The sequence below is a fragment of the Leucoraja erinacea genome, chromosome 10, assembly GCF_028641065.1.
Source record: "Leucoraja erinacea ecotype New England chromosome 10, Leri_hhj_1, whole genome shotgun sequence".
Taxonomy (NCBI): Eukaryota; Metazoa; Chordata; class Chondrichthyes; order Rajiformes; family Rajidae; genus Leucoraja; species Leucoraja erinaceus.
In genome coordinates this window covers 43328119-43472297 of record NC_073386.1, presented here as the reverse complement: position 1 = coordinate 43472297, position 144179 = coordinate 43328119, and the positions used below count along the sequence as shown (strand labels likewise).

Below are 144179 nucleotides of genomic sequence, written 5' to 3'. Positions count from 1 at the left end.
AGGACCTCAAGTGTTGTCCGCATTGAGTTTGCACGTTCTCCCTGTGATTGCGTGGGTTTCCTCCACATGCTCCAGTATCCTCATACGTCCCAAAGTGGTGCAGGTTTGTAGGTTAATTGGACTCTTGTAAAATGCCCCCGGTGTGGTGGGAGTGGATGCAAAAGTGGGATAACATAGAACTAGTATGAAAAGGTGATCAATAGTCAGCATGAACTTGGTGGGCTGAAGGGCCCGTTTCCATGCTGTATCTTACAATAAATCATTCGAAAGGCACTTATAATTTGAGTATCAATTATATCTCTGATCATCGTTTTTGTAATTGGAGGCTAATATTTCCCCTTTCTCTTTATTCCCATTACCATTCAAAATCTCTTGTACCTTTATTGTGGCTATAGTTATATTTGTATACAGTGGGGACTACTACAGCATTGCGCATGGCCTCTCAATTAGAGAGTAGATCAGTGGGAGAGGATCTTTTGAATTGGAGTAAAGAAGAAATTGTATGAATGAGTGATTGAAAGATGGCACATCTTGTTCCAAATGACATTGCACATGAAAAATCAAGATCAACTCAAGTAACATGAGGTTTGAAAGAAGGAATAATTTGGATCATCTCGAGCTGAAATAATTCACTTTATATTGAAATTATGTTAGGACAGTTATGTTATCTTGAAATATGTTAGGACAGTTGAATTCTAGAATTGCACAGCCACTCGGGCATCATACTTGCATTGGCTCTTTCAGACATATAAACCCTTTTAATTTAGTTTAGAGAAATAGCTCAGTAACAGTGCCCTTTGGCCCACCGAGTCCGTGCGAACCCGCGATCCACGCACACTAACACTATCCTACACACTATGGCCAATTTACAATTATACCAAGCAAATTGGCCTACAAACCTGTATGTCCATGGAGTGTGGGTGGAAACCAGAGCACCCAGAGAAAACCTACTTGGTCAGGGAGAGAGTGTATAAACTCATTTCAGACAAGCAACCATAGTCAGGATCGAACCCAGGTTTCTGGCGCTGTAAGGTAGGAACTTTACTGCTGCACCACCATACCACCTTTTGTTAAAGGTCTTAAAAACTCTTTGCAACTTTAGTTAGTTCCTGGCCGAAGGTTACTGAATCTGCTTTTCTTTTTGATGTTGTCTTCCAGATAACATGCTACATTTACAAAAACAAAACCAACCATCTCATTTTTCACATCCCAATTATATTTGCTTTTATTCTTCTCTAGGAGAAAAACTCAACTTCATTATTTTTCCACATATGCATATGTCTGGATCTGTAGTACCATTAAAGAATGATACAGGGTTACAATATGAAATCGATCATCCCTTTACCTCCACAGATGCTGCTTGACCTGCCGAGTTCCTCAGGCAGTTTGTTTTTTTGCAACAGTTGCTCCCAGGCATGGATGCATACATAGGCACTTCTCTTGAATACAGCATGATTATGGAAAATAATAAAGAGGGCTCAGAGCAGGGCAAGTTGGAAGATTTAAGGAAGGGGGAGGAGGAGATGGCAAGCTATCCGCCCAAGGCCATAACAGCACCAGGTGTTTAGGAGTGTGGTCTGACCTCCATGAACCGCGGCCAAGAAGAGCATTCAGCTGAAATAGGCCACCTGCCTCAGACACAATTAAATCTCAAAACAATGGGAGAATTATAATATAAGCGGCTCTAAACAATACCTTATCCATGAATCTTTACGCATCAGGATCCTGCCAGGCTGGAGATGGAGGTCACTAACATCTCGTAACTTGCTGATACTTAAGTGACACATACATGCCATTTCTGATGCCATTTTCCTTCTGTGAGAGAGGAGAAAACCTGTGGCCTTTGTGAACATCATGGTTGAATCAAGTGTGGCTCATTTGGTTGTTTGTTAAGGTGAAATGCTGTTCCTTTGAAATTGTTTAATTCAGTCATGAATCTGAAAGGTTTTAATATGCTCACATAGGAAGATGAGATTCTGTTCCATGAGCTTGTATTTGGACAAAGGGGACACATGGGCCAATGCAGAATGTCAAAGACAGCGGTCAGAATGAGGTTGGAATGGCGAATTGAAACAACAGGTAACTGAAAGCTTAGAGTCAGGCTTGCAGATTGAACATAGGACTTTCTACAAAACTATTTTTCAACTTGCATTTTGTATACTCATAATGACCACCTAATTAAGTTTCCTAGGTTGGAAAACATACAAGTGAATAATTTCTTTGTTTGGAAAGAGTGTTTGATTAGGTACCTGCAGGAAGAATTAAAGACTCAAGCATTGCATCTCATATGGATGTTTGACAAGTGCTATAGGAATGAGAGTGTATCCAGATAGAGATGGATCAGTTCAAATGGAATACTGAAAGGGAAGCGTAGGGAAGATGGATCTTGTGGTAGCATTGGAGGTGTTGGGAATTACAGGTTGCACAGAAAGTGAAGACAAGGGGAACTTTCTGTTGGGTGGGAGGAAAAAGTGTGAGTGCCGAGATATATGAAATAATATAAATATGTTTAAGGCCTGTCAACAGGAAGCTATTCTGGTATCATTTATATTTTGATATTGCTATGAAGTTCACGATGAGTTAAACTCCTAGAGCGAGGTAAAGTACGAAGAAAGTAAGTTAGGAACATTACTTGAAATATTTGATGAATCTGCTCATTTCATGGGATATTTATTTGACAAACCAGCAGGTCTGGCATCTTTAATGTTGGATGTATTTGCTTCAAGATGTGTTCAATGGTGGGAGAAGAGCTTGACCAATTAGACAATGTGGTCATCATACAATCCACATCAAAATGGAATATGTTTAAGATTTTTATTAGCAAATCAGTAAGCCAACCTTTAACAAAATTGTGAGCAGGGGTAGTAGTCAGCTTTGTCTGCATGTCTCCACACAAAATAGTTGGCAGCGTGAGACAGGAAGATGTTGTTTTCATAGTTTGGTCCCAGTTAGTAAAAGGATTATTAATATTCCCCCAGAATGATAGTAGATTGCAATGCTTGTTAATTCAATGATGTAAGGAACAATAAGCAGAATATTTATTTGACCAAAGGGCTGGAATCTGCCCATTTATATATTTTATTTCAAATAAATTAATTTGCTGGCTGATGATTCAGACCTCCTACTGAGAAGATGGGAGAAATCACACAGTGACAAAGACGAAATTATACAATTAATTGTCCATAATGGAGAAATGTTACAGTCTTCCTTACACTTGTTAAATAGATTTCGGGTAGTAAAATAAAATCCAGTTTATAAGGATTATGAACTGTTAAGGGAATGGCTAACAAAGTTTAAGCTGAGAAACCGTCTGTGCAAATCACATTTTTTATATAATGTTCAGCCTTTCATTTACTATATTTAACCTATTTAATTGTAGATTCTCTTGAGGAAAGATATTAGAATTTCACTTCAAGGCTAATAAAATTACGTTATTCATATTTTGACGGTTTCTCTCTATGCGCGACATTTCCTTGGATCCATAAAATATTTTTCTTCTGATACTCCACTTTCAGCCTATAGTTCAGGTGGAAAAAAAAATATTTAGCTCTTTTTCAAAATAATTAATCATCATCCACACCCTTTGAATGGGATTTAGCTCCAATCTACAAATGTTTGCAACACTATTTTTCACGTGTTATTATGAGGGCACCAATAGGTATATATGATTTTTTTTTTAACTGAAATATGCCGTTTTTAGCAAAATACCTCTTAAGCACATACTTGTAATCTTTATTACCAGTTAATAAAGCTTACCCTGATGACTGAGCAAAATGAACAGACTATTTTCTGTTCCATGAGGTGCCATACAGGCCAAAAAAAATACTATACTAGACTATAATCAGTAAAGTGTTTTAAGTTTCAAGAACAACTCTTTGTAGCAGTATAGACTGTAAGGATTCTTTAAAAATAAGTATAATTGTAAAACCTAATTAAAATACTGTACAAATTATAAATCAACAAGAAAAGACCCAAAGTGCTGGAGTAACTCCGTGGGTGAGACAGCATCTCTGGAGAACATGGATACTTAATGTTTTGAGTTGACCCTTCTTCAGCACTCAACTGACCCGTGTTCAAGAATTGTGGGGCTGGCAAAATATGTCAGAACTAGGATGCAACCATTACTTAGTTTGAATGTCATCATTACAGTGACATTTTTTGAAGTATTTGAACCCTGCCTTTTGTATCACTCTTTCTCTGTTTTTCTAAATTTCCTCTCACTCTCCACTTTTTCTCTCTGTCTCTTTCATCACTCTGACCACTTAAATCTTTCCTTTTATTTTTTAATGTCATTAACTTATATGTTTTTCCCTTCTGCATTTAACTGACCCCCCCCTCCCTCTCCCTCTCCCTCTCCCCTCCCACCTCTGAAATCCCTCTCGCTCCTCCCACTATAGCGGCAATATGATGTAGGTGAGAGATTGTCTCCCCTCCTCTCCACTCCCCCCCCCTCCACTCCCCCCCCCCCTCCCCCTCTCTCCTCTCTGACACAACCTTTTACTCATTCATATTTCTGTAGCTTTAGCAAAGAAATTGGTGAATGGTTCTGATAAGAATTGCACTACACTAGTACAGATCTTGACGCTTCTCGGTAGTCTCTTGATATTTACACATATATTGTTTCATAAAATTTATAGCCATCATTTTACATTTATTTATAAAAAATAATCATCTGCTGCATTATTCTAACTAGAAGGTATGTCAGGACTTGGAGCAAACAATCCATTTTATAGAAAAGTGTACATATTCAGCAGACCGAAAAGCAAACATTTAGACTATATGTAGTTTATTTAGAAAGAAACCAAGAAGGTCTGTGAACTACAGGAAATAGGTCTTGAGACCAAAGTTGCACCACCTTCCAATAAAAGTAGTAAAATACAGTAAATGAAGGGAGATTGCAAGTTCTGTTGCACCTTTTGCATAGGTTTGTTATGGAGTGCAGGATTGCAGAATTAATTTTGGCCTAGAAAAATTGTGTCACTGTAGGCAATTATTATCGTGTTATACTGCTTGTGCATAATCTCAACACTGCCTACAGTTCATATCTAGCATTGGACAGCAAATTATGCAAGGCTCCAGACCTTCATTGCATATCAAAGTTTTCTGTGAAGTGAAAATTCAAATCTTAAAGACGCTTAAGTGGAGATTTAGATCAAAATACGAAACCAAAATAAATTGTCAGTGATTTTGTATTTCAGTTTGGTCATTTTAACTTTTCCATTCAAACTTCGTAATCTAGATAAGTGAAATAAAAATTGAGAGATGCTTATTTAAATCCCATCACAGCAACTGTGGAATTTAAATTCAAGTAATAATCTGGAAATTGGGATAAACCACAAAAATGATGATGACCAAAAACAATGCCAGATAGCCATGACATTCCATTTGTTCACTAATGCACTTTAGGGAAGCAAGTTCTCCATCCGTGTCCAGTCAGCCCAATGTATAACTGCAGAACCCCTTGTAGTTGACTCTTAAATGCCCGATGAAAGGCACTCAGCAAGCCAAGCAGGCCACTCAGTTGTATCATTATTGTTACATTCAGAGAAAGATCAAAAACCTGCAGACCACTTGATACTGAGCTAGGCACTGAATTCCAACATGGCAAATTTACTCCTTACATGAATGACCTTCCAAAGTCTTCTTCACAATATAGGTGAGAATAAGTAAGGCTTAGAGCCTTCAACATTGACTTCAGACTCCAGGCAATGCCCTGGCATCAGGTTAAATGGGAAAGGATTTGTCCTCTTGATTCCTTGACGATATCCCAACTGGAGGGCTGAAGGCTAGTGCTCCAGAACTTGTTATATCTATAGCTTTACCATTCTAGTATATTACAATGCTGGCAGCTGCCGATTATTGGGGAGATTTGCCCAGGTTTGGCCTCATCACGTAAGGCTGGAGAAATTAAATCTGGATAATTACTACCTGAACAATGTTTCTTTAATTCATCAGTGAAATGATAGAGGTGCCATTGACAGTGATAACAAGTGGCATTTACTTGCCAGTAAACTGGCACTGGTACCCATTTTGGTTTTTGCTAGGGCCTTTGGCTTTAGTCCTCATCACCACTTTGGATTTAGGATGGACCGAAGAACGCAAGACATGTGGCGAGAGTGACTGCACTTAGTAACAGGGTGGTATCTGCCTTGGTGTGACATCAAGGAGCCTGGCAAAATGAATGTCGATGATCACGAAGGGGAAAACTCCATTAGTTGGGGTCATACCTTGATGGCAAAGACAATGGTCTTCCCTCCGCAGAATTTTGTCTAGAGATTGCATGATGTTCAATTCCGTTCACAATTCCAAAATAATGCTGGACCTCTTTACTGCCTGCAACAAAATCTAGACCATGTTCAGCTATGATCTGATGAGTGGCAAGTGACACTTATATCACAGAAAATGCAAGACCACAATTGCCTATAACTAGAAAAGACCTGATCACCTCTCTTGACATTCAATGGCATTACCCATTGTAAGATCCTCACTGGGGCCATCCCACCAATGAGTGGTATTTTGGGCACCTTTGTCCCCCAGCTTAAAATCTTTATTTCTCTTACATTTAAGAAATTATTTGATAAATATATGAAAGACAAAGAAACAGAATTAAATATTTGGGGATCATTTAGAGTATAAATGGAAGCAATGACCTGTTGGGTTGAAAGGCCATTTCCTGTTCTGTAAATATTTTATAATTTGTTTCACATTGTGGAATGTTATTCATTGTCCTTCTCCCTTTCATCTTCAGATTAGTTCCTTCACATTTTCCACTGATCCCCTGTCTCTGAAAATGTTTGGCTCGAATATTGTTCCATAATTCCCTCATGTGAAAAGATATAAAAGTTAAGGACAGACTTAAAAGGGCGTGGGGAAATATGAGGGATTTTGTGAGTGACAAGAAGCAGTTTTGAAGGCAGTATTGTTATCTATCAATTTAAAATAGGAGATAAAGGAGTCGGAAGAAAGATGAGAATTTTGCAGTGAAAGCTTGCAGTTGTTTACCTGAAAGGATAGTGAAAACTAGATTCAATCAGATTTTTGAGAGAATTGCATTTGCACTTGATAAAGAAACTTTATAAAGCCTTGGGAAAAGAGAATAGTTGTGAATTTGATCAAATAGTCCTTTTTGCAGGCAACAAGAAGTTTCTGTGTGGTATGATTCTGTGGCAATCTGACCACAGAATTATATAATCCACCTTCTGATGGTCAATGACTCAATCCCACAGCACCCAACACCACAATAATAGACAGTTAGCACTTCCCTTTTGCCTGCATTCTGTATTCTGTCTGATCCTGGTTTTCAAAATGTTAAATACCAGAATGCTCATCTTTCCTTACTTTCTTTTAAATAAAATTCCCACCACCATGGTAGTGGAGTGGGACATATCCAACAAACATTAATAGTATCAGAAATGTATTCTTCCATGGTCTCTAATACAATCTAATATTTTTAGTGCCCTGGCTCAGATATGTAGTTATTAATAGGTTTATTTCTACATCAACAACATTTTAAATCAGGAACACTCTTTGGGTGAAGGCAACTGTAAAAAGAATGCAACACATCATTGGCGCACACTGTTGTACACTTTCACTAAACAGTCATATTTTGAAAGAAACATCAACATTTCTATTTTCAAATTAGTATGTTGAAGTATGGAAATCCTGCTTGTTTTGTTGCTCATTGACAGGTGTGTAGAGAGATCATTATTGCAGTATTTCAAAATCAATTAAGTCAAGCAAGAGCAGCTTTTTATGTATCTTTCTATGTGATAATTGATTCTTGTGCAATGACCTTGGTATCGTGTTCATTGTTAATTTCAGCCTATGATTATTCAACAGAGCACAAAATACATAAGACCATTCAGGAGAAGGAAAATTAAAAAATTGAACGCCATAGACTAATGTCAGGAAAATTATTATAATCTGATCTAGATGCAATGTTGCAAAACGTCCCTTCAGCAGCGCTGCAGTTCTGTCACTGCCCGTGTCGCGACTTTGGCGCCTTTGAGAGGGGGGCGGGTTTAAAACGCCGTTTTCTCCAGGTTATTGAAACCGATGTTGTTCAGCCTGTTTAGTTGCTGACGAAAAATCGCTGCTACATTCGTTCTCTACAGTTATTTTTAAACTAAGTTGGATCATTTAATTGCTATAGTAAATTAAAAATCATCTTCTAAAGCTGTGAACGACGACAACGGGACGGATCTCACGTAGGGGACAAGGCAAGGTAGGCTGTTTATTTTTACATTAAAAAGTGCTTCTTAAGATCACTTTAATCAAAATTTCAAGTTGAGAGAAGGTGACTTGGAAACCCATCCACATCGGCAGTATTTTTAATGCCGATATGGGGTTCAAATTCACTGCAACCGCAACGTTCCAAATGATCACGTTCCAGAAAAACCCACTCGCAAGCTGATTTAAATGGTCATTAATTTGCAGGTATTAAACACTAAATTCCTTCCTTTTGGCATATAAATCCATGACAATGAGATTTAAAAATCATGTTATATTGTGAATGATTGTGTGTATGTTATTTGGACACTTAGGCTATTTAAAAATGTTGTTCTTTTCTTAAGAAATGGATAGATGTTTAGATCTAGTAATTGAATTATGTAATTAGCTAAGATTGGGTAACTAACTAATTATATGCTTTAATTCAGGTCATCCAAGTAAGATTGTTTCATATTTGTTTCAGAATGCTTCAATCTATAATAACTGAAAATTTCTTTCAGTTCTCTTAATTTTTAAGAAAGTTATGGGCTTTTGACTGTCCTCGATCATAGCTTTTGTGTTAAGTCAATGTAAAAGCAATAGGGAACAAGATGCTAATTTCCAAGTATGAAAATGGCCGTGACTTTTTTAATACTGAAGATATGAAAGTGAATTGGGTGTAAATTAAACTTCTTTTTATGCTTTATCTGATGGGATAAATTACAGACTTGATTTTTTAAATCTCAAAATTTTGTAACATTGCTACAATGAGAAATGGTTCCTCATCTGGCAGATGAGATTCAAAGTGACTAAATGTATTGTTACATGGGCATGATTAACAAACATATTGTACTGTAAATGTAAGTCTGTTGGGTGAGTTCTCTACTTAGAGTCATAAATGAAGGAGATGAATTTTATGGTAAGTGGTTAACCATTTACTGTAGAAATTGAAATAACTTTCTTAAATACTCTAAACCTTGTATATCTGAGGCACTGGATACTCGTAAATGAGTTTATTTTGGGTGGACAGTTTGTGTAACTGGTGGAACTGCTGTCTCACAGTGTTGTAGACCCAGTTTTGATCATGACCTCAGGTACTGTCGGTGTTGAATTTGCACGTTCTCCCTGTGACCTTGTTGGCTTCGTCCAGGTGTGACCTTGTTGGCTTCTCCCACATCACCAACGCATGGGGGTTTGCAGGTTAATTGTAAATTGCTACTAGTGTGCAGTCAGTGGATGAAGAAGTGGGATAACATAGAACTGGTGTGAACGGAGGTTGATTGATAGTCAATACGGACTTGGTGAGTTGAAGGGCCTGCTTCTATTCTGTACTCTAAACTAAACTAAACATGATGGAATTGGAGCAAGTGGCGATGTGGTGGGAAAGTGGATGGAGCACAGAATCAACTGTAGTCATTTGAATAGCAAAGCAGCTTGAAAAGCTGTGTGACTTTCTGCTAATTCAGTTTCTTGTCAGTAGATGAATCTCGAAAGTCCCAGACCTGTATTTAGAAAAAAATATTATGATGCGTAGCTAAGACTTATAGATCATACAAAAAAGCACTTCTGCCAATGTTGATACCTAGTTTTGGGTTACTGATAGTTTGCCTTTGGACATTGTTTTTATCTTTGCACAATATTGATTTTGTTTTTATTTATTGATTTATATATGGATTATTTTTTAATATTTTTGTTGTTTTTTTGTGGCGTCTATAAAGTATTATGTTTACATATCTGTTGTTATGCTACAAGTATGAATTTCATTGTTCAATTTTGGGACATATAACGATAAAACACTCTTGACGTCATATCTGGTCTTCGTCCATTGCAGGTTTGAAAGAGTACCATTGAAATATATCAGGGGTTGGATTTTTTAAAATCCAGTAAATAATTATACTTTCCATCGATGATCTAGTGATAAAAAAAATTAAAAGGATGAGTAATTAGGTTTAATCCTTTGTGAAAATATTATTTCAATATGATTATGGTGCAACATATAGATTTACATGTGAATTATATAACTAGAACTACTGTGGTAGATAACATTGATCTTTGGACCAAGTTGCTGGCTCGTGCAGTGAGTGCATATTTGCTGAAACTGTTCATAGAAAAACTGGATGAGTTCCTGTAGAAGACTGATATAGTGCGAAATAAAATAGGCCGAATATTGGGCGATGTGCTTTGTAGTCATTGGTATATTTTGAACTTGTTTTTGATCTGCTTCAAATACAACCATTTTTTTTTTTTTCTCTAGAATTCACCAACATTGTTAGATCTGTTTTATATGACTGCTGGTGGATAAACAGTGTTAGAGTTCATGTTGCCAAGTTGTAACGTTACTAAATGAAATAAACTCAACGAATCATTCCCTTTTTTCCCTATTCTGTACGTTCAAATGCTTTGATGCAAATAATTACAAACTGGCAAACAGATAAAAACTTTGCATCTGGAAACTTGTCTCTGCGTCACATTGTATTTCATTGTTCAGGTACTGAATTGGTTCCAGGTGTGATGACGGACATTTGGGTGTATATTTGTTGTACAGACGTAAAGATGCCTCTAATGTGTGCTGTAAGTATAAAGTGTAAGCAGACAAGGACGTCAATCAATATGCAATCCTTATTTAGACACAAAATGTTGGAATAACTCAACGGGTCAGGCAGCATCTTTGGAGAAAAGGAATAGGTGACATTTTGGGTCAATACTACATCCTTCCTCTGATATGGGTACTGAAATTAGGCCCAGAATATGGCCTGACCAGCCTCTTATAAAGCCTTGTGTATATATTCTAGTCTTATCAAAATTAATGCTAACATTTTATTTGCCTTCTTTACTACCGACTCATCTTACAAACTAACCTTTTGGGAATCCTCCCAAGTCCCTTTGCACCATGGATTTCTGAATACTTTCCCCATTTAGAAAATAGTCTATGCCTTTATTCCTACTACCAAATTGCATGAGTGTACATTTTGCTATGCTGTGTTCCATCTGCCACTTCCTAGCCCACTCTCCCATCCTGTACAAGTCCTTCTGCAAACTTCCTGCTGTCTCAATATGACCTGCCCTTCCACCTATCTTTGCCACAAAGCCATCAATTCCATCATCCAGATAATTAACATTTAACACTAAAAGTAGTGGACCCAACACCGACCCCGATGGAACAACACTAATCACCGGCCGCCAACCAGAAAAGGGACTCTTTATTTCCACCTTCCGCATTCTGCGAGACAGCCAATCTTCTATTCACATTAGTACCTTGCCTCTAATACCATGGGTTCCTATCTTGTTTAGCAGCCTCATATGTGGCACCTTATTAAAGGCCTTCTGAAAACCTAAGCTAATAACATCCACTGACTCGCCTTTGTTTATCTTTCTTGTTACTTCTTCAAAGAATTCCAACAGATTTTTCAGGTAAGATCTCCTCTTAACAAAACCATGCAGACTTTGGCCTATTTAATCATGTACCCCGAAACCTCATCCTTAATAATGGTCTCTAAAATTTTACCAACCATTGAATTCAGATGATATGGTCTATAATTTCCTTTCTTTTACCATGCGATTTTCAAGTGGGACTTCCTGACACTAGTGATTCTTGAAAGATCACTAGTAATGCCTTCACAATATCTACAGCTACCTCTTTCAGAACCCTGAGGTGTAGCTCAACTGGTCCTTGTGACTTATCTATCTTCAGACCTTTCAACTTCCCAAGCACCTTTTCCTCAGTAATGGCGACTGAACTCACTTCTGCCCTTGACTCTCTTGAATTTCTGACATGTTGCCGGTGTCTGTCATTGTGAAATTTGATACAAAAAACATATTCAGTTCGCCTGCCTTTTTTTTGTTCCCCATTACTCCTTCTGCAGCTTCATTTTCCATAGATCTAATGTCTACTCTTGCCTCTATTTTACAACACCAGACTTCCAAAACAAACATTTTAAACTCCATCATGGCAGGAAATGATCAGATAGACAGAGGAAACAACTGATATTTTCTTTGTTCTCCTAAACGTCCCCTTGAAGAAGGCAGAGGGTCCCCACTGATTTAAGGAACCTCAAGCCCACGACAGGTTAAAATGGCAAAGGAGCGCTCTCTTTATCAGGAGCACAAGAGGTCAAGTGTAAAATGCAGAAGGACCATGATGGCTCTCAAACTATTTAGTAGCCCATCCCATCAGGCTTCTCCTACTCCATCTAAAGTAAGGTCTGCAGGTCTAATATTGGTTTTATTAGTTACTCCATCATATAACTGAAGTGGAAGCAAGCTATCATCTGGCCGGACAGACTGCCGGAGAAGAGAGAGTTAGCTGAGGAATGCCTCCAAGCTGCTCACCAGCCAAGAGATTTTGGAGACTAAGGGTTTCATCCAGATTTTAATTGAAAGCAGAAATTGGTTAGTGAAAGTGTTGGGTGTTGTGGCTTTGCCAGCATTCACCTTAGATCTTTAATGCAAATGGCTGGTTTATTACCCAGAACAATCAGAAGAAAGTATGTGATCCACAGGGCAAGTTTGCAGTGTAATTTGACATTGTATTGTCACTGGGCACTGATGGAATGCATTTCCACACTCAGGTATGTATCAGGATCCAGTGAGCCTGGGACAAGGGAAGTCTAAGCTCCACATGTGAGGCTTGTAGAAGAACTCCAGTTTTTCACATCCCATTTTAGCCTTGATACTTCTTTCCATTGATGATCTGGTGAGAAAACCCATGGACAATATTCACTTTGAGCCTACTGTTAAAACAGCATTGGGTTGCTAATGACATAATTCGAGGCTGATGGAAAATTTAAAGAAGTATCTCTTTGAATACTTGCAGGTCAATTATTCAGATGAACAGGTTGTTTGGAGTGGGACAATAATGGGTGAGTCCCACAAGAATATTTATCTGATTTACTTATTTTAACTATCCATTCACCGACTCTGGACAAGTTAAAATCATACATGTTATCTTGCTTTAACCAAGTGTAGAAAATATAGTGCACAGTTGGCACACATTACGTACAGATGTTTTCCAGATGTGCTGCAGTATTTCTTCATTTAAAATTGAGTGAGAGAAAGATAAACCAGAGATTTATTTTTTTGAAGACATTATAGGCAGTTGATATAGGTCAGGCCCGGTTTGCCTGTTTTTATGTGGCCCATATTTGGATGAGTGATTTTGGAACAAACATTATGAGCAAAATTTCAGAGTTTATTGGCATATGTTTATCTCAGAGAAAAATCACCATCTTGCAATACTATCACAAGCTTAATGTTTCACCCACATTTGGGCTTCACCCATGAACAGTCGGTATGAAACTCAGGAACTGACTTGATGAGGTAAGCCTCCTAAAGATAGCTTAATCTTTCAGGGCCATTTTCGTCATCTGTTTGTATATTTGTGCCACAGGCTTTCAGTTGATTTTTTAATGAACATTTCTTTACATATTCTGTTATGCTGCAGCAAGTAAGAATGGCATAGCTCTATCCGGGACCCATGACAATAAAACACTCTTGACTCTCTTGACTCTTAAGGCTTTCCTTTGTTAATATTGTAATAGAATCGTGGAACTGTAATAGCTGGGAAAAATACTCTTCGGTCCACCTTGTCCATACTGAGTAAATTGGGACGTTGGACTAGTCCCATTTACCTGCATTTGGTCCATAGCGCTCTAATTCCTTCCTATCCATACAGTATGTATTCTGATGTCTTTTGAAAGTCGTAACGCTTCCTTTCACTGCTCATAATAGATATGGACTACCCTCTGAGTGAAAAAGTTTCCCCTGAGGTCCCTCTTAAATTGCTCCCATCTTATGTTAAGCCTGTGTACTCTAGTTATAGAATTATCTAACCTGGGAAAAGGACTAAGAGCATTCACTTTATCCATGTTTCTCATGATGTCCAGGCTCAGTAATAGCTTCCTCCCAACAATTATTGGGCTATTGAACATCATGAACTCCATCTAGACTCCGAAATACGAACTGCCTTGGTTACACTCGGGTTTTTGGGCTTTATTTTGATTTGCACTATATTGTGGGGGGGTTGATGTTTGTTGTGTTATCTATTGAGTACCTGTGTTTACAAATCCGTTGTGCCGCTGCAAGTAAGAATTTCATTGTGCCATTTCAGTACATATGACAATAAAACACACTCTTTTGATCTTATACATTTTAAAAAGCTATAACCTCCTATGCTTCAATGGATAAAGTCCCAGCCTATCCAACCTCTCCCTATAACAAGTTCCCACATCCAGCTATCATGACTAGGTGAGAGTAAGTGTTCGGCATGGACTAGAAGGGCCAAGATGGCCTGTTTCCGTGCTGTAATTGTTATATGGTTATATGATGCTGAATCACTTCTGCACCCTTTTCAACTTACAATAGTTGGGCAACCAGAACGGCACACAGTACTCCAAGTGTGTTCTCACCAATGATTTTTATAGCTGCATCATAATATCCCGACTATTGTTACACAAACGTTTTCCTAATGAAGGCAATCATGTCAAATGCCTTATTTTCCAACCTGTCGAGCTGACTTGCCACTTTAAGGAAACCATGCACCAGTTCTCCCAGATTGCTCTGTTCTACAACACTCTCCCGGGCTCTACAATTTACAATACACGTCCTGCATTGATTGACATACATTGATGCAACACGTCACACTTATCAGAGCTAATTTCTTTGGATTCCGTGCGATCTAAAATTCCAGAGTAGCCTACCATGCGGGGGAGTTTGTCGAAGGCCTTGCTAATGTCCAAATAGACAACGTCCACTGCACGGCCCCCTTTTGGTGACCCCAGGGCTAGTAAGAGTTGATTTTATAACAATTAAAAAATTACAATTTTAAGCACCTTTTATTGAATTTCCTCTTCCCCATCTCAGCACATTGGGGACCAACGAACTTCACCAGATTATCCATGTAACTGTGATACCTCATTCCAGGAACATTCATGTGGGGTTCTAATGTACCAGTTCTAAAGTTGCCTCGTCCTTCATTAGCTGTAGTGCCCTGAACTGAACAAGAGTGCTTCTGTTTTATGTATTTAATCTGACTCGCCAATTTCAGGGAAGCATGCACCATAGCTTTCGTGCACCATTATGTGAATATCACCACCCTCGTTACTTACTGCTATGCTAATTTATTGTGCCACCTTTAAGAATTTGTGCATCTCCTCTTTTCCTAGATTGTTATTTTACTTGCACCCCTTCAAAATTGTTCCATTTATCTTGTTTTCTCACCTCCTCACTCTTTCCATCACAATATGTTTTTGTATTTAATCTCAACTGCAAAATGTCTGCACATTTTACAGACAGTCTATTTCCATTTTAAGTTTCTCCCCATCTTTCTTTATTATTGAATTTGTTGTCTTAAGGCTTATAAAGGAAAAGGCAATGGAATTAGTGTGCGCATGAAGAGCTTTTAGAGAGTTTTGTGCACGCCCAAATTCTTGGAATCTGTTCCACCTTCCTCAGCCCTTCTTTTGACAAAGAATTTCCTCTAAATTACTAAATTATAAATATAGATTTGAAAATGTAAGTTGTAATTTTAAGCAAACAGAATAGATTTAGAGACACAAGACGCTGCAGATACGGAAATTTGGGCAAAAAAACAAAGTGCTAGAGGTACTCAGTGGGTCAGGCAGCACCTGTGAGGGGAAGACTACATTTTCGGTCGAGACCCTTCTACAGAATGATGTGGCGATAGAAAACTGGAAAAGAGAGGCAAAGCCGGGCAAATGATTGGTGGATACTGGTGAGAGGTTGGGGGGGGGAGATTAACTGATACATTTGGATTTATTTTAGAAAAGTAATTTATTAAGTTCATTAGGGAAAGTTACCTCCCTGTTCTTTTGAGTCTGAAGAAGGCTCCTGACCCAAAACCTCATCTGTCCAATTCCCTCTACAGCTGCTGCCTGACCTGTTGAGTTCCTCCAGCACTTTGTTCTTTGCTCAAGATTCTAGCATCTGCAGTTTCTTGTGTCCCCTGCCCTTCTATATGCAGGGCTTGATTTTGAAACTAGATTATAGTAGTAGGGGGCGCTGCTCTGGCAGCAGCCATGTCAGCAGCGCGTCAGTTTTTTCAACCTTTTTTTATTTTTTAGTATGTTTTAAAGTAAGTATTTTGTGTTTCATTTGTGTTTTGTGTGGGGGGTGGTGTTGGGGGGGTAAGGGGGAAACCGCTTCGGTCGCCTCCCCCGAGGCGGGTTTTTCCAGGTCGCCTCCCCCGTGGCCTAACATCAAGGATCGGCGCGGCCTTTCCTGGAGACATGCCCGGGGCTTCAGCGGCGGGCGCAGCGTGGACTCTCGGCGTTGAGCGGGTGAGCCCTCGCTGGGGCTCGCTGGGGGGGAGCGCTCCGTTTCGATGGCCCGGGGCAGTCGGCAGCCTGAAGCCGCGGTCTGCAGAGTTCCAGCTGATGCGGCGTCTACAGCCCGGGATCCCTCGTGGGGGACCCGGGGGAAGAAGAAGCCATCACCGCCGGCCCGCGGCCAACTTCTACCGCGGGGCCCAGCATGGACTTACCATCACCCCTGGAGGGGAGCTTCGACCGCCGACCCTGCGGTCTGCGGTGCTTCTGGCTGCGGCGGAGACTTTAAATCTCGACCGATCGGCCTACACCATCTTAAAGCCGCGGTCTCCGGTGAGGAAGAGCCGATCCTGGACTGACTCTGGACTCTGGTCCTGTCCACGGGGGGAAATGGAGGAGGACTGGCCAAATTTTGTGCCTTCCACCACAGTGATGAATGCTGTGGTGGATGTTTGTGTTACAGTTTTATTGTGGTTATGTGTTCTTTATTATTGTACTGCTGCTGACAACCCAAATTTCCACCGACCCTGGTTGTGTGGCAATAAATTACATCTATCTTATATCTATACTGATCAGACATGAGGTTAAATGAAGACCACGTCTTCTCTTAAACTTTAAAAATTCTCACTATGTAAGTGACTGAGTGTTCTGCCAATATTTATTCATCAACTAATATTGCTTAAATAAATTTGCTCAACACTTTCACACAACTAATTGGGGAGTTTTGCTGTGTGCAATTTAGTTGCTGAATATCCAACACAACAACATTTATTTTGTCAATATTTATGTCAATATGTCAATAAATATCAATTGAGTCTAAATTACTTTGAAGACCACTAAAAGGGCCACACTGTAAAAGACACTCTGTAATGCAATGTCTGAAGAAGGGTTTCGCCCCGAAACTTTGCTTCGCTCCATAGATGCTGCTGCACCCGCTGAGCTTTAGCACTTTTGTCTACCTCTGTAATGGAAACTCTTCTCTCTAAGGAAACTCTTCTCTGTAAGGAAATATTTTAAGAAGATAAGTTCAGTCCCCTTCAGAATAGGTATGTCTCCTCAGGGTTGTTGTGTGTCTTGTCTTTTATCTTGTTGTGTGTCTTGTTGCTTTTTTGGTATAACTGCATGGCAAATCAAATTCCTTGTATATTTTACACACTTGGCTGATAAATGAATTACAATACAATAAGTTGGAGCTTAGTGTTGCTATTGTGAACATTTGACAGTAATATTGAACCATATCTCGAAAGGTCTTAAAATAGTAAACAGAAGCAAGCTAAAAGAAATCAATAAATCATTTAAACTGATGAGTAAGAAGAGGAAGTGACGGAGATATTTTATGCATAGTAAGGTAGTTTCATCATATAAATGTCTTTAAATTATGTCTCCTATATTTTTGTGATCTTTTTTACTTTTATGTTAGCCCCTGTATACAAATGCTTGTCCTTTAGATCGTCGATGATACATAGGTAGGTGTTGTGGATGGAATTAAGCAATACAGTTAGATCAGGCATTGGTTTCTGCACACACAATTTTGTACTGGCCTTGGAGGGTGTGCACCTTGCCCTATCTGAACAGTTCAAATAGGACAACTAGTTCTATTTGATCTTATTTGATTGTGCACGCCGGGTAGATTGCAAACAGGGCGGACTACGTGAAGGTTGCAATCTCCCACCTCAGATAAATTATGAGAACAGATCACATAAACTCGGTTGTATTATTTAAAATTTAAATGCTAAGGAATTTGATCAAAGCTTTCAAAGATGTTAGCGGGAACCAAAGCTCTAGGTTTAAAGTGAGAGAAAAGAGTTTTAGGATGTATTTAACTTTATTTATTAATTTATTTTTTCCTGTGTTTTTTTTACACAGACAATTGTTCCTATCTTGAACTCACAGCCAGAGTAGGTGATGAGGTCATGTAAATTACAATGTTTAAGAGACACTGAAATAAGCATTTAATTGGGCAAGCATAAAAAGATACAGACAAAAGGCATTTGTATAGATGGGCAAAATGGTCAACATGGAAGTGGTGCCTGAGGGGTCCTATTTCTGTGCTGGACAGCACTACAATGTATAAATGCATATATTAGAACATTTAGCTGAACCTCCTGAGGTCAGGATTTTGGCATGTGCCAATTTTCCCAGTGGGTGACATAATTAGGCCCATGGTTAAAATGAAATGCTCACTTCAATGTCAGTAAATTGTTTACTTTAATAAGCACGTGTTAAGGATTTGTGTAAAATAACAAAAATTAACACATCTGTTTGTTATTTAATTAAATAGTAAGGATTCAAAGTATTAATACCACAAATTCATTCAAACACTCTTAGGAATGTCTTAGTCCTACTCTTACTCAGCTATTTTACATTCCTCATTATGTTGAAGTGACACCTATCTGGGGTGGGAGATTGCAACCTTTACGTGGTCCACCCTGTTTCAACGAATGCAATCAACCTGGCGTGCACAAACAGAAGATCAAACAGAACAAGTCGTCTTACAACTTTAGGCTGTGCACGCCATACGCAAGAAGAAGAAGATACCTATCTCACTCCCCCAAATCCTAACTCTTTTTTTGTCATTCTCTGGATCTCATCATTCCAAAATAAAATGTGTGCTGTAGTTGAAAATGGGCTTAACTCGGGGTAGAGCGATTTTGTTCACCTTTCTGGGAGACATTGACCCATCAGCAAATGGTTTTCCTGATTTTTCATCAAGATTTTTACTAGCCCAGCCCTCAAATCTTCTTTGTTACATGGAACTCCCACAAATGCTGTCAAAAGTAGCCCAAACTCTAGTGCATTTCATACTTGTTTATCTGAAAAAGTTTATTTTATTTTCATAACAATACCACCAGGTTTTACTGAAACAGTTTTCCTCAAAATCATGCTAATTAATAGGCAGGCACTCAGGTTCCAGTCTTTGCACTCGCTGAGATCTATGCCACATTGCTGCCTTAAATACAACTTCACACTGTCCTTTCCAATAGAGGTGCAGGCCAAGTGTGACTCTAACACCAGGGCCATGCTCAGCCCGCTAGCTTCAGGTTATTTCCGGACTGTTACTGCTCATCACTGCTGTGTCTCACAGTTCAGCTGCACTTTGCTGTACTAGGAATTCATGTCTAGTACTCCAACGAGAAAATACTTTATTTCCCTTTCCTTCAGCCAAAGAGGCAGATGAATCAAATAGTAGAATTGCCTGCATTGGAGTTCCCCAAGTTGTGAATATTTGTACCATCACATTTCCTCATAACACAAACGGAGGCTCTTTAGCTCACCAATTTCTGTTTTAAGTTCCCACATTAACTTCCAGATTCTATACACTTGGGGCAATTTGCAGTAGCAACTCATCTATCTTCTACCAACTCATCATCTGGGTGAAAACTGGAGCACCCGGAGGAAACCCACAGGTTTAAAGGGAGAAAGTGCAAACTCCTCTCTGGCACTATTGGAGGTAAGAATTAAACCTGGATTACTGGAACTATGAGGCAGTAGCTCTACAAGCTGCATCACTATGACTCCTCAAATAGACTGTATTTGCATAATATTAGTTCTTCAACAGCCATCCCTGGCAGACTCCTGCAGGAGCTTTGAGTTGCAGTCCCGGAGGGTCTCCATCACCCCAAGCCTCCTGCAATCACAGTTTACCATCATGGCCCAGTATGTTTGCCCCCCTGTGAGCAATCTCATAATGCCTATTTCATTACTGACACATCCATTCATTCAGTAGCAATAGTGCCCTATAACTGGTGGAGTGGTACTATATTGTGATATACTGGAAACTTAAGGAAGTGCAGATGCTGGAATCATGAGTAAAGCACCGTGCTGCAGTAACCGAGCAGGTCGGGCAGCATATGTGGAAGATGTGGATCAGTCTGAAGAAGGGGTCCAATCTGAAATGGCATGTATCCATGTTCTCCAGAGATGCTGCCTGATTCGCTGAGTTACTCCAGCATTTTGAGTTTTACTTTATATTGTGGTGTGTCCCTTTAAGAGCTAGCTGCGGAGATCGCAACTGTGAGGCAAAACACTGGCGGTTGTGAATACGTGCATTTGAGCAATGGAATGCACAGCACTGACACAGTGAATGAGAAATCCAACAGCACTGCTCTGTGGAGGATCGCAAACATTTTAGGACATTTACAAATAGCTTTAAGGTGTCCGATAACACTGTTTTGCCAGCAATCAGCAATTTCTCAACTTTATCCTTGAGATGGCCTGCTGAGCGTTACTGCTAGCTCTCACTGAATAACCGCCCAACTACACATTTTACCAGCTATTCCCATTGTAAAAAATGTATTTGTTAATATTTTGTATTGACATTTCGCATGGAGATTCAAAGAAGCAGCAAGTTAGTCAGGCTTTTTCGACCCATTTTTATGTTTAGAACCACATGATGAGGATGTAAATCATGGCAACACACAACAGTTCTTCACTTGTATTAATGTCATCCTGAAAAGATAAATAGTCAATACTTCACCACTGGCTTAGTGAGTGAATGAATCATGTGAGTGTTAGAATCAGGAGGATTCAGGTTCAAGCACCAACCTAGTATCGTCAGACGATCTGATCTAAAATATGCTTCAATGACCTTAGGCCACAGTAACTATTTGCTTTGGTTACCCAGCCACCTCTATCTAAAACCATGAGTAAAGATCTACTCAACTGCTTTGCCCCTGTAGGAGGACCAGGCTGCTAATGCCCAGACAACGATGTTCTTGTTGGCAGCTATATTGCAATGGAATGTATCCTTGTTTGACTGATGTGCTGGTGATTCCAGCTAATTCCAAGAATGAACCTATTTTTAATTTTACTGATGGGCACCTAGCAAAATTCCCGATGGAAAATTCCTGCTGCAGGCCTTTGGCATCTCCCACAGCTGCCTTGCTTGAATACATATTTTCCATAATGTGCCAGTAAAGAAGTGAAAATTGACAATCTTGCAATCAAATGTATAGCCTGGATGTAATTTTAATTATTAAAAAAAATGTTATTTCTGCTGTGCTAATAACACCTTTTTGTATACAGGTGTTCCTTATATTGAGCATTGGGTGATAATAAATAACATTATGCTATAATGATATTATCTTATATTGTCAATTTCCTGAATCTTGGAAATAACTATCAAAAATTGACATATTTTGGTTTATTTGATTTAATAACCACATATTGGATAGTTATTTCCATAATATAGGAAACAGACACCAGAAGATTGCTTTGGGAGCAGAAATATGCAGAACTTTGGCATGGTGAGTCTGCAGTCAGCTTGCTGCCCCCACCCCACTGTACAGAAACCAATAGGGAGGAACGTCCACCCTTAAATCTCTCGGCTTAGACGTGAAGAATGCACATTTGGGCAAGGTCCAGGAAGCCTTCTGGCAACTCACAAAACATATTCCAGTAAGCATCACAGCCTTCAAAAACAGAAAAGAAAATTTCTAAGAATAAAATGTGCTCTATTTTTATTCTCATGGTACAATCATGAATGCGATGTATTGAGTTTGTGGACCAATTACGATACATTTGCTTGTGATCAGTAACTCTTTTACAATGTAAATGAGAATTTAATATTACTCAAGTGTAAAATTATGGGAAATAGGAACAGAACTAGGGCACTTGGCCCATCGTTCATTAAGATTGAGGCTGATTGTTTACCTCAGTACCACTTTGCTGAACTAATCCTCTGGTTCCCCTAATATTCAGACATTTGTGCATTTTGGCTGAAACATGTTTTGTGACAAAAACTCTACAGGCCTTATGAAGAATTCTAAAGATTTATCTGTCTTTGGGTGAAGAAATTTCCTCTCATTTCAACCCTGAATAACTGACTTCTTATTTTGAGTTAATGTCCTGTGTTTCCAGACATCTGAACCAGGGGAAACATCATTTCTGAGTCTATCCTTTTGGGAAAATATTTTTTTTTCTCAAACTCATATCCTCTTGCACAACTGTGACAGGTTTATCAAACACAATTACTTTCTAACTGGCCATAACCAAACTTCTCTATTATCATGCTCTAGATAATATATTTTACCAATTTTCCATTACCAATTCCAGGCTAACTATTGAAATAGTTCACTATTTCCACACTCTCTCCTTTCTTAAATTGTGGGGTTGTTCAAGAACGGGTGGAATTTTGGAAGATGACAACTAGCACATCCACTAGTGTTTCAAAATCTTCTGATACAGGACATTGTGTCCAGGGAATTGATGGGATTTTAATCCTATTTAATATTTCTTCAATGTTGTTTTGGTGTGCAGGAGGGGGGTGTGTGGCGGGGGTTGGGGGTGGTTTTTGTGCAGGGTTGGGGGGGGGGTGGGTGGAGTGGGGTGGTGGTGTGTGGAGCGGTGAGGTGGGGGGAGGTATGTGGAAGGGTAAAGGGGGGGCGGGGGTAGGTGGGGGAGGGGGGAGGGGGGAATGGGGAATGGGGGGGTGTGGGGGGAGGGTGTGCGTGTGGGGGGAGAGACTCCACTCAGCGGCCACCGGCCGCGGCACCACACAGCACCTCCCGACTCAACTCACCGGCTTCCCCGACTTCACACAACGGCTTCCCCCGACTCCACACAGCGGCTTGTGGACTCAGCCCCGCCTCCGTGGATTTATTCTCCGCGGCTGCTGGAAGGGGTGTTACTTTAATGGTGACTGACAGGCGAGAAGGCCAATCTGCTGATCTCACGATTTTTTAAACCTTCATAACTGGGTGCATATGGAGCAGAGGAGAATGGTGAGCAAGGTGGCGGAAAAATCCTAGCGATGTAGGGTACAGATTTTGCGCAAATTAAAAAAAAAAGCAAACCAGAAGTGGTCAAGATGAGAGTTTTAATCATAGTATAGAAGATAAAAATATAGATATTACTTTGGTACCTTCTCTTTCTGCATCAACATGTTGGTTCCCCTCGCTTAATTCTAGATTTTTCAATCCACTTATTTATAAGCCTTCGCCTTTGATCTAATGCTCTCTAACTTCTCTTGTTACCCATGATTGGGCTGCATTTTGTGTTTGAGTTTTTATGCCAAGATATATACATATGTTATAAACAACATATTTTTAAAATGTTAGCCTTTGCATATTTACTGTAAATTCCTAACGTACCATAACTAACTCAAATCTTTTGTCTTTGTGGCTGACTTTGTTTATGTGCCGAGATTACTTTGGAGATTACTTATAGTCTGAATTCTCTCTAATGTTTACATTGTAGAGGAGACATTCATGAAGCTGTGCTCGTTATCTCGCTTATGTTATTGGAAAGGGGACATCAACAGTCTGCTAGCTTTGTTAATATGCTGAAAGCAAAGGTTAGAGCATTTCGCTGGCTTTGCAATTTAATAGAAGGTTAAAGTTTGTTTTAGTTTCAGCGGAATCCATTTTGTGAGTTTAAATCAATATTAACTTCCATATGTAGTCAATGTAACTCCACTTTTTAAGAAAGGAGGGAGAGGGAAAACGGGGAATTATAGACCAGTTAGCCCTACATTGGTAGTGGGGAAGATGCTTGGGTAAATTGTTAAAGATGTTATAGCAGCGCATTTGGAAAGCAGTGTCAGGATCAGTCAAAGTCAGCGTGGATTTATGAAGGGGTAATAATGCTTGACTAATCTTCTGGAATTTTTCGAGGATGTGACAAGTAGAATGAATTAGGGAGAGCCAGAAGATTTGGTGTATCTAGACTTTCAAAAAGCCTTTGACAAGATCCCACACAAGAGATTAGTGTGCAAAATTAGAGCATTGGTATTGAGGGTAGGATATTGACATGGATAGAGAATTGGTTGGCAGACATGAAGCTAAGAGAATGAATTAATGGTTCAGAATGGCAGTCAGTAACTAGTGAGGTGCCACAAGGCTCAGTGCTGGGACCCCAGTTATTTACAATATATATTAACGATTTAGACGAGGGAATTAAATGAGGGAATCTCCAAGTTTGCACATGACACAAAGCTGGGTGGCAGTGTGAGCTGCGAGGAGGATGCTATGAGGCTGCAGGGTGACTTGGATAGGTTGGGTGATTGGGCAGATGCATGACAGATGTAGTATAATGTGAATAAATGTGAGGTTATCCACCTTGGTGGCAAGAACAGGAAGGCAGATTATTATCTGAATGGTGTCAGATTAGGAAAAGGGGAGGTGCAACGAGATCTGGGTGTGCTTGTACATCAGTCACTGAAAGTAAGCATGCAGGTACAGCAGGCAGTGAAGAAAGCTAATGGCATGCTGGCCTTCTTTGCGAGAGGATTTGAGTTTAGGAGCAAGGAGGTCCTACAGCAATTGTACATGGCCCTGGTGAGACCGCACCTGCAGTATTGTGTGCAATTTTAGTCTCCTAATTTGAAGAAGGACATTATTGTTATTGAGGGAGTGCAGCGTAGATTCACCAGGTTAATTCCCGGGATGGCGGGACTGACATATAATGAAAGAATGGGTCGACTGGGCTTGTATTCACAGGAATTTAGAAGGATGAGGGGGAATCTTATAGAAACACATACAATTCTTAAAGGATTGGACAGGCTAGATGCAGGAAAAAAATTCCTGATGTTAGGGGAGTCCAGAACCAGGAGCCACAGTTTAAGAATAAGGGCCATTTAGGACTGAGATGAGGATATAAATCATTTTCAGTCTTTGTATGCAATTTAATCCAGCCAAACTGATTTGACTTACTGAGTTTCTGGGTGGAGATCATTTCTCTCCATCCTTCCATACTTTATTAATAGGACTACTCATTCTCCTCTTCCATTTTGCCTATCTCTGGTAAAAGTGAAGTATTCTTGGATATTTGGTCAGTTTGTAACCAAGACACAACCTTTCGGTTAATAAATGGAAATCATGAGGGCCCTGGTTGTTGCAAAGTTCAATTTTATTCCTTCCAGTTTTTGTTTCATTTTACAAATATTAATGAAATCAAACTTAAACTGGGCATTTGTGTAAAATAAATGTTTAGTGTCAGCACCATGTAAGCAGCATTTTCCACCTCAACGGAAACCATGTCACCTTTTGTGGTAATTTCAAAGATGGACAAAAGAAAGGTATAATTTTTAAATAAGATAGCAGGAGATGTTGGCCTGAACTTGCTGGGAGATGCCAACAGGTCTACATAAAACAGATGACATTTACAAAATTCCCCATGTCAAATGTCAGCAAATTCAAGACTCACCCAGGAACGCCAAGGTCCCAAACGTGCTGGTCAGGTTCCTCCAGCGGTTTCCTGGTTGCACTCCCAGTCCTTCCGTGAGGCACAAACATACTGAATTCCCCAAAACTTACGCTGGGAATCCATCTGCTGAACATGAGGTTCAATAAACATTGAACAGGAACAATGAGTCCATTTATGTGAATGAACTGGAACAGATGTGAGGCAGAAGGGTTGATTTAAGCTTTAGACTTTACATTGGAGTTTAGAGATACAGCACAGAAACAGGCCCTTCGGCTTATAGAGTCCGCGCTGACCACCGATCAACCCATACACTAACACTATCCTACGCAATAGTGACAATTTACAATTTTACCCAAGCCAATTAACCTACAAACCTGTGAGTCTTTGGAGCGTGGGAGGAAACCGGAGCACCCAAAGAAAACCCACATGGTCACAGGGAGAATGTACAAACTCCATACAGACAGCATTCATAGTCAGACTTGAACTTGGGTCTGTTGTGCTGTAAGGCAGCAGCTCTACCGTTATGCCACAGTGCTGCTAATTCAAATGTTTTAATTTCTTATGTTTTCTTTAATGTTTTTCATTATTCTGAACTATTTTCAAATGATTTATGGTCACAAATGCAAAATGTCAATAATGTCGTATGTATACTGTTAATACCAGTTTAAAATTGCTTCTTGTTTTGGTGTGACGTCAGTTCTCAAAATAATATTGCTGGGTTGCTTTTAAAACCCTTACTTGGAAGAAACAGTGATTCTGTGTGCGCATTTAAATGTCTTCTTTGGTAACCCCCTGGGATTGAGGATGATTCGCCTTGATATAGGAGTGCTTTCTTTTTAATAGGATAGCTATTCCACATCCGTTATCCCAGTGGATGTTTTCTTGGGCAGCTCTCAACCCAGCGGTATGAATTATGATTTCTCTAACTTCAAGTAACTCTTGCTTCCCCTCTCTCTCCGTCCCTCCCCACCCTAGTTCTCTGACTAGTTTTACTGTCCTCATGATTAATTTTACTGTTTGTCTCTCGTTGTCACCTTCCCCTCAGCCAACTATGAACCATTGTACATTTCCTTGCTCACCATCTGCTTTGATCTGCCCTTTTCACACCTTACATTCTCTTTGTACCCCTCCATATCTCTCGTATCCCTCTCCCCTGACTAGCAGTCTGAAGAAGGGTTTCAACCCGAAACGTCACCCATTCTTTCTCTTCCGAGATACTGCTTGTCCCGCCGAATTACTCCAGCACATTGTATCTATCTTTGGTGTAAACCAGCATCTGAAGTTCCTTGCTACTCATTTAATTCAATCACTTTTTCTCTCGTCTTTGACCCAGGTTCACTGATATTAGCCAACGGGCTCTTTAGAATTTGGTTCTAACATTGAAGATAAAGGGATTCAATCTTTCATAGCCAACTAGGTTATTATTTTTTTTAGATGTAAAGTGCTGGAGTAACTCAGTGGGTCAGGCAGCAACTTTGGAAAGCATGAATAGGTGATGTTCAGGTTGGGACCCTTCTTCAGACTGATTGTGATGGTGGGTGGGGGGGGGGGTCGTGGGGGATGCTATAAGAGAGACAGGGTGGGACAAAGCTTGGCTAGAGATGTTGCAGGTGTAGTAGGTTGGGAGATACAGCTGTGTAGGTTGTTGGTGAGACCGCAGTTGGAGTAATGCCGCTCTGGTCACCCAGATATAGGAAGGATGTTATTAAGTAGGAAAGGGTGCAGAACGGTGGCCATGGACAAGGTGTACAAAGGGGCCTGTTTCTTTGCGAAACAGCTCTACAAAACTATACTTTTTTACTCTACATTGAATTATGAAAGTTTTTGCTTTATGGAATTTTGAACAGATTAACAAAGGAAACTCTTCGAAAATCCATGACTATGGTGCAGTCTGTACGGAGTTTATACGTTCTCCCTGTGAACTTGTGGATTTTCTCTGGGTGTTCTGGTCTCCTCCAACACTCCAAAAAGATGTACAGATTTGTAAGTTAATTGGCTGTGTAGAATTGTAAAGTGTCCCTAGTGTGTAGGATAATGTTAGTGTATGGGGTGATCGTTGGTCAGCGCGGACTCGGTGGGCTGAAAGGCCCGTTTCCGCGTTATCACTAAAATCTAAAATCTTTTGAATATGGGTTGATAAATTGCCACAGATGCAACCCATCCTACTAACAGAAGAACTGCTTGGCATGAAATATTAAATAGTACTTCTTAGAAGCAACTTTAACCATGAAATAAATAATTGTCCATCTAAGATTTTGGTAGGAGATGAAATAATGGTTGAATACCCAAAATAAAGCAATTGTAATCTTGTGTAAAAATAACTGAAGTCCATTGATTAATTGTATAATTGTAATTTGCTACGATTATCACTCCATACCGTAGGAGATTAGGGAAATGGTTATGTTTTATGAACCCCTGTTGTAAGAGGGTAGCATGGGGAACCTGGACAGATTGGTGGGGGTTTTGTGAACCTTGAGTATAAGGCTTCTCCTCTTCTCCTATGCTTCTGTGTGCGAGTTGGCAACACAGTTTACTGGAGCTTGGGCTCCCACTCCCTTGAGACACAAACACAAGTGTTCTCCGCAGTCTGCAGCTCAACCACTGACATTTGGGTGATCTTGGTTCTGAAGTGCTGCTGTCATCGGATGAACAATTTACCATCAGTTCTGAAACTGCTTGCACTACCACAGGACATTTACTGAGGGGCAATATGTGTGGTGAGGATTTGACTGGATCCCTCTCCACTTTGATTGACAACATTTTAAAACATTTGACTAGAAACATAGAAATTAGGTGCAGGAGTAGGCCATTCTCGAGCCTCCACTTTATCAGAACTTGACCTGCCTTCTCTCCATACCCTCTGAAGGGCCACATCTAATTTTAACTGCATCCTCTTTATAGTTGAGATAATCTGTGTGAAAAAACTCATCTCGGTTTTAAAGGATTTTTTTACTGTGACCCCCCACTTCCCCAATATCTACTAGTACATTAAGAATTTTGTAAGTTTCTATAAGATCCCCTCTCAATCGCCTAAATTCTAGAGAGTCTATCCAGTCTTTCTTCATAAGACAGTCCTGACATCCCAGGAATCAGTCTGGTTGCACTCCCTCTATGGCAATAATGTCCTTCCTCAGATTTGGAGACCAAAACTGTACGCAATACTCCAGGTGTGGTCTCACCAAGCCTACCTGCAATGACTGGTGTACCATGACACCCAGGTACACTCGCTGCATCTCCCCCTTTCCCAATCGGCCACCATTTAGATAATAGTCTGCTTTCCCCGTTTTTCAAAATGGATTGCCGATTACGCCCACTCACCCATTTTCTCTGTCATCCGCAAAAGATATATGTTACAGATAGCTGGGGTTTGCAAAATCTAATACTCTGCACTGTTTATAAAGCATTTCTCTGTTCCAGAGAAACCAGATGATCTTGATCACATTGCAAACAAGATGTTTTCTTCTCTTAACATTAATTACATGTGAGGCTCCAGTAACATTGTCTTTATATTTTTTTGGCATTAATTTCATCATACTGCAGAATACTGGAAAAATAAAATGAAATAAATGACTTTCTTATGTGGAATTAATTTAATTCTTCCAGCCATCTTGGATGTGGTTTTACCTTGAAACATTGACAGTCCTTGCCAAGTTTAAAGCTAATCTCTAACTAATTAAAAGCCATTTGAAAACGTTGTTCACATTTCTAAAATCATGATAGAAAGCAGAGGGATGCAAAAAATAATGTAAGCAAATGATTAAAAAGTGAATTCTTGCAGAGATTGGGAGTTGGGATAGATCAGATACAGCAATGAAGAAAGGGTCCAAAGTAAATGGGAGAAATTTGATTAACCTGGCAAATATTTTATTTACATGCTAATTAAATGTAATTAATCTTTTAAAATGTACGAAGGAGGAAGGTATAATATTATGACCCAGATGTTGAAGTGTATGGTGAATGAGCAGCAATTACTGTTAAGTTTACTAATATGCTTTACAATGATGTATGTTGTTCCCTTGGTCCTTTTTGTTAAAAGTCTGAAAAAGGGTCTCAACCCGAAACGTCACCCATTCCTTTTCTCCAGTGATGGTGTCTGACCCGCTGAGTTACGCCAGTTTTCTGTGTCTAGCTGCAGTTTTAGAATCCATGATTTCCCACAATATGCTGAGGACTCTGACCAAGACTCCAATTTCACAATGTGTAAGACTTGAACTAGAAATGGTAGCCTTCATGTTAAGGTGTGTACCCATTGATTTTCAAATGCATCTTACTCATATAATTCAGATGCAAATAACTTTAAATTTTAAGTTTTGAGCAAGATGTACTCTAATCCAGCAACTAATCCTGGACTGTTCTCTGAGTAGAGCATATTTAGTCTGTGAAGTTTCTTGGACATAGGTTTAAGGTAAGGGGAGAAAGATTTAATAGGAGCCTGTATGGAACAAGCTGCCGGCGGTGGTAGTTGAGGCAGGTAACATCAAAACCTTTAGTCAAGGACATGGATAGGATAGTTTAGGATATAGGCCAAACATTGGCAGGTGGAACTAATGCAGATGGGGCATGTTGGTCATGTGAGCAAGTTGGGCTTGTTTTAATGCTGTATAACTCTAAGACTATGAATGCAAGTACACCAAAAGAATTAAAGTCTCCTAATCATATTGGATACTATTCATTTAGATGTGCAATATTATCATGTACCTGTATGACTGAGTTTAACTGTAAAATAAAAATATTCAATTTACACACACACACACACACACACACACACACACACACACACACACACACACACACACACACACACACACACACACACACACACACACACACACACACACACACACACACACAGATATATATTTATAAATATGTGTGTACAAATATACCAAGCAAGAAGTTATCCATACCATGGGGGCCATAAGAGCTAGGTATAAATTGGAATTGCTCATAAGCACGCAATGAATGAAGAAATTAACAGTGTCAGGGCGGCACAGTTCAGCAGTGGTAGAGTTGCTGCCTTACAGTACCAGAGACCCGGTTTCGATCCTGACTACGGTTGATGTTTGTATGGAGTTTGTACATTCTACCTATGACTGCGTGGGTTTTCTCTGGGTGCTCATGTTTCCTCACACACTCCAAAGACATATAGGTTTGTAGGTTAATTGGCCAGTAAAAATTGTAAATTGTCCTTAGTGTAGAGCATAATGCTAGTGTATGGGTATCGCTGGTTGGCACAGACTAGGTGGGCCGAAGGGCCTGTTTCCATGCTTTATCTCTAAACTAATCTCTTGGATTGCCTCATGGTCTAGATTTTACTGCAGTAGGGCATGTGTTGTCCATTAAACCTGTAGGTATTTTCACAATATATTGTGACCGATCACGGAAAGTGTGAGTTGATAATGGTGTAGTTGGGGTCGGCAAATATGTATCCCTTAATTTTATTGGATTGCAGGTTTGAGAATTGCGCAGAAAGAATTGTAAACCAGAGTGGGTGAATTCAATATCAAATCAGATGCTGAAAAATTAAAAAGGAAAAGACTAATTTAAGCAAAAGAATAACACAAGGAAAATGATTTTTTTTAAAAATCTAACGTGCAGCACCAATTAATAACTGAAATAAGCCTCCAATGTATTTAATTTGCAGTGATGAGGATTTTGATTGCCAGTAATTAACAATCATCTCTTCATTAAAATATACTTTTGTGCAGTGAGTTTTGTTCAAATGCAAATAACAGCAACCACGAGAATGGAAGCATCTACACAACAAGACTAGGAAGATATTGTTTCACAGAGGTAATCATGGAATGGTGTCATTTGATAGCAGATTTCATATGTGGGCATTGAACCACGCATATGCCCTTCAGTTGAAGCTGCTGCACAATTTTTCCACGTTTTAAAGAGTGTCATTATTGCTATTGATATCAGCACAGCAAATGCTGAATCAATTGAACACCCACCTTCCAGCCTCGGTAAATGTTTGCGGATAATTTCATTAATGTGATAACAATCATTTATTGTGTGCAAAATGTAGCTCTGATAGAAAGGAGTAAATGTAGAACTGGGGGGAACACAACAGGCCTGGCAGCATTCGGGGAAAGAATAATAGAATGAATGTTTGAGATTGAAGTCCCTACCTCAGAACTTAAAGATTTTCTGATTGTATTTTTAATTTTCAGAATCAAGTTTTTTTTGAAGGGGGTTGCACGGGTGGGGACGGGGGTGGTGGCCGTGGAAGGAGAAAGGCAGACTGGTACACATCATATATTTCACTGCTGTGCTCCTTATGCGAGCCTTTGTTTTAATTTAAAACTAACACAGTATTCAGGCAGATGGAAGAATATTTCGTCTCGATCCGATTATTAGGTGCCACCTTGAACATATCAGGATAATTAAAATGCTCAAGAGTCGTTCCATCAACACAGCGAACAATGGAAAAGTAAAACCTTTAGTAGAGAAGTATGTGGAAATGAAAAGTTGATATCGTTAATATCGACACAAGAGAATCCAGATGATGAAACTTGGAATAAAAAAAACTGCTGGAAGAACTCAATAGGTCGAGCAACACCAGTGGAGGTAAAGGGGCGGTCGATATCCTATATCAGGACTGGGTATTCGGAGTCGATGTTGTTAAGGTGTAATCGAATGTTTTCAGAGCACATTTTATTTTCACGTTTCAACATTTACACTTTCCTTCCATTGCCTCCCAATACATCTGCTGTCTAACTACTTTAACAACTGCTTTTATGATTTAAATATCTTCGCTGGGATACAGCACACATTCTCAATACGTTTTCGTTTATTTCTAACTTTCTTCCTAATTCACACGCAGAGTTCCATAGTAGAGTCGCTTGTCTTCCGCTTTCTAGTTTTGATGAAGAATCCACACGTCCAAACTTTAACCCGCCTTCTCGTAAAATACTGCGACAGCTGTTGCCTGTTCCCAGCAGTTTGTTTTAGTTTCACATTTCCAGTATTCGTAGTTTATTTATTTTACCTGAATGTGTTTTGAAATAAGACCAGGAAAGTTGTTAAAGCATCAGTGGAGTAAACCCTCCTAAAGGAAGGGGTTTCCTTCAGATCCCTAAAGGAATCTAAAGTCTGACGCCGCATATTTTGAACAGATTTAAAACATTATGGATATTTAAGCATATGTTACATCTGCCACTAATACCCAAATATCCCTGTCTCCCGGCCCAAATGCCATGGATTGCATTGGCTGCCAAACAGGCAGGGGTAAGACTGGCTGTTTCAACAGTGAATACCTAAGGTTAATGATTTTTACTACAACAGTCCGCAGTTTCTGACATTTCTTGTAACGTCAACGTGATTAACTTTTTCTTTAAGGAGAAAATATTTGGGGATAAGAATAGGGCGAGAGATTACGGTGCTGTACGTTAACCCTTAAGTGATCATTGTTAAACAGCTGCAGTGTGGATTGTTCTTTCCCTGTTACTTCAAAGTACGCCAAAATTGCATTTATGTCGCACGCCTTTTGAGAAGCCACGGTGAGTCTGCAGATATACAAAACATATAAAATGCTTATAATCTGTATTTAGTTCCTCTCGAAACAATAGACAAAGGGTATTGCCTCGATGTTGGTATTTGCGTTATTCCGCTCTCGGCCAGTGGGATAAGCAGCCGAATATCGATCGGTGTTGAGTGTGACGGATGAGGTTGTGAATGTCGGTGTGATCTCTGGAGACGACTAGTTTCATACAAGCTTGAATTTCATTTCAGAACCTGGTTTGTCAGCTTCTTCAATTTTTTTTTAAGATAGACACAAAAAGCTGGAGTAACTCAACGGGACAGGCAGCATCTCTGGAGAGAAGGAGTAGGTGACGTTTCGGGTCGAGACCTTCTTCAGACTAGTTAGGGGAAGAGGGATACGAGAGATGATGTAGAGAGATAAAGAACAATGAATGAAAGATATGCAAAAAAGTAACTATGATAAAATAAACAGGCCATTGTTGACAGTTTTTGGGTGAAAACGAGAAGCTGGTGCGATTTGGGTTGGGGAGGGATAGAATGAATGAATGATATCTTTTATTTCGAACGATTAAAAAAAAGAAGAAAAGAAAAATGAAAATGAATAAATAAAAGGAAAATTATATATATACATAAATACATACACATACATGTACATATATACATACATACATACATATACACATATACACATATATACACATATACATAACATATATGTACATACATAAATTAAAAAATCAAAAGCCAATTTCAACATAATACACATTAGACTCGTTTGAAAAGGGATAGGAAAAAGCCTATGCTCGTCAAGTCCTACCGCCATTCTTCACCATTAACAAATGCAAAATTCAATAAAATAAACTAAACAGACAATTCAAATAAAACTACTCCAATCAAGCTATTAAGAAAAAAAGAACAAAAAAAGAAAAGAACAAAAAGAACAAGCACCATTAACATCTGTGAGATTTACATTCTCCTTCCTCATTATTGTACTTTTCAAAGATATAACTTTTGTACATTTTTTTAAAATTGCATTATATTCATACTTTGTTTAATCGTTTCGTCAAGACCATTCCACAAAACCACCCCACAAATGGAAATACACATACTTTTTAAATTGGTCCGAGCATAATGCTGTTTCAAGTTTAGTTTCCCTCTAAAGTTATAACCCCCCTCTCTGTCTTTGAACAGTTTTTGCATGTTTGCAGGTAGCAGTTTATTTTTTGCTTTATAAATTATTTGTGCAGTCTTAAATTCTACCAGATTCTTAATCTTTAAGGTGTGTAATTTTAAATACAGTATATTGGTGTGTTCATGATATCCTACATTGTTTACTATACGAATAGCTCTTTTTTGTAATGTGCTTAGTGATTGTAAGGTGAGAGAGAGAGAGAGAGCGGGAAAGCCTGGGTTACTTGTAGTTAGAGAAATCAATATTCATACTTCCATTTTTTTTGTTCCGCTAATACTTGCCATGCATGTACTTCTCTGAATCCAGGTCATTTCGCTTTGCAAACATGCATCATTCCAGCAAGATTTCGAGTGCATTTGGAATGTAAGTTTTTACTTTAAACGTTTTAATTAGATTTGCTCAAACCAATACATTTGACCACATAGGTATAGCTAAGGGGCATTCATTTAATAGGTACTTTAACATGAATATTTATTCTCCTACACGTTTTTCGAGCCTTATTTTAGATACTAATTAGTTAACTTTTATTTAGACTTGGTCTTTATCAGGTGAGTTAAATTTTGTGATATTTATTAGTGGAGGTATTGTTCAAAAATAGATCTATTTCAGTCAGAATTTTGTGGGTTAATTGATCTTTTTAATTGTTATGAGTCAATCTCAGTTGTACGTGCAAAGCACAGGCTACAAACCTCTAAATATAATTAACTCTGGTTGCCAAACGCTCTTTTTATTCTAACCATATGCTGCGTTTCAAATAGAATCGCCCCCCTATCGTTTTGGGAGGTTAGCTGTTTGTTAATATTTTGCACCAAGAAAAGTGACGGGTATTGTTATTAGTGAAACAATTACCACTGAGTGCAGGTGCAGCAAATTGCTCTCCTATGATGGCGTTTAGTGGCTCAGTGGTGACAGAGTATTCCCAAGAGCTGTGTATTGAAATCTGTATATTGATGACTGAAAATGACTGGTCTGTGAAAGAACTTTGTGATACCCGGCAGACATGGAAGCCTCCTGTCTTAAACTGACTTGAGCCAGCATGTAATAGTTATAGAGTCATACTGCATGGAAACAGGCCCTTCGGCCCAACTTGCCCATGCCGACTAACATGATCATTTACACTAGTCCCACACGCTTGCCATTGGCCCATATCCCTCTAAACTTATCCTATTCAAGTACTTGCCTAAATGTTTATTGAACATTGTGATAGTACCTGCCTCAAATATCTCCTCCGGTAGCTCATTCCATACACCCACAACCCTTTGTGTGAAAACGTTTATCCTCAGGTTCCTATTGATTTGATTGCATTCACAAAGCACCACCTAAGTGACAAGTTTTCATGTGTTAAAAATCGTATGGGGCTTCTTTACCTTGTTTGGCAGCATGAGGATTTGTGAACAGGTATTTTCACGGTTGAGGTTTGACAAAACAGGAGTATCTGAGTACCTTGACTGTGCGTTGCTTTCTCTAATATGACCCGAGACACCATCCACTTGGCCAATGAAAAGCAAGCATGTAAATTGCACTGTCAAAGAATCATTCCCCCATCAGAAGTAGGAGGGTGAGTACATTTTTGTTACTAGCACCTTTTAAAAAAAGTTTGGGAACCCCTGTTGTAAATGGCAAGTTTGCTTAATGAGGTAAACTATAGCCTTGTGTATAATATATCTTTCAGATCTCTCTCACAGGTGTTGGGTATTTGTAAATGACCAGGGTCCATCTAAATATAACAAGGTGAATATCTAATTGCTAACAGCAAACAGATCATATCTAATAACATTACCTGGATGGTAAGTAACAGTGACATCACTTTGTGACTTAAGCTAAATGCCGATCTTCCCAAAGGAAGCAACAGCCACTTTGTATTCAGAGAACAGACATTAAACATTAAACTGTGTAGGAATGAACTGCAGATGCTGGTTTAAAACAAAGGTAGACACAAACTGCTGGAGTAACTCAGCGGGACAGACAGCATCTCTGGATAGAAGGAATGGGTGACGTTTCGGGTCGAGACCCTTCTTCACTGATGTCGGGGGAGTGGGAGGTAGAAAGATAAAATGTAGTCGGTGACAGTAAGACTGGTAGGAGAACTGGGAAGCGGGAGGGGATGGAGAGAGAAGGAAAGCAAGGGCTACTTGAAGTTAGACAAATCAATGTTCATACTGCTGGGATGCAAGCTACCCAAGCAAAATATGAGGTGCTGTTGCCATTAAACTGTTGTACTTTACACAAAAAGGGCAAATGCCCAGAGAAGTGATTGTAATCAATATGTTTTAATCCATACAAATGTAAATTTTAAATGCCACGTTGGTCTCTGGTTAGACTTTTTTTTTTTATCATGACTGGCTTTCCAATTGAGATAATCTAATGAGATTCCCCTCAACAGACCAGGTATCTTTCCAAACATTGGCCTCCTATTGCAGCAAGAGCAGGTCATAGAGTCATACAGCATGGAAACAGGCCCTTCAGCCCAACTCGCCCATGCCGACCAGTATACCCCATCTAAGCTAGTCCCATTTCACTACATTGAAATGTCCAGATTTTGAGCTGAAGTTTAAATAGGGCGTCTTTTGTTGTTGTTCTGAGGATGAATGAGAGCCATTCTGGCTCAATAATCCATGATGTCACAGCTGACACTCAATGCAGAAATTCCATTCAACATTTTGGCTCCTTTTACTTCATTAAACATAAATAAAACTTGTCGTTTGTCTTGCAACTATTTATTTTAAAATGACTATGGCTGGGAAGAAACTCAATATGCAATCCTGCTGTTGAATGAAGTCATGTTGAAACATCATGAATGGATTAATGCATTTGACTACTCTTTCACTGGCTACACAAGTAATATCCAGTACACAGGTGGCATGTATAAAGGAGACAATTACTATTTGAATGGTGGACAATGACTGAATAGCTTGCCTCTCATGTTATTATTTTCTTTGTAGAATCATCTCTTCCCTCTGCACACATTTATTAAGAAGTATAACTACTTCTACAGCAAAGTAGGCAGTTCATTCTCTTGTAAGTCCAATGTTATTGTCTAATCTTCAATCTCTAATTTTTTTAAGGTTTCTCGGAGAATATGTAACAGGGTGGGTCAGCCTATATTTATTTGAAATGTTGCCTAAATGGAAAGTTTAGCCACTATAACTACTTTCTACTGTATCCCATTGCGCACATCTGCAGATTCGTATTATTGATGGAAGATTAATTAGGTTGTGAGTGGTGCCATATTAATGCAACATCTTTCATTCGTGTCTCTTGCTTGTAGATTCTTATGTCAATCCTGTGATCCTTATGGCAATCTCTTGACTTGAGAAAAATCTAGAGCGAAATCAGTACTTATAATGAAAAAAGAAATATTAAGCCTGATTATGGTAAAATATTTACCTTATGGCAATCTCTTGACTTTAGAGAAAATCTAGAGGCGAAATCTGATTTTAAATTTATAATGAAAAAATAATAATATTAAGCCTGATAATAATGTTTAATATACTTTTACCTCTGCAAGCATTCAGAGATTGATTAAACCGGTGTTAATAGATCCATACAAAATAAAAAAGAAAAAGAAAAAAAAAAAAAAAAGGTCTCCTGCCTGAAATGCTCATTCTTTTTCTCTTTCCACAATTGCAGTCTGATCTGTCTATCTTCTGTTAACCAAGAACAACGGAATTATTTTGGTATCCTTAAGAGTATTCAAATCATTAAACTAATATCCTATGCCTATTTTCTAGAAAGTCAAATGCGGTTTACATGTTGCTCTTCCACTTTTAAGAAATGCTTTTCTTGAAGCTCTTAATGTCTTGAAAAGTGGAACGGAGAAAAATCAGCATACAGACTATATAAACACAAAACGTCATTCATGTAATGCCTTTTATGACATTGACAGTACATTCCAAAATACTCAGTGGATCAAGCAGTAATCATGAAAAGAAAAACAGTTAGCATTTCATCAGAACTGAAAAAGAATGATAAACAAGGTACTTTTGTCTGTTCCTGTGTCTGTCGAAATGCCTTTTGAATGTCACTTGCATATCTGCATCAATAACCTCCCTTGGCAGTGCGTACTGACAACTTACTATTTTATATGTTTGCAAATCTCCTTTAAACCTTCGCCTTTTCACCTCAAAGCCATGCCTTCTAGTATATGACTATTCTGTGCTCGGAAAAGGTTTTGACTATTCACCCTATTTACACCTCTCGTAATTTTATATACGGTACTTGTTTTAGGTCGCCCCTCAATCTTCAATGATAAGTCTGGCCTCATTAATTCATTGATATTTACTTAGTCCGACTTAAATCCACATTTTTGTCATCTTTCCGCATCCTGAATAGGGTCTCCTGCCTGAAATGCTCATTCTTTTTCTCTTTCCACAATTGCAGTCTGATCTGTCTAGCTTCTGTTTTTATTTCAGATTTCCAGCAACTGCATTTGAAAACAAAAGTTATGATCAGTGGTTGCTCTGAAATAAATAAAAAACTTGAAAAGTGTAATTACTATTACAATATAGGAAACATGACAGCCTGGTTGTATTCAGAAATGTCCGCAAACCGCAAAGAGTGATTGAATGAGAAATATTATATTTATAAAAACATTTTATTATTGAAAGAATAGGATGATATGGTAAATCTTGTTAACGTATTGGCTAAGTCTAGGTAGTGTTCAATTTCGGACACCACAATACAGGAAAAAGCAATGTCAACAAAAAGTGCATATATCTTCCACGATTGGTATCAAGTTATGAAACAGTTATCAGTGAGGAGGAAAGACTGGACAAGTCTCAAAAGATGTTGTTAAAGTAGGGTAGGTTTAGAGATTTCAAATCAAGAATGGATTTATTAAAGCAAGAAGAATCTCCAGAATGTTTGTTAGCTAAAAGACACAATCTTGCAATGTTTAAATTAAATGCAACAGTTCTGATTTTGGATGGTGTACCTTAAAGACCGATGAAAACAACCTTATTAATGTAGGGGGAAGGTTTACAGTTAATGGCAAGACCCTTAACAGCAGTGATGTGTAGAGGGATGATGAGGTCCAATTCCATAGCAACCTGACGGTGGCAACATAAGTAGTAGCAGTTGTAAAGAAGGCGCATGCTATGCTTGCTTTCAGTGGTCAGGAGGTCAAGTTGCAGTTGGAGGACTTTAGTTAGGCCCCATTTTGGAGTATTGTGTGCAGCTCTGGTCACCCCTTTACAGAAAGGATGCAGAGGCTTTGGAGACAGTGCAGAAGTGGCTTACCAGAATGGGGCCTGGATTGGAGGGTATTAGCTATAAGGAGAGGTTGGACAAACGTGGATTGTTTTCTCAGGAGAATCGAAGGCTGAGGGGAGACTTGATAGAGGTATATAAAATGATGAGGGGCATAGATAGGGTGGACAATCAGAAGCTTCTTTTGGAAATGTCAAGGAGTGGCCATAGTGTTAAAGAGAGAGTGGCAAACTTAAAGAAGGTGCATGTGGCAGGTTTTTTTTTTACACAGAGTGGTAGGTGTGTGGAACACGCTGTCGGGGTGGTGGTGGAGGTGGTGGAGGCAGATATGATAGTGGAATTTAAGAGGTTTTTAGATAGGCAAATTAATATGCAGGGATTGGAGGGATATGGATCATATGCAGGCAGAGGAGATTAGTTTAATCAGACATCGGGTCTGGCACAAACATTGTGAGCTGAAGGGCCTATTCCTGTGCTGTACTGTTTTATGCTCTATGCTCTACTAATGCACAACATTGGATGAATACTTTACAGGGAAAACAAATACTGGGCTCGGGGAATAAAGAGCAGAGTGGGATTATACTGGGTTCTTTTAATAAAAGGCACAATGGCCTTCTTTTGTGCCCATATCATTTTGTAATTCGATGGCACAGTACCAACTGAGGGAGGCCCCCTTTTCCTTTTTTTTAATAACTAAGATTGCTTTCAGACCCTTGAAAGGAAACGGAATGTGCCAATTTCTTCATAGTCCTGAAACTTGTCAGCACTAAATCCTTGTTGCATGTTGTATGAAACATAGATTTAGTATTGTGTCAATGACAATCAAGTGGCATTCCAATTTCTGAATGCTATGTACAAAAAGATTGGAAAAATTACAAGATTATTGCCATGTCTTGGGGGAAGTTTAGCACCGTAAAAATTGCAGATTATTGTGGAAGAAAGTTTTGGTAATTGGAATCAGATGTGTGTCTAACATGAATATAAACATCATTTATCAAACTGGTATTTTTCAAATAAGTGGACCAAAGTACCTACTGATATTAATAAAAATATTGAAAAGTGCCGAATGTACAATGAAATGCTCCGTTGGGAACCGTGGTGGAAACGTTGTTCCTGTAATAGGCTTTTTTTAAAGGAGAACTGGATATGAATTTGGGGGAGCTTTTGCTATTAGAAAATTGTCTCAAAAACATAAGCTTTTTGAAAGTGCTCGAAACCCCTGATGTCAGAAATTTGTGTAATCTTCGGATCCGTTATGTAATTATTTTGCTCCGAATTCGAGCTATAACTGGCTGGTAGACACAAAATGCTGGAGTAACTCAGCGGGACGGGCAGCATCTCTGGAGAGAAGGGATGGGTGACGTTTCGGGTCGAGACCCTTCTTCAGACTGGTGTCAGGGAAGTCTTGTCTATAACTGTCTGCATTTGTGTCTTTTCCATCCCGTTTTATGGCGAGTGCTGACCAAATTATTCGCAGGATTTCTGTGATCTCTCTACTTCTGCACCTGCAATATTTGTGACTTGTGTCTGTTGCACTTCACTGCGTAATTTCATTCTTATAACCATTTTCTAAAATAATTAAGTTCAAATTCGGTTGTGTGAATATCCCAGGCGCGGGTGCCCAATTGATGCTTGAGACCAAGGCAGTCTCAAAGTGCTGGAGTAATTCAGCGGGCCAGGCAGCATCTCTGGTGAAGAGGAACAGGCGACGTTTCGGGTCTAGACCCCTCTTCAGCCTCGAAGAAGGGTCTGTCTTCCCCTCTCAAGAAAAGTCGCGATCCGAAACGCCTCCCATTCCTTTTCTCCAGAGATGCTGCCTGACCCGCTGAGTTACTCCAGCTTTGGGTGTCTATCTTCGGTGTAAACCAGTATCTGCAGTTCCTTTCTACACACAGATCAGAAGATTACACAAAACTCTGTCATCAGGAGTTTTGAGTACTTCCTAAAAGCTTATGTGTTTGTGACACAATTTTCTACACGCTCGTTGAGTTTCTTGCCTTGACATTGACATACTTCGGATGATCAGGTCCTGCCTATTTCTTCTCATCCCATTCTCATCCCAAACGCCCACTTGCTCCGGTCTGTCTCCTTCATCCTTTGACTCATCCTGTTCTATCTGCCCGAAGATGTCTCAGCACCGACCCGTCTGTGTCCTTGCCCGCTGCCTGCCTGTGCCCCGAATGTCTGCTCTTCCCAAGGGTGTTGGACTCATGCACTTGCCCACCTCTGGCCCCTCAGTGTGACGCCGCCCCCTCGCTATATTACTCAGCACCCACCTTCCCATCCTTGTCTACACGGAGCTGTTAGAACCGAGGCTGCTTAGTGCCGGGGATGAGGTTATCGGGGAACAGCAGCAGCCACGTGTGAACTAACGTCAGTGAGCAGGGACCACGGGCAGGCTGCGGGCGGCCAGTCACGGGCTGGGCTGGGCTGGGCTCTGCTTGCTCCGCTGCCGTGAGGTAAGAGCAAAGGCTCGCTGTCTTTCTCCACAGTCCACACCGCCGAGCCCGCCCGCCAGACACTTGCGGAGCCAGTGCAGGCATGGGCATCTGCCACATATGTCATTATGTTTGCAGAGTGATTCTTGCAATGAAACTGTCTGTAAAGCTTTGACAGAAGTTGGGATAAGGGCTGCGGCATGTAAGTTTTTTTTAAGAGACTGCTCCCGTGTACTTTCGGAGAGAGCTGTATTAGTAGGGAACGAGTGGACGGAATCTGCAATACCATTTACCGGTGTATGAAGGGGAGGTGAAATCGGAAAGTTTACTTGTTGCGAAACGAGCTGGGATTACATTTGACTGATTCTAGTTCAGATACAAAATGCTGGAGTAACTCAGCGGGCCAGGCAGCATCTCTGGAGAGAAGGAATGGGTGACGTTTTGGAGAATCCAGTTTGGTCTTCCAAAATTATTTTAAAAAAAGTCGGCGTGGCTTTCTACCTGTTAATGCCAAATTAAGTACGTGCGGTGTTTGGCGAAGTTAAATTTCGAGGAACACTGATTGCAGGGAAATGGATGGCACAAACCGCTTGTTTCTCTGCCCGCGGGGAAAGGGCCAAGACATCTGCTCACCACTGCGAGCTGGCCAGCGGCACAGTGCCTCTTCCACCCTCCCATGCCTGTCCCGCTATTGTGACTGAAGTTTAGCCGAGTACTTTGCCTAAATGATCCCGCCCGCTTTAAATTGAAACATTAGCAGGGCACAAGCGGTCAAAAAACAAACTCGAGACCAAACCAAAGATCCTATGATCTTTGCTCGAGACTAAAGCGTGGTTTTAATTCATTTGCAGTAGTTGAAAGTCAGTTTTAGTGCATTTTAGCGGTAGATGACCGAATGCAATTCGGGATCCTAAAGGAGACCAAACGAATGATTGGAAGTGTTGCAGAAGATAGCACGTACATGCCAACTCCCAACGCTGGAAAAAGTTGAGCAAATATTTCCAAGCAAGTTGATAACTCGGCCTGCCTTCACAATGAACAAAGAATGACCCCGAGAGTGGTGGGGAGAGGAGTGCTAGTGTAGAGTGTGCTTTTAGTTTGAAGTTTGGATATATTTATGCCAGAGAAATTGGTTCTTATCAGTTCCACCCTTTTGTTGAGGGTGTCTCATTGGTATTAATGTATAAAGCCATTGTCATATTGAAAGTCAATGAATTCCAAATGTTCAGGATCCCAATGGAAATAGTTCTCGGGTAATTTAGACTGGAAAATCATGGCCTGAATGCCGGCTTTATGCCGCTGCTTTAAATTTGGCATTGGTTGGGTTAATCATTCTCTCTGTCTCCTGCAGTTGGACTGAAACAGAAGAAGTAGTCCTTGGACTGATCCTTGGAGTCTTTTATATATTAATCCCTGTGCTCCTGGCCACTGTTGGCCCTCACCTCATCCCATCACTCTCCCAAAGTCCTCCCTGGTTCGGGCTGGGTTCAACTGGATTTTCCAATGGGAATGGCCGTGAATAGCTTATTGATGTTATGTTAATGAGGTCTAAGGCTGGATGTTCAGTAAACCATGGGCTGGCTGAAATCTTGAGGATTGCAATCCAGCCCCTTTACTACTTTTCATTTTTGCATTCATTTCTTACCATGTCCTTCCCATCTTTCTTCGCTGGATAAACTGCGAGAGGTCGAAGATAGAGTTTATCTACTAAATGATGCGGTAGGTGGGGCGGTTACATTTGATACAGATTTTGATACGTGTTGTAATTTTCAGCTGCTTGAAATCTATTATGAAGATATTTTCCCTCCTGTAACATGAGATGATTAGTTACTGAGGCTGGGGCAGGTAAGAGTGGGTTCAAGCAATCCATCTAGGTGTGTAATTTAAAGTTCTTAATTGTTGACTCATTCCAATTTTCAATTTTACCCACAGCTTCTATACAACTCTACTCCCTTGTCAAATCATGATATGCTTGTCCTTAATTTCCATTTGAACGCACAAAAAAATGTTACATCTGTTTCTACTTGATTTTCAATTTCATTGGAAATGTTTACATTGAATGAGATTTGGTTTTCAGACACCACAAGATCGTTGCTTCCCTAAAATACATTAGAACAGTTGCTCCCAGTTTTTAACTTTTCTTACTTTCTGGTAGTATTTCATTTCCTCCACATTCTGCCAGTAATGGCATGGAACCTCTCCAGTTCTCCACTCAATTAACATCTGTCTGTCTCTCTCCTCAAATGCCTATCCCCTTCTTAAAACATCTCTCTGCTCACAACCTCTCTCTTTACTCTCCCAAAAAACCATTCCATCCTCAAAACTTATTTCTCTCCTCTCTATCCTCAAAAACATTTCTCTCATAACATTCTTGCTTTGCTCTCTCACTTATCTTTGATAAAGCTACCAATACTTTCCCTGAAATCCAGACACTCGTTCCTTCATATATCCTTCTTTTTCAGTTTTGTTACTATCCAACTTTTCAACTAAATGAGTTTCACTTGCTGAAGATCTAGCTGGGGCACACCACAGTTCTTCCTTTTATTTCTGCTTTTGGGGGAAGTCTATCTGAAGTTTTACACAGCGTATCTTCTATTGCATTCTGATTAATGTGCCTACCTAATCTTGAAACTTTTATCGCTGGTACTGTCCCATAATCTTGTGAATATGGGATATACTGCACCGAATATCACGTATGTGCTGTGTATGAGTATGTTTTGTAAATGTAGAAATGGATTGGAAGTAATGTTTTATAAAGCCTGAAAAACAATAATAATTTTTAAATACTTAGAGACTGAAATCACGAGCTAGAAAATTAAAGTTTGCTTGGACATTCATTTGCTTCAAAATCCTAGTCATCAGGTTCCAGTGATTTCAGCATTAGCAGCAATGTATAGTGTGAGCTGTATAATGTAAAACGTTGAATAAATACTTGACAATGCAATAATAATTCAATTGTTACTGAATGTGACACAACATCTGGTTCAGCAAAGATGTTGTTCACGATCGTACCTTTGTTTGCAGGAGAAACAAAAGACCGTTGGTCTTGACCTTGTTTTCCTTTTCACATGAAGCATGGTGTTTAGGGAAGTTATGTAGTTATAAGAAATGTTATAAGAATAGAATGTCAATGAGTCATGATGATTGCACTGTTTGGACTTGAGAAATGACAGTAGACTTCAGGTTCTGCACTTTCACTGCCTACTGGTTCTTCGGTGAGATTGCCTTGTAACTGGCTACATGCAAATTTATTTGCATTGAGGCAGTAAAAAGGTACTGACCCACAAGAGTTGAAACAAATACATATCACAGACCCTACAGTAAGTGCGCACTCTCAAATATACCCTGACCCCGAACTTCTTTCAGAAAAATCGTAACATCTGGTTCCTTAAGGCACATAGAGCGGATAGTTTAAAATGAGAGAATATATAATGTATTGGACACAGACTGCTTCAAAATAGCCACGTTGGAATGTTTAAAGTTGATTCAACAGCCAAACAATGTGTGCTTAAAAATAATTTGTTGAAGGTATTCAATATTGTAAATGATGGTTCTTTTCGAGCAATTCAAGTGGTGCAACTGTGCAGTTACTTTCAGCTGGTAATTTCTGTGCAGTGTGATATAGGACCAAAATGTTTGTTACAAAATTGTACTACCAAAATTTGACAGGTAGACAGCCAACATTATTAATTTCATATTTATCGAATAGTGGTACACATTTTTTTGTGTTATTTTTCTCAGTTGCTTGCAGTCTCTAATCACACTCTACACTCATCAACCAGGGATAATTGAAGTAAAAACAGATAAGGGTTTCAAACCAGAAAAATAAAACTTTGAGCTTGTGTCCAATTACTATTTGCAAATTCTCCTGTAAAATATTATAGTGAATGTTGTAAAAAGATGTTAGGACATTTCAAAGCTCTTCACCTTACAACTGTGGCTCGGAGCAGTAAGGTAAAGACCAGAATATCAATCAGTGGTGATGGTTCAATGCAAAACATAAACATTCGGAAATGCACACCTGTGATGAAGAATTCTTTGAGATGACTTGTTCTATTGATTCCAGCTCTATAATGCAGCATCAGGGGGTGATGTAGTTAGGTGGATCTTGTTTGTCATCTTCTGATTATAGCCAGCAGACCTCCTCAGTAATCACTTGTTTTACACTGCACTTGCAGAGATCTTGCACAAACGTGTCAACCCTCCCATAGAAACATAGAAACAGGTGCAGGAGTAGGCCATTCGGCCCTTCGAGCCTGCACCGTCATTCAATATGATCATGGCTGATCATCCAACTCAGTATCCTGTACCTGCCTTCTCTCCATACACCCTGATCCATTTAGCCACAAGGGCCACATCTAACTCCCTCTTAAATCTAGCCAATGAACTGGCCTCAACTACCTTCTGTGGCTGAGAATTCCAGAGATCCACCACTCTCAGTGTGAAAAATGTTTTTCTCATCTCGGTCCTAAAAGATTTCCCCCTTATCCATAAACTGTGACCCCTTGTTCTGGACTTCCCCAACATCGGGAACAATCTTCCTGCATCTAGCCTGTCCAACATAAACTGATGTTTTTAGAATTACCATAGATAATTAGAGGAAATGATGCATGTCTTTTCTCTCTGCTTCAGATGTCAACAGACAGAGATTGCATCAACACCTATGGAACAAACTGGAATTTTGTTTGTTAAATAACTAAGGCATAAAGAATTGCATGGAATACTGGGTCCTCTGCAATTTAAATCTCTCTTTAGTATTTCTGGCCGAATTGTCCTATCTATTTTACAATGAGGCAATTCCTGGAGACATAATTAAATTTCCCTAGGATTATTTTGTAGCTGGTAAGAATAGTAAGGTGACAGGTTGGCCCCAGCTTACGAATGGTCGACTTATGTCCAGCCTGTACGTTTGAGCAAGTGTTTGATAAGCTGCTGGATGGATTTACCGACTGCTGCAGGCACCATCTCTTGACACTTGCTGGAATGTTGCCACATTAAATCCACATTAAATACATTCTTGTTAACATGTTAATGTCCATCCTGCAAACCCTATCCAGAATCCAGACCAGCAGCAGTGTATTCTTTTTAAAGCAGTCACTAGTATTTAAAACCTCATCTACAGTAACATTTTTCAAAGGAATATCATTTTTTAGCCCAAGAGAGGCTCGGGCTAAATTTATTTACATTAGCTTTACTATTAAGAAGGGGGAAACAAAATTAAAAATGTTTCTCCAGGGTATCTATTCCTTTGAAACAACCGATCTCTACAGACATCTTCTGCCATGGGATGACTCGGTTTGTGGCTACATTTCCAACATGTAAACTGTTCTGGGGGGAATGAGGAAAGGAATTGTTGGTTTGGGTTCAACACCCTGCATCAGGGCTCAATGTCGACTTATTGACATAGTGTGGAAAATGAAACAGCTTTGCAGATTGGTCAAAACCAATGGTGAAAGATACATGAAGCTTTGAGTGAATCTGTTCACCATGTTTGCTGAAGTTTCACAGTTTTTTTTAAGCTAAGTTTTCGAGGATTTTTGTTTTCTCTTTATACATATTATTTCCCCTTCCCATACTTATTATTCTGCTGAATATTACTGAAATTTATTTTTAAATTAATAGTAGCATGCAACTGAACAGTCTTTTTTGTTGTTGTCCATTTTAGGTTCCCTCCAGCTAAGAAATGATGCTACTACACCTTGTGACTGCAGCCTTGTGCCTGGGTAAGTCAAAGGTTAAAGTACTTGCAGTAGCCCTGTCAACGCATGGGTGATCAGTCTACAAATAGTCCACAAATATTTCTATTCTTGGCTGCTATGTCAACAAAATAAACAGCTGTGGTAGCAAGGAAACAAGTCTGGCCTGTGATGATATCCACGCTAGTTTGGTATTCATGTGGTCTGCTACAGAACATAGAATTTTATTTTTAAGTTTAGTATTTCAAAGTAAATTGTTCATCTTCTCCTTCATTGAAAGGAAAATTGTTCATTTATTTTTCCTCACTACTTTTGGAAGATTACACAAACTTGCTGCACTGTGTAGCAGTGTGATCATTTTATATAATGTGCACCCATTTCAAGAATCAAGAATGTTTTATTGTCATATGTCCCAGATAGAACAATGAAATTCCAACTTGCAGCAGCACCGCTGAATATGTGCACATAGTACACTGCAAACAATATGATAAACAAGAAAAACACTTCAGTGTGGATATATACACACTCACACCTCACACGCACATGTACACATATACATATGCTCCCATCCCCTTCTCCCACTCCCCCTTCCCCCATCCTCTTCCACCTATATCCCTTTATCTGTCCTCACATTTCACCTATTTTCTTCTTATCTGAACCCCCCCACCCACCTGTATCCACCTATTACTTGCCAGGTTTTGTCTCAGCCCGACCTATTTTCCTTTATCCTTCTTCTACAATCATACCAAATTCCTCTCCAATCCGGAAATAGGATTCCAACCCAAAAATCACCTTTCCATATCCTACAGAGATACTGCCTGACCTGCTGAGTTATTTTGGCCCTTTGTGCTTTTTCTTGTGTAAACCAGCATGGTTGTTGTGGGGTCAATGGTAGAGTTGAGAGGTCCGCTGACAGCAGGAAGGCCTTGAGTTGTGTTGGTGACCCAAACACAAATACACAAAGGTTATTGATAAATAGAAACATCAGTAAAGCTGCAAGGAAACAGGGCTTGGAGCTACCTACTGTACTGCATCTTGTCACGCACCAGGTGGGCATTGGAGGAATGGATTTGGTCAGCTAGATGAACATGTGCCACAGAGTGACATGCAGCCATTTGGAAGCATAATGCAGAAGCCTTAACTCCTCACAAAGGACTGTATGTCTGGTTCGAGACACAAGAGACTGGAGATACTGGAACCTTGAGCAAAAACCTGTTAAAGGAATTCTGCGGGTCGGGCAGCATCTATGGAAGAAAGTAGGCAGCCAAGGTTTCGGGTCAGGACCCTTCTACAGCAGTCCAGAGATGCTTCCTGACCCCCTCTGCTCCTCCAGCAGTGTGTGATGGGCCTCTCTCAATAGGGGGAATCATCAACCACATCTTTGAAATAGTCAATGGCAAACTGCCAGATACAGCAAATGTCTGCAGCTCCAGCCTGCTGGATGCCAGATGCATGGAAGGTAATGGCCAACATCTCATTGAGAGCAAATGGCACTGTTGGCCTCATCCTGCACCTGAGGTTGTGTGGAGCAGATGTTAGATTTTAATGAGAAGCAGTTTCCATGCTGTACCTCATTGAACTGCAATCCTTACTGAGGTACAGCGTGGAAACTGCTCCTTGAGCAACTCTGGTGGATGCGGCCTAACACTGGAAGCTTTGCCACCTCCCCTCCCTCCCCTCCCTCCCTCCCTCCCCTCCTCCTCCCCCCCCCCCTCCCCCTCCCCACAACATCCCCTACCCTGCTTGGCATCTGCACATTCTCCCATTTACACTGCACTGGGAATCTTTACTAATGAACAACTGTCTTGGATAAATTAGCTGTGCAGAAGGCTTTAAGTCAACTCTAAAGCCTCCAGTACTTGGCACACAAGCCGTTGTATACCTTGGCAGCCGTAAAACAATTTTAGCACAATTTAAATACTTCTGGAATCGGAATAGCAACTGGTAACTATCAATCAGCAACCATCTGCAATTAAGTTTGCTACTTTAAACAGCATTGGCAGGATTGGGGTGGGGGAGGGGAGATCCTTTCTGTGCATAAACAAGTTTTGAGCAGTGTCAGGTCAAGAGAGGTCATTAGCGGAAGCACGGAACTCCAATTTGACATTGTTGGCATCGAGTCAGCATTGCATGCTGATTTATTTGATGATCTGCCATTCTGGATACCTCTGGCAGGCATTGACTGCCCTGAACAACATAGCACCAGGTGTGACTTGTGCCACAAGTATGCATGGTTACATTGATCAGCATATTGAAATTCATTTGACACCCATAGCCACCCAAAGCAGGGGCTAGGGAGCCACATGTTGCAGTAATGAAATTATTTAAATATTTTCCTTTTGAATAAATGCACATTGTAAATTTTGATGTGCAAGGAAGAAAAATATTTTTAAATTCCTGTGTTAGTTGAACACCACCGTTCTAAAATATACACTTTCAGCGATACAACAAGTTTAAAGTAAGATTATGTACAATCTTATGTAAAAAGAAATAAGCAAAAGATTGTGTTTTGATAAGATAATGGCAGGGACATGCCAGCTTCTGTGGCGTATTGTCATCGCAACTCCCCAACGTCTCTCTCTGTGAAATTGTTGATGACATGTGGTTAGTCACTTTTCACTTAAAAATTGGCACATGTCTGAGACTTGTGTCGTGCACGAGACCACAAACTTTGGCAAAGGAGGAAAAATAAAAATGACTTTTTGGTTTTGTCCTACTGCAAACCAAATTTTCTTTCTTTACCTTATCGGTTGCTTGGAGTTTTTGGATTTAGACTAATGTTCCCCTTTACAATCTTTCTCTTCTCGCACCTCTATTATTCTCTTCAACCCTTTCCCCTCTCCTTAATAGTGATTGCATTTCTGAGTTTTATACTGGTATTCTCATCAGTCTGGCATTTTTCCCATGTATTAGGGTTATCTGCCTGTTAAAGCATTAGGCGTTTTGAGCAAGAGCCAAAGTGTAGCTGTTGCATTCTATCCAGACATGCTGCTGGATTGTTTTTCCAATATTTTTTTATTTGTGGTGCCTTTTGCTTTTTCCTGGGATTCTATTTTGAAAGGTTTCAGTTATTTCTGACATGTTGGGAGAAAAATAAATGTGCGGCCTTCTCTTTACAATTAATTGCTTGAATCTTCAACACATTGAGCTGAAAAGGTTAGAATGTCTTGTTAAAAAATGGCAACTGGGAAGATCTGAGCAGAAGCGCTTGTTAGAGAAAAGTCATGCTGACATTATTGAGCTTGACATCTCGAGAATATAACGGTAATCAAATTGGCTTTCTCTAATACAATGAGAGCTAAATTTAAAAAAAAAAGGACCATTTGTCAATATTGTCAATGTATAGAGATGGTTCCTACAAGGATGGTTTCACAAGAACAAAGGGAGTTAATCTCATTCATTAGCAAGCATGCTCAGTAGAGAAATGGCCAAATTGGGCAAGTATGGTGCAAATCAATTGGTGATGTCTTCATGGGAAAAGCTGGAGCCTCAGTTTACACCAAGTTTATAATTGTCCAGCATCAAACAATGTAGAGTTTGGCACAAATCTAATTGGCAGAGTAAAATGGAGCGAACGTTCATTTTAATTTAGAGATACAGTTGGGAAATAGGTGGCCCTTCGGCCCATCGAGTCCGCACCGACCAATCCCTGCACATGAACACTACTCTACACACACTAGGGGCAATTTACACATACACCAATCAAATTAACCTACAAACCTGTACGTCTTTGGAATGTGGGAGGAAACCGAAGATCTCAGAAAAAGTCCACGAGGTCACGGGGAGAACATACAAACTCTGTACAGACAGCACTCGTAGTCGGGATCGAACCCGGGATTATGTTAAATATGTTAAATCAGGCACGGAAATCGCTATCAAAACATGGAGGGGACCGGGGGACACTGGCCGTCGTTGGCAGGAGATGAGCTGGGTTTAGCGCCACTTGTCTGCGCTGGCTGTGGGCACTGCTCCCATCTGACTCCCGACGTCTCTGGCCACCCCAGGAGGTGGGGCACTCGGAATGGGACGGGGATGGTCCAGTGGCGGTTCGGCAGTGATTACGGCATCGGAGACGCGGGATCGATCCTGGCCGCGGATGATGCGCAGGTGTCTGTCCAGGGTTTCCCAGATATTTTCGCTTGACCTGGGCATGCAAATCAACTTCTGCTCTAATCTTTGCCCCATGGATGTCTCCCTCCTCCTATCCTCAGTCCCACCCCCCTACGTCCGCCTCTGACCGACACTTCCCTCCTCCAATCATCGCGCTGAATTATCATGGTCCCTCCCCGATTGCCTGCTGACCAACGTCTCTCTTGTCCAATCAGTGCCCTTGATTAACAGTCCCACCCCCACTGTCTCACGGAAAGCAGAGATTTCACCGAGTTTTTAAATCCGGGTTACGAAAAATGGGGGGAGGGGTGGGTCGTCCCCTAGCCCCCCGGGATTTCCGCCCCTACGTTAAATGACTGATTGTTGTATGATTTGCTACATGATGCAGGACTGGATTGATTAGAGAAACTCTAAAGTTACACCATTCATTATAAGGGCAAAATATAATTTAAATGTTAATAGAAGGAGTGTGGCCATTTATTTAAGGTATGTTGGATTACAATGGATGGAAGGTGCACAAGATTCTGGTTAGTCCTCATCTAAACATCTGCTTTTAACTCTGGGTGTTCTGCCCTGGGAAAGATATATATTCGCTTAGATGGAATAGAGCGCAGAAGAACTCGAGTGATACCAGGCTAATAAGATTAAGTTACAGGCAGTTGGCATTGCTATGTTTTACTGGGCGAGGTGATTTAATTGAGGAAGGGTTTAGGCTGATGATGTAGGACGATAATGTAGTTAAAAAAATCTTTCCATCTGAGAGTGTAGTCGAGAACAAGCGGATCTGAACTTAGAAACATAGAAACATAGAAAATAGGTGCAGTAGGAGGCCATTCTGCCCTTCGAGCCAGCACCACCATTCATTGTGACCATGGCCGATTGTTCCCTATCAATAACCCGTGCCTGCCTTCTCCCCATATCCCTTGACTCCACTAGCCCCTAGAACTCTATCTAACATAAAAGTAAAACTTGCTGTTCAGACATGTGGTTAGAGGAAACATACTTTTTAATATTGCCTTTCCCAGAAAAAGTGGTAGCTGGCAAACTTAAAGCAAATCCACTACGGATATTGATTTTGGAGGGCTTTTATATTCACAGAAGTAAGGCAGATACATGTTAAAAAACATTGATATGTCTTTTTCCAAAAAGATTAATGAAATAGAGGTTTAAATGGCTCAACAAACTAATCTTGTTACTTTTAAGAAGAACTGAATGATTCAGTCTATCGGCGATTTAGGTGTTTCATAGTAAGTGTATTTCTTATATTATTGCATAGATGACGGTAGTTTTTGATGAAATGTTTGTTCATTTACTTCATAAAATGATTAGTCAAAGTCTGCAGTTTTCCAAATGGCCTTTGAAATAATGGGAGATTTCCTCAGACCTTCAAGTTGGCAGTGGGTGGGAAGTGTTTATGAAGGGACTGCAGAATCGAAGGTAGACAAAAGTGCTGGAGAAACTCAGCCGTTGAGTTTCTCCAGCACTTTTGTCTACAGTGGGTGGGAAGTGTTCACAATCAAGGACAGTCCATTTTTTTTTGTTTTTGTTGAGTTTTTTTTTGCAGGTTTCTGTCAATCTCCTTCTGGGGGTGTGGCAGTTGGTCGGTACATTTTCCCTGAATGTTTTACATGGCTGTTGTGTAAATGACTATATAAAAGATTGATTGGTTCTTTTCAATGCATTCACTGGAACGCTCACTTGGAATTGATGAAGAAGAAGCAGTACAAATAAACGCATGACTAACACCCAGGGTTTGTGGTGCGAAATCCGAGGTTTTTGTTATTGAACACTGAAATCTTCGCATTGGAATAACTTGATTCTTTGAGACAACTGGAAGAGTGTTTCTAGTTCAAACAGCAAAGTAAAACATTTTGACCTATTGTGTTCAAGAGTAAGAAAGAAACTTAACAACTCAATTTCCACCACGTTAATCTTGAAAGTTTCAATTGATTGTTTCAAAGATTTATTATCCAAAGAAATATCAAATTATTTTGTAGTGATCCAGAGATTAATAAATTGAATCTATCAGCAAGGCTTTTTCCCCCCATAATGTAAATTCCTGTAATCTAGAACTTGGGGCTAAGGAGATCAAGGGATATGGGGAAAAAGCCGGAATAGGGTACTGATTTTGGATGATCAGCCATGATCATATTGAATGGCAGTGCTGGCTCAAAGGGCCGAAGGGCCTATTGCTGCACCTATTTTCTATGTTTCTATGTTAATTTACTTTGGGGTAAGATTTTGGAACTCGTTTTATAGATGGATAAGTTTGATATATGTTGCACTTTTCTCACTTTTTGTTTTCCTGCATAGATTTCAGTGGATTTTTGGAGAAGGATAAAGAGAGATCTTGTGGTTGAATGAGTGCATGGTTTTGCTCATTTGTTAAATGGGTTGTTGTGAATGGTCAGTGGTGTTTGAGACGTGTTTCTTCCAGAAGGTGCAGTAGTAAAAGAGATTAAATGTGATGAGTTACACAAAGCCACAGGATCAGCATTATGTGTCAATGATGTAAGGATGCTATGAAGCCTATGTTTATGAATTACTGTTCTTATTAACTTATGCCAGTTCAGAAGTTAGAAGTAATTAGGATTAATTTGGCACTTGGATTAATTTGGTATCTTTGGCTTTTTGGATGGGATGATTCAGACCTAGTGTGTGTCAGAGTTGGTGAAGCGGAGCAGTGCTGTATTTATTGACGTAATTGACATGGTACAATGCAGTAAATGACGCTAATGACCCGCTACCTAATGGCATTTGCAGCCAGATACAATCTGGTGGAAAGGCAACAAATATCCAATGAGAAAACCATCCCTGGAAGGCACTTTGAATATTCATGGTATGCTCCCTGACAGCCACAAATCTTTTGGATTACGTACATTGCACAATGCGTGGCAGTTTAGGACACATAGGGTGTATAACTGCAACAGTAGTTTCTGCTTTTGAGTGGAGTGTTTCTGGGCATTTCAGAATGATCCCATCTATTGAGTGCACAAAGTCACGTAACTGTTTAAAGTCGTAAGATCAATGGAATGGAATAGTTTATTGTCACATGTGACAAGGCACAGTGAAATTCTTTGCTTGCATACCCAAGGTACACAAATAATGGCCATCTACGGCGCTGCAGTTACAAAGTATGCCGGCTCCCCCTTTGTTCTACCCCCCCCCCCCCCCCCCCCCCCCCCCCCCCCCCCCACTACTACATGGGTCCACTCACGCTGGATTCTCCATTGTTCTTCCCTCTCCCTCACGACTGCCAACTGCGGGTCGACCCGCGAGGTTTCACCGCCATCGCTGAGATCCCATCACTGCTGCCGAGGTCCTACATCACGTGTCCACCTCGTCCATCGGTCGGCGTCATCATGGTCCACCGCACCAACCTCTCCACAACGCTGCTGAGTCCTCTCCTGAAGCCGACCTAGGCCCTAACAGAAGGCTCCATCGGACGCTCCACTGACCTGGGCTCCGACCCGCGAGGCGAGGCCCCTCCGACCCGCAAGGCCCCGGCACCTCGATAAAGGCCTCCCGTCACGTACCCAGTCTGCAGCCGCGGCCCGGCGGGAAGCCTTCAAATGAAGTGGCTGGGAGTGATAACAAAATGCAAACTGAGAGCTGATGTTAACAATTGGGTAAAAACTCAATCAGGATTCTGAATCTTTGGTTTTGCATCAAGTTTAAACACAGTTCAATCCCAGCAATTTACCACTGCCACTTATTTTCTCCAAGAAATTTGCCTTAGTGTTTCTTCCTTCCACTGATTTTTTTCCCTCAATATATTTGCACTGGACCAATAATTTAAATTTCAGTATTGAATGCTATGTCATTCAACATTAATCATGTAATCTCTATTGATTTGTAGTTTACTGAAATCCATGCATATCATAGTAAAGGAACTCGTGCTTCTGTATCCAGTGAGATTTAATTAAATTATGTTTCTATGGAGAAAATATTGCTTGCTTGCTTTGTCTGGTGAATGCTGGCTAGGTTCCAAGTCATTTGATTGCCAAAATGCAGGAGGGAAAGAATGTTAAATCAGAGCTACATTCCACATTCAGATTGGTTCCAAGTTGATGTCATTAATAATGCAGTGATGAGATTCACGTGGACACTGAGATTAGTGCCTGAAGATGCAAACGTCCAAAATATGTAACTCTCTCGTAAAGATAAAAGTTGACATTGGAATGAAATGAGTGTGCCACTTTATGCAGTGGACCGAGTGTGCCACTTTATATTTATGCATCGACTGTAGTCGTGAAGGTGATGGATCAAATGCCCTGGGGAACATGGACTGAGAGGGCCAGGCATCGGATCATGGGATGAACAAAATTGAGGCAACGACTGCAACGATCCTTTGTTACAGCTGCAGCTGTGACTGTAAAATGATGCTAAAATGGTGCCTCTTGCATATGGACCCAAGTGGGCGGTTCTGTACTGACCAGGGTATTTATCCATATGCACGAGGATAGTCTTGCTGAGCTGTATGCAAAAAAAAATGTATTTCACTTTACCTGGTACGTGACATAAAGAAACCATTGAACGGAGAAAACTTTATGACGACTTTTGACTGAAGCCTATCCATTAAACTTATTTATTATAAACATTCATTTTATCTTTTCTGAGAATTAATTCACGTCATATGAAAGAGAGTTGAGGATAAAGTTCAAAGGATAACTCTTCTGACTTGGTGATGACATTTTATATGTAAGCTCATATTTTATTTCTGATGTAAGTGACATTATTTTAAACGTGTATTTGGTCATGTGCAATAGCACAATTACACTCCAGTTTATGTTCGTGCCTCACAAAAATCAATAGCTTAATAGACTAACCAATTCAGGACATTATGGGCTAAAGGGCCTGTTCCTGTGCTGTATTGTTTGATGTTTAATATGAGCCATGATGCCACATTTGAAAATCAAACATTCATCATTTATCTTAGCCTACTGCACTCAACTCTCACCACCTGTCATAAAGGATCTGTGTGTTCAATGTCAGCTTTACAGTGGATTTGTTACTCATTTACCAGCCATCAGGGACCTTAATGTAAGGAATTGGGTATAGTAAGACACATCTACTGGCATTTAGAAGGCCATTTATACCATCCAGCAAAGGACACGGAGTGCTGGAATAACTCAGTGGGCCAGGCAGCATCTCTGGAGAACAGGGATAGGTGATGTTTCGAGTTGGGATCCTTTTTCAGAAGAAGGATCCTGACCGGAAATGCTACCTATCCATGTTCCCCAGAGATGCTGCCTGACCCACTGAGTTACTCCACCACTTTGTGTCCATTTTTGTATACCGACATCTCCATTCATCAATTAGGGGAGCACACGAAAAGGAGGGAAGTTCGGGGAAACAATGAGCACAATACGATTGGCAAAGTTATATTGTTAAAGGTTGGGGAAATAAATGCTGATGAGTTTTTCTAACACTTTCTGTTTTTATTGTAATGGGGGTGGGATTGGGTGAGGACAAGGCTTTTGTTTGGGTTGGTATTTTGACTGTGTATAGTTCACAATTAACAATTCAAACTTCAGTTCTCTCCTTTCTTTCTTTGCAGGGGTGTCTGTTTCAGTTTCTGCACCTGGTCCAGAAAAAGCCTTTGAGATTCCACCATGGAATTTTACGATGTTTTGCACACTGCAAAAGCAGGGAGCTATTGAAAAACACAGAAGCTGGCAGCCTCGGGAGCACAGGAATTCAAGCAGCCTCCACTCTTCACTTAGCGAGCATATGAGAAATGCAAATATATCATGTTCAAAGGACCAAGATGGCTTTGGTTGCTGCCTCTGGAAAGAACATTGGCCTGTTCAGCTCATCAATGAAGAGAACAGTAAGGATCAATTTCTTGGATTGTTTTGTCATTCGTGGTGCTTTGTGCTCTTAAAGAACCTTAAAAGCCTACAGCTTGTGTAAACATGTTAAAATACGTGTACAAAAGTCACTGAGGATTAAGCCAATTGCAGTAAAATTAACTGATAACAGATGTGTATAGCCTTGGATTTATAATATATAATATACTTGAAATTTTAATACCCTTGATGGCATCGTTATTAACTGGTGGATTTTGTAAAAGGATAAGTACATGCTAACAGAGATCATGAAATAATGATGTTTGCACAGAATTAATTTAAGACAACAAACCTCGTACTTTTTTATTAAATTGATTTATGGCACTGTCCTTTCATTCTCAGAGTGTAAATCTATTCCATTGTAGTTGATAGGAACGTTTTGATCTCTGGCACTCTGTGACCTTTCATAAATATAGACTGCCACCAAATGCTAAAGTTTGCTTGGACAGCCCAATTCTTGTAGACTCAGTAGGAATACGGGAGAAAGAGGGGATTGTCAAGGGATAACTCTTAGCATTGGTAATATTCCTTTATCTGAGTGGTGAGATCTTTAGAAACAAGGGGCTGCAGATGCTGGCTTGCTGTAATGAACACAAAGTGCTGGAGTAACTCAACAGGTCCAACAACATCTCTAGAGAACATGGTTGGTGATGTTTTGTGACAAAACTATTCCTCAGTCTTCTGGTTTGAAGAAGGATCCCGACCTGAAATGTCACCTATCCATGTTCTCCAGCGATGCTGCCTGATCTGCTGAGTTACTCCAGCACTTTTTTTTGGTCTTCTTTTGGTGATATCTTTATATTAGTATGATTAGAAATGCATGTCCAACATTAAATATGCTCCTTTTTTCCAGCACCCACGTCCCTAGCTGAATGTAACATAGAAAAATGTAACCTTAAATCTTTGGGTCTGAGTTTAAAATCTGAGATATGTTGGATCATTGTGTTATTTGATTTCATATCATTCTAACTGGAGAGTATGTTTCACACCTGGCAGCATGTTGTTCTATGACAGGAAAGTAGTATAGAGATTGGTATAGCGGTGGAGGAGGGTTGGGGCTTGTGTCACAGAATGGTGGGTAAGATAGTGGCCAGGTTTGTAGGATTGGGGACATGGGAATGAGGAGACGATGGGGATGGCATGTGCGGAGGATGATGGTGGCACACACCGGGAATAATTGGTGGTGTTGCCTAGCTAAAATGTTGGTGATGTACACAGTGTATGGAAATCTATGTCCATGGACGGGGGGGGAGAGAGATGTGGGCGTGGGATTTTCTGAATGAAGTTTTGTTGGGGGATGGATGAGTGTACAGGGTCAGTGACAGGAATTAAACCCCGATGTCCGGCAGAAGCATGAACCATTTTTTCATGGGTTTTGCTTTACTGTTGGACAAGTACACTTTAATACAATGTTATAAACAATTTGTAAAATGGTCTTTAAAAACCTCTCGTTAGGTAGCATGCAGGTCTTGGGGATAGCCAGGTTTGTGATAAGGGCATCAAAATGGATCTGGGCATCTTTGTCATGTAATTACCCGTGTCAGGCATGGCCTCTACTCACTTTGATGAACAGCGCACCTATGAATCAAAATGAGTATGTGTTTCCTGTCTTCCTTATTACAGTCGGAAGGGGCTATTGTGCAACTCCAAACTCTGAGGAATGTTGGGATTTAACTTTCTTCCAATATCCTCAAAGCCCTCTGATCTCCAGGGATACAGCAGATAATCTGACCATACCCCACAACATCAGGACATATCCAAAATTGCTGATGCACCAGTCAACAAAGAAACTTACATTTGGCCCAGGTGTTTAAATTTGACCTTAATCTGGAGATGATAGTGTTGTGTACATTTTATTTTGGACATGCAGTAGAAGTCTCAAGTTTAAGAATGTCCAGCATCCAGCAAATGCTTTGAGTTGCGCAGAAGTAAATTTGCTGCCTGTAACTGTTGTTCAGTGTCTTGCAACCTGATCACCTCCCTTTCAGACTCAGCACCTCTCTTACTGACTTCCATCTCTGGGCCCTGCACTGGGCATTCTGGTCCCTCACTGACATTTTGTAAAATTGTAACTTGTGCCTTTGGGTATGGAGCTTGAGACATATTTGATTTAAGGCCATTGTATGAAAATGTTGATAATCTGTAAGTTCCAGCCAAGTGTCATTTACCCAGTGGGTAATGTTTCTCGGAGAAAATGTACAGCTCCTTAGCTGCAGACATGCAAGCACGATAGGGAAGTAGAATGGCATTCAGTCGGTGGCTTTGTGGGTGGCCAACCTGTCCATGTCCTTCTGCAGAGCCCCTGCTTTACACACAAATACCCCAGACCTGCCATTATTTTACATAAACATCCATCACATATCTGTGATGGAACCTGGCCACAAAACTTTAATCCCCTGCACTCTTTCCCCCCCCCCCCCCCCCCCCCCCCCGATGTCAGTCAAAGTCAAAGCCCCCGGCTGGCGATGGCGACTGTCCCCGGGCCATTGCGCTAGCCGGGTGGCAGTCGCACACCGGGTCAAAAGCCACTCTCGCAAAGCCCGCTGCCATTCCAGCCGCGCGGCCAACTGGTGTCAGGCCCCGCTCCAGGATTTGTGACCCCGTATCACGGGCTTTCTGAAATTCTGCAGAAGCCCCGAAAATCCACTCCCTTTCCGCGGGTCCCTGCCGCCTACTACTTAAGGGCCTTCGTCAGCCCAGCGAGCATGCAGCTGCAGCAGCGGCAGCGCGCCACCTGACCCGGTCGCGGTCTCGGCCAGCTCCGCAACGGCAATGGTGAGTCGCCACTTCGATCCCCGGCTTCCGTTGGAGGCCGCTGCGTTGCTGCCTCAACGACCGACATTGCACGAGAAAAGGGTCTCCAGTGCAGGGAGAGATTCAAAGTTTCCCCCCCCCCCCTCCCCCCCTGATACTGTCCAACCCCCCATCCCCGCGCGGCAACCCCAACTAAAATCGGCTACAAAAGCACATTGAGGCCGTACGCACCGCCTTGACGGGCATGCGCAGCGTCTCGATGCCGTACGCAGCGTCTTGACGCCGTACGCCTAGCGCAAATTTCCCGCAGACTTCGCTCGAACTTCACGTCAACTCGTACGGGATCGCCCGACCTCCGCGCGGATCACTCAACCTCCGCGCGGCCCCTGCCTCCGGTTTGGTCGCGCTTGCCGCATGCAGTCGCATGCTCGTGGGACAGGCCCTTAACTTCTTCAAAGAACATTGAGCTATTCACATCTATAATTGCCAGTTATTATATATCTGAAACTGTGGGCAAAGCTAAACCCAGTGCTCCAGGTGGGTTACAACCAGAGCCCTGTGCAGGTGTACACCTTCCAGTTTTAGACGTTTACTTTCCATTAGCTTTTTTTGGTCTCTTTCCACTAGCTTTCAGTTATTTCAGTGCATGAACTTCTAAATGTAGATTTCTCTAAAATGAATGCTGCAGTGTCTGAATAGTCTTTGAAGGATTGTAAACCCAGAACTATAACTACTTCAACCCAGCTAAGTTGCAGCTTGGCCCAAGTCTGAAGCAAGTTAATTGTCCAAAATATCTGGTTAGTATTTGAGTAGTACCTTAGTTGTAAAGTTGCTGCTCATTTATTAGAAATGAGAAAATCTTCCTTTTAAAAAAAAAAAAAAAAAGTGCACATATTTAAGGATTAAGCAAACTATTTTCTCATGATACGTGCTGAGCCTCCAGAAATGCGTGGTGCTTTAGATGTTTCCATCTAGTATGTGTTTTATTAAGATGATCAATGCAAAATGGATCTATTTGGAATGGAATTATTCAGTTTATTTCTATTTAGTATATTTTATTGTCACGTGTAGTGAGGTACAGTGAAAAGCTTTTTGTTGTGCGCTAGCCACTCAGCGGAAAACTTATACATGATTACAATTGAGCCGACTACAGGGTACAGATGCATGATGAAGGGAATAATGTTTAGTGCAAGGTAAAGTCCAATTAAAGATCAAGTTTGTCTGCCTCCATTAAGGTGGGTAGTAGATCAGGACTGCTGTCTAGTTGTTGATAGGATGGTTCAGTTGCCTGATAACAGCTGTGAAGAAATAGTCCCTGAATCTGGAGGTATGTATTTTCAGACTTCTGGGCCTCTTGCCTGGTGGGAGAGGAGAGAAGATGCAGTGACCAGGGTGAGACTCAATTTTGATTATGCTGGTGGGATGCCGGGTGTGTGAAGTGTAGATGGAGTCAATGGAAGGAGATTTAGTTTGTGTGATAGTCTGGGCAGCATCCACATTTCCCTGCAATTTCCTGAGGTCTTGGATGGAACTATTAATGAGGGAAGCATATTGCACCATCTCTCAATACGTGAAAGTACTGGACTAATCTGCAAGCTATTTGGAACAAAGCTTTGTTCACGAAAACAGATGGGCACGATTTTTAATATTTTCTTGCTTTTGACATGTTCCACATGTGAATTGGTGTTACCAGAAATGAATTCATAGTTGTTCAAAGCGCAAATTACTCAAAGGCAAGAATGACCTCAATCTGGCTAGATGTGTACTGAAGTGGAAAATTAATTTTCATCCTTCTGGCTGATCTATCTCTCCCGTCAAATCCCATTCTCCTGCCTTCTCCCCAACACCTCTAATACCTCTACTAAATCAGAATCTACTTATCACTGTCATTAAAATATCCACTGACCTGTCCTCCACAGCCTTCTGTGGCAGAATTCCACAGATTCACCACCCTCTGACTAAAGATATTTCTCCTCATCTCTTTCCTAAAAGACCCGTCCTTTAATTCTGAGGCTATGACCTCTAGTCCTAGACTCTCCCACTAGTGGAAACATCCCCTCCACATCCACTCTATCCAAGCTTTTCACTATTCTGTATGATTCAGAGGTCCACCCTCATTCTTCTAAACTCCAGCGAGTACAGGCACACTGTACTCATCATAGGTTAACTTACTCTTCTGTGGCTCCACATATGAGATGACCACATTAATCCTTAACCTCTTTAGTTACCCTTTTGCTCTTAATATTCTTGTAGAATCACTTAGGATTCTCGTTTACTTCATCCATAAAAACCTATATCATCTCTTTTTGCACGCCTTTTTGCAATGTCTATTTATCATTATTTTTCATATTTTTAAGGTCATATAATTTTTAAATCAAAGATGCCTGCTTTTCATTCTACCATGAAATGTGAAACGAGTTCTAGAATGTAAAACATTCAAGAGCGTTGCAAATACAGGTGCACAACCTTTTATCCGAAAGCCTTGGGACCAGACACTTGTCGGATTTCGGACATTTTCGGATTTCAGAATGGAAGATTTTTAGCATAGATTAGGTAGGTAGCGCGGGCGGCTTGAAAAGTCTGGAGCTGCTGCCTCCTCCCGGGTGACCGGGAGACTCATTGCATAAATGTTAGTCAGTTAGTTTGGAGGGATTTTATGTGGTGGTGGTGGAGTAGGGGTGAAGGGGGAAACTTTAATTCTTAGTCCCCTACCTGGTCGGCGACTCCCAACCTCGCGGAGCTGGGGGCTCCGTCCGGCCGCGGGCGGCGCCGGTTGGAGCTCCAACCCCGGCAACTCTACCCCTGGCTGCGCGGCTCCAAATCCAGCGACGCTCCGCGATGTTGTGTGTCGGCGGCCACAGCGCTCCGGAGCTTGCCGCACGGCGACCCGGTAAGGCATTGCCCGCTTCCCGCTGGTTTCCCAGCACTGCGACGCTGCCGACTCCCGACATTTGCGGAGCTGGGGCGTCCGGCCGCGGGCCGCGCTGGATTTGGAGTGCCTCGCAGCCAGGGGTAGAGTTGCCGGGGTCGGAGCTACAACTGGCGCCGCCCGCAGCCCCAACGGCCACAGCGCTGCGGAGCTTACTGCACGGCGACCCGGTAAGGCATTGACCGCTCCCCGCCTCTCCGACCAGGTAGGGGACTAAGAATTAAAGTTTACCCCTTCACCCCCCTTCACATAAAAGCCCTCCAAACTAACTGACTAACATTTAAGCAATGATTTACAGATGTTTAAGCGTCTCCCGGTCTCCAGGGAGGAGGCAGCCGCTACAGTAGTACAGACCTGGGTTGACCGTGGGTCGTTTTGGGTCAAGTTTGGCGCCAAACGCGAGCTTTGGTGCGCAGACGACATCTGGAAAAAATGGCCGGTTTTCGGAGCTTTTCGGTTTCTGGAACACCGGATAAAAGGTTGTGCACCTGTACTTTAATTGACATGGGATAATAGGTAGACTCACTATCATTTTATTCAAACTACAAAACCAACCTTTAATTTAAAAAAGCTGTTTATAACAATAAAAATATTTATTGATTCCTTATAACACCTACTTTAATAAATAGATTAGGAGGAAGAATTGACAAAAATGTCAAGAACATTCTCATTTCTACAACTTGAACTACTGATCAGATTTTTAATTGAAAAAATAACTCATGTTTATACAGCAGCTTTCATTTCTCATTACATTACAAATCCCTTAAGTAATGAAAAACAGTTGCATTATAGTTATTACGTAGTATAACACATTATATCAATAAATAGTGCATAATACGTTTTGTGATATTGAATGAAGAATATAAGAGTGGAAGAACTCTCCTGTTCTTAACATTTTGCCAAGGAGTCTTCTACATCCACTTTAAAGTACCATCTGAAATTATACACTAGATTACGTGTCTATTTCCCTATACTGGTAGTCCTGCTATAACTTCTGAAGAAGGGTCTCAACCCAAATCGTCACCCATTCCTTCTCTCCAGAAATGCTGCCCTGAGTTACTCCAGTATTTGGTGTTCTGCTATAACTACCAGTTGTGTTCCTAAGAAGCCTTGTGTTATATAAAATTGTGTTATAAAACTATTGTGCCAATGGGGGAAAGTGGGTTAGGGGCTGGGGAGTTTCAGGCTTGCAATAATAAAGTTATTTTTTTCTGTGGGATTTTTAAAATCTAAAGGTCTTTTAATAGCTATGTTATTTTTGTGCCGGCAAAGTAAAATACTAATGGTTGCATGTTACATTGTTTAATAGAGTATCATTGCACAAGTGTCTATAGAAGTGATTGTTATCAGTTTCAATGGCCACCTGTGGTTGTAGTAGCAGCAGTGTTCTAAAGAGACTATGGTGTCTGATTGCTGCTGGGAGGTTATATGAAAAAAAGTTGTTTTCCCCTATACTGGTTAAATCCAAGACACCTATATTTCAGCTTGCCAATTTCCAAAATTATTTTGAAGTGCTTCCCTAGTTCCCAATCAAAACTGTGTTATAACCAATTTGGTCTATGTAATGCAAATAGTGTTCCCTAATTCATCACTCATGTTATATCCAATCTGTGCATGGAAACACAAGTTATAGCAGAACTAGCTGCAATAGGTTTGAATCTGCAACCTACTCACTTTAAGATGAGTGCTGCTACAAATGCAAAATGTATACATTGAATTAGGTGGAACCACCAACCATGTAAACACCTAAATATGTGATTCTGATTGTGATCTTGTTTCAACATCTCTGTCTCATCGCCTTTCGGTATTGAAGTCCAAAGTTTGTGAATATATTAAGTACCAGAACTGAAATGGTTCATTGTAGTAAAGGTTAATTACAGACCTACAAAAATCAGCAAGTGCTTTGGAAATGTTTTCGTGCTCTAAACAGTGGATCAGACTTTAACTATAGATGGCACCATTGCTGCTTTATAACAGATTATTTGCTGCTCTGTGTAACTTGACAATTTAATGTGGCTTGTCGGCAAATATTACCATCTATCTCTAGAACAATCTTAGGCAGGAGAATAATAGTTTATCTGGTTTTAATTTTGGAATGCTAACTTTGCTGAAGTTCTTTCTAATTGGAATATATATATATATATTTTTATATATATATAAAAAATAAAATGTATCTACTTCAGAATTTGGATCGGTTATCAGTTGAAATGCTGTGAAATTGGGGAAATGTTGAACGATTTGTGATTAAAATAACATTTAAACATTTGGAACTTCAATTTTAAGAATGGAACACAATATCGTTAGAGCCATAATTTTATCTTGTGGATTTTGTCTTGCATTACATTATATTTAATACAATTCTGAATTAATCTTTTTATGTTTTTGGTTAGTATATTGCAGGGTGATTTTTATCGTAAGATTGAAGAGCTGTGTAATACTGTCACTTCATTATTGAAATTCATGGTTGTAGTAACATGGTAATGATAATTGTTATGAAACAAAATGTATACAGTTTAATCCTGAGTATACTTGTATAGCTTAATGTCTACTTCACTACAGAATACTTCTGGGAAAATACTTACTATTCAGTGGGATTGCTCATAAACTCATTAAAATTCCAAAATTCTTTGCAGAATCTCCCTCCAAATTTGACTAACAGTAAATTTCTTTGAGACCGCACAACTGTTTATATAAATGCTGGTTGTTTCAACCACAGTAAAAATCAACACCAGAAATGCAACATGCACATCAAAGAAAATGCAACTGAGCTTTTCCTCAATTCCAATGGGTTCACCACTGTTTTTCAGGAAACATAAATCACTGTCGCTCCAGGTAAAACTCCAATCTCACCAGCTAGAGCGTCTCATGGACTCCAACAGTTCAAGGCACTGGGTCATCCACATTACTGCTCTATTGAATCGATCCAGCCGCATAAACGTTTTTTACAAAAATGACATTTTGAAATGCGAGTGAACCCCTCAGATGGGCATTTACTATTAATCCCCAGAGACCCCAAGAGGTTGCTTATAGAAACTTACAAAATTCTTAAGGGGCTGGACAGGCTAGATGCAGGAAGATTGTTCCCAATGTTGGGGAAGTCCAGGTCAAGGGGTCACAGTTTGAGGATAAATGGGAAATCCTTTAGGACCGAGATGAGAAAAACATTTTTCACACAGAGAGTGGTGAATCTCTGGAATACTCTGCCACAGAGGGTAGTTGAGGCCAGTTCATTGGCTATATTTAAGAGGGAGTTAGATGTGGCCCTTGTGGATAAAAGGATCAGGGGGTATGGAGAGAAGGCAGTTACAAGATACTGAGTTGGATGATCAGCCATGATCATATTGAATGGCGGTGAAGGGCTGAATGGCCTACTCCTGCACCTATCTTCTATGTTTCTATGTTCCAAATTGGTGATCCGACTATACACATAACCTGTATACAGTAGGTACACAAAAAAGCTGGAGAAACTCTGTGATGTTCAAAGGAAAGACTCTGAACTATTGAAGTCTATGGAGCGAAGGAAATAGGCAACGTTTCGGCCCGAAACGTTGCCTATTTCCTTCGCTCCATAGATGCTGCTGCACCCGCTGAGTTTCTCCAGCTTTTTTGTGTACCTTCGATTCTCCAGCATCTGCAGTTCCTTCTTAAACACATGTATACAGTATTTATGAGAGGGAGCCCCTGGTAGTGACAGTTGCGAGGAGTGGGTTGATAGGAGGATGACCAGGGTATTGCCTCCAGCGCCTTCAAAGTTGGCTGCAGGAGGTGCCCCTGTGACATAGAAGCGGTCGACAGAGGAGAGGGACGTAAGGTCGTGGGGCTGCAGCAGCCCATGGCTTACCTGGGCATACCTGGATCGGGGGCACTCTGCTACTTCCAACACATGAAGCCGACTGTGGACTGTTTTTCTTCTCTTGTAAAAAGTGCCAAAATATGGCGATGCATTTGTGGTTGTGCAAAATAATTTTGCTGTGTTGTGCATACATGACAATAAAGAACTATTGAACCATATTAATGGCACCATTGCAACTTCATAATAGTTTCTTTGTTGCTCAGAGTAACTTGACTAATGTAGCATGTTGGCAAATTTTAACATCTACGGTACTTCAAGAACCATCTTTGGGAGGAAGAAGGTAGTTTATCTGTTTTGAATTTTGGGGTTTTAACTTAAGAGTCCAGGTTCTTGAAGTGCTGTAGTGCATGAGAGATTCTAGTGGGTGAGATGGGACCTTTACTTTGAGGGACAATGATTTTCTTTTCCTGAAAAACAGTGGTGAACCAGTTGGAATTTTAATAACATTTTGAGTTGTGTACAGTGGAGTTTATTGTCATATGAACAAATAAGTGAGGGAGACGTACCATGAAAAACCTTGCTTGCATTCTGGTGCAAACTGATGATGCTATCACACACCCAGATACCATGCTGCATCATATGAATTTGACTTCACTTGATCAGCAAACACAATGTCTTAAAACAAACAAATATCAATCTGTAAACACTCAGCGGCTAAGGAATTATCTGCAGTTAACATTTCAGGCATGGGCTCATTTTCAAACCTGACAGTTTATTTGTGGTTAAAGTGATTTCAGGCCATCTCTGGGAAATGAACACCAGACTTACGCACACCCCTATATATGAACAAGCTCCCATTATATTAATAAATTCAAAATTCTGACAAACATGCATGTGTTTGTTCTTACTAACTGCAGAACTAGTTTACCCTCTCTCCACTTTTAGTCATTGTTCTTTCTAATCAGTCTTGTGTGTTTTTGATGCCATTCATTACAATGTGGTAGAGGTATTGTTACCTTATTGCGTGGATTTTATGTATAATATGGACAAAACTGATGAAGCATGTCTGTAAAAACTGGGACGACCTGTATATTCCTGAGATGATTCTGATAGTTACAGCAGGGGTGAGTAGCACATTAATGAGAGCTGTTTTTTAATGGCCCTTTTAATTGAAGGAGGACTGGGTCAATATACAGTATGTCCAGTGCTTCCTAAGCCAAGGCCATTAGTGATGAAAGTTGGGATGCTTTGGCTCAACATGAATGATTTTCGATGACTGGGTATTTTTGTACACAAGACCATTGTAGTGTATGAGTTAAATCATCTTGCAAACTCTTTAACATTATTCCTTCATGAACTTGTTTGGTTCTTGGATTTTGTAAGATTTTTATCAATCGTTTATTCTTTTCAGGTATCAGAATGGACATCAGGTGTTGGGCACATGAAGACCTGACACTGTTTATCTGTACATTGAACCCACAAGATTGGAAGATGCACACGTTTGCAAAGTACAGAATGAAGCATCGGGACCTGCTGTAAGTAAAAGTACATTCTCGCCGTGACTGCGAGGGTTTCCTCTCACACTCCAAAAACATACAGGTTTTTAGGTTAATTGACTTGGTATAATTGTAAAGTTGTCCCTAGTGCGTGTAGATAGTGTTAATGTGCAGGAATCGTTGGTCAGAGCGGGCTCGGTGGGCCGAAGGGCCTGTTTCCGCGCTGTATCTCTAAAACTAAAAACTAAAACATATTCTTAGTTTTAAAGTCATCAAGGATCATGTTGTTTGCATATTGAGGTGAGGGTAGATTGGAGTCAGTTGATTGTGATTTTTAATGGAGGTATTTATAATATTTCTACTAACAATCCACAAAACACTTCTGAGGAAAAAATCTGATAAATTTTAAATAACATCAACTTAAAAAAAATTAATCTTCCTGGAGGTTTATTGTAGTTAGCGTTGTGCTTCTTTGAAAATCTTTCAGAATGGCTCTGAACACCCTCCCCTCAAGAGGCATTCATGCTTTATTGACCCATCGTCCTATTCCTGTTTTGTTTTTCTAAGAGTGCTGCTTCAGGATGGAGAACAGTTCCACAGCTTCCGACCATCTGCTCGTACATCAGCCAACCATTATTGTTGATCCATGAATGTAACTTCAGAATTGTCTGAATACAATGAGCTTACAAAAATAAATGATTAGGTTTCAAATAAGAGCCCATGCCAGGACCGTTAACTACAGCTATTACCCCGTGTGCTGAGTGTTTATGGCTTGGTCTTTGTTTTAAGATGCTATGTTTGCTGATTTTGAAGAATAAAAGGCCTTCTTTGACTTCCCCATTCTGTCCAGGGTTGGGCCTTGAGTTGTACTTTGCTTCTGTTATTTGCAGGTATTTTGACCAGAAGGAAAGCAATGTTTCGACTTGCGTTAGTAACTGTCTACAACAGCATGTAATTAAATGCACCATATCGTCCCTTGATCTGAATCGCAAGTATCTCATTTGGATAGAGCTGATAACCGGTTCAGGATCCTTACAGTCACCTATGATGTTAGTAACTCCAATAAATGTAGGTGAGTCTGGAGACAATTATGCTCTCGCAATGTTAAAAGTTATAAACATCTTTGTATTTAATTTCATGAAGCCTGAAATGGAATGCAGAGATAAAGTGATACATCCTTTTAAAGACAGTTGATTGTGGGGGAAAAAAGAGTAAGTGAATCAGTTCAAGGAAAGTAACTTGCTTTTTGATTCTGTCTGTTCATTTCTTTTGCATGATTGAACATTTTGGAAGTTGTGAGGTAACTATGAATTTGGATGGAGCACACTTGGGGCAGTAAATGTTTGGGGATTTCACTTAAAATGAGGAGAATAAAATCAATAACTGTTTTTGCAAAAAAATACAGTACCTTTGAAAAATATTTAAAGTCAGCCATTCCATACTGCAGCCTAATTATGTGGCATTTCTGGTTAACCAATATAGGGAATATTACACTTTGCTAGATTATTCATGGATCTCCTGCAAGGTAAAGGGAAATTGATCAAGTAAACTCAGTAACATTTTTCCAGTATTATTGTTGGTTGTCGACTGCCACAGCCAACTTCTAGTTCAACTCGAGACGCCTGGTTTAGTGTAAAGTTTGAGCTTTCGTAAATTTTTTGGACTTCTATGGATCCAAACGCTTTTTCAGTGAATTCATATTCCCAGCTTCCAGGCTCTTGCACATCCCAAGAATTTACAGACGGAAGGTTTGTGTGGAATCAATATTTTCAATATACTGCTGTTGGGCAACTCATAATATTGTTCTTGGGAAGTCAGAGGTTATCCAGCAAAGGTAGGAAAGAACGTATTTTTTGGAGAGTTGTATTTTTTTTTTTTTTTTTACAAATATTCATATGCCACTGTTTGAACAAACCTTTCAACAGATGAATTGCAGCCCGCAGATGTAACTGGATATTCTTCCCTTGCCCATTCCTTTTCACTCATGGGGCTGGTAGATTGAAAGCAAATCACTAGGTAAACTGGGATCTGGTTGGGAGAGTTGACATTGGCGGCATGGCAACTATAGCTGGAGGAACCCCAGCTTTCCCAAAACAGGGATTTATTTTCCTAGCATGTTGCAGCTGTGCCCACATTAGATGAAGAACATAGAACAGGCCTTTTGGCAAACATAATGCCAAGTTAAACTAATCTCATCTGCCTGCAGGTAATTCAGGCCCTTTAATTCACTGGAAATTTATGTTCCAATCTAAAGGCCTCTTCAGGCAGTGGAGGCCAATTCACTGGATGTTTTTAAGAGAGAGTTAGATTTGGCTCTTGGGGCTAATGGAATCAAGGGATATGGGAAAAAAGTAGGAATGGCGTACTAATTTTGGATGATCAGCTATGAACATATTGAATGGCGGTGCTGGCTCGAAGGGCTGAAGCCCTTCCTGCAACTATTTTCTATGTTAAATGCCACTATCATGCCTGCCTTTACCACCATCCCTGGCAGCACGTTCCTGGTACCTGTGTGTACAAAAAAAGCTTGCCCTGCACATCTTGTTTAAACATTGTCCATTGTTTGACGGGCTGGCTTCTCATTGCCCCTTCCTTCAAATCAGCTCTTTCATAATGTTGGCATTTTCTGTCCTCACTCCCATTACTTGCTCCCCATTGTTGTTGGGTGCTAATTCCTTCTACCTCGCCAAATGCAGCATTGTCCTTTTTATTGACCAGATATATATTTGCAATCTAAAACTCTGGAATGACTGTTTTCTGATTTTACCTTATGTAAACCGAATGAGCTGCCAGCATCACACAGGGAATGAAAAGAAAAGAGGAAATTAAACTTTAATTTAATGTTGGAAACTCTCAGTCGCACAAAGTGGACTGCAATTGACAAAGTGCTCAGGAAAGGCTATAGTGAGCGTGTTGGCTACAGTTGACAGGCAGCATACAAAGGAAAATCAAGTCTACCCAAAATAAATAAATAAATGGATCTGCCTAATGATCCAGTGTTAATGTCTATGACAGCTGTGGTATGCCACAACGACAGAATATTTGTGATTTATTGACTTTTTTTCTAATAAATGTAAAGTTAAGATTTTCACAGCACAATGTGGGCCATATATTCCTACTGTTTCTCATTTTCGACTAAGCTTAGTATTTGGATTAGTGGAACCTTGGAATCGAGCTCCCTGTGAGAAAATGTTTCATTAGTGGTGGGGGAACGGAAATACTGAAAGTAGCTAATTTTTGAAATTTGATCTGTGTACTGGCTCTCTGTGTAATGACAGCTTAATTGTACCAGTGTTTTTTTAACTTTTTATTTTGCAGTTAAGGTAAATCCTCCCATTAATCTGCGGACAGAAATGACAGTTGAAGGAATTTTCAACCTTAGCTGGTCAAGCCCAAGTTCTGAACCATACCTGCTCCAGTATGAAGTAAAATACTCCACAGGCATCCCAGAGAGAGTCTGGAAGGTATGGTAGCTTTTTTTGAGAAAAATTAATTTCTCTTTTTCTCTCTCTTCCTGCCGCATGGCATAAATCAAATGGAAGTGGACAAGTTAGCAATTACCCCAAAACCTTTGTGTGCCCAGCTTTGAACAGAGTCTGCTGTTGTCTCATATGTAGTAGCGGACTTCAGCTAAAGGAGTGTGATGTTATTTACAGGTGGAATGATCTCATACTGGTTGTTATTGGGAAGCCCAAAGTAGTAGCTCTTGTTGGTCATCCCACTTTGCCCATATCACTGTTGATCTCCTCAGGCCCCATGATCATTTTTTTTTTTTTTTTTTTCCCCCCCCACACAGAGAGTGGTGAATCTCTGGAACTCTCTGCCACAGAGGGTAGTTGAGGCCAGTTCATTGGCTATATTTAAGAGGGAGTTAGATGTGGCCCTTGTGGCTAACGGGATCAGGGGGTATGGAGAGAAGGCAGGTACGGGATACTGAGTTGGATGATCAGCCATGATCATATTGAATGGCGGTGCAGGCTCGAAGGGCCGAATGGCCTACTCCCGCACCTAATTTCTATGTTTCTATCATCCCTACGGCCGATAGCCCCTGACCTAGGTCTGATTGTCTCTCCAATTTTTTACCACAATCTGACCCGAATAATTTACACCTTACTCCAGCCCCAACCCAATCTCCGCCACGACTATTACCCAACACACCCCAATCCCCATCCATTGACCTAATCCCCGTGTCTTTAACCATCCCCTCCCCACACCCCATGCTGACATTGTCCTCACATTCCTATCCTGTTTACAATATGTAAATACTTCGTGTTTTTTTTCTTTCCAATCCTTTGACATGTTTCTTCTACATCACTTCAGTGCTCTCTCTCTCTATATATATATATATTTTTAGAGGAAATGAGAAAGGGGAAGATTATCTTAAAATGAACATATTTTAGAGTATTTAAGAAGGAACTGCAGATGCTGGAAAATCGTAGGTACACAAAACTGCTGGAGAAACTCAGAGGGTGCAACAGCATCTATGGAGCAAAGGAAATAGGCAACGTTTCGGGCTGAAACCCTTGTTCAGACTCAGAGTATATTTAGAGTATATTTGGCATCCGATTCCAGCATCTTTCTGAGTGGGTCTTTAAAAGAAGTTTTGACAAACGGGTATTGGTGCCATGCAGGATTTGACTCCTGCAGAAGCACATATGTAGTCTCGGTTTATTAGTCTGGATTAAATACAAGTTTATGAATTTGTTTTAAGGGTGATTTATGTCTGCTTAGCAATTCCTGTTGCTCACTTTTTTATATTATTTGATTAATCATAGATTTTCCACAAAATAAAATGCTCAAATATTATCATTGTTGTAAACACACACATGAATATATTAAAGCAGTTTCCAAATGTTTTCTTTTATTCAAATAAATTATTTAATAGCATTATGAAGCTATTTGTAAGCTGTGGTGAGGAACCTGTCACGATTAATATCACTGGGAAAATGTATTGGGCTAGTTAATGGGCTGAGGGTGGACAAATTCCATAGATCTGATGGCTTCTTTCTCAAGATGTTAAATAGATGGCTACAAAATTAGTGGATGAATTGGTTATCATCATGCAACGTTCACTAGATTCCCAAAAGGTTTCACCAGACTGGAAAATAGTAGATGCAGCACTGCTGTTGGGGGAAGCAGAGCTAGAGAAGACAGGGAACACGATACAAGATACAAGATCCATTTATTTGTCACATGTACCAATTGGTACAGTGAAATGTGTGGTCACCATACAGCCACACAATTAATAAAGAGCATATAACACGATAGTCTTAAGGGCCTGTCCCAAGAGCATGCGACTGCATGCGGCAAGCGCGACCTAATGTGGTCGCTTGAGCCGTACGACCTCGCGGGGCCGGTCCCACTTCGATCGCCGGAGCCGTATGGAGTTGTGCGGAGCTGGTCCCAACATCGCGCGGGGCTCCGAAAAACTGACACTGTCCAAATATTCCGCGCGGCAACGGCCTGCCGGCCCGCAGCCGCATTGAGGCCTTACGCACCGCCTCGACGGGTGTGCGCAGTGTCTCGACGCCATATGCAGCATCTCGATGCCGTACACAGCGTCTTGACGGGGTACGCCTTCGCTCGAACTTCACGTCAACTCGTACGGGATCACTTGACCTCCGCGTGGCCCCCGCTTCCGGTTTGATTGCGCTTGCCGCATGCAGTCGCATGCTCATGGGACAGGCCCTTTAACACAGACATCCCCACACAGCGGGATCAAAGTTTCCCACTGTGAGGGAAGGCTCCAAAATTCAGTCATCTTCCTCTGTGTCATCCCGTGGAACCACAATATCACTGGTGAAAATACTAAAATCCATTGTAAAGGAAGTGATAACTGCCTCCTTAAAAAAGTGTAATGTAATTAAACAGAGTTACTGTGGTTTTATGAACAGAAATGGTATATGTTAAATTTATTTGAATTCTTTGAATTTATGAACAGCAGGGTAGGTAAAAGAGAACCAACAGATGCAATGTATTAGCATTTTCAAACTTCCTTCAATAGGGCATTGGAAAAACTATACTCCACAAGTTAACGGCTTGTGGAGTTGGAGATAATGTCTCAGGATAGACATGTTTGGTTAACAAGTAAAAAATGAAGGGTAAGGAAAAGGATCCAATTTAAGGTTTTTAAGGTAGTGGGTTGGTTTGGGGATCTCAGCTGATTCCAATCCATGTGAATGATGTAGATGAACTAACTGAGCATAGTCTATTCAAGTCTGCAGTTGAGTCAAAGATGGGAAGGTAAGTTGTGAGGTTATGCAATGTGTCTGCAGAGGGATATAGAAAAGTTTAGTGAATGTGCAAAATAGTGGCAGATATAGTACAACGTGGAGAAATGTTTTGTCCACTTTAGTAGGAAGAATAGTTTAATTCGCCCATTGTTTAAGTGCCAGAATATTAAATGTTAGTGTTAATAAAGATTTAGTTGTCCTCATACAAGAAATACACAGCATGCAAGTACTCCAACTAATTAAGAAGGCCTTTGGAACAACAGCCTTAATTGCATGTAATTTAGTAACAAGTATAGTTGCATGGAATTCTGTTTAGATTGCAACTGGAGTACTGCACACAATGTGAAACTCTTCATTCATGCAAGTGGATACTTTCTTTCTGAGTGATACAGTGGCGACTCACAATAGATCCTTGGATGACTGGGGTATCTGATGAGGAAAAATGAAGAGAATGAGTATATCTGGGTTGGGCTCAATGGAGCGAGATGATGCTAAAATATATGGAATTGGCATGATGTTTACTCAGGGAAAATGGCTTAAACCAGTGTAGGTTGGCCATTTAAAGCTGAAATAAGGAGCAATTTCTTCGGTGGGTTGTGAATCGTAGGACTGCTCAACCCTTGAGAACAGTAGATGTTCATGTTCATAAGTTCTAGGGGCAGAATTAGGCCATTCAGCCCATCAAGTCTACTCTGCCATTCAATCATGGCTGATCTATCTTTCCCTCTCAACCCCATTCTCCTACCTTCTCCTCACAATCCCTGACACACTTACTAATCAAGAATCTGTCATTCTTCATCTTAAAAATATCCATTGACTTGGCCTTCACAGTTGAGTCACTAAGGATGCTTGAGTGTAAGATCGACAATCGAACTCTAAGGGAAGTTTGAACAAGTTAGGGCTTTATTCTTTGGAGCGCAGAAGGTTAAGGGGGGATTTGATAGAGGTTTTTAAAATGATGAGAGGGATAGACAGAGTTGACGTGGAAAAGCTTTTCCCACTGAGAGTAGGGAAGATTCAAACAAGGGGACATGACATGAGAATTAAGGGACTGAAGTTTAGGGGTAACATGAGGGGGAACTTCTTTACTCAGAGAGTGGTAGCTGTGTGGAATGAGCTTCCAGTGAAGGTGGTGGAGGCAGGTTCATTTTTTATCATTTAAAAATAAATTGGATAGTTATATGGATGGGAAGGGAATGGAGGGTTATGGTCTGAGCGCAGGTATATGGGACTAGGGGAGATTATGTGTTCGGTACGGACTAGAAGGGTCGAGATGGCCTGTTTCCGTGCTGTAATTGTTATATGGTTATATGGTTATATGGATCCATGGATATTGAGACCAGGCAGGGGAGTGGGATGGGATCTGAGATAAAATTAATTGTGACCATGTTAAAAACTGAGCAGACTTGATAGGCTCTCTCACCTATCCCTGCTCCTAATTCTAATGTTGTTCTGTTATTAATCCTACATAATAGATTAAGGATGTCTGGCAAAACTCTTTGATGCTTCACAATTTGGAGAGTGACCTTTCTTATCTTATTGCCATTCGCTGTAAACGTCGCGATGGCCCGGGGTTTTGGAGTGATTGGAGTGAACCTCTGCATGTGAACGTACAGGGTAAGTATCGATTTTCTGCAGCAAATACATAGAAGGCCACATCGGCAGGGCAGCAAGTAGAAGATTTAAAAAAAAGTGTTTGTTTCATATGAAATTGTGGAATTGAACTCGAACAAAGACGTGACTGTTCAGATTGCAGTATAAAGTAACTGTTAATATATTACCTGCCTGCTGGTAATATTCTTTTCCTTGAGGACTCGACTCTCTCTGAGTGAAGAATGTCATGTTCATTCCTTGGCCTTGTGATAGTGACAACTTATTCCATGTTGAAGGTTTATCATCTCAAGGGGAACTTTGAGCCAAGGAAAATATACCTGGATGCTGCCTCATGTATTTCTCATGGATGCACAAAAGTTCATCAGCATCACTGATTACCAAATAGTACAAAGAGACAAAAGGAAGACCTTATTCAATGAATATATTAATTTATAAACCATATTGCTGTGTTCCTGGCTAAGGAAGGGACACTGGGCACCCTTATATGGGCTTGGTAGGAGGCAAAGTTGGACTCAAAATGAAGTCTCACTAGCTTCCTCTGCTACCACCCAGCAGTGCATTTCACAACCTGATACTCACTGGTTTGAATAAAAGTATTTCCTCATGTAACTTTTTGTTCTTTTATCAATCTCATTTGATCTGGTAAAAAATAATTTCCCTCAAGTAATTTTCAGTTCTTTTATATCACTCACTTTTTTTTTGCGTCTCGAATTCTTGACCCTTCAACATATTCACTCTATCTGTTCTGCCGAAACCGAGCTTAGTCTTAAATACCTTCTTCAGATACACTCACATCCTTCCACTTTTCCAAGGAGAGCCTCTCCAGTTTCTCCTGCCTGGCCTCATGATTGAAGTCGATCATCCCTGTATTCATTTTAGAAAATCTCAGTGCACTCAAGTTTTTTCATCTTTCCTGTGATTTGGTGGTGCTACTATGTTTGATTGTGGCGGTACAAAAAACAAATTGTAAAATGGAAGAACCATACCCGTGTTACACAGCCACTTTAGCATTGAAACATAGATCTAAAACTGACTGTGCAAAGGTGGAAGGTGCCACCGTTTTAACTTGTGTCAAAAGTTGTGCAATTGTGCTGCAAAACCAAGACACTTTTGCAAAAATAAACATGTATTTGAGCCAGGATTTCTTTTTGCAGCCTGCTGCTGCTGCCTGACTGATTTAATGTATTCCATAGTTAAAGCCTGACTCTATGAATAACAAGGTTTGTCAACACTTCTACTGCTGTGTATCTTCCTGTGGAAATGGACACATGTGACCTTTACAGTCTTTGATCAGCTGGAAGCTGCTCAGCAATCCTCATTTAATATTCCTGCCACCTGTCTCAGCAGGGGTACAGCCTGGCATGAGGCTGCCTTGAACGCTTAACACTGCTCTGCTATTTTTGGTTGTCTATTAATGCTTGTCAATAGGTAAGCGTTATGAGATCATGAAGCAATAGTGAAAATAATGCAAGTCGAGCAACTCCTTTAAAGAACGGTATGACTAGTGTCTAGTTTGTAGCTCTAGTCAGATAAAGAGCAACATACAAAGTGCGAGAGGAACATCAGCATCTGTGGAGGTAAATGGACAAACAACGTTGGGACTCTTCTTCAAATGTAATCTGTTCATTTCCCTCCATAGATGCTGCCTGGCCTGCTGACTTCTTCCAGCACTTTTGTTTTGCTCCAGATTCCAGCATCAGCAGCCTCTGGTGTTTCCAGCTAAATTGCAAGCTGAGTTGGTCGTCTTGCTTCACCCCTGATTCCTCTGACTTTTTCCTGGTATTGGTTCTCTTTTCTAGAGACCTCTGTGTTGATGCTCTGGCATCTACGTCCAGGAATTCGAGTTGAATTTATCTGTTGCTTTCCCACTGGGCATTCCCAGTCAGCCTCGACGCACAATGCACTTTCTTTCAGGAAACTTATGGCTCCTTTCCACAAGATTTGAGGCTCTTGTTTTTGGGCCAACCTGGAATCTCTCCATGAAAATAGGTGGGTTGAGACTCTGAGAGAAAGAAATCTTAAATGCGATTTAAACCAATTGTGAGCAATGGAGATGTAGGCCATTGGAAAATGCCACGTGGAGTAATTTTGAAGCAAACAGAGTAGTATGATGTTAATTATCATTCACTGCCAATTCTCTATCAGAATTTACCAATCCTCTACTAAAGGACCAAGCCATGAAAAGTTACAGTGCTTATTGCAGCCTGAATTAGGAGATGAGGAAGTTATGATCCAGGCTTGGATTTGTAAGGTTGCTGTACGTTAGTTGTGGTGAAGCTCATTTGCTTCATTAATCCAGGATAATTTGGCTCCACATATAAACTGCAAAAGTGTCCACACTCCAGTAGACCAGTAAATGAATAATCTTTACAGGATATAAACTGATAATAACTGAAAAATTATCAATACAATTCTAATTCATTAAGTGGTGGTATTTATATCTCCCAGCTAGAAATGCACTAATTCAATCCCTATTATGGGACCTTGAACAGGTAGCGAGTTACCTTCACATAGGGAATGCTGTTCCATCATAGGTGTTGCTTTTATGGTGAGATGCTGAATCAAGGCCTTGTCTGTCATGAATCTTGAAATAATTCATCTGAAGAAAAGTTGAGGAGCTTCACCTGTTCTGGTCAAAATTCATCCTTTAATCAATACATGATCTGATCAATAAATTCCTTGTTGTGCACCTATTTACTGCCATGACAATTTCTGCTTTTGTTTGTATTCTGAAATAATTATTCATTAACTGATGTACAGTGCATGTAGACTTTGCAATTGTTATGTGGAGCTGAATGTACTCATTCAAAACATGAGAGATGGTGCAGGATGTTCTAAAAGGGCATACCTGTTACTATCCATCAATGTTTATAATGTGTTTTCCTTTATTTTCTGGAAGTCACGGCAAGTGGAACTTTCTGCCTCTACCCAGACATCTCATCCCTGCCCACACTGAACACCATCACATTAGGCACTGGAGTGGAAAACCTCTCTCCCTCCAATTTACATAGAACTCAACCTGGCACAGGCTGATCTATGCCATGAAAAGGGCTTCCCTGGTCAATCCATAGTTTTCATCCAGTCCTTGCCCCACTGTACTTCCTCTCTTGCATCTGCTCTTTCTCTCCTTGTGTTGCCTTTTTCCATCTCTGTCTGCAATTCATTTTGATTCTCTGCCATTCTTTCCAGCTTCTATGCACTTATGGTTTCACTTTGACCCTGGGTGCCTAAACCCCCTGCATCTCCATGCTTAAGGTGGATGTGGATGCACGGAGTCTGGGCATCCATGGTCCATGTGTAGATGGTTCAGGCATCTGCCACCCGCCTCTACTACTTAAAATTATTCTCCTGTTGTAAAAGCTTTGGTGTTGACTCAATTCAATTCTCTGAACAAGAAATGTTGTGGTGGGATCTCATAATGGTCTTAGCAACATTTAAATCTAAAACTTTCCATCGATATTCTGATGATTCTACATTATTGAAGCAATAGAACAGAGAAAGATTACCAGGCTCTGCGTTTAAGCCTATGATTACTTTGATGATGAATGAATTATATGCTTGTTGTCTATTCTTGCCTTCAATTCAAGTCAATTGGCAGAGGACATCTTTTTTCCCCATCAGTATTTAATGATGTTATCCCTCAACGAAACCAATGCCTCTGGCATGGATGAATCCCTGGTTTATTTTGCAAGGTGCTCATGATATCCCAGTTTAAATGAAAAACAAGAGCAATGCGAGCTGCGAACCTGGGCGGCACAGTGCTGTCCGCAGCTTGTAGAGTTGCTGCCTCACAGATGCAGTGACTTGGTTTTATTTCTCTCTGCCAATGCTGTCTGTCTGTAGTTTGCAAGTTGTCACTGTGACTATGTGACTTCCTCACAGGCGCTCCAGTTTCCTCTCAAGTGTGTGTGCGTGTGTGCGTGTGTGTTTTGTTGATATGTTAATTGGCCACTGTAAATTACCCCCTGTAAATTACCCCCTGTGATAGAATCTGGGGTGGAATTGAGAGCATAAACTGGGATTAGTGTAAATGGGGCTTGATGGATGGTGTGGACTCAGAGAGCCAAAGTGTCTGTTTCTGTGCTGTATATGACTCTGATAATTTTCACCAAGATGAAATAACTGCAATCGGTAGGGTGGATTTTGCATTTTTATTGAAGCGTGTTGATCTAATTCAATGCAGCTGCTTCTTGTCTCAAGGTTCACTTACAGTGATTTTGAAAGTCTTTACATCAATTATGTTAATGTTTTACACGCTCGAAGTCCATTTTATCTCTGTCTTCACCAGTGAAGGGAGCTATTTGAGACCAGGATGGATTAATTTAGAATGGGTTACAAGCCTTATGATTGAAGCAGGTGCCACAGTGGAATTCTCAGCAGGGAAGGGAGAGGAGTTACTTCCTTGTATAAATTGATTTTAATGATTACAAAAATAATGTGTGTGTGTGTATATGTGTAGTTGGGAGATTCAGCGCAGATAGAGGCCATTTGGCCCGCAGAGTCCATGCCGACCAGAGATCCCCGCACACTAACACTATCCTACACAGGAGGGACAATTTACATTTTTACCAAAGCCAAATCTGTACATCTTTGGAGTGTGGGATGAAACCAGAGCTCCCGGAAAAAAACCATGTGGTCACGGAGAGAACGTACAAACTCCGTACGGGCAGCACCCATAGTCACGATCGAACCCGAGTCTCTGGCGCTACAAGGCAGGAACTCAATCGCTGCGCCACCGTGCCACCCTTTAATATGCAAATATTAAGTAAAATATTTATTTAACTAATTTTGTTTTGGCAGAAATCACATATTACCCATCTCAAGTGCTGACAACTATTGGCTCAGATGTTACTGTACGGTGCGTTTTCTACAATCAAACCCTGACCAATTATAATGTTGTCTGGTGGTTAAACATGAATGAGAAAATTCCCGAAGATCATTATTCTTTAATCAATAATCATGAAACCAGTGTTACTCTCTTCAATGTAACATCAAATGGACAGTCTCAATTCAACATATTGCAGTGTTGCCTTCAAAATGAAGAAAGAAGTATTTGTAACTTTCGCTATGCAGAAATAGTTATATTGGGTAAGATTTTTTTTTTTTAAATCAAGGAGCATGTTATCTGATGGTATAAAATAAATGTTCAATCTCTTAGATTGTTTTCAATCGACCAATATCATTTTGAGTGTACAGTCTGACGAAGGGTCCTGATCCAAAACATCATCTATCCATTTTCTCTAGGGATATGGCCTGACCCGCTTAGTTAGGCCTGCACTTTGTGTCATTTTTTTGTAAACAAGCATCTGAATTTCTCTGTATCTACAAAGTAATTTTATTCCTCCTTTAAAGAAACAATGCTCCTCCTTGGTAGAATAGAATAGAATGCCTTTTATTGTCATTCAAACAGCTTGGTTTGAACAAAATTGCATTTTTACATTCTTAACATTGGAAAAAGTCCCAAGACCCACACTTAACACAATTTACACAAACATCCATCACAGTGAATCTCCAACACCTCCTCACTGTGATGGAAGGAAAAGTCTTATCTCCTCCCTTTGTTCTTCTCCCGCGGTCCAGCAGTCCAACTGCAACGTTGAGGCGACTGGGGCTCACGATGTTAAAGCCCCTGGCTGGCGATGGTAAGTCCCGCGGCTGAAGCCGTGCCGGGCGATGATACGATGCCCCGTTCCAAGTCATTTAACCCGCGATTCCGGCGGGAGACGTCGCCATTGCGGGAGCTCTGAAAAGCGGTCTCCCACCAGGGACCTGCGAGCTCCCGATGTTACCGTCCACAGGGCCTGCAGCCGGAGCCTCCGAAGCTCCTAAGTCGGGTCACAGCCGCGTACCACCACAGCTCCTCCCGTTATGACGTCGGCCTGCTCCGTGACGGCAGGTCCGCTGGCTTCGCGACTGGAACCCTCAGGTTGGTCCGGGCTAGAGGCCGCCACCAGCTCCACGATGTTTGGCCCAACGACACCGGAGACCCGACAGGGAAAATGTTGGGTTCCCCGTACATGGAAGAGACTAAACAGTTTCCCCCACCACCTCCCACATGTACACAGCTGAAAAAATAATTAAGACTAGAATCAAAACATACATTTAACAAGGCAAAAATTAAAAAAAAGACAGACGGACTGTAGTCGAGCTGCTGCCGTTAGGCTTCGCACACCACTTGTGCTGTGTTACACGTCTAACAATATAAAAAATCATCAGGACTGATGGGTTGTCTCTACCCAAAATCTCGATCATCCGTTTGCCTCCATCGATGCCACTAGATTTGCTAAGTTCCTCCAGCAGTTTGGTTTTGATCCAGATTCTGCAGTCTCTTGTGCTGTGGAAGGTTGCTCATGGCTGCTGCTCCCCTCCCCAGTCGGGCCTCAGTTATCAGAGGCGGATCTTCTAGTGACAAATTCCGGAAGAAAGTCCCAATGCAAGCCAAGCGCTGGTGAGGTGTGAGAAAGAGGTGCTTCGTCAGTTGATTAAGCCGTGCACAAAAGCTCACATTTGCAAACATTCAACAGCTATAAAAACGTTAATCATTAAAACGCATAAAAATCTTCAAAATTACAAAGTATTCAGTTGAAAAAGTTGGATAAAATATTCCGTGAACAGGGGATAGCATGATTAATCAGCATCACTATTGTTGAGCTGGAAATGGTTGAGAGTTAAAAGTTCCTAAGAGTAAATATTACTAACATTCTGGACAAACGACATTGAAGGGACAGCCACAAAGGCACACCAACACTTTACTTCCTGAGGAAACTGAGTACATTCAGCATGTCTCCTACAACTCTTGCAAACATAGAAACAGACAATTGGTGCAGGGATAGGCAATTTGGCCCTTCGAGCCAACACCGCCATTCAATATGATTATAGCGGATCACCCAAACTCAGTACCCCGTTCCTGCTTCCTCACCATATTCCTTGATTCCGTTAGCCCTAAGAGCAACGGTGTTTCTAACTCTCTCTTGAAAACGTCCAGTGAATTGGCCACCACTGCCTTTGTGGCAGAGAATTCCACTGATTCATAACTCTGGGTGAAAAAGTTTTTCCTCATCTCAGTCCTAAATGGCCTCCCCCTTGTTCTTAAACTGTGACCCCTGGTTCTAGACTCTCCAACATTGGGAATATTTTTCCTGCATCAAGCCGGTCCAATCCCATAAGAATCCCTTAAGAACTGCTACAGATGCACCATAGATGCACTGGGTAGCACCACAGCTTGGTTTGGGAACAGCTCTGCCCAAGACTGCAAGAAATTCCAGAGAGTTGTGAATCCAGTTCATCACACAAATTAGACTCCCCACCATTGGCTAGATCTACATTTCATGGTGCATTGGGAAAGCAGCTAAAATAATTAAACGCCTTCCCCATCTCAGTCATTCCTTCTCCTCACTCCCGTCGTACCGAAGGCACAGAAACTTGTAAGTAGATAGTTATGTAAGTGATTAAAAAAAAGAAATGTGGGAAATATTCAGCAGGTCAGGCAGCATCTGTGGAAAGAGATGTAGGTTCATCATTTTAGCCAAAGACCCATATGAAGGTGCTAATAATTTTTTTTACCCTAAAGCACTAACCCAGTTTCTCACATAAAATATTTCTAAGATTTTCTGTTTTATTACATATTTTCAACATTTTCAATTAAATCAACAGTCATTTAGTGTCGTTTATTGTATAGAATTTTAAAATTATTTTCATCCTTAATCCTTTATTTATTTAATTTAATTAATTTTGCTGATTTAATTATGCATAGGATGCAAAATATCATCTTCCCACATCTTTATTAAAATAATGATTTATATCGTTCCTCTACATTTATATTTTTACAGATACAAAAATTAATATTTCATGCGAGACCGATGGTGCATTGGAAAGAATGATCTGCAGATGGCACTCAAGTCTCTGGAAACCAGAAGCAGCCAGCAATTACAAGTTAAAATATTACATGCAAGTATAATGTCTTTATTGTTACGTATGAGCTAGGGTTAGGAATAGGGGGAATAACCTCTGGCTACTCATTGGTGAAGGTGCTATACTGTCAGAATGTGCTTCAAACTTGAATGTGGCATCACAGGTGGATTCCTTCGAAGTACTGTCAGTGGTAGATAGGGCGGTCAAGAAGGGTTTCGGCACATTGCTCTTCATCGGTCAGAGTCTTGAGTATAGAAGTTGGGAGGTTATGTTGCAGTTGTACAAGACTTGGTGAGGCTACATTTAGAGTATTGTGTTCAGTTTTTGGTCACCTTGTTATAGGAAATATGTTGTTCAGCTGGAAAGGGTGCAGAGAAGATTTACGAGGATGTTTCCAGCACTCGATCCACTGAGCTATACGGAGAGATTGAGCAGGCTAGGACTTTATTCCCCACAACACAGGAGGATTAGGGGTGATCTTATAGAGGTGTAAAAAATCATGAGAGGAATAGATACGGTAAATGCACAGTCTTTTACCCAGAGTAGGGGAATCAAGAACTAGAGGACATGGGCTTAGGTGAGGGGGAGGGGAAAGATGTAATAAGAACCTAAGGGTCAACTTTTTAAATGGGACGAACTGCTGAAGGAGGTAGTTTAGGCAGGTACTATCTCAATGTTTAAGAAACATTTAGACAGGTGTTTGGATAGGTTTAGATGGATATGGGTCAAACACAGGCAGGTGGGACTAGTGTAGATGGGACATGTTGGTCAGTATGGACAAATTGGGCCAAAGGACTTGTTTCCACATTATATGACTCTATGAGACTTGTTCAAAATCTTCCATCCACATCCCCTATCAGTTCCACAGCAGGTTCAATCACAGAGCAGTCAGTTACGTATTTTAAGTCTCCTTTGATAAACAATTACATTAAGAATGCTTTATGAAAATACAAATTGATGCTCTGTCTATTTCATCCCAACATTACTTCCAAAGTAAAAAGTTAATTCCTTATAGTTTTGCCCCATTTCCAGGTTTTGCCATTTAAATGAGTGTCTGTCTGACAATTTGTCATGACATCAGATCTATAGGACCCCATACACATTTGGCTGAATTTGTTCCTGACTTATTTTATATATAAAATATAAAATGGTATATATATACTATTTCATAAGACCCAACAGGGAGACTTTAACCAGTCAAATTAGATATTGGTAATGAAAGGATAAAGTAATAACTCCCAGTGTCGTCAGATTTTCTAGCATGTAATATTTATAGATAATAGACAATAGACAATAGGTGCAGGAGTAGGCCATTCGGCCCTTCGAGCCAGCACTGCCATGCAATGTGATCATGGCTGATCACCCCCAATCAGTACCCCATTCCTGCCATCTCCCCAGTATAAATTTGATTTAGTTATACTTTATGTTTTGTCTTTGATTTTCTTTCCTTTAAAAGTGAAGAGTTTTGGTGTGATAACCTGGAAATTGAAAACAATAGCGTTGATATTCAAGATTGCCGTGTGCTGAGGAATGATTTTGGCCAATGCCACATCAAGCCCATTAACCTCACTTTTGGCCATATCATGTGGATGGAATTCCAATTTCGTGAGACAACATTCAAATCTGCACCAATCTGTGTGATTCCCATGGAAGTAGGTAAGTTCACCTTTACTGATGTCACCAAGGTCTCAGTCCAGGTGATTTAATTTACATTTCTGCTCTGCACACTGATACAAAATATGGAAATTCAGCTCCCTCGTCGTGTTTTCAAAAAGCAATCTTTAACTTGTTTGCGAATCTATTGAATATCATTTGAATGTGATGCCAAAGTGTAAGAGGTTCATTTAGAGCAGTGCCTTGTAAACTGGTGAATGGTTCACCCAAGGGTGAATGAAATTATTTTGGAGTGAATGAAGAGTTTATTCAGATATTTATATATATTTTTTTCTAGACTTAAAAAAGGCATTACCATTAAAGTGTAGTAAGCTCTTATCGGTTTTAATAGCAGTAGAGATGGAAATTTGATTTGTTTTTCCCTCTCTACCCATGTTTTTCGAATTTCAAAGTAGCAGGATATTTCCCAAATTTACTGTAACATAACATTTTAGGGAAGACCAGACGAGCTAGTGTGATCATAAATTTATAAATGGCAACACTGGAGGATCGCCGGAGGCAACTGTTGAACTGTAACTTTATTTTGTGTAGCAATTTAGCTACCAAAGTTGATATTTGGTGGTTTTGTGAGCTTTCTTCGGGGAGAGATTACTGCAGTAATGAAAGCCCGAAAGGGTAGGATGGGGCCGAAGCCCAGTGTTTAGACACTGTAATGGATTTTTATCATTCTAATGGAATGATTTTCCAACTCCAGTGGTAATTAAACTTTTATTTTTCACTCCGCGTTTTCTTTGCATTTTTAGGTTGTCCACAAAGTTGAATAAAATAAACACTTAAGAAATGGGTTAATTTATGTTTTTTGCTCATGCGACAAAATACATTTATATATAAAATGATACACAAGGGAGAATAAGATGAAAATTACCAAAAAAAAAAGAAAATTTAGTCGAGGGTGAATGAAATTTTGTGATAAAACTCAAGGGTGAATGACACTGAAATAGTTTAAGAAGCACTGATTTAGAGAATGCATTCTTTTGAATAATCACTGTGCCATAGAGTAATATAGCAGGGAAACAGGCATTTTGGCTGAACTCGTTTGTGTTGGCCAATATGCCCCCATCTAAGCTAGTACTATTTACCCATCCTCTAAACTTTTCCTATCCATTAAAGTAACTTTTAAATGTTGTTACTGTACTTGCATCAACTTCTTCCTCTGGCATCTCATTCCATATACCCACTGTGTAAAAAGAGTTGTCCCTCATGTTCCTATTAAATCTTTCCCCTCTCATCTTAAAGTTCTGCTCTCTGGTTCTTGAATCCCTTACCCCAGGCAAAAGACTCAGTGCTTTCATCCGATCTTATTTCCCTCATGATTTTATACACCTCCATAATATCATGAGATGTAACTGACATGCCAGTATGTACTTGAATTCCTAGATTATTCAACTTTGCAACTCTCTCCAGGGCCCTACTGCCCACTGTGAAGGTTCTGTTCTGGTTTGACATCCCAAAATACATCTCGCACTTACCCGAATTAAACACCATTAGTAATTTCTCAGTCCACTTGCCCAGCTGATCAAGATACTGCTGTAAATCATGATAACTATCATCGCTGTCTACAACTCCACCAATTTTAACTACCTAGGATACCATTAGATTAAACAGGAAATTCCTTTCCAGGTAAAAGTCCCTTTCATTGAAGGGGTTCTACCTTATTTTGAGCCTGCATGTGATGAAATGGGAGAATTTTTTACGAACTTTTTCACCGCGCAAACATTCTCCCTTTTAATAGTGAAATAATGGTCTAAAATGTCACATTCACGTTCATCAGGCTGTTAGCTATAAGGAATAATTGGGCAAACGGGTTGTTTTCTCTGGAGCGTTGGAGGCTGAAGGTCGACATGATGGAAGTACATAAAGTTATTAGATGCGCAGGTATGGTCGGTAGTCAGAGATTTTTGTTTTGCAGGATAGAAATGCCAAATACTGAAGAGCATAGATTTAAAGTGAAGGGGGAAAGTTTAGAAGAGATTTCCAAGGCAAATCTTTAACAGAGAGTGATTGGTGCTTGGAAAGCATTGTCAGGGAAAGTGGTGGAAACAGATATGATAGCAACATTTAAGTCATTTAGACAGGTTTAAGTAAATGCAGAAATTGGACTGATATGGACAATGGGCAGGTAGGGGGGTTTAGTTTAAATTGGTATAATGGTTAGCACAGACATCGTGGGCTGAAGGGCCTGCTCATTTGCTGTATTGTTCTGTGTTCTATATTCTATCACACCAGCCTGTCCAAAGCGATTGCCAGAGATGTTTCCTTGTAGCTCATTTCATATCCATCTCTGACTTATCCCACTGTGCAAAAAAAAACAGTTTTATTCCAAAAATCACAAACTTTAATCAGAAGCGGAAGACCTTGAACAATCAAAATTTTTTTCAAAAAATAAATTTTATTCAGAATAATAAAAGATACTAAAAAAACCCGTTGGGCCCTCCTCAGACCCTACCCTAGCCCCCAAGGGAGCATCTACTGCAGGAATCATGCGGTGTTAAATGCGTCTTTGAGGCGAGACAGTTATGGTCGCTGGCCAGCGCGACAAAATGAACTAGAAGGATTTAATGAAAAATGTGGACATAAACATAAAAATCTAATGAAAATGTGAAATGTCTACCCCCATGGCTGCTCACTATGGGTGAGAAGCCAGTTTATTTTGAAATATTGGGAGTTCGGGGGAGAAGGATTTGATTAAAAACGTGTGCTTAAACACGATGAAATGTAATGTGGGCGGATACTTGTCTCCACTGAAATCTCTGGAAAAGATCTCGGCATTGTCGTGGCAGGCGGCAGCCGGCAGCCGTACATGTAAAAGGATCCTTCCGAATCTGCGAGCAATCGAAACTGCGAGCATTTTTTTTCAGAAAAAAATAAAGTTTTTTATTCAGATAGATAGATAGATAGATAGATATACAAACAAACCAAGACCAGTGCAAAATCTCTTCCAACATTCTCAGCGAGTATACATACATTCATTAGCTTTACCTTCAATAATATTCACAAACTATCCTTATATCCAGCACCCTTGCCATTCATGTGGCCCTCAGAGTGGATATCCGTTTTTCTTGTTTGAGGGAACATGATAGCCAAAAATGAACCGGACATCCGCTGTGCTGAGTTCAGCGATAAACCACAAACTTCATGAGTTGGGGGCTGCCAGCTTTGGGTCAGAAATGGTTGGCTTAACAAGTACAGCCCATTCATAATTTATTGTTTATCTTTCTTATTAGCTGAGGAATTTAAAATAGTTAAAAGCCTTTGTCAATAGTAAGCCTTCATAAGACTATCAGGGTCTTGTGGAGCAGGACTTCAAGGATCACCTACTTGTCCCTTGTGACCTGTTTTGCTTCACTAGGGGACTGTGGCTTCAGGAGCTTGTTGCACTCCAGCTCGAGTGGAACTGTAAGTGTGACTGTGAGAATATCACGGGGATTGGTGTGGGTGTGTGATGGCAATGGAAAGATTGTAGCTGGATGCAAGCCACATCAAGCACTGTCTGATCCAATGAATCAGGAAATCTGTACACAACCCACTACACCCATTCATCATGTGACGAGAGAAATCCCAGCGTATTTCTCCCCACAACAGATTATAAGCCATTTTAGATTATAAGAAAAGGTTCCTTATCCTTTCTCCTCTCTCGGCTTCAGTCTTCCTTACTGTTTTCAAAAAAGTGCTACTTCATTTTAATTTGACTGTTGTAACCTTAGATATGGAACATAAACTCCATATTATCTAAACACTTAAATAACCATCAGTGTTTCTTTTTCTTTTTCATATTTTTAGTGAAACCTTTGGCACCCTCCAATGTCGAGGCAGAAATCATCTTAAATGGACGTTATTTAAATATCAGCTGGGAAAAGCCATTTCTTCCACCCTATGCACATCTGTTTGAAATTCAGTACTCTGAGGATGGAATTAAGAGTAACTGGAAGGTAGGTTGATCTGCTAAAACTTTGCAAAACTTGTACTAATATAGCGATGACAGCAAGGTGTACTGATTTACATGTGCATACACCAAATTATTGCAATATCTCCTTGTTGTCATATTGTGTCAAGTGAGCAGAATTATAATAGTCATTGAGTCATAGAGTCTTATAGTGTGGAAACAGACCCTTTGTCCCAACTTGCTGACAGCAGACAAGATGTCCCATCTACACTAATCCAACCTGCCTGTTTTTGACCCATATCCTTCTAAACCTGCCCTATCCATATACCTGTCTAAATGTTTCTTAAACATTGTGATAGCACCTGCCTCAACTACCTTCACTGGCAGCTAGTTCCATACAGCCACCACTCTTTGTGTGAAAAAAGTTACCCCTCGGGTTCCAATTAAATCTTCCCCCTCTCACCTTAAACCTATGTCTTTTGGTTCTCGATTCCCCTCCTATGGGCAAGAAGCTCTGTGCATCTAGCTGATCTAATGGAAGAGCAATGTACATTGCCTGCCTTCTACCAACTCATTTCAGAATAGCATTATGATATTACCTGAGGATGTATAGTGATTGTCATGGAAAGTGACTAATGAATAAACCTTCCAGCCAGCTTCTTGTGCACCTTTGTGTCGCACTTTATCTCTCTGCAGAAACATTTGATTGGCTCTAATTCACTGCTGAAAGATAAATTAGGTGCCCAATTCTGCAAGACACTCACCTGCATTTCTTCACCCTGGCATATCGTCATAGAATAGAATAGAATAGAATAGAATGTAATTTATTGTCATTCAAACCTAGGTTTGAACGAAATATCATTTCTACAGTTTTTTACATTACAAAACAATCCAAGACCCACACTTAACACAGTTTACATAAACATCCATCACAGTGAGTCTCCAACATCTCCTCACTGTGATGGAAGGCAAAGTCTTTATCTCTTCCCTTTGTTCCTTCTCCCGTGGTCCAGCAGTCCAACTGCAGTGTCGAGGCGAACTGGGGCTCCGATGTTAAAGCCCCCGGTGGGCGATGGTAAGTCCTGAGGCCGTTTAAGCCACGCCGGGCGATGTTAGGCCCCGGCTCCATGTCCTTAAACCCGCGATTCCAGCGGGAGAAGTCACCGTTGCGGAGCTCGGAAAAGCGGTCTCCCACCAGGGACCTGTGAGCTCCCGATGTTCCCGTCCACTGGGTCTGCGGCCGGTGCCTCCGAACTCCAAAAGTCGGGTCGCAGCCGCACGCCACCACAGCTCTTCCCGCTCCGAAGTTGGCCAGCTCCGCGATGTCAGTTCCGCAGGCTCTGCAACTGGAGCCCTCAGGTTAGTCCCGGCCGGAGGTCGCCGCCGGCTCCACGATGTTAGGCCCAACGACATCCGAGACCCGACAGGGAATAGTCGGGTCCCCGCACAGGGAAGAGATTTAAAACGGTTTCCCCCACAGCCCCCCCACCACCCCCCACATATACACAGCTAAAAAAAATAATAAAAACTAACTCAAGACGTACATTTAACAAGACAAAAAATAAAAAAAGACAGACGACTGTAGTCGAGCCGCTGCCGTTGGGCGCCACCACTAACCCACCATATACCTATGTTTGCTTTGATCTCTTTTTTAAACATGATTAAATTGAGGTTACGACAAACATAGCTCAGATATAGTTTTTACAGTTTGGGAAAAGAAGATTGCAGACAAAAATCTCACTGAGGCACTTGGAGGTTGTGACTCAAAGGTTGATGCAGAGTGGAAAGCACAGATTGCATGGTTGGAAGAACTTGGAACTGCCATAGAGGTACCCTCATTAACATTAACTTTTTTTCAAATAAATACAAGAAAAATAATGATTGCCGGAAAGAAATAAAAAAAGAAAAAAAAGACGATCCTTCTGCAACGATATTTGAACTTGTTCAGCTTTCCAACTATATTCAAGACTTCATGTACAATATTGTGTCCTTCTGCAAACACCTGATTTGACCTGGTTGATGTATGTTCAAGTGAGTTTATTGTCATGTGTCCCTGTATAGGACAATGAAATTCTTGCTTTGCTTCAGCACACAGAACATCGTAGGCATTTACTACAAAACAGATAAGTGTGTCCATATACCATAATATAGATATATACACACATGAATAAATAAACTGATCAAGTGCAAATAACAGAAAATGGGTTATTAATAATCAGAGTTTTGTCCGAGCCAGGTTTAATAGCCTGATGGCTGTGGGGATGTAGCTATTCCTGAACCTGGTTGTTGCAGTCTTCAGGCTCCTGTGCCTTCTACCTGAATGTTTAATACAGTGCTAAAAGTGTTTTTGGTTTACAATCAGTATTTTGCAACGTGTTGGTAATGGAAGGAACAGGCCTTCTCGCAGTATTTTGAATCTCAGCATGAAATATGATACGATACGGTAGAACTTTATTTATCTCAGGAGGGAAATTGATCTGCCAACAGTCATAAAACACAAGATACATGAAACATGAAATTAAAGTGATGAGTGAAAAGGATTGTGGATGCGCAAAGATTGACCCTTGACTCCCACACGGACATTGATTCCTACACATCCTCTGTTCTGGACTTTATAAACTCCACCATCAATAGTGTCACCTCCCTCAAACGGGTGACCATATTCCCGAATCAGAAGCCATGGATGAACAGCGATGGTCTGGCTACTGCTGAAAGCACGGGACACCGCTTTCAGGTCAGGCGATGCTCGAGCCTACAGTTCATCCAGGGCTAACCTGAAGAGGGGCATCAGGAAGGCCAAGCACTGCCATAAGCTCAGGATTGAGGAGCACTTCAACAACAACTCTGACCCCTGACGCATGTGGCAAGGCATCCAGGCCATCACAGACTACAGACCCACCAACACCACCCCCACATCCAGCGACGCCTCCTTCCTTGAGGAGCTTAACCACTTCTATGGCCGCTTTCAGGGACAGGGACAATCTAGAGACAGCCATCAAGGCTGTGCTCCCTGCTGATCACCAACCCCTCACACTCACCCCCTACGACGTGTACGTGGCACTGAGCAGGACTAATGCACGTAAGGCTGCTGGCCCTGACGGCATCCCCGGGCGCGTCCTCAGGGCCTAGTGCTGCGCAGCTGACAGACGTCTGGACTGACATCTTCAACCTGTCACTTGCCCAAGCAGTTGTCCCCACTTGCCTTAAAACCACCTCCATCGTGCCAGTGCCAAAACACTCCACTGCGGCAAGCCTCAACGACTTCCGCCCAGTTGCACTTACCCCCATCATCACCAAGTGCTTCGAGAAGCTGGTCCTGGCACACCTCAAAGGCTGCCTACCCCCCACACTGGATCCCTATCAGTTTTCCTACCGCAAGAACAGGAGTACGGAGGATGCCATCTCAACGGCACTTCACTCCGCCCTCTCCCACCTCAACAACAGAGACACTTACGTAAGAATGCTGTTCATCGATTACAGCTCAGCATTCAACACCATTATACCATCAAAACTGATCACCAAACTCGGTAACCTGGGCATCGACCCCTCCCTCTGCAACTGGATACTGGACTTTCTAACCAACAGACCCCAGTCTGTGAGGTTAGACAAGCACACCTCTTCAACCCTCACCCTGAACACCGGCGTTCCACCGGGCTGTGTGCTGAGCCCCCTCCTCTACTCCCTCTTCACCTACGACTGCACACCTGTACATGGTACTAACACCATCATCAAGTATGCAGATGATACAACGGTGATTGGCCTCATCAGCAACAACGATGAGTCGGCCTATAGGGAGGAGGTCCAGCTCCTAGCAGCATGGTGCGCTGACAACAACCTGGCCCTTAACTCCAAGAAGACCAAGGAGCTCATTGTAGACTTCAGGAAGTCTAGGGGCGGCACGCACACCCCCATCCACATTAACGGGACGGAGGTGGAATGTGTTTCCAGCTTCAGGTTCCTGGGGGTCAACATCTCCGATGACCTCTTTTGGACACACAATACCTCTACCCTGATCAAGAAGGCTCATCAGCGTCTCTTCTTCCTGAGGAGACTGAAGAAGGTCCATCTGTCTCCTCAGATTCTGGTGAATTTCTATCTCTGCACCATCGAGAGCATCCTTACCAACTGTATCACAGTATGGTATTTCAACTGCTCTGTCTCCGACCGGAAAGCACTGCAGAGGGTGGTGAAAATTGCCCAACGCATCACCGGTTCCTCGCTCCCCTCCATTGAGTCTGTCCAAAGCAAGCGTTGTCTGCGAAGGGCGCTCAGCATCGCCAAGGACTGCTCTCACCCCAACCATGGACTGTTTACCCTCCTACCATCCGGGAGGCGCTACAGGTCTCTCCATTGCCGGACCAGCAGGTCCAGGAACAGCTTCTTCCCTGCGGTTGTCAATCTACTCAACAATGTACCTCGGTGACTGCCATTCACCCCCCCCCACCCCGGACACTCCTCCCACAGGAAAAACACTATGTCCGTATACATGTAAATAGATTTATTTATTGAAATCATGTTCTATGTCGCTCTTCCAGGGAGATGCTAACTGCATTTCGTTGTCTCTGTACTGTACACTGACAATGCCAATTAAAGTTGAATCTGAATCTGAATTGTAGTGAGGGAGTCAATATATGAAAGTATACTAAGCACCTTGTTCATAAATGCAAATATTTACTTTCTGGAGAGCTGCATAACATATCACAGGAAGTAGTTTTGAGTTTATGTAATAATGTAATTAAAATTCAATTTTCTGCGACAAAATTCCATTTACTTTTCCCTCCCCATTCCTCCTCTGTTGACTCATCGTGGATACTGATTTGTATGCATCAGCTGCCTACTAGTACCGCCTCTGCAGCCCTTGTAAAGACAGAGAGGGTCATTTCAATCTGACCTCACAGGTAGAAAATGCATTACAACTGAAGCCCGTTCTTTTTTTTTTCCATAGAAGATGGGCAAGATGTAAAGCAAAGGCACTTAAAAAATGTGCTGATGTTTCCCCCTCAGCCTTGACTATAAGAGCAGCCTCCATTTTACATGGTGCTGTGAGGTTAAATGTTGGAGACATTTAGTGGGTAACCATACAACGGGGTGAGCCATCATCAGCATTAATATTAGACGCTACCATGACCAGCATCAACTTGTACTGTCGTGTACTTTTCCTCATTCCATTAAGCCCTGAGATGGCTCTGACTCAACAGGGAGGTAAAAGTGTGCATCTAGATTATCAGACATTCATTATATTAAAAGATAGACACAAAAAGCTGGAGTAACTCAGTGGGTCAGCAGCATCCCTGGAGAAAAGGAATAGGTGACGTTTCAGGTCGAGACCCGAAGAGTCAGGGCAAAGGAAGAGAGATATAGACGGTAAATAGAACAAATGAATGAAGGATATGCAAAAAACAACGATGATCAAGGAAATTGGAGTCCATAGTGGTCCATTGTTAACTGTGGGGCAGGTGATAGCGAGTTATACAGACAGTGAAACTCAACAGGACGATAGTGAAAGTAGTGCAACAACTAGGGTGGGGGAGGGACAGAGAGAGAGAGAGGGGATGCAAGGGCTACTTGAAGTTAGAGTGATCAATAAACATACTGCTGAAATGTGAGCTGCCCAAGCGAATTATTTTTTTTAATTTATTTATTTATTTTTTATTGTATTAAAAGCAATGTACATACATCTTAATCATAATATGCAACATATTTTGTACATTTCTTGTACAACCTTTTTTTTTAAACTTTAACCTATAATAGAAAAAGAGGAAAGAAAAAGAGAAAGGAGAGAAAAGAGTGAGGATAGGAGTGTAGTCCAGTCCGCAGTAGTTAGCGTTAAGTGAATGATAATGGCTAAGTAGACTGCGTGCTTGAAAATGTGAAAAGAAGAAAAAAAAAGAAACAAAAAGGCCCCACAGAAAAGGGAGGCCTTAAGAAAAGAAAAAGAAAATAAGTAAAGAATCTAAAAAGGTAAGGCTAAGCAAAAAGGAAAGGGAATGTGCCTAAGTCCTGACGATTCACACCCATCACCTAAATTAATTATTTTCCAGGGTTGTCTTGCACCATATTACACCCGTAACAAATCAATGAAAGGTGACCATATTCTTAGGAATTACTCTTGTTTTCCTGCTAGAATAAGTCTCATTTCCTCAAGATGTAGTATTTCCCACATATTTGTAATCCACATTTTAAACGTTGGGATAGGAGCGTCTTTCCAGAATGTAAGTATGTCTTTTGCCCAAGCGAATTATGAGGTGCTGTTCCTTCAATTGGCCTCACTCTGACAGTGGAGAAGGCCCAGGACAGAAAGGTTAGTAAGGTCACAACAGACATCGATAGATCTTTAAATATTAAAACATGCAAGGGAAATAGAACTCGTGCAGTGGTACTGAGGTAAAAGCTCAAGCATTTGCTTGTTGAATGATGGAGCAGACAAAAGGGATACACTCATGCTTGATTTTATTTTACGTGTGCCATGCGCACGTCCATCAATCTTGGACAAGGACTCTCTTATGGCTCTGAGTGGTAATGACTTCAGCATGGGACAATATCATGGATGGGTCCTAGCTGCAGAAAGTACAACCTTTGTGGCTGAATTAGTTTCCTCCCCGTGAAGTGAAGCAGTAACTGTCATTAATGCCATGTACACATTAATAACATGTTTGCTGCTATTCATTTGGGGCTAGAACCACTTAGGTTAGAGATGTGGAAAGAGTGTGGAAACAGGCCCTTTGCCCCACACACTAACACTACCCTTCACACACTGGGGACAATTTACAATTCTACCAAGCCAATTAACCTACAAACCTGCACGTCTTTGGAGTGTGGTAGGAAACCGGAGATCCCGGCAAAAACCCACGCAGGCCACGGGGAGAACGTACAAACTCCACACAGACAGCACCCGCAGTCAGGATCCAACCCAGGTCTCTGTCGTTGTAAGGCAGCAGCTCTACCCTCTGTGCCACTATGCCGTTTAGAGTGCATCATTGTCTTTATTGGGGCATGGACCCAGGAGGTAAGAACAATTGCCATTCAATGTCGTATCTTATGCTCCAATTTGGCACACGCCAACCCAAGCAAAATTGCTGTTTATTGGCATCAAGAACAAACTGTTCAGTAGGTAATGATATATACCATGTAGATCGTCACCGTGGAGAGACATTCCTGAAGAGAAGTGCCTTGGACCAACTATATAAGCAGTTTCTCAGTCAACAATTGTTCAAGCCAAGAATGCAGCGGAAGTTGCCAAGAATTCCAAGGTTGCATCACTCACAAGAATGAGTGCAGCTGTATAATGTCCAAACAGCTCTCTTAATGTGTTCAAGAAGGAACTGCAGATGTTGGAAAATCGAAGGTACACAAAAATGCTGGAGAAACTCAGCGGGTGCAGCAGCATCTATGGAGCGAAGGAAATAGGTGACGTTTCGGGCCGAAACCCTTCTTCAGACTGATAGGGGGGGGGGGGGGGGGGGGGGGGGGGGGGGGGGGGGGGGGAAAGAAGGAATGAAAAAGGGGAGGAGGTGGAGCCCGAGGGCGGGGGGATGGGAGGAGACAGCTCAAGGGTTAAGGAAGGGGAGGAGACAGCAAGGGCTAGCAAAATTGGGAGAATTCAATGTTCATGCCCGTAGGCTACCCAGGCGGAATATGAAGTGCTGTTCCTCCAATTTCCGGTGTTGCTCACTCTGTCAATGGAGGAGACCCAGGATAGAGAGGTCGGATTGGGAATGGGCATTTGGGATTGGGAATTTACCATCTCTTAATGTGTCTGGATTCCATACCCACACCCTCAATCTCTGCTACAGATATATTGTGGCTGCAAAAAAATATGTTTATATGATGCATGGAAGCAAAATTGCTCCACCTCCACACCCTGTAATCATTGCCACAAAGAGCAGGACATTCATTGGAGCAATATCCCCTTCAGGAAGGAACTGCAGATGCTGGTTTACGCTGAAGATAAACACAAAATGCTGGAGTAACTCATTGGGACAGGCAGCCTCTCTGGATAGTTCAAGTTCAAGTTGCATTTATTGTCACATGCACCAATTGGTGCAGTGAGATTTGAGTTACCGTACAACCATCCAAATAAAAAGAACACAATACACGATAGAATTTAACATGAATATCCCCCACAGAAAGAATGGGGGACATCTTGGGTCGAGACCCTTCATATCAACCATATTCCTCCCATGTTATATGAGTTTGCACATCAGTTGCCGTTTCTTCATCATTCTGAATAGAAACCCCGGATTTCTTTTAGTTGCATGAGGCTTGTAAATCTTCAGATTTTAGTCTTCAATTTACCATCCAAAAATACATTGAAACGTTGCAGTTGCGCATATGTCTTGGGTTGACAACCTTTTTTAAAAAACATTGTAATTTTTCAGCTAAGTGATTTATGGAGGGCATTTGGGTAGATTTCCATCAGTGATATGAAAGAAAATGATTGAGTGGGAGTGAGAACAACAAAATAATCCCATTGAAGAGTTCCTATGATGATATAAACAGAAATAGCAAAGCTTGAGTGGGTTATTTTTATCTGAATCTCTGTGAGACAACTACTTCTATTGCATTTATTACTACCCACACATTGTGTTTCATAAGATTGGAAATGAAACTATTATGCTGTAGCTAACCCCTGGCTGGAGTGCAAATGATAATGGGTTGGAAAGATTTCTTTGTTCAATTTTGCCAACAGTGTGAGTTTGGATGGGGTTACAGCAAATGCAATGCTCGACACACTCTGTTTTAGTTCGGAAGGAGTAGAGGCTTCACATTTCAGTTTCTAAAGCTTATTGATTAAAGCTAACAGGTTCCCGGCAGGTCTTCTAAAGGGTTGTATTGTACAGGCCCTCTCCAGATTACAACAGAGTTCCGTTCCTAACTGAGCAGTTTGCAAGTCAGATATGAACAAAAACATCGTGTGGGAGAGGCTCACAAAACAGCTATGAGGGGAGGATGGGCAGGAATAGGAAGAGAGGCTTCCAGTGGCCTCACTGGCTCAGTGATCGAGTTGGTGGGATTGGTCAGCGCTACTGTGCCTGCTTGGCTTGCTTGTTGCCACTAGAGGTGGGTGAAGATGTGGGGGAGGTGGGTGAAGAAGGCACTCGGATATGCCCCATTTCCAGCTGGCGGAAGATGTCTGTGGCTCTGCATGGAAATCTATACAGTTGATCGCCCAGTCATTCATTTGTACAGGCTGTCCATAAGATGTTGTTAGTAACCTAGGGTGGGCCTGTACAGTCCCTGAGTGTAGCCAGCACCAATTGACCAAAGAATAATCCAATTTTGCAGTGAGCTTGATCAATCATTCCATCCCCTGATGTAAATCCAAACAAACTCGTGACATGGGGGCTGCATTCATTTTTAACACTGTTCTGAGTCGCTTTTCTCCGTTTTAGATGAGACATTTTGACAAAATGATGGAGACAGGAGCATGTTGTGGTGGTTGCAGAGTAGAGCACATATCCAGCCAAGGATGTGCATAATGAGGAAAAGAGGGAGGACAAGAGCATGGTGTTTGGATTGAAGGCAGTAAGGCGCTGGGTTCTCACAGTAAGGACCCAGGTTTAATGCTTGAAGCTAGTTGACATATTCAAAACATGGCGTGAATAGATTGAAGATGGTAAAGATCAGATTACCAAGGAAGCGCATGAACGGATTCTCATCACGCTGCCTCAGCAAGGCCAGCAGCATAATCAAGGACCGGTCTCATCCTGGACACCCCCTCTTCTCCCCTCACCCATCAGGCAACAGGTACAGAAGTGTGAGAGAGTATGCCTCCAGATTCAGGAACAGTTTATTCCCAGCTGTTAACAGTCAACTGAACCATCCTATCACCAACTAGAGAGCAGTACTGAGATACCATCTTGGTTCTTGGTTTCTTGGTCCTCCAAAATATTCCAAATGGAGGTGGTGGAGGGAGGACTTAAGCCAGAAAGGGTTATTGGGGAGAAAGAGCTATAAATTTAGTTGCATCTGGTTGGGTAACTATAGTAGGGTGGAGATTATTCCATGCTTTAATTGTGCGGGGGAAGAACGAATTGCTGTATACATCTGTCTTTGTAGCTGGGATCACAAATTGGATCAAATGCCCTCGTCTGCTCCTAATTGGTTTGGGTTTGGTGTAGGTCTTGTAATCTATGTTGAGCTGACCATTTTGTAAAAACAGGACAAACGGTGAGCTTCACGTCTGGCTTGGAGAGGGTTCCACCCCAGAGAATTCAGAAGTTTGGTGACACTCGCTTCTCTCTCATAGGTGTTATTAACAAATCGAGCTGCCTGTCTTTGGACACGTTCAATGGAAGAAATGTTTTTATTTGTGTATGGGTCCCATGCTGCAACTGCGTAGTCCAAATGAGGTCTAACAAGGGTGAAGTATAGCTTCTCCTTGATAGAAGTTGAACAATGATGAAAGTTGCGCCTCAGGAAGTTTAGGACACCTGTTGCTTTCACCGTTGCATGATGAGTCTGACCATTCCAACGCAGATCATTCTGCAATTTTGATGACAAGATACTTGGTTTGTTTGGATTCTTCTAGGGTGGCACCAAGTATATTGTAAGATGTTGCGCTTGGATTCCTCTTTCTGGTGACACGCATAGTTTCACATTTGGAAGGGTTGAACTGCATGCCCCATTGTTGTGACCACTCAACCATAGTATCAAGATCCTTTTGGAGAGCATCTTCATCATCAGCTGACTTAATTGGACGGTACAGCAAACAATCATCAGCGAATAGTCTGGTCGTACTTGCGACTTTTTCATGGATGTCATTTATGTAAAGCAAAAACAGATGTGGGCCAAGTACTGTGCCCTGAGGTGTACCACTCAACACTGGATGCCAATTGGAGCTCTTTCCGTTCACACACACACGCTGATGACGTTTTGTCAGGAAACTGGAAATCCATCGTTTCGTGTTGGAACGAATACCATAGAAGTCAAGCTTCCGAAGCAGTCTCTGGTGTGGGATGACATCAAATGCTTTAGAAAAGTCCAGCACAACTAAATCCGTGATGACGTTACTATCAAGGTGCTTGGCCAGGTCATTTGTCGTCAGGATAAGCTGAGACTCACATGATCTATGCCTCCTAAATGCATGTTGGTTGTCAGCAAGAATGTTATGTTTGCTCACGTGTCGCATCAGATTACTATCAATTAAATGCTCCAGCAATTTGCAGCAAGTACTTGTTAATGAAACAAGACAGATAATTCGCTGGGTTGGTGGTTGAACCCTTCTTAAAGAGAGGAGTGATGTTAGCCTTCCTCCAATCCAGCAGAACATCACCTGAGTCAAGCGATTGTTGGAAAATGAACTGCAAAACTGGAGCCAGTTCTTCGGCTGCGATCTTGAGGGCTTGATTCTGTATCTGATCTGGTCCAATTGCTTTTGTGGTATTGATGTTGAGCAATAATTTCTTGACACCTTCAACCTCAATTTTAATAGCAGGCCTATCAGCATATCAGAATATCATCTACCTTAGTGGAGACACTTGGACCAACTTTAACTGGACATTACTGGACTTTATCTTGCACTAAACATTATTCCCATTATCCTGTATCTGTACACTATGGATGGCATGATTGTAATCACGAATAGTCTTTCTGCTGACTGGATAGCATGCAACAAAAAAACGTTTTCACTGTACCTCAGTACACGAGACAATGAACCAAATAACAGAAAAAACTAAAACTAAATAGTTACCGGGAAGCTGTACAGCTGAAGTCTGGAGTAGGATCCCGACCCGAAATGTCACCTATCCATGTTCTCCAGAGATGCTGCCTGATCCGCTGAGTTACTCCAGCAGTTTGTGTCCTTGTGTGTTGGTGTCACATCTGTTTTATTTAACGTGGAATGTACTGAATTGGTCGGGGACTGGCTTCTGTGATGGTGACAATCTTGTGAGGAGGCTGAAATAGGTCATCCACTCCGCACCTGTGTCTGAGCGTGTTTGTGAATGATTTAGCCTTGCTGTTAGCACTGGCCTGCTGTCCCTTCACCAGTGAAGATTGGATATTATTGGAGCAACCTCCTCCTGATAACTGTCAATATTTCTACCGTAATGTCTGCTATGAACACTATGTAAAAAATAAAATGTATTATTATTATTATGTACCTTTTTTCTTCATCTTGCCTATTAGAGCAAATAGTGTGAGATTTTTATTTCTGATTGTTTTTTGCAATGCTCAAAATACCTCTTTCTCTTTGCAGACTTTATTTTCTGTCAATGAAACATTCGTCATCACTGAAGTAGCTGACCCTTGTGTGATATATATAGCCCGCGTACGTTGTATGAGGTTTGAAGGGCCGGGATACAAGAGCGAATGGAGCAGTTTGATCAATACAAATGTCACAGACGTCCAGGGTATTTTTTTTAAATCTGATTTTTTAGACAGAAACCAATAAAGTACCTCATATAATTCAGTGAAAAAATAGATAAATATCATATTTGGTACATCAAAATCATTTAAGTTCAAAAAAATATATATTTTTTCCAAATAAGAAATGTTCAGTTTAATTATCCATTTAATGAGTTCCATGTTGTTTCCTCCATTTATGTTCTCCCCTCTTCCGCTGGCCGTTGTGTCTCATTGGGCATAATTGCAGACCTGTTAAGTAACCCTGCAGATCAGTGGCAGAAATTTGTTTTGTGTCAACTGTTATTTATGGACGAGAAAGACAATTGTAAACGCGTCATCTTTTTAATTAGAAATGATTTAATGTGCAGGGCAAGTGACTTCAATGTGGGGGTGATTAACGATTTCAATGTTTTTTTCCCAAAGTGACTCACTTCACATAGTGGTAACTTTTGCAGCAGCTTATAACTTGATTCAAGCCTTGTTACACTAAGCAGATACAAACATATGTGGTTGTTAAGGTGGGAAATTCTTGGGCAGTGACTTGGAGGTCAATCCTCATATATCCCTGATGTTAACATCAAAGTTTTTTTTTTAATGCAGCCAGACCAAAGCAACTGCAGTTAACCCACAATCTCAAGTGAGGACTTATTTAAGACTTAATTTTACATGACGTCCTTCAATGTGACAGTGAATTACTGCTGAAATATTTAGTACTGTGGCAGGATTCTTGATGCTGCATGTAATGTCTCTGGCTTAACAATAGTAATCAGTGCCATAAAATGGAAAATGGTTTCAGTTGTGGCATTGGAGTAAACCCCTCAAGGCTAAATATTTTTTTTTGTTAAATTTGCCCATGATTCATATTGTGCCACAGGCATTCTTTGGAATGGGTAATAAAAAGGCTATGTATCTCTGGAGTACATACAGCAGTATCTTTGGCTTTTGGTCATAAATATAACATCAACTTGTATTTATGAGTGTTGCTGCAACAATGTACCGTAGGTAATATTCTATCTGTCTCTTTAATTTTGCAGATGTCGGCTGCTTAGTGCTTTCTTTGTTTGTTTCTCTTCCTCTTTTTATTTTTTAAATTTCCACACAGAATATTTCAGATTTAATCACTTTGAGTCTTCTACCTTGACATTTCTTTCTGCAGCACCGACCATGGGGCCAGACTGTTGGCGATTTATTGACAATGATCCCTTGACCAAGAAGTCAATTATCACTCTGGTGTGGAAGGTAATGAAATTAACTTTAAAAAAAAAAAAACAAACATTTTTTTGACAAACAAAATATTTGGTGGTGGTACATAGAGATGGAGTCGCACCAGGTAGTGCCATGGTTAGTTAATTCTATTCATTCCATCTCACTAAACGGTTTGGCTTAATCAGTTTGTTTAGAAGGTCATTGTGTGTGCTTCAGGCAGTTCAGATAAAGCGGATAAACTGACCTGGGTCATTGCTTTGAATGTTACAAGGAATCTTACTGTTTTTTAATACCTTTTCTTCATCTGCCTTGGAACATTACCTAAATATGCGCTCTTGGCTGAGAGAGATGGAAGGGAACAGGCAAAAATTGTGAAAAAAAACTACGATGAACATGCATTGAAACCAACATTTCATCCATATTTTGCCAATGTTATGATGGCTGATCAGGAGAATTTCCAGAAGATTCCTGGTATCTGTCTGGGAAATCCAGAAACTGTTTTTGCTGCATTACTCAGTATGTAGGTTTAAAAAAAATAAAAAAATTAGGCATTTCATCTCAGTTGCTTTTAAAATGGGTTGATTGTCAAATGGTCATTAATTTAGAAAGCTGACTCTGTGAACCTGCCAAAAATGGAGCAATGACAGATGATAAATGTCTCTCAGTAGCGGGGGAGCAGGCACGGTGGCATAGTTAGTAGATCTGCTGCTTCACACCTCCTGCGACCTGGGTTCAATGCTGAGCTCAGCTGCTATCAATGTGTATTTGCACGTTCTCCCTGTGACTGTAATTTCCTCCAACATAAGGTTGGAAGGAGGTGACAAAAAGTGTGAAATGGTGAAATTAAAAAATAATGATTAAAAAAATTAAAATCAAAGCCCTGTTTAACCAGAAGCCACAGTGAACCAGTGTAGGGGAGTGTACACAGTGGTGATGTGTGGAAAGAAACTTGTAAGACAGCACGTGACCTGATTTTGAATATTCTCAAGTTTACGAAGTAGAAAAGGAGATCAAAGAGACCAATCGGGAGATTTATCAAAATTAGGCAACTAAAGCCAGTGTCTTGATGGCAGGTGGACCAAGGCAGAATTGCTTCAGGTGAGGTGGAAATAAGCAAACTTGTGATTTTATGAATGTGGAACCGAAACACTTCTCAGTGTCAGAGAAGACCAAGGTTGCAAATGATCCGATTCCTATTCAGATATTTAGCATTGGGGAGGATGGGACTGATAGTTAAGGAACAGAATTTGTGACGGATCAAATTACTTCTTTCATAGCAAGAAGTTGTCACAGATATGTAAATAGTGATGCATTATGAAGAAAAGATTTGATCAATTTCCACGAATGAACTATCTTGTTAGCTTTAAGTATTGTTCTAGTATTGTAATGGTAATTATAAAGAGAATTAATAGAATATGAATCTGAACTAATTATGACATATGTTTAAGGTGAAGGGGAAAGGATTTAATAGGAATCTGAGGGTTAACTTTTTCACATAAAGGCTGGTGGATGTATGGAACAAGCTGCCAGAGGAGGTAGTTGAGGCAAGTACTATCCCAACATTTAAGAAACATTTAGACAGGTATATGGATAGGACAGGTTAGGAGGGTATATGGACCAAACGCGGGCAGGTTGGACTAGTGTAGCTAGGACATGTTGGTCGGTGTGGGCAAGTTGGGCCAAAGGGCCTGTTTCCACACTGTATCATTCAATGACTATGACTCTCTGACCTATGTTTGTGTTTGCTTTCAATACAGCCTCTGACAAAACGTGAAGCCATGTGCACCGTGAAGGGTTTTACTTTGAAGTATCAATCAAAAGAAAACATTACCTGGCTGGAACATGTTGGAGATGTTACAAGTTACAGCTTTCCTCTGACTGATGAAATTAAAAGTGTCTCTGTGATTGCTTTCAATTCCATTGGTTCTTCTGAAAGGAATTTTAAACTAATCCTATCAAAGGACAGCAGCAAAGGTTGGTGAACTGCAGTTCACTCTATGCTTATTATTTTTATTTACAGGGCTTAATAAGGATTCTGTATAAATTGAAACTCCATGAAACTTATGAATGGATTTATTAACCCTCATGATGAATAACTTTATTAATTGAGTTATGAGAGCTTTGCAATCGTTGTCCATATCATATGTAATTTCAAATCATTTTTTTAATTACAGCAGAACCTGTTCTTGAATCCCTTCATGCCTCCGTAATAAACTCCAGTTGTGTGCTTCTTTCCTGGAGAGTGCTTCCTCTTAACTGCCAGCCAACATCTTTTGTGATCGAATGGAAAAGCCTAGCAAATAAACATGCTGAAGACTTGAAATGGACAAGGGCTTCTGAAAACACCACCAGCGACTGTATTCATGGTAGGTTTTGTTTTTTAATTTGCATTGTTAGAATGGTGGGCCTTGTCCATGCGGTATGGATAACTGAATGTGTAGGAAAGAACTGCAGATGATGGTTTAAATCGAAGGTAGACACAAAATACTGGAGTAACTCAGCGGGACAGGCAGCATCTCTGGAGAGAAGGAATGGGTGACGTTTCGGGTCGAGACCCTTCTTCACACTGAATCATTGTTACTGTTAAGCACCTTGGCATTTTTATAATTTTTATTAAAGGTACTATATAAATGTCTGCTATTGTAGATAAGGAATTGTATTTTCTATCAGTAATGCTATCAGTAATCAAATGGTCACAAGTTTAGTCAGTTTATTCCATTTGAAGGAGATTCAGAACTGATATTGAACACAATCAGTGCCTTTTTGTCTCATGCTGTTGTGGTTTGGGGAACTCTTGTCGTTCATTGAATCATTGAAGTTTATAGCACAACAGTAGGCTGGTTTGGACAATAAAGGAGCTATTTGGTGCAGTTCCTCTTCTCAGCTCCTGGTTTGTAGACCAGCAGTCTCCGGCATTTTAAGTGATCATCTGAGTCCATATTAAATGCACTGACTGCTTCCTGCCTCTGCCCCCCCACCCCCACTTATTAGCAGGAACTTCCAGAACTCTGTTGTTTTCTGGATGAAAAAAACATATTTCCTCAATCTTCTTCTAGTCCGTCCCTTGTGCAATGTCATAGTGAAGTCTGATCTGGTGTTGTACCAAAGGTGAGGGAAGCAAGAACCTTGTACCAGGGTTGGGGCTTTTTATCCATGGAAGACAGATGAAGTTTGGAAGAAGATAGCAAGAACGACGAGGAATTGACTGCCTGACTGCAATGATTGAAAATTCAAGGGAACAGATGGAGAGAATGGGATGAAGATTTACCTACAGTGTCATCAGGGAATGATGATCTAGGGAAATTTAAGATTAGTTTCTAAAAGATGTGTCATTTTGCAGAGGCTGAGGCAATGGCTTCTTTATGTCCAACTGGTTCCGAAATTTGCAATTGTCATGACACTATTCTAATTAACCTATGACTCGTGGACATTATCCTCGCAAATGGTTGCATGATGTCAAACATTTCACCTGTAATTTCAAGTCAAGTCAAGTTTATTAATCACATATACATATGAGATGTGCAGTGAAATGAAAAGTGGCAATGCTCATGGACTTTGTGCAAAAAGACAAACAAACAAACAACCAAACAAATTACAAACAATCACATATTCTTTTACATATTAAATATTGTGGGCGGAGGAAAAAGGTTCAGTAAAGTTAGTCCCTGGTGAGATAGGAGTTTACAGTCCGAATGGCCTCTGGGAAGAAACTCCTTCTCAACCTCTCCGTTCTCACTGCATGGCAACGGAGGCGTTTGCCTGACTGTAGCAGCTGGAACAGTCCGTTGCAGGGGTGGAAGGGGTCTCCCATGATTTTATTGGCACTGGAGTTGCACCTCCTGTTGTATAGTTCCTGCAGGGGGGTGAGTGAAGTTCCCATAGTGCGTTCGGCAGAACGCAATACTCTCTGCAGAGCCTTCTTGTCCTTGGCAGAGCAATTCCCAAACCAGATGGTAATATTTCCGGACAAGATGCTTTGCTGAGTAGAAGCACTGGAGGATCCTCAGAGACACTCTGAATTTCCTCAATTGCCTGAGGTGGTAAAGGCGCTGCCTTGCCTCACTCACGAGTGCTGTGGCGTGTGATGTCCATGTCATATCCTCAGAGATGTAAACTCCCAGATATTTAAAACAGCTCACCCTATCCACAGTATCCCCATTTATCCTCAATGGTTTGTACGTCCTCGGATGATGTGCCCTCCTAAAGTCCATGATCAGCCCCTTCGTTTTTTTGATGTTCAAGAGGAGGCTGTTGTCCTGACACCAGAGTGCCAGATCAGCCACCTCCTCCCGGTAGGCCCTCTCATTGTTGTCTGAGATCAGGCCCACCACCACAGTGTCATCAGCAAACTTGATTATTGAGTTGGAGCTGATCCTAGCCACACAGTCATGTGTGAACAGGGAGTACAATAGGGGGCTGAGGACGCAACCCTGGGGCGATCCTGTGCTCAGGGTGATGGACATTGATGTATTGCCTCCCATCTTGACTACCTGGGGCCTGGCGGTGAGAAAGTCCAGGACCCAGGCACACTGGGGTGTTGAGCCCTAATTCCAGTAGCTTCCCGGCCAGTCTGGTGGGGACTATCGTGTTGAAGGCTGAACGAAAGTCTATGAACAGCATCCTCACGTAGCCCCCCTTCTGGCTGTCAAGATGAGAGAGAGTGGTGTGCAAAACCTGGGAGACCGCATCGTCCGTGGATCTGTTCGGACGGTATGCGAACTGCAACGGGTCCATGTTGCGAGGGAGGAAGGCGCAGATGTGTTTCTTCACCAGCCTCTCAAAGCATTTCATGACTACCGAGGTAAGGGCCACCGGACGGTCATTCAGACAGGCTGGGGAGGCATTTTTTGGTATCGGTACAATGATGGATTTTTTGAAGCAGGCAGGGACCACGGACTTGTCCAGGGAGAGGTTGAATATTGTAGTGAGCACTGGAGCTAGCTGCGTAGCACAGGACTTGAGTACTCGCCCCGAGATGCCATCAGGGCCTGCAGCTTTCCTCGTGTTCACCCGTGTCAGAGCCCTCCTCACGTCGTGCTTGGACAGCGAGAATGTTTGCACATTCCTCCCTTCAGCTTCGTTAGCCAACCCACTGGCAGTATTGTCGATAGTCGGCAGACCTGGCAGACCGGGGTGTTGCCCATCTCAAAACGAGCATAAAAGGAGTTCAGGTCGTCAGCTAGGGAGGTGTCGGCACTTGCGGACGAGGGAGGGGTGCTCTGGTAGTTGGTTACAGTCCGTAACCCCTGCCACAGGCGTCTGGTGTCCTGCTGCTCCATCTGTGACTCCATCTTGTCCCTGTACCTCCTTTTTGCGTTCTTCACCGCCCTTCGCAGTCGGTAGGACTCTACCTTGTAGACGTCCATGTTTCCTGATGCCAGGCCCGAGTTGTAGGCAACGGTGCGAGCATTCAGGGCCACACGAACAGACCTGTCTACCCAGGGTTTTTGGTTCGGAAAGGTCCTTACCCTTACCGTGGGGACGATGTTGTCGGTTACTGTTGCGATGAAGTCCGTGACTGTTTCCGCGAACTCACTGACGTCACTGGAACTTGTTTGGAACATATTCCAGTCGACATCGCTCAGTGCATTTTGCAGCATGGCCTCTGACTGGTCGGACCACCGCTTTCTGTCCCTCATCTCTACCGCTTCCCGAACTATCCTCTGTTTATAGAAAAATGGCAGCGTGGTCCTAGGGGAGGGAGTGAAATGGCCTTGTAGCCCTTCCTGAGCGGCGTTTAGCAGTGGTCCAATGTTCTCTCCCCCCTGGTGGCACACGTGATGTGTTGGTAGAAGTTCGGCATGACCTTCTTGAGATTTGATTTATTAAAATCTCCAGCCAATACCATAGCCGCATCCGGGTACTTGTTTTGATGTCGACATAGCACATCGTGTAGGGCCGAAAGTGCCACGTCAGTGTCCGCATGCGGTGGAATGTAGACGGCTGTGACGATCACTGAGCCGAACTCCCGGGGAAGGTAGAATGGGCGGCATGAGATCGTCTGGTGCTCCAGGTACGGCGAGCAGGAACGGGAAAGTATCGTGATATTTCCAGGGTTGCACCAGTTGTTATTGGTCATGAAGCAGACTCCTCCACCCTTGGATTTCCCAGATGCTTCTGTTCTGTCAGCACGGTGGACAGTGAAGGACTCGGTTGGGCACCAGTTATAACCATTGCTCACAGCATTCACTGTAAAAATCTGTACCAGTCCCATTGATTAAATCAACCCAGAGATGAAAATCAGGTTTTATCCCAGCCTCGGGGCAAATGGCTGTTTGCAATCTTATCTGGCCATCTATCTGGCTGCATGCTATGCTCCTGATTAAGTATCTCCTTGCGAGCAGAATCAACTGTGCGACTGTGTGTCTTTTACGTAGGCTCGTGGATATACAGGAAATGGAGGGATATAGATCATGTACAGGCGGGGATGATTAACTTGGCTTCATATTCCCCAAGGACAATATGCGCCATGGGACCTGTTCCTATGTTGTAGTGTTCTATGTTCTATATTCTATGTATCTCACAAATGCCATCTACTGATCCCTTTATAACATGGCCCATCTTTAACTTGACCTCAACCCATCAGCTACTCAAACCCTCAACAATATCTTAGTCCTCTCTCGATGTAACTTCTCTCTTTTGGTCCTGTCAGCCAACTCTCCTATCTCCATCAACGTCAGCTCATCCAAAACTATGCTACATATGTTCTAACTTTATGGGCGGCACGGTGGTACAGCTGTAGAGCTGCTGCCTTACAGCGCTTGTAGCGCCAGAGAGCCGTGTTCGATCCTGACTACTGGTGCTGTCTTTACGGAGTTTGTACGTTCTCACCGTGACATGTGTGGGTTTTCTCTGAGATCTTCGGTTTCCTCCCACACTCCAGAGGCGTACAGGTTTGTAGGTTAATTGGCTTGCTATAAAATTGTAAATTGTCCCGAGTGTCTGCAGGATAATGTTAGTGTGCGGGGATCGCTGATCGGTGCGGACTCGATTGGCCAAAAAAACTAAACTAAACTAAACTTGCAAAGCCTCCAAACTAAAGTTCTGATCTTCATGTTAAAATCTCTTATTGGCTTCTCTATATGTCTGTACATGCCGGTATCTGTAACGTTCTTCTGCAACACAATATATCATTCTAGCTCCATCATTTTGTGCTTTCCTCATTCCATTTGTCCAGCATTTGAGCTTCATGCTGTGGCATTTTCCCCAGAATCCATCCACCTTCCTCTCCTCCTCCAAAATCTTAATATTTGACCTGTGACTAAGCTTTTGGCAACTTCTCTTTTTTTCCTGAAATTACCTTTGTTAATGTTTCTCGTAGTCGCAATGGAATGAAGCTGTTCTCCTTGCCACCATTAGCAACATGTAGGTGGAAAGAATAAATGGTCTGTGAAGACCCTCTGAGGGGGTAAAAAGCCCCTTTTAAATATAAAGCCATTATTTTGTATGATCTGCACTCCCGACAGGTTACGTTCAAATTGATGACAACTTATTGTCCCTATAGCTTTGTGTTACCCTCAATTCCATTCCCAACCTGATATGAATCCAGTTATTATTTACAATCACACAGTTTAGCATAGTTAACTGCATCTGAAAGAAACACATTTTTTCAACAACAGAATTTACTTGATGCTCTGTAATTGTAGTTTCTGTTAAATACCCTTAGCTGTTATGTTAGAAACTGCCAGAAATCATTACCATGACATGGCCCTAATTGAATTCCCCACCATCAATATCCCAGGGATATCTATTGACCAGAAAAGTAATTGGACCTGCCATACACAGCATTGGCTCCGTGAGTGGGTCTGTAGCAAGCAACCCACTTCCCCACCATACCACTCCTTCCTACCATCTACAAGTTACTAATCTACAGTAAGAATACATTTTACTTTTTTAGCCAGTGTAGTTTTTGTTGCACACGAAAAACTTGACACCATCTAGAAGAAAGCAGCCCAATTGAAAAACATCACATTCTCAACCTACATTCGTTCATCCACTTTGCATCTCTTTACATCCTCTTTACATCTACGCTGTCAAAACTACTTGGGTCCTTGTGATTCAATTAAGCCCTCTCTTTCTTCTGAACTCCAGTGGGTACAAACCAGGTCTGTTCACCTTTTCTAGGCATTAGTCTGGTAAACTTTCTCTGACCAGCTTCCAAGACATTTAGGGCTATCCTAAATAGTGAGATCAATACTGTTCAGAGCAGTCCATATGTGGTCTCAACTCATATGTGGACTCTATAACTGAAGCATAACCTCATTAGTTTTGTATTCAGTTGCCATTGCAATAAACAATAACATTCTGATAGGTTTCCTGAAAACTTCTAGTACCTACATACAGTCCTTCCTTTTTTTAAACTTTCATGCAGTTGGACACCTATATCCTTCTGCATTCCAGAGTTCTGCAATATTTCATTTGGATGAGTTTTTTTTAAAAAAAAAACTTCCTCGCAAAATGCACAATTGCAACTGTCCCATATTATCGGGGACATCCCGTATATTGGGCTAAATTGGTTTGTCCCATACGGGACCGCCATTATCCCATATTTAACTGCTCCTACTCTGGTCGAGGGGACTGTTGGGTCGGAGCGTCACGTCCGGCCCCGCCCCGCCCATCCCGACGTAGTGCAGCAGCAGCAGCGCTAGTCAGCAATCCGGCCAGCTGTCCAACCTTCGTTTACCGCCGACACCACCATCATGGCCGATCATCGCATGCACGCAAAGTCTGGCGCCCGGGCCAAAACATGGTCCACCAGCTGGCCCGCCGGCTGGGCTTTCCAACACCCAGGCCAAGTCATCATTTACCCAGCCATGGCCAAGTCGGTCAACTCATTGCCGTCGGGAAAGTGTCCCTTATTTTGACCTTGTCCCTTATTTGGGAGTGAGAAAGTTGGCAACCCTAGTGCAAACCCGAAACATTGCCTGGCCATTCCCTCCACAGACGCTGCCTGACCAGCATTCCTCCAGCATTTTGTTTTATGCTCAAGTTACCAGCATCTGCAGCCTCTTCGGTCTCTCTTGCAAAACCCTGGTAGCTTTGTAAGGATATAATGCTAGAAATGCTGACTCATTGAAATTAAATATTATAAAACAGAACTGATTCAAGCCTAATATTGCATTTTTTTTTTCATTTCACAGACCACTTTTATTTATCTGTTGAGTACCAGCTGACAGTATATCCAATCTTCTCTGAAACGGAAGGACAACCATACAGGATTTATATGACAATTAACAATGAAGGTATTATTTATTATTTTAGTGCAAAGCATTTAATTGATAACACATACTTACAAAGGTGATAATGTAATGAATGTGAATTCCTTCATAAGGCCGGGTACTGTCTGATTCACCTCTACCCCATTGAGGACATTGAACTTTGTCCAAGGAACTGATGCACTATAATGCTTTGCGATGCTGAGAACTATGTTCTGCAACCTGTGTCTTCCCCTTTGCTCTATCTATTGTAATTGAGTTTGAACTGATTGTATCTATGCATGGTATATCTGATCTGAAGCTTTTCACTGTGCCTTGGTACATGTGACAATAATAAGCCTAAACCAAAATCTTGTGCAAAATAATACAAATTTACTCCATTGGATTCCTTTGTTGTCAGAAAACATTCAAAAAAGGGACAAGAGCCTTTTCCTGTTATTGTGTCATTTGCCAGAACAGCCACGTAATAGCCTAATTTCATCCCCCCCCCCTCCGATTCTTCATCATATTTTTCAGTGTGTCATTTCCTCAGGCACATTTTATCTGCGTTGTCAAACTATAATTGTTGAACTTTATAGTACAGACTTTATTTCTGTTAGTCGTTGGTACGTATCTGGTATGATAAATTACACCTTAAGGTGTGAGCTGGATACTGGTAGAGAATAGTCATTAAATTGCCTGTGGCAGATTGTGCTTCCTCAGCTGCCGCAGGAAGTACAACCTCTGTTGTGCCTTTTTGACTGTGGAGTCGATGGTAGCCTCCCACTTAAGGTCCTTGGAGATGATTGTTCCCAGGAACTTAAAAGACTCCACAGATGTGACTGTGGTGTTGTTTGGGGTGAGGGGAGGGGGAGCTCTCCTAAAGTCTACAATCAATTCCACTGTCTTAAGAGCCTTGAGCTCCAGGTTGTTGCGATGGCACCAGGATGCTAGCTTTGACACTTCCTGTCTGTAGGCAGATTCCCCCCATCCTGGATCAATCCAATCAGGGTTGTGTCATCCGCAAACTTGAGAAACTTGACAGAGGAGCCGGTGTAGGTACAGTCGTTGGTGTAGAGAGAGTAGAGGAGAGGGGAGAGTACGCAGCCTTGCGGTGCTGCTATGCTGAGAGTTGGTTCTATGCTGAATGGTTCGGTTTCCACCTGCCCCTCCGCTTCCATCTCTCCCATACACTCTCTATACTCCATTCTTGGGCTGTACATTTATTTATTCTTTATTTTTATTTTCATCCAAGATTTTAATGCTGAGAAACAATATCAATTTGTGACTGGATCTTTATCATGAATTTGCATAGGAAGCTGTTCTGGAAGGTTAGATCACATGGGATCCAAGTAAAGCTAGCTGACTGGGTAGAAAATTGACATCATGGAAGGAAGCAAAGGGTGATGGTGGAAGGTTGTTTTTCAGATTGGAGGCCTTTGACTAGTGGTGTGCATCAGTGTTCGGTGCTGGGCCAATTGATGTTTGTCATCTATAGCATTGATTTATGTCGGGGCCTACAAGGCATGATTAGTAAAATGACACTAAAGTGAGTGGTGTAGTAGATAGCAAAGATGGTTATCAAAATTGCAGCAGGATCTTGATTGGTTGGGGCTGAGGAATGGTTAATGCAGTTTAATACAGATCAGTGCGAGTTGTTGCATTTTGGGAAGTCAAACCAGGGCAGGATCTACACAGTAAGAAGCCGGGCTCTGGGGAGTGTTGTAGACTGGCGGGTCCTAGGAATGCAGATACATAATTCCTTGAAAGTAGCATCAATGGACAGGTACATGGATAGGATAAGTTTAGAGGGATATGGGCCAAACACAGGCTGTTGGGACAAATGTAGATGGGGCATGTTGGTCGGCCCATGGGCAAGTTGGGCCGAAGGGCCTGTTTCCATGCTGTGTGACTGTGACTCTAATCATTGCCTGTGCATTGTCTAGATCTTGCTGCATAAGAAGCAAACATGCTACACAGCTCTGCACATTCACGTCTCACAGTATGTTCTCTCCATGACCATGTGGGTTTTCTCTGAGATCTTTGGTTTCCTCCCACACTCCAAAGACACACAGGTTTGTTGGTTAATTGGCTTGGTATAAATGTAAATCATCCCTAGTGTGTGTAGGATATTGTTAATGTGCGGGGATCGCTGGTCGGTGCGGACTAGGTGGGCCGATGGGCCTGTTTCCATGCTGTATCTCTAAACTAAACTAAACTCAGAGCAGCATATTCCAGACAACATTCAGGGAAATACCATTCAGGGACATAAAGTGATAAACAATGATATTCTTCAAAAAGAGAGAGAGAGAGAGAGAATTGTGGATTAAGCTTTGAATACCAGGAGTGGGTTATTAGTAATGATGATATTCAAAGCTTAATCCACAATTGACTAGAAATTCAACTGGACCAACTAGACAAATACTGTACTAAAGCTATATGAACAGTGCAGAGGCTATGTATTCTGAGTGTCTCAACCCGTTACACCACAAAGCGTGTCCACCATGTGGAAAGCATAATAAGAGTGTGATGGGAACCTCTGCACTGGTTTGGATAAGCATAGGCATAGCGATAACAACACTCTTAAGTTTGATTTCATCTCGGACTGAATGATGTAGAAAAGCTTTGCTCAGGACATTTTTCTGAGGTGCAGGCAAGGAGCAAGCCTACAGTGATGGTATTTGAGAGAATTGCAGTGTTAAATAGTGAAGAGGTGCAAAGATCATTCATGAACTGGCCGAATGTAAACAGACCACTGGTCAAGATGTGTTGGAGAAGCACGAAAGCTCCTCGGATTCATAAACTGTGCTGGACCGGGAGGGCAATGCCAGCAGATGTAACAACGAAGGATTGATGGCCATTCTTACACAAGCTGAGAAAGCAAAAGGAATGATTTACAAGAATGATTCCTGGAATGAGTGGGGTAGCATATGATGAGCGTTTGACAGCACAGGGCCGCTACGCGCTGGACTTTAGAAAGTTAAGGGGGAACTTCATTGAAACTTACAGAATAATGAAAGACATAGATAGAGTGGATGTGGAAAGGATGTTTCCACGGGTGGGAGAGTCTGGGACCAGAGGTCATAGCCTCAGAGTTAAAGGGCGCTCTTTTAGAAAGGTGAGGAGGAACTTCTTTAGTCAGTGTGTGCAGGATAGTGTTAAAGTGCAGGGATTTAATTGCTTTTATTTAATTCTCAAATCATCTCTTCTCAGTAGATGGTTGATGTCTGCAGTGTTCTAATCACAAAGAGTTCAGCTTTGGCGTGCAAAGCACCTTAAAAAGGCACCCAACAAAGGCCTATTTTTATTTACAATGTCGTAGCAGCACCAAACGTGGTGAATAAACAGTTTCTTTATTCAGACATTACATGGTTGGTGTACATGCAAGTTTGGTCCACTAACATACCGAGTCATTGCTGCTGCTGCTGCTGCTGCTGCTGCTGCTGAGCGAGGGTGTTGCCTCGAGCTCAGCTACTTGTAAACTCCTGATCTCAAATCAGATTCAAATCAGATTCAATTTTTTAATTGTCATTGTCAGTGTACAGTATAGAGACAACGAAATGCATTTAGCATCTCCCTGGAAGAGCGACATAGCAAACGATTTGAATAAATAATAATAAGTGTCCGGGGGGGGGTGGTGATTGGCAGTCACCGAGGTACGTTGTTGAGTAGAGTGACAGCCGCCGGGAAGAAGCTGTTCCTCGACCTGCTGGTTCAGCAACGGAGAGACCTGTAGCGCCTCCCGGATGGTAGGTGGGTAAACAGTCCATGGTTGGGGTGAGAGCAGGTGAGATCTCCAGGTGAGATCTGCTTATGTAACAGGACACTCCCCTTAACCCATGACGTCACGTGACAGCCCTCGTAAGCACTGTCAAGGGTATGACTGCAAGTGGGCTGACTATCGGCTGACGCCTCAGGAACCTCCCCCCCCAGAACCGGAGGAAGGATAACGATCAGGCCAACGAAACGTGGCAGCCAAAACTCGTAAATGCACAGGCGAAAAATATGGAACGCATAAGCCTTCTACAAGAAGTTGTGCAAGCATGGTCGAGGGCGGCTCCTGCTGTGGGTTGGGGGCATCCCGGCCGTGGGTCGGGACGGTGGGGCCCGTGGGTGCAGTCCACGCTCTGGCTGTGGGCCATCTAGGCCGTATGCCGAGGGGTGCGAGGAGACCAATACAAAAGCCACAGGATGGACGAGACACAGTCGCATCTCATCGACCAGGAGGGGATCGTGTCCCGAGAAATACGCACCCAGCAATGTCGGCAACAATGCAAACCAAATAAAATACATCCAAGAAATGAGAATAAACTAATAGCTAAACCCGGCGAGGTCATTACAGTGTAAAAAAAAATGAAAAGAAAAACAGACTACAGTGAGCAAAGAAGTCCAATAGTGGAAGGAAACTAAAAGTGCAAATTGTCCAATGTCCATGGTGCAGGATGGCTCAGGTATCCAATGTCAGATGAGAAGCTGTGCTGGGAAACTGGAGGTTGCAGTGACACCATCCGACCTGAAGTGTCTCTGTTGCTGGCGGTCAGGCTGCAGTGGCGGCATCCGGCCGGAAGGTGGCACTCTTGACGGCGGTCAGAGAAGGTCGAGTGTTGCTTCCGGCTTGCCGCGGTGGCCATTTTTGCAGTCACTGCGGTGGCCATGTGGCAGTAGGCAGCGGCGGCCATTTTGGAGGCCGGCTGAGGTGGCCAACCGAGGCGATTCCCGGATGCGTGTGGGGCAGCGGGCATCGACGGGCCTCACCCCACTGCTGCAGGTAGGAACTCCACCCACCGTCGCCCCTGTCGTTGGAGACCGGCTGCGCTGCCACGCCCTTGGCAGAGGCTGGAAGCTGCTGAGGAATCCGTCGCGGGACCACTGGCTCATGACTGGCCGAGGCTCCACCCCACTGCTGGGCCGACTGCAACCCGAACCGGACAGGCAGCCAATGCCCGGGGATCTTCGGGTCCGCGCTGGTGAGGTGCAAAAGGATGTCTTCGGGCAGCCGCCCCAGGTAGGCCTGCTCTATCGGGAGGCTAGGCCTTGAGCAGCGGCCGGCTGGGTAATGGGCGGGTCTGCTCTCTCCCCGCTCCTGCGGCAGGCGGCAGTGATGCTGGGGGCTGCTAAACTCGCAGCTCCTGCAGTAGCTGGTGGGGGAGCGGCGGCTGGTGGGGGAGCGACAGCAGCCGCGGCCTCACAGCTCTGGTGGGCAGCAGCTTGTGGGAGAGCGGCGGCAGCCGTGGCTCTTAGCCATGCGGGAGAGATTAGCAGCCGTCAAACAAGGCCCGGACACTTCCCATCGACCCGGGTGCCCTTCGGCATACCTTACGGTAGGGCCAGGTTGGCGGCAGCGTCGTTCAGCAGGGCTGGGCTGTCAGCTGCAGACATCAGGTCTCCCGAGGCTGGTGTGTCGGGAGAAATCCAAAATCCTAATTTGGATCGTCACGTGTCACCAATGTAGCGGCACCAAATGTGGTGAAAACACAGTTGCTTTATTCAGACATTACATGGTTGGTGTACATGCAAGTTTGGGCCTCTAACATACTAAGTCATTGCTGTTGCTGCTGCTGCTGCTGCTGAGCGAGGGTGTTGCCTCGAGCTCAACTACCTGTAAACTCCTGATCTCCAGGTGAGATCTGCTTATGTAGCAGGACACTCCCCTTAACCCATATATTGACATATATTTACAGAGGAAAGCAAGAGATTTTGGGAGGACCGAATGGTTGAGAAATCAGAGACGGAAATGATCAGGATGAGTTGAGATGGATCATGTTGATGCAGGGAGGTGATTTCATTTCTTACCTGGATTGAAATTGGTTGTTAAATTCATCTGCTTATATATTGCTTTTCTCATCATCAATGCCTCAAACTGCTTGACTGCCTTAAAATTACTTCTGAAATATCATCAAGAATGTCTGACCTTCCAATTGCTTCATGCCTTAGTCTGAATGTCTACAATAACATCAATATCGTTTTAACAATGAATACAAAAGTTCACAATAAGCATATCTAGGATTCACTGGTCCCTGCAATTGCAGAGTGCAGTTAGTGCGTTGCAGGGATTTAAATATATCTTTATAAATATGAAAACATAGAAAATGAAGTATGAATACCTTACTGATTTCATCTAGCATTTAAATTACAGTATTGGAATGTACAATTTTGCCAATGGTGGTGTGGACCACTGTTCTGAATGTTCTTCACTAATATGCTCAGAAGCATTTGGGAAATAGGAGGAGGCATCAACAAAATTGAAAATTAACAAAAGATCGGAAGAATTGTAGTGTGGGACAAAATTGCCCATTTAGTCACAACATTGTAACCATAGTGACATGATTCATCTCATGGTAAATGAGCAATATTTTCTTTTCTGTGTCAAATCCTTAAAGCGACGAGTCCTTGTGATTCGTGGAATGGCATTGTGCATTTTATAGTTTTGCATTGCCTGCTTCTATCTTTCTAAATGTTGCTTTTATCAATGTGTGCTCCGCCATAATTCAGACTGCATTCAGTAACAATGTGAGTCTTTACTAAAACGACTGTCCTCTTTTTTTTTTTTTTGTCTCTGAAGTAGCTGACTTATGTTGGGGTCCACTGATCTTAGCAATCTTCTGATACTTCTCTTCATTCATGTGTGGGACTTGTAATGTTATATTGGGTGACACCACAATGCAGGCTTTTCCTTGGAGCCAGAAGTGGATCATTGGTGCTCCACTCACTTTCCTGTTGGAGATCTATCAGAAGCGCAGCATCCGAAGAGTCTTCTCCATTATTAAGGGCCCTTATCACCCATCACACCACATCTTCTCCATTCTGCCATCTGGGAAGAGGTACAGGAGCATCAGCTGAAGAACCAGTAGGATGCTACACAGTTTCTTCCCACAGGCAATAAGACTGGTTAATGGACTGTGTCCCCTCCCCATACATCATACACCAACAACATCTAACCTCGCCCATACTTTGACAGCTAGGCACCTGTCAAAGCAAAGCCACTGTTCGGTCTCAATGTCTATTTTTAGTTCAGTTTTTAGGCCTATTTTAGATATGTTAATTTTAATTTTAAAGCTGTATGTATTTATTCTGTTTTTATTAACTGCACTGACGGGAACTGATTGAGAAACATTTTTTTGTTTCTTCTGTGTATGTAAGTATTCAGTTAAAATGACACTGAGTAAAGGATACTGAGTTGGATGATCAGCCATGATCATATTGAATGGCGGTGCAGGCTCGAAGGGCCGAATGGCCTACTCCTGCACCTAATTTCTATGTTTCTATGACATTAAAGTAAATACTGAGAAAGTGACTGTAGGTTCTGGAGACTTGAGCAAAAGGTAATCTGCCCGAGGAACTCTGTGTCAGGCAGCATCAGTGAAGGGAAACAGACAGTCTGTGGTTCGGTTCGAGACACTACCTATGGACTGAGGGACACTCTCGACCCAAAATGTCAATTGTCCTTTTCCCTCCATTGAGTTCCTCCAGCAGAAACTAATTTCATCACCCACCTTGATTAATAAACACTGATGTCAGATGGGGCACTCAGCTGCCACCTTTGGTTAATCATTTGGCTTCAATGTATGCATTAGATTGATCCATAAACCTCTGTGCTGTAAAGGTCAATAACTTAGCCAGCCAAACATTAACGGAACATTTATGCTGATTTTTATATCATAATAACAACCTACTGTCTTCATTACTCTGAGACAGTGCAGTTTCATAGACTTTTTCCTGTAATTATAAAGAATGACATCCAAATGCTATTTATCTTTCAGGGGAGGTGACAAGAGCCAATAACACTGGAATGCAGAACATTATTTTACCACTTGTATTTTTATCCTCCGTTTTATTGATTGGAACCTTTTTGATATCCAAGCAAAGGTATGTTTGTACATCCTTGTTAAATCATATCAGATTAACATTGAAATGGTTCATTTTCTAATAGTGCTATACAACGTGCTTCAGAGATCACTGTCGCATCCTTGTTTTTTTTTTTCAAAATATCAACTTGAAATGAAATCATTTGGGAAATTGGAGATTTGTAGCAATCAAAATGAAATAATTATTTGTAAGCGCTAGTTTAACTTTAACATAATCTGTGTGGAGTTTACATGTTCTCCCTGTGACTGCGTGGGTTTTCTTCAGGTGCTCTGGCTTCCTCCCACATCCCAAAGATGTGCAAGTTTGTAGTTTCATTGGTTCCTGTCATCCAGTGTGAATGATCGATGGTTGATATGGACTCGGTGAGCTGAAGGGCCTGTTTCCACACTATATCTCTAAACTAAACATATCATGAAGTTCATGCCAGAATTCGTGGCACACTTTGAATTTACATTTTCTGTGTGTGACAAGCACAAGAAGATGGTGGAATGAATAGTTCAAGATCAATGCCTACCCTGAAGGGCACAGGCAAATGTGAGTCAGTATTCCTTTCTGTATAACTAGCTTTATTTCTGCACCCTCTTTGGGGATTATATTGTTCTTTTGACTTGGTGATCAGAACTGTACACTTTACTTTTTCTATTGCCCAATTCCTCAGTACCACCCTAGTATAACGTGTGCACTCGGACCTAGCTTGCCTTTCCAGACCTATTATCTCAAAGTGCTCTGGATTCAACTACATTTGCTATTTTTTTTGCCTGTGTTACCTATCTATTCAATATCTTTCTGCAGTCTACAGCTCTTTTCCTCACTGTCTATCTCTCTACTAATGTTGATATTATCACACCATCTCAATCATGATTCAACGTTTAAGGCTGAATCATTGATAGGAAAACAGACCTGGCCTGAGTTCTGCGATATCGCAACTATTATATTTCCCTCTTGGTTAAGTTCTTGCTGACCTTTACACTTTGATCTTCACCAATTGTGTCCACTTCCTTTCCTTCCACTTTCCTTGGAATCCTAAGTTCTAAACTTGCTCATTGTTACCACTTTACTAAATTCAGTGTTAATCAGACATGGTCTTCACTCAATGATGACTGTTTTTGATTAACCTGCATCTTTGTAAATAAAGTACAAGGGAGGTGATGAGCAGCAGTGAGTGCAGACACTGGCTGAGTCAGATCATATCCCAGTCATGTAAATAAGTTATTCTAATGATGGTTCGGTGGAGTGTTTAAAGTTTGTTTTGAGGTCAAATGTGACACGCGTTATGAACAATTTGACCTACCGATTTCTTCCAATAATGTTCCTTCCATGAATGTCAGGCTGACTGGCCATAACTTCACTATCCCTTTTATTTTTGAACGGCTGTATAACATTAACAGTTTCCCAGTCAAACGACCAGAGGTTTATTAAATAGCAAGAATTTAAGCAATTTGCTTCATTTTAAGAGCCTGGATATGTCTGGATAAAGACATATTGGTCAAAGAGATAGGTGCAAAGAGGCTTCTTAATGAAGGAAAGGACAATGCCTGGGAAATTTGTGATGTGCATGAGATGAATTGGAGAATACTGATTTCTCCAAAGTGTTGTGGATCCTGGAGGAAATTATAGATGGAGATGCATGAAGTCATTTAAAATCAAGTTGAGAGATAGAGAGTCATACAGCATGGAACAGGACCATCAGCTCAATTTGCCCACAGTGACCAACATACCCCATCTTCACTAGTTCCACCAGCTTGCATTTAGCCCATATCCGTTGAAACCTATCCTAACCATGTCCCTCTCCAAATGTTTCTCAAACATTGTGATAGTACCTAAACTACCTTCAAGTTATTATGTCCAATGTACTACTTAAGCAATTAATCCAGCTCAGCGTGGGTTAGAAGTTAAAATGGTATGAGAGAGGTTGACCAGAAACATGTTAGAAAAGAACAGAGGCACAGATGAGAATTTCAGCAGCAGGTGGCCACTGCAACTTGACCCTCATATGTAGGTGAGTAGTAGAATCTTGGGAGAGCTAATGGGCCTGTCGCACGTAAGCGATTTTTCAAGGTGATACAGACACACACCGCGATGAACAGGAAGGTTAAGACAGCTAGCACAGTGTACGGTATGGTCTAGAAGGGGGGAGAATGGGGGAGAAGGAGTGGATACACTTTTAAGAAGCCAGACAGCTTTTAATAAGCCAGAGATACATAGCTGTGAAGTTCGGCGGGCATTTAACATTACCGGTCGGTTATCCTTGGTTCAGAAAACTCGTGCTTACGTTTTTTTCCCCAATGAGCTAATGAAAATGACCGGTCAGCAAAGGTGATTAACTAAAACTACCTCGACTACCTATTACTACATGGCGACTACACTACAACTGCACCTACAACTACAGGATTATTAATGTTCTTCATGGTGACCAATTTTTGGTCGCAGAAATTTTTCCAACATGTTGAAAAATTTGCGGCGACCATACTGAGGCCGCGACCAGTTCCCAGAATGCGGGAACTCCTCGCGACCATGAAGGAGACTCGCCTGAAACCACCAACAAACATGTGGCGAGCGCAGGGTCTCCTGCACTCACCTAAAAAGTTGCTTAAGTGGGACAGGCCAGTAAGGAAAATGTGTGGAGAATAAAATAAATTTAGTTGATAGTTGGTTTAAAGGCCTGTTTCTGCACTGCATAACTCTGTCAATGCTTTAAATATTGAAATAATTGTGATAATTATCAAAAAAAATCAAACTAAGTATTCAGATTGCAATGTACAAGTACATGCAATCATTCTTATGGTTACTTAAAACATTAAAGGTTATTACCAGCCATATAAAGAACACGATTTGAAATATCAAATAATTTTATTACTAATATAACTATTATTCAGTGGCATATAGTAATTTCTATTCCAGTCATTATTTTGGCACTGATTTAATAATAACCAAGAAAAAAAAACTGGTTTATCTTCTTTACTGAATTACAAGTATTGATATATAATGATACTGTACCTGTGTACAACCAAATACAGCAAATTAATTTGCATCAATCAAACTTAATATTCAAAAAATGCATTGGCTGTGAACTTGTAAAATCAATGTCAAGTACTAAATACCTATATGCTATAATGATGAAACAATGGATATCTGAAAGGATGTTTTGGCGTTTCCACTGTTCAGAATGATATTCATGCTCCAGCAAACTATTTCCTTGCTATTCCAGCACAACTCATAACTATATTTTTGCATTTGTGTGTTTGTTAATGTTTAGATGTTTAAATTAAACAAAGTCATATCACATTAATGGTTAATCTTTTGATGAATCATTTCAATAAATCCCTTCTGATAGAAATTTTCTACCAAATTGAATTGTGAATTTAGTTTCTATGCTTTTTTTTTACTGCAGTAGATCCTGAATTTCATCCTAATTAATGAAAGTTTTGCAGCAGAGAGGTAAAAGTGTCCTCCAGTAATTTTGCTGCACTCTTTAAAGTGTCTATATCAGTGTTGCAGCTTTATTTAATACTTTCAATAACATTAGAATATTTCAAGTTATTAAAGTAATGGATCATCAGCTCCCTTTGCTTTCTATGTTCAGTTTTTTTCTCTAGTTATAGTTAGATGTAAAGCCCTGTCTGTTTTTGCATTTTCTGTGCCTATAATCCAGCTGCTCCCATTTGGTTCTTTGAATGATCTCCAAGTTCATTCTGTCACCACCCCACCATGAGAAGGTCCAAATGGCTTCAAGGCAGGCTTTAGCTGGATATTTTAAGCCACATTTCTGCCACTGCTGGCTAAGTTGTATTAAGACTTGTTATCATTGAAGCATCTTGCTTTCACATTAATAGTTGACATCCAGCATTTTTCTGAAGGTTAGGCTAACAATCACCACATCATCTGTTAGTAAAGATCCACTGAGATGCTCAATTCAACAAAAATATTCAATTTCCTGTGCTTGCTCACGTTGGACAAATTGAACAGTTGCATTTGACATGTAATGTTGGACTTTAGTTCAATACTTCTGCATTAAGTATTTACATACGTGTGTCAGAAATGTGGTGAATTAATAGTTAACATTCTTTACAATTAGAATAAGAAGTCTTGTCTGGAGAGATGTCCCTAATCCTAACAAATGCTCATGGGCTCAAGGAATTAACTTTAAAAAGGTGGGTTTTTAAAACATTATATTCTTTCATTAATTGTGTGTTTATGAATAATGAATATGAGTATTTAATGAATATGTAAGTCGGAATACAAAGATTAATGGGTGATCAAATCGAGTGATGGATATTTGTGCAGAAATTAGTAAGCATTTATACACTGCCTGAAGGTTAAAAGGGAATAAGAGGGGAAGAATGAGGGGGGACCTCATTGAAGTGTACCGAATAGTGAAAGGCTTGGATAGAGTAGATGTGGGGAGGAAGTTCCTACTAGTGGGAGAGTTTTGGACTAGAGGTCATAACCTCAGAATTAAAGGATGTTCCTTTAGGAAGAAGAAGAGGAGGAATTTCTTTAGTCTGTGGAATTCTTTGCCACAGAGGCTATGGAAGCCAAGTCAATGGATATTTTTAAGGCAGAGATAGATAGATTCTTGATTAGTACGGGTATCAAGGAGAAGGCAGGGGAGCGGGGTTAGGAGGGAGAGATAGCGGAGTAGACTTGATGGGCCAAATGGCCTATTACTGCTCCTATCACTTACGAATATTGCTCAAAGAAATGCGTTTACGGTGGAGATATTAACGTACACTGGGTTGATAAAATAATTTTATAGTTGAGTTAAGGCTTTATAAATGTACGATAATCAAACACTGAATTAATTGAAAATGAAAATCTAAGGGATGGTTTTATCTAATAAACACCTTGAATATAAACTCATGTGTCACACAAATGTCAGATTAAAACAAGTTCTTGATACTCCTGACCAGCTTTGTAATGTTCTTTCCAAGTGACAAATATCAGATAAATTGCATTTAAAAATCACCTTCCATGCTCTTTAGATGTTCTCCAGTGTTTTGGAGCCAATTAATTACTTTTGAAATGCAGTCACCATGGTCAAGTGACAGCAGAAATATATTCAGCAAGGTTCCCCTCAAGATAATGTGATAATATGCTGATCATTTGCTTCACTGATGTGATTGAGGAATGATTAGCCTGTTCACTGGAAAACTCGACTTTCTTGTGAACTAGCATGATGATAAAATCTCTTGAGTCCAGCTGAGAGGACAGAGGGGTGTCCACCATTTTTAATACAGTGGTGTGATTCTCCCCCGCATTGCTCTGGGTATCGGAGAATAATCTTTATATTAAGATTTCTGGAATAGAATCTGAAACCATAGACTTTTGATTCAGACGCAAGAGTAATATTAAATATCTGGTGATGAAAATAAAATGCCTTTTCTTCAAGCACCAACCAATGAAATCCTCCTAAATGAAAAATGAGGAGCTGTTGGGGAAATAATATTGCTCCTAAATATCTCTAGGTGTTTAGCGTTAAGATGAGTGAGCAGATGACTTCCGAGCACCACATGTTGGTCCCATTCATAGATTTCTGCATCTCCTGCCGATTGTTGTGGTCAGGGTTTCAACCCTCCATTCGTGTTGAATCAAACGCATATCGTTCAATCAAAACTGAATGAAAAATTGCAACAAAACTGTATTTTTGTTTAAGATTCATTGTACAAGATTGAAAAGCACTCATCATAAACTATGTTAGGCTAAAGACCACAGATAATTGCATGTCCTTTGTTTTTGTTAGTCAGCTTCTGGGAACACTGGAGAGACAGTCGGAAGGAAGCTTGTGGTTTGTTGCAACATTGATGGTACCTCTTTGGACTTGCACAAACTGGAATATCAATGGGACATCCCTCAATATGCCTTCTGAAAAATTGTTTAGTTATTTCTCAGTGCTACATTAACAATGTAAAATAATGATAAAAATAATTTCTAAATGAAGTGCCTGACTGCCGGTGTTAGTATCATTGTTATTACTTTGTTCAATTACACAACACATTTAAAATTTCTTGCTTACTTTATTATTGTCATTCTGTGTCAAATTAACATAAGAGCAGAAAGTGATACTGAAAGATTAATAAAGTATAATACAGCTAATTCTGCTATAATATAGCTATATTCTTTCCATAACACAAATTGGTTATAACATGAGTGATGAATTAAGGAACGCCATTTGCATTATGCAGGTTGAATTGGTTGTAACATGATTTTGATTGTGAACTAGAGAATCACTTAAAAGTTACTTTGGAAATTGAGCAAAGAAAAAGACAAAAAAATGCTGGAGTAACTCAGTGGGTCAGGCAGCATCTCTGGACGACATGTATAGGTGACATTTCAGGTCAGGACCCTTCTTCATACAGCCTTTAGCAAAAAAAAAAAGCTGCCTTAGATTTAATGTAACCTCCCCACAGTAATTAGACCCACTGTCTCTTGAGAACACAGTTACTATTTAATGTGGGTGGTCATTGAAATTGACAAGCAATTGCCTCTATTGACACTTGTACAACATACTCTATTAAACAATGTAACACTTACTCTTTAGTATTTTCAGCATGCAATAACAAAAATAAACGTATTACTATTCATAAGCACTTTTGAAAATCTTGCATAAAATAACTTTTTTATTATGGGTCTGAAATTCTCTAGTCCCCAATCCCTTTTACCTGTTGTCTTTAGAACACAATTTTCTATAACACAAGATTTCTTAGGAATTCACTAATTCCATTATAGCAGAATGACTAGTATCTAACCCTACTTGTCACAACTGAATGTAATTATCAGTGATGTGATTAGTTGCTATTGAGCTGCTATTTGTAAAACCACTAATATTTGCTATGGATGTCAGGAAAGGTTGTTTTGGATGTATCCCTATCTTACACTTGTGAGCGATCCTAAGACTATATTAAATGTTGTCTTTCTTATTGCAGTCTGATGCTATTGCAAACTTATTTGGGAAACACAATAAAGGTGTTCTGCCTGTTGCCTCACATCTCACGGAATCAGAAATATTTGCAGTGGCGATCATAGAAGAGATTGTACAACTTAATGAAGACAAAAGTATAATTGCCATACATTCTGAAAATGAAGGAGTAACAAAGCAAAATTCAGACACATCTAATATTCAGGTTCTTTGTGAAAGTAATAACTTGAAAACGAAAATGGAATGCGATGTGGAAACTATTTGTGCGCAGTCAAACTCTGATTATTCAAAGGTTGTGATAGATGTGGAGATGGATCCACTTTGCAAAAAACACAAGTGCTCCAGCAACTATTCCGATGAAGGTGTATATTCAGGCAATGAAACTGACACCTCTGGTAATGAAGGTAATAATCTGTGGGAATGTCAAAAACATAGACTCACAGAGCTAATCCAATTTGATGAAACCCAGTCAAGTTCTATTACTTCTTCAGAAGGTTTCTTTGAATCTCTGGAAGAAGAAACCAAAGACTTTTTCAATGGGATTGATGAAGGAGTAGATTTTTGCTATTTGGAACAGAATTCACTTAAGAACACTGAAAAATGTGAGACAGGAGGACCCGCTGTCCAAGAGCTGCCACCCCTGGAAAAATGTTTATCTCTCAAGTTTCAGAATCCATCTGAAACATATTCAATATCTTACCTGGAATCATTGCTGAAATTCAGCCTGAATTCAGATTACCCTCCTCAAAAGCTGCTCAGGTCATATGTGCCTCAGTTTCAAACAAAAACTTCAAAACACTCAAAAACAAGCAATACAGATGACAAAATATCATCTAACCATCTGAAAGGTTTGCCTGCGATTGACTAAGGTTTTGTGTTAGTCATTACTTTCTATGGTTTTGTGTGCTTTCAATCCATTCCAAACCCAGGATGGGTGTGTACTGAACACTTCATTCTTGCATCCTTTTATTTCTGTGGCCTAATAACACGGGAAAGATTAGTAAGACAGTGGAATTAATTCATTGAAAGTCACAGAAGAATAAATAAATCAAAAATTATTGCTGGGATATAGGAATGGGCACTACTGGAATTAAGTTCCGCTCTATTGCTTGAAAATCACTAACTGAGGTGCTACAATTTGAAAGCAGTCTGGATTTCAATATGATTACAATGCAGAAGAGAGATGGAAGATGCAAGCCGACTACATTTCAGAAGAGGCATTACATCGATGATCAATCAACAGAGAGTAACATTTGTTCAGGAGTTGGAATCTTCAGCTTAACATGTCATAATGTGCTTTGATGATTTATATGGTGGAGCATTACATTGAAACAATCGAGTACAAATCTTGTAAGATTCCATAAGTGCATTTGAATGTACAGAACTCTGAGCTGGCATTGTCAATATAAACCTGACACCACTTCTGCCTTAACAATGTGTTACACAAATGGAGGCTCACTATTGATACACCATTACCTTTTCCTTCAATGGATAAATACATTCAAAATATTCATATTACGAATAAATGTTAAGTACTATTAATTGTATTTAATGCCAAATTCAACATTTTTGCTTCAAGGACATTGTTTTTAAATGGCAATGTGAATTTTTTTCACAGCCTTGATTATGCGTGATGGGAACCTTGAGGGCCTTACCCAGTGTCAGCCTGGGCATGGGCTACTTTCCGTGCAGGGGCATATATATTGCCAATAAGATGGTACAAGAGTTGATCAGGAACCTTGAAATGTTAGATGATTTCTACACTTGTTGAATCTGGGCTATCAGAATAAAATCAGCAGGAATTCCTGTAAATGTTTCAATGACTTGATAGACAATGCAATTGCAGAAAATAAAGACAGGATTTTTTTGTAAGGTAATTCGAAGAATAGTCGGGCATGAAAATAATCTTTAAATTGCTAACAGTATGTGAAATTGTAGTTCACCAATTGCCAGTGTCCTTAGGAGAGAAGAGAATAGAACATATAAGACACAAAAAATGCTGAGTAACTCAGCGGGACAGGCAGCATCTCTGGAGAAGGAATGGGTGATGTTTCGGGTCGATTCCCTTCTTTTCAGACTGAAGAAGGGTCTTCACCCGAAACGTCACCCATTCCTTCTCTCCAGAGATGCTGCCTGTCCTGCTGAGTTACTCCAGCAATTTTTATGTCTATCTTCGGTGTAAACCAGCATATGCAGTTCCTTCCTACACATAGGAGAACATATGTATGCACGATAAACAAATACCAGTCAATTGTAGCAAACAAGAAATACAGAAAGAGGGTTCTGTTCTTGTTCATCCTCACACCTCATTTATGCTGCTGCTAGCGAAGTCGTATTCTGTCCACCTGGAACACCCCATGCAGTTTATTTTGGAGATTGTGCATATATTTGTTTGCCTAAATTGTACAGCTCTGGTGCAAGGTGCTATTACAACAGCTGATATAATGACCATTATTTTTCCTCTAATATTAGTTGGGATTGTAACTTGCTTGCACGTGGAAACAGTGTGTTCATCAATGGACTCATGGCAAATATGCACGGGAGCCATCAGGAAATTCTTAAATTCCTAATTCTTACACAATTCTTAAGAAATTCCTAAACATGAGCAGTCAGGAAATTCTTTGCTGAGGTCTGGGCTAAGGCCTGGGATATTTTATCAGTTTTCTAATAACTTGATTTTCCTGCAATAATATCTGTTCATTTTAATTTCCTTCTGATTATTAGTAAAATGTTGCTGCTGAAACTGGAGTTACAAATGCCAGGTAGATTGGTCCAATATTACTGGTGCAACAGCTTTACAGATCACTGCCAAATACTGCCAAAGGACAAACTGCGTGCAATGTTTCTGATTGATGCAGTGAAATAGACCCTCCTGGAATTTTATCTTCCTCTTCCCTTAGTCAAATACAAGCCACTCGTCCATAACATAGATTAAATAATGTTTTATAAAAAAATATAGGAAATTAGTATTTCCCATTTAAGTATACATGGAATTATATTGTTATTAATGTGCCTTTTGCAAAATTATACCATATGAAACAAATATTTACATATGAAACGTTCATGCATTCTTAAAGCTTAAAACATTTATGCGCTAAATTGTTTACTTTTTTCAATAAATGAGGCTTGCATTTGTTGAAACATAATAGAGTTTCACTAACATAAAATGCTCTCAGGTATTTTATTTGGAAATGTAAAGGTGTCCCTTATATCATGGATTCGAGTGTATTGCATCTTGCAGCTATTTTTATTATATTCAGTGAAAAACATCTTTGTTATGTGTGTGGTGCTAATTGTAATACCTTTCAGCAAATGTGTGTATATTTGTATTTAATAACCTGTTTGATTCATTGGAACATAAGAAATAAAACCAGAGCTGGGTCATTTGGCCCATTGTGCCCAGTCCACTGTTCAATAAGAAAATGGCTACAGTAATTGAATGAAAAGATTGCAACATTCCTGCATGAACCTCGTGTCCCTTGAATCTCTTACAATCCATTACATTTTTTTTATAAATGTTAGTTTAAAAAAAAATCAAGTATTTCATCTTTTTCTATTTAGGTGCATGTCACAAGTTAAACTTTATCTAAGTTGTCTTTATCAAAATTGGTATTTTGTTTGGAAAATCAGTGAATTGTTTTTATTTTGCATAAGGTGGATAGAGTGGCTTTCTGACCCACATTTAAATAACCAATGTGCCACCATTGTGCTTTTTGTGGAATATGACTTTTTTCTTCCCTGTGTCAGTTTTAATGGCTCACTCTCTGTCCAGCGATGCCTCAAATTTCCAGCAGCTACATCAATGCAAAAGCTTCTTGGCAGCAAGGCTGATAAGCAAAGTAAGAAGTTACTAGTTCCTTGTATTTCTGTTTTAATAAATATTAACAGTTATGTTGGAATGTGAATTTCATTATATCTCAGCAAGTTTATTGTCTTCTGGATGAAGACCATAATTATCTTACAGCATTATGTTAGTCTCAAATTATCTTACTCTGAATTGTCAACAGCTCAACTCCATATGCATTGGTCCATCCATTCCTCTTATTGCCTCATTATCTTTATACTGAACAAATGTTATTTTTACATATGAACACTGTCTGCTCAAGGATGCTACAGTGCAGTGTAAATTTTAACATTGAACCAACTTTTAATTTCTGGCAGTAGTGTTTTAGTTTATCCAACCTACCTTTGTGTGGGCCATTTATAATGAACTGTTGCAGGGAGGTTTGTTAGTGCTACTCGGGAGGGTTTAAACTGGAGAGGCAGGGGGCTGGGTACGAGAGCAGTAGGTCAGAAATTGGAAGGAGTGATGGGAAAGGGGAGGTTAGGACCAGTAAATCTCAAAGGATGGACCGACTGGGAGAGGTGAAGCAATATCATGAAGCTGGTGGGCTGAGGTGTTTATTTCAGTCCAAGTGTTGCGGGGAAACAGATGAACTTGGAGTCTGGATCAGGGCCTGGGACTATTATGTTGCGGCTGTTGTGAAAATGTGGTTGTGAGAGGGACACAACTGGCAGCTCAATGTTCTGGGATTTGGATGCTTCAGGTGTGATGGGGAGAGAAGGCAAAGAGGTGGAGGAGAATTGGTACCAATCAGGTAGACTGTCACGACAGCACTCAGAGAGGACATATGGAGGGTTTGTCCTCTGAGGCAAAGTGGGTAGAGTTTGAAAATAAGAAAGGTACAATCATGGGATTGTACCCATGATTGGGTACCCCCCCCCCCCCCAATAACAACAGGAGATAGAGGTACAGATTTTGTCATATTACTGAAAAAATGCTAAAGCAACAGGGTTGTCTTAGTGGGTGACTTTAATTTCCCCACTATTGACTAGGACATGCTCAGTGCCAAGGGTTTAATCAGGGCAGGATTTGTGAGGAGTATCCAAGAGAATTTCTAGATGCAGTCTGTGGATAGTTCAACCCGACGAGGGTACATAATGGATCTTGTGTTGGAAAATGAGCCTGGCCAGGTTACTGGTGTTTCAATGGAAAAGCATTTTGGGGATAGTGATCACAGCTCCATATGTTTTGAGATTGATTTGAATCAGGATAAGGCTGGACCTTGTGGGAAGGCACTAAGTTGGAGTAAGTCAAATTACAACGTTATTAGGCAGGAGTTTGGGATGATACACATGGAGCAATTATTATTGGTTAAGTCCACATCTGACATGAAGGAGTTGTTTAAAGGCCAGTTGATCAAAGTTCAGGACCAGCATGTTCCAGTAGGTAGGAGGGATAAGGATGGTAAAGTAAAGGGAACCTTAGATGACGAAAGAGGTTGTAAATTTGGTCAGGAAAAGGAGTGAATGCAAGGAATGCATTGGGTGGAATCAGGGAAGGTCTTTGAGGAATATAAAGAAAGGTGGAAATAACTCAGGTGGGTGATTTGTTGGGCCAATAGGGGCCACAAAATGGGTTTGATGAGTTTGATGAAAGAAAGTTCTGTCTTTTTATGCTTACATTAAACACAGGAGCGTAACCAGGGAGAAAGTGGGACTGCACAAGGATAAAGGAGGAAACGTATGCCTGGAGCCGCGGGATGTAGGCAAGATTCTCAATGAGCACTTTGCATCTTTGCACCAAGGAGAAGAACAGTGAGATCAGTTAACTGCACTAATATGCAAGTGCAGTTGGTGATCAAGAAGGAGGAGGTATTGGGGCTCTTAGAGAACATTAAGGTGGTTAAATCCCCTGAGCCTGGTGGGATCTATCCCAGGTTATTGAGAGGGGCAGGATTAGAAATTATTAGAGCTTTGCATCTTCTCTAGCCACAGGCAAGGTCATGGAGGACTGGAGAGTAGTTAATGTTATCCCCTAGTTTAAGAAGGGAAGTAGAGAAATTCCAGGGAATTATAAGCTGATGAGCTTCACATCAATGGTAGGGAACCCATTGGAGGGGATTCTTCAGGATAAGATGTTGGTGGTGGTGATGAAGGCAGATATGATAGTGGCATTTAGGAGATTTTTGTATAGGCATCTGGAAATGCAGAGAATGAAGGGATATGGATTATGTGCAGGCAGATCAGAAGGCTGCAGTAATTCACAGATTCTGATCCCAGCTGGACTGAAATATCTCTCCATGCCTGGAGATGTTTTCCTCTGAGAAATTTTCTTATTTTCCACTTAATGGATTATAGGAAAACCTCATGCTATGAAATAACCACGCTGAGTAGCTGATGATTTTTTTGAAAGGACATGCCAACATCCAGGCTAGTACTCTTCCCAGAATATTTAAGATTGCATGTTCTCATAACCTAGCCCTTTTAAGTATTGCAAGAACTACTGTGTATCCCACTGGGCTGACAGCCTATGTAGATATTCTCAGGCTGCAATTCTTGTATGAAATAACCTCAGCTACTGAGCCCATAATAATCAAGAGCTCCAACACTACCATGGTAGTACCCTTCTCACTATTGATAATTATCTGCTGCGATGTATTCTGATCAAGGCAAGATACACCACAACAATCATCTGAGGCATTGCATTCTACTGCATTCGTCTAAAGTTATAATCCTCAACAAAATTTGATTTTCTGTTTCTAATGATTTACCATCTGATCGGGGTGGGAGATGGCAACCTTCACGTGGTCCACCCTGATTCGATGAATGCAATCGACCCGGCGTGTACAATCAAATAAGATCAATTAGAACAAGTTGTCCTACAACTTTAGGCTGTGCAAACCATACGGAAGAAGAAGAAGAAGAAGAGGGATCATCTGGCCCTGACCCTTAGTCTTCCTTTTACTGCCCCATAATTCATTAGTGAATTAGACATAGATTTTAGAGATACAGAGCGGGAAAAGGCTCTTTAGCCTGACGAGTCCACACTGATCAGTGATCAACCCGCACGCTAACACTATCCTGCACACTAGGGACAATTTACAATGTCACTAAAGCCAATTAACCTACAAACTTGTACTTCTTTGGAGCGTGGGAGGAAACCGGAACACCTGGAGAAAACCCATGTGGTCACAGGGAGAATGTACAAACTCCGTACAGACAGCACCCGTACTCAGGATCAAACCCGGGTCTTAGGTGCTGTGAGGGAGCAGGTCTACCACTATGCCACTTACCCCATCCCAGTGATCCCACAAGCCAAGTCGTAACTTCCTGAATAAGCAATTGTACTCTGTTAAGATCAGCAGTGGCATACTTTCACCAGGGACGCCATACGATTGGCAGCCTCGCCAAGAGACTTGTCTGTTTTTTTGGTCTTTTTTTTGCTATTTTTAGTGTTTTTTAAAAGTTTGTGTAAATGTTCTCTGGTTTGTTTTATGTGGGGGAGGGGGAGGGGGTCGGGGGAAACTTTTATCAGGCTCTTACCTTGCCGGAAATGTGATTGGTTTCTGGGTTGTTTCTTCGGTCACTCTGCAGACTAACATCATGGAGCTGGAGGCTCTCCTCGGTACTGACTTTGAGCCCCACTGTGGAGCATGGACTTATCATCGGGGCTGATTCCTTGCCTGGGATCGCTCCAACTGCGGCCAGCGGATTTTACCATCAAGGATTTGCAGTCTCGGGATCACCCCGATGTGGAGGGCACGATCGCTGGCTACGGGAGTCAAGATTGTCCCGTCAACGGGAGGCTCGAGGCCCCTGACCGTGGGAGAACAAAGAAGGGAGAGATTTAACTTTTTTTTCACCTTCCATAGTAAGGAATGTGGAGGAGTCACTGTGGTGGATGTTTATGTTAAAATGTATTTTGTGTTTTCTGTTGCTTTTTATTTGTATGACTGACTTGGCAAATGAAATTCCTCGTATGTTGCAAAACATACTTGACTAATAAAGTATGATTGTATTTTATTATTGTATTAATACTTAGCCAGTAAACAGAGCAACCTCTAGGTATGTTACAAAACTTACCTTCAGCGGCGCTGCAGTTCTGTCACTGCCTGAGTGCGCGACTTTGGCATCTTTGAGAGGGGGGGGGGGGGGGGGGGGGGGGGGGGGGGGGGGGGGGGGGGGGGGGGGGGGGGGGGGGGGTTTAAAATGCCGTTTTTCTCCAGGCTGTTTAATTCGATGTTCGTCAGGCTGTTAAGTTGCTCAAGAAAAATCGCTCCGACATTCGTTCTCTGGAGTTATTTTTAAACTGTGTTGGATAATTTAATTGCTAGAGTAAATTAAAAATCATCTTCTAAAGCCGTGAATGCCGACAACGGGACGTATCTCACCTAGGGGACAAGGCAAGGTACGCCTTTTATTTTTACATTAAAAAGTGCTTCTTAAGATGCCTTTAATCAAAATTTTAAGGTGCGAGAAGGTGAATTGGGGCCCATCCGAACCGACAGTATTTTTCCTGCCGACATGGGGTTCAAATTCACTGCAACCACAACGTTCCAAACCATCGCGTTCCACAAAATCCCACTCGCTAGATGATTTAAATGGCCATTAATTTTCAGCAATTAAACACTAAATTCCTTCCATTTGGCCTATAAATTCGTGACAATGAGATTTTAAAATTATGTTATATTGTGAATTCTTGGGTGAATGTTATTTGGACACTTAGGCTATTTAAAAATGTTAATCTTTTCTTAAGAAATTGATAGATGTTTAGATCTAGTCATTGAATTTTGTAATTAGCTACAATTAGGTAACTAACTAATTATATGCTTTAATTTCAGGTCATCCATGTAAGTTTGTTTCATATTTGTTTCAGAATGCTTCAGTCTATAATAACTGAAAATTTCATTCAGTTCTCTTAATTTTTAAGAAAGTTATGGGCTTTTGACTGTCCTTGTTTTTGAGTTTTTGAGTTGATGGAAAAGCAATAGGGAACAGATGCTAATTTCCGAGTATGAAAATGGCCATAACTATTTTTAATACTGAAGATATCAAAGTGAATTAGGTGTCAAATTAAACTTATGTTTATGCTTTATCTGATGGGATAAATTGCAGACTTGATTTTTTAAATCTCAAAATGTTGTAACATTGCTACAATCTCTTCCATTCACACCACACAACCATTACTTGTGCCCACAGGCTCTTCAACTGTCTAGTATGTTACAGATCATCCACCTTCTTTATGATCTGCCTTTGCGAAAAGAAAAGGCCATCCTCATTTTTTGTTACTTGATGAATCGATGTTCCTTATGCAAAAATGCAGTTCAGTGTGAGAGGAATTTTTACACTTCTTCATTACTGAGGTAGGTTGAGTGCATCAACCATTCTCCCTCAGATGAAGATGTGTACATTTCCTACATCACATGACATACCAAAACGTTAATGATTCTAGTGTATGAAAATCACATTGTATAAGATTCTCCTGAGACCAAGAAAAACAATTCTATGTTTCAATAAATCATGAATCTTCTCTGCAAAGGCATCAACAATTGTCCCATTTTAAGAACTGGCATGCAGTCCAGCTGATCTGCAGAGGAAGCAACAATGCCTTAGACTTCGGGAGGTTTTGTGGGGTTTACAAGTGGTGGATTCTCTGATCAGCTTCCCTTGTCTTTGTGCCCTCATCCATTTCTCCCAGGTGACATCTGAGTGGAATTACCAAACTTTCCATAAATCTATTTCTATTCAAGTCTTTATGTCTTATTATGTTCTGTTATTTCATAGAGCTGTGGATATTCAGAAGTGAGGAAATTCAAGTTTGAAAATTTACAAATATTTGGAGATTAAGCCAATCAATAGATAGAGGTTTCAAATGGTAAGTAGCAGGCTCAGTCATGAAGGATGGTGTCCAGAATCTACAGCCACAAAGCCAGCTTCTGCACCACAATTTATCTTCATTTATCATGTAGGATGTAGGAGGGCATTCAGAATTTCCTCAAGACTTCATTCAATTTACTGCTTGAACAGACACCGAGAACAAACCCTCCACTGCACATACTGTATAATTGCAGTGGCCAATAAACCTCAATTGGAAAAATTAGTTAATCCAGTGCAATCTACAAATGAAACCAAAACTCCTCCTTGTCTGTATGGCTTATTTTCCCAGCAGTTTGACATTAACAAAGCCATAAAGGAAAACTAATTTTGAAAAAAAGATTCAATCAAGAACAATGTTATGGGTTTTGGCAGTGAAAATCTACATTTTGCATGCTATCCAAACAGATCAGATGTACCATACATAACTACAATCAAGACAAACTCAAGTACAATAGATGGAGCAAAGAGGGAAGATAGAGAGGGCAGAATGTAGTACTCAGCAAAATAGTGCATCAGTTCCATAGGCAAAGTTCATTGTCCCCAATGGGATAAAGATGAATCAGATAGTTCCCTAGCTAATGGAATGATCGTTTAGAAGCCTGTTAGCAGGGAAATAAGCTGTTCCTGAGTCTGGTGGTGCCTGCTTTCAAGCATCTATATCTTCTACTGGACAGGAGCAGGAACAAGATGGAATGATTGGGGTGGGACAAGTCTGTAATTATGTTGGCTGCTTTTTCAAGGCAGTGTGAATTGCAGATGGAGTCATTGATGGGAAGACTGGTCAATGTGTGGTCTGGACTACATCAACAACTTGGTGCAATTTCTTGCGGTCTGAGGCAGTGCTGTTCCCAAAGCAAGCTTTGAAGCAACCCAACAGTATGCTTTCTAGTGTGCATCTGTAGAAGTTTGTAGGGGTCATTGGAGACATGTCGAATGTCCTCAGTCTCCTCTGGAAGTAGTGTTCCTTTGCTTTCTTGGATGTTGCACCATTCTGTTTAATCCACAACAGATAATTGGTGATATTAATGCCAAGGAACTTGAAGCGTTCAACCATTTACACTCAATCATTGATGTTGATTGGGGCATGTACTCCACCATGCTTCCTGAAGTTGATAACTAGCTCTTTGTCTTGCTGACATTGCGGGAGAGGTTATTCCCCTGACAGCATGTGACTAAGTTCTCTACCTCTTTCCTGTACTCTATCTTTATCTCATTGTTCATGATTCAGCCATCAACAGTGGTGTCATTTGCAAACTTATAGATGGAGTTAGTGCCGAATTTGGCCATGCAGCCGTGCGTGTATAGAGAGTATAGTAGGGGACTGAGAATGCATCACATTTTTTCTGGCAGCAGGGTTTGGATTTACAATTCTTTTCATGCATGTTGAAGGATCGATGTTTAACAAACTGGTAAAAATGTGTTTGCAGAGGCCTGTCCTGGCCATTAGACTGCTTGCAGCCGACTTGTATAAACATGTTGAAGTTTCTAATGAGAAAATGTAATGGTGTTATCAGTTTGGCTGAGTAAACAGCTAGACATGTCATCCCATTGTGTGAGAGAAACTGATTCACCACTAAGGTTAATGATTGTTTTAACTATTTTAAAGACGAAGAAATGGAAAATACAAATTATAGCTGTAGCGTACTATTGTTGTGTTGTATTGACTATGTTGAGCTCTACAGCAAACTAAGCAAAAGGTGATTTGATCTGATAATAATTGTGAGTGTTCCAAAGATTTACTGTACATATTTTTCAAAGAAAGCAAATTCTGACCTGACAGGTTTTGAAGATATGGGTTCAAATTTCCTCTGTGGTGTCACCTGCAATAGAGATAGATTTGGAATGGACAATGGGAGCAAAATCAGGCAACTAGAAAGGCTGGTCGAAAGGCTGGTCCTCTCCCACATCAAATCCAGCATCCTTGCCTCACTGGACTCAATTTGCATACAGGGCAAATAGATCAACAGAGGATGCCATCTCTCTGGCTCTTCACACTGTCCTGACTCACCTGGATAGATAGGGCACGTACGTGAGGATGCTCTTCATAGACTATAGCACTGCATTCAATACGGTCATCCCCACCAAGCTCACCACCAAACTCCACCAGCTAGGCCTCAGCTTGCCGATATGCAATTGGATCCTGAATTTTCTGACAGAGCGACCGCAGGCAGTGAGACTGGGCCTGCACCTGTCCTCCACTATCACCCTGAGCACCAGCACACCACAGGGCTGTGTACTGAGCCCCATGCTCTACTCCCTCTTCACACACGACTGTGTTCCTGCATTCGACACCAACACCATCGTCAAGTTTGCAGACGACACACCAGTGATTGGGCTGATCACCAACGGTGATGAAATAAAATACAGAGCGAAGGTGCGGAACCTGGCGGACTGGTGCGCACATAACAACTTGTCACTAAACACCTCCAAGACCAAGGAGCTGATTATTGACTTCAGGAGCTCACATAATGGAGAATACGCCCCAATCTCTATCTATGGGGACAGTGTGGAGAGAGTGTCCAGCTTTAGGTTTCTGGGCACTCACATTTCAGAGGACCTCACATGGTCCACCAACACCACTGCGCTGGTCAAGAAAGCACAGCAACGACTGTTCTTCCTGAGGACATTAAAAAAGACTGGTCTGCCCCAACAGCTGCTGACAACCTTCTACTGCTGCACCACAGAGAGCATATTAACGTATGGCATCTCTGTGTGGTATCTCAGCTGCATGGAGGCGGAGAGGAGAGCTCTTCAGCGCGTCGTCCACAGAGCGCAGAAGATCTTTCGGACACAGCTACCAGCCTTGGAGGGCATCTACCACACACGCTGCCTCAGGAAGGCCGTCAGCATCCATAAAGACTCCTCACACCCTTGTAATGGACTGTTACGAATTACTTCCCTCCAGCAGACGTTACAAGGCCTTCTACGCCCGAATCTCCAGACTCAGGAGCAGCTTCATTCCCATGCGGCTCTGAACCGGCCCTGCTGAGTGCCTCCCACCCCCCCCCCCCCCCCCCCCCCCGGACTGTCTCCCTCGGATGGTCACGTCGCACAGACACATCTGCACTTTAGTCAGTTTGAACTGTTTTGACTATTTTACTGTTCTTTTACAAACCATGTTCTCGGGGTATCTAAATCTAAATTTTATTAGTTATTTATGTTATGACATCGGATGAGAGCTGCATACCCAAATCTCGTTGCGCCTCTGTGCAACGACAATAAAAGATATTATTATATTATTATTATTAGATTTATTCTCCATGTCTGAAGGAACTGCTGATGCTGGTTTACACTGAAGATCGACACAAAATGCTGGAGTACCCCCACAGCAGGTCAGACTGGAGACTGGAGAAGGGTCTTGACCAGGAACGTAGCGGCTGTAGAGTTGCTGCCTTACCGCGCCATCTACCCGGGTTCGATCCTGCTTACGGGGAACTTGTACCGAGTGTGTACGTTCTCCCTGTGACCGCCTGGGTTTTCCCCGGGTGCTCTGGTTTCCTCCCACACTATTAATTGGCTTCGGTAAAATTGTAAATTGTCCCTAGTCTGTTGGATAGTGTAAGTATACGAGGAACGCTGGTCGGTGCGGACTCAGTGGGCCGATGGGTCTGTTTCCGTGCTGTATCTCTAAAGTCTAAAGTCACCTATTCCTTTTCACCAGTGAAGCTGCCTGACCCGCTGAGTTACTCCAGCATTATGTGTCTATCTTAGATTTATTCTCTCCTCCCTAAACCCCAGCTCTATTCCCAGAAACATTGAATATCTTATGGTGATGACGTCCATACTACTTGTTGCGGGAATTCACTCTGGCTCTCCTGACAGCAGTCTACATCCCACCCAAGGCCAACGCTAAGGTTCAACTCGAAGAAGTGCACTCTCACCAATAGCTTTGAAGTGAAGTACCCTGACCTTTGCTCATCATAGCCAGGGACTTCAATCAGACCAACCTCACGAGCCTGCTACCAAAATACTGCCAAATCAAAATACACCCTCGACCTCTGCAACACAACCATCAACAATTCATGCCGCTCCATTCCCAGACTGCTGTTTAGTAAATCTGATCATAAGCAGAAACTGAAGCAGGAGGAATCAGTACAGAAAGTCAAATGGCGCTAGTCCGAGCAGATGGGACTGGTGTAGCTGGGACATTGTTGGCCAGTGTGAGCAAGTTGGGTCGAAGGGCCTCTTTCCACACTGTATCACTCTATGACTTTATGACTAGGACTCTGCAGCTAACCTAGATGAATATGCCTCTGCTGTTGCAGAATTTATCAGCAAGTGTGTAGGGGACTGTGTACCAAATGAAATTACACGTGTATTCCCCAATCAGAAGCCATGGATGAATCGTGAGGTCCACTCCCAAGTTGTCAAATGATCCTGAATACTACAAGAAATCTATTTACAATCTTCGTAGAGTCATTAAGGATGTCAAGAGGGAATTCCAGACTGTGCTGGCCTGAGACAATGACATGGATACTCGTAGATTGTGACAGGGCCTGCACGCTATAACAGGCCATTAGACTAAGTGGGACCCGTTGGGTCCCTGTCACATCGGAGGCCTGGTCCCCCAACGCAACCTGTTCCCCCCTGTCCTGTGGGCCAGGCTGCAGTGCTCCCTCTCTCCGTGTAACGGTGCGGTGCGTTAGGGCCGCTCCCGGTGTCCGCATCCACGGGCAGGAGCTGCTGGAGAGCTGCCTGTCCCAGAACCCGCGGTGTCACTTGCCAGTGGGTAGACAGCGGGGCTCGCCGCTGCCCCCCCACTCCCCATATCTCTCTACCACCCCATCTCCCTCCTCCCCATTTCCCTCATCCTCCGGCGATGCGGCGATGGTGCCAGGAAGGGTTTTTAAAACTTAATAACTTTTACAATTTACCATCGATCGGAACGGAACTTGTTGCACTCGCAGCACAGGTGAACTATGAGCAAGCAGGCAAAAAATCGGAGCGCTATCACGTACCGTTTTTGAGCAAATAGAAAAACCACGCAAACCGGAAGAGCTCAAGATCAGAGTTTTAGTTATGGATAGAAGATGGATGAATGGATGGAAAGAACAAATGTGAGCAGTATTGCTGGTGACAATGGGTTCCTCCCCAATAAATTCAATGCATTCTGTGTCCATTTGGTGGAGGAATGCCACCTGCCCTGTGTGCCAGTCACAGGTTGGCCTGTACCAATGGTTAATTAAAAAAATAAGATCAGCCTTCCTGGGAGTTTATCAGTGGAATGCAACGTTTGGATTAATCCCTGGTCCCATCCTCAGGACCTGAGTGGATCAGTTAGCACAGCTATTCACTGACACCTTTTTCCTTTCACTGTTCTGAGGTCGTAATGACTTTCAGCTCATAGGCCCATTCTGCAACCTGATGACCAGGACAGGCTTCTGCAAACACATTTTTGCAGTTTTCTAAACAGATCCTTCAACACACAAGAACAGAATTGTAAATTCAAATCTTGCTGCTGAAAAAAATGGGATGCAACCTCAGTCTCCTACTGTACTTGTATGGTCACAACTGCATGGCCAAATTTGGCACTATCTCCATCTATAAGTTTGAAAATGATACCACTGTGGTGGGCAAAATCACGAACAATGACAAGAGAGGACTGGAAGGAGATAGAGAAATTAGCAACAGTATCATTAGTATCAGGACAATAATATAATATCAGTCAATGTCAGCAAGGCGAAGGAGCTAGTTATTGACTTTAGGGAGCATGGTGGAGCACATGCCCCAATCAGCATCAATGGTGTGGAAGTGGAAATGGTTGACAGCTTCAAGTTCCTTGGCGTTAATATTACCAACAATCTGTCGTGGACCAACCAAATTGATGTGATGGCCAAGAAGGCACAATAATGGCTCTACTTCCCGAGGAGAAATTCGGCATGTCTCCAGTCAATCTCCTAAACCTCTACAGATGCACATAGAAAGCATACAGTTGGGTTGCATCACAGCTTGGTTTGAGAACACCTTTGCCCAAGACTGCAGGAGATTGCAGAAAATTGTAGATGTAGCCCAGTCCATCGCATGGACCAAGCTTCCCACATTGGCTCCATCTACACTTCATGTTGCCTTGGAAAAACTGCCAACGTAGTCAAAGACTTGTCCCATCCTGGTCATTCCTTAATCTCCCTGCTCCCATACGGCAGGAGGTGTAGAAGCTTGAGAACATGCACCACCGGATTTTGGAATAACTTCTTCCTCTCTGTTATCTTACTTCTGAGTGGTCTTTCCATAAGCTAGGGTACTGTCCAATTCATCTCTACCCCATTGTGGACATTGGATTTTGTCTATGGAACTGATGCATTACAATGCTGAGAACAATATTCTGCATTCTGTATCTTCCCTTTTGTTTTATTTATTGTATTTGAGTTTAACGATTGTATTTAAGTATATTATATCCGATCTGTTTGGATAGGAAGCAAATCAAGGCTTCACTGTACCTTGGTACACATGACATTAATAAGCCCAAGTCTAAACCATGCAATCTAGCCTTCCAGAGCAGCATACCATGCAGAACTTTATTCTCAAAACCCATTCTCACCATTACTCTCAGAGGCCATTTACTTTTAGCAGCCTTAATAGTCCATATCCTGCAAATGGTACTGAAGGAGATAGAGCTTCTTACCCTTTTATTCAATATCAAACTCTTGGTATATGCAAATTTCTGACCGATATTGTTTTCATCCTTCAGTAACTTTACAATCTTCCACCATTGTTTCAACGATGCAACATCACTGTGATGTTCTAACCTGTGTACTATTGGTGATGGAAATCCATCCAAGAGCCTGCCTTTAGTACTAGGCCCAGTGTTGAGGAAATCCCAGAGCTGCGGGAAGAAATCCGTTTGACAGGAATACAGGTGCACAACCTTTTATCCGGTGTTCCGGAAACCGAAAAACTCCGAAAACCGGCCATTTTTACCAGGATGTCGTCTGCACACCAAAGCTCGCGTTTGGTGCCAAACTTGACCCGAAACGACCCACGGTCAACCCAGGTCTGTACTACTGTAGCGGCTGCCTCCTCCCCGGAGACCGGGGAGACACTTAAACATCTGTAAATTATTGCTTAAATGTTAGTCAGTTATTTT

General features: G+C 41.3%; 1 protein-coding gene across 7 annotated transcripts; it reads left to right on the top strand.

Annotated features, from left to right (window-relative positions):
* The first annotated feature begins 34657 nt into the window (after positions 1-34657).
* On the top strand, positions 34658-130858 carry lepr (leptin receptor). 7 transcript variants are annotated; one of them, XM_055642059.1, is made up of 19 exons: positions 34658-34677; positions 47626-47683; positions 57327-57599; positions 68506-68629; positions 69481-69662; positions 71909-72054; positions 76299-76440; positions 81238-81525; positions 84267-84384; positions 85805-86004; positions 89803-89951; positions 102105-102258; positions 103410-103492; positions 105217-105433; positions 105634-105825; positions 112600-112701; positions 120414-120519; positions 124595-124670; positions 127443-130858. In XM_055642059.1, exons 2-19 carry the CDS (start codon positions 47644-47646, stop codon positions 128301-128303), a joined length of 3453 nt encoding a protein of 1150 aa, XP_055498034.1. In that variant the 5' UTR covers positions 34658-34677; positions 47626-47643; the 3' UTR covers positions 128304-130858. The 7 variants fall into 7 exon arrangements, with proteins under 7 accessions (XP_055498034.1, XP_055498032.1, XP_055498035.1 ...); XM_055642057.1 differs by lacking the exon at positions 34658-34677 and adding an exon at positions 41486-41981; XM_055642060.1 differs by lacking the exon at positions 34658-34677 and adding an exon at positions 41992-42162 and having other exon boundaries at positions 105637-105825.
* The last annotated feature ends 13321 nt before the right edge of the window (positions 130859-144179 follow it).

Bases quoted from the DNA above. Each gene is read 5' to 3' on its own strand.
- lepr (XM_055642059.1), top strand. From the start codon at position 47,644: ATGATGCTACTACACCTTGTGACTGCAGCCTTGTGCCTGG. The intron at 105,826-112,599 runs GTAGGTTTTGTT...TTCATTTCACAG, and splicing joins CACCAGCGACTGTATTCATG to ACCACTTTTATTTATCTGTT. The intron at 120,520-124,594 runs GTATGTTTGTAC...CTTTACAATTAG, and splicing joins TTTTTGATATCCAAGCAAAG to AATAAGAAGTCTTGTCTGGA.